The 144,179-nt window shown below is 39.7% G+C and overlaps 2 protein-coding genes across 3 annotated transcripts in view; both read left to right on the plus strand.

The window, feature by feature from the left end:
* Positions 1-27,670: 27,670 nt before the first annotated feature.
* Positions 27,671-75,831, plus strand: znf618 (zinc finger protein 618). The gene is made up of 14 exons (XM_030064592.1): positions 27,671-28,066; positions 39,434-39,773; positions 44,029-44,106; positions 45,649-45,693; positions 53,186-53,275; positions 53,540-53,620; positions 56,584-56,673; positions 60,698-60,790; positions 65,430-65,507; positions 66,287-66,331; positions 67,112-67,189; positions 68,041-68,205; positions 72,966-74,065; positions 74,276-75,831. Exons 2-14 carry the CDS (start codon positions 39,461-39,463, stop codon positions 74,822-74,824), a joined length of 2,805 nt encoding a protein of 934 aa, XP_029920452.1. The 5' UTR covers positions 27,671-28,066; positions 39,434-39,460; the 3' UTR covers positions 74,825-75,831.
* Positions 75,832-100,485: 24,654 nt separating this feature from the next.
* pappaa (pregnancy-associated plasma protein A, pappalysin 1a) overlaps positions 100,486-144,179 on the plus strand; it is a 118,679-nt gene continuing 74,985 nt past the window's right edge. For both annotated transcript variants that reach the window (XM_030065409.1, XM_030065410.1), the window contains exons 1-7: positions 100,486-100,961; positions 110,735-111,836; positions 121,532-121,677; positions 121,993-122,286; positions 122,717-122,909; positions 123,272-123,393; positions 135,636-136,137. In XM_030065409.1, the coding sequence (XP_029921269.1) occupies positions 100,571-100,961; positions 110,735-111,836; positions 121,532-121,677; positions 121,993-122,286; positions 122,717-122,909; positions 123,272-123,393; positions 135,636-136,137 (2,750 nt within the window). In that variant the 5' untranslated portion in view covers positions 100,486-100,570. The remainder of the gene's footprint in view (positions 100,962-110,734; positions 111,837-121,531; positions 121,678-121,992; positions 122,287-122,716; positions 122,910-123,271; positions 123,394-135,635; positions 136,138-144,179) is intronic.

The following is a 144,179-nucleotide window of genomic DNA, read 5'->3' on the forward strand; positions in this document are numbered from 1 at the left end:
CTGACCGGGTGGGCGCGGCACCTGTAAGCATCAAGCCGGTGCCGCGGCCGGCCTGCCTGATGCCGACCGGTGGCTTTTTTTTATGCAAACAAGATTTTGTCCATATAAAAAGTATTTTTCCAAAAAAGGTATTTGTGCAGGTGTTAGCGCCCCTGCTCTGGGAGGGGCGCGTGTAGCTGCCAGAGGGGCACCGCCGCACCGGTAGCGGCCGTTATCGCTTGGAAGTTCTTGCTGCGCGCGCGGCTGATCATTTAAACAGGTATATTTTTCATATAAAATAAGCTGCTTTTCAAATGCATGGTGCAGCTCAACTCAATGTGACTGTACTTGCCTTTTTTGATTTTTTTCCAAGGGCAAAAGTTGTGGACAGTAGCTGGTACTTTTTGGGTATCACCTCCACTGATGTTCCAAGCGAGCTAAGCTGATACTAAAAAGTGACATAAAAACACTGCAGAGAGAAACTTAACAGCTCTGTGTACAACCAGGAAAAACAAAAGCAAGACTTGTGAAACTGCTAGTGCTGTTGATAATCTATCCATTGGGGAAAGAAAAAAAATTCTCAGCGGATCTCTTATTTACAAAAATATTGTTCATGTGAAGCAACCATTTCATGCTGGTGTTTTTATTTAAATGTGCAATTAATTTAGAATGAGCTGCTGTCAAAGAGTGAAACCGCAGTAAACGCCCCCCGAGGATGAAATGGAAAACTATTTGTGTCGATTCACTCTGAAAGAGCAACTGCTGATGGGGAAAGTCCAACACTTGGCCGACCAATGGTGTAACTTCATCACTCAGTCAATGACGGATAGTCGCTTTTGTAGGGCTGGCCCCGCTGTTGCGGTCCAGTCAGAAAATAACTGCGTTGGGATCTCTGGTACACAGATGTTGGCACACAAATAATAAATGAGATAGTCCCATATTCCAGCTATCACACTTCATTCTTATCAAACCAGCTCATGAAGCATACAGCATAATATTGTTAATAAAGTGTGAGGGGTAATTTGAGGTCCAGTGTTTGGTGTGTGTGTGTGTGTATTAGAGGGTGACACAGAAGTGGAATTTCACTCCAGTCCCGTCCCACTTGTAATGTTCTTGCCATCCCTTTCCTAGTTCACTTTGTACTTTACAGGACAGTTTTTTTTTTTATTCACACCATTTGGCCAGTAGGTTGGTCCACACTTTTATACAGTCTTTGGCTGTTAATCCTCACACGTCACACACTGGTTAGGTAGCTGCAACAAACCAGCAGCCACCAGAGCAGACAGGAGAGAATGAAAAAGAAAAATAAAGACAGCAGGGTTACTGTGATTCCTGTCTCGCCTGCTTTCATTGACATTTTCTCCTGTCCTGTCCCAGTCACATGATGAATACTGAAATTGACTTTCATCCCATGGGAATCCAACAGGAATCCCATGACCCACAGGATTCCCAAAAAATGTCATCCTCCAGTGCGTGCGTGCATATGTGTATGTGTGTGTGTGTGTGTGCTCCGTCAATTTTGTATGTGTGTATTGGGGATAAATACTGAGAACACAGATCCCAGGTGTTCAGTGGGGAAGAAAGAAGCAGTGCATAGGTTTGGTTGCACTACCAACAACTGGCCTACCCTCAAGTTTAACTTCAGTGTACATTATATCCTCACTTGTTTGCGCTATACTTGTAGTGGAATGTAGTGGCATTTATGTCTTAAAAACAAAAAACAAACAAAAAAAAAAAGCTGCTGCTGCTGGCCAAAATGAAATAATCTTGAATCTTGACTACAGTTGTAGCAATACTTATTCACCCACTTCATCTTCCTGCACAGTTGCAGGGAACAGAAACACATCCAGTTGGCTCAGGTCCGAAGTCATACTCAGAGTATCCTGGTCATCACTTAAGAATTCTTGGCACTCCGTTTCTCTTTCTGTGACAAATTCAGTAATTGTGGTTGCATAGCCATTACAGTCTGGAAAGAAACAATCTGCAAAACCAAAGCTTGATGTGTTTAAGCAGAGATGGGTAGCCAAAATGGCTCCATACGACTTAAACCTTCAGTCGAAGAACATGATTGAAAATTCTCAAAGCACATTCTCTCTCTCAAAACTTCATCTGTAGCTGTGTCACTCAGAGGATAGTGGCAGAACCTTGCTGAGTGTCACTAGAGGCAGAACAAATCATGGGAACCTCAACTTTAAGGAACTGCATTGTAGTATGAGGTGGAATGCAACAAGAGGCCCATGGAGGGAGTAGTCTCCTTGTTAGCCAACAATCTGGAGCAGCTGGCTCCTTTAGGGTAAATTGGATTGCTTTTTCAGTGTCCTTCCCCCTCAAAGTGTATAAGAATATGTGGCAAAGTGATGCCACATTGCCACCTTCTTCATTGTGCTATAGGGAGACAAATGTCACAAAAGGTGAGGGGAAATAAAATGTTCAAAATGCTTAAGAATTTAAATCACAGGGAGAAACTAAGGATGGATGTGATATTTTCCAGAATATGTAAGGATACACTGAATGGAAAGAGACTGTCAGTATACAATCCTATCCTTCTTAGTTAAACATGTTCTGCTGAATGTCCATCCAGGCTGTCAATCAAAACCAAAAGGTTAATTTTATACCTTGCAAAGCTTAGGTTCTTTTGGGACAGCACAGAGTCTAATATCTGAATATGTCAAGTGTTGCAAGCATTGCACAGCACAGCAAAGATGCCTGAGCACAAAATTGCACCGCACAGCAAAGATGTCTGAGCCCAAGACTAGGAACCTTGGAGGTATTGGTGGTTATGGGTCAGTTGTGGAACAGATACTGCTGATCCTGCTTTTTTCCAGAGTATTCACTGGAATCAAGGGCACATGAGAGATCCAGGACTTGCTACAGATTGCTGATGTGAAGAAGTCAATAATAACTTCTAAAAATCCCAATGGAAATGATCATATAGCGAGTTTCTTCCTGTTTTGTTTGATGTAAACTTATAGGCTTGCAAAGCTCTTGGGCTCTAAATAAACGTGAACTTGAACTAATACTGACTTTCACCTACAACTGAATACCTCATTCATTTACAGGTTACATAATCCTGCTGGTGGATGTCATGTGCAACATGCATTGTAAGGGATGACTACTTTGCGAGCTATTACAGTATAACTATGTAAAGATAATGAGGGATGACTTCAAGGAAGCCATTACACTTGCACAAGTCAATGCCAACAACAACAGCAAAAAGCAAACCTGTATAACAAGAGAATAAAGGGCACCAAATATGGACTGCAAAAATGAGTACACAAGCAGGGGTAAATTAAAGCTTTCAATTTACCAGTCAGTTTTTGTTTAAACCCTCACTCATAGTCATCGGCTTTGGGTTGTGACCAAAAGCATTAGATCACGGATAAAAGTGGCTGAAATGAGGTTTCTGTGCAGTGACTTGGCTCCATCTCTGTGGCAGGAAGTTGCTGGGGAAAAGGACATCTGGGCTGTTCTGCTTGCCTTGTAGCCACTGGGACCCTGACCCAGATAAGTAGAAAGAAAATGGATGGAAATGTTTAGACTTAAATTTAACACAGTAATTTAATCATACAGCACACAAAAATGGGGCATGGGCATCTTCACAAGAGAAACATAACTATCCTCACTTCACTCTTCAAACCCCTAATGAAAGATTCAGGATATATCTCGTGTGTGCACTAGGTCATGACCAAAGGCACTCTTGTGTCACTTATGCAGACACACAATAATGCTATGTATCAATGTGTGGATGTTCTGCTGTGAGAAATGGCACTTAGTCCTCAGAATTTCACCCTCCATAGTATTACGTTATCGGCTCATATTTATACCCATCACACCTTAATGCTATCAAGACACACAACAAAATGAGGTCACAGTGCAATCCCACTGTGACAAAGCTCCAACTGAGCAACCCACACCATGCACACCACTTCAGTTCAGTTCAGTTTAATTCAGTTCAGTTAAACTTTGCTGACCCACTAAGGCACATTGGCTGCTATGGTTAATCATGCAGTCCACAGCATCAAAACAAAAAGCAGCAATCATAACAAGCAATATAGTACAAGATCTAGTACTGACATCAACAACACATGACATGGACCCATCACCATAGTGACCTGTCACAACCAGTATGTAGGATAACATGCGCTGAGATGAGGAACCAGTGTTTTTAGTTAATGAGGAGATGCTGTGACTGGTTTTTGTGCATGCTAGCTGGTATTTTGACACACACCCGGAGTGACCTCTGGCTAAATGATCAGTAAACTCTGTGACCTCTTTGTGGACGGATTAGTTACCTCACATTTCCTCCAATTCCCTGCCTCAAAGCCTTAAGCTTCAGGCTTCCACTGACTTACCGTCTCTGTTCTTACAACATTTATGTTCCCTCAGTACATGTTAATCTCAATTCCACTTTTCACTTGGGCCTTGAATTTTTTTTTTTTTTTTTTTTCATTTTCACCTCCATTGAGTGTTTTTTTTTTTTTCATTTCAAACAGCAATTGTTGTCATCCTCTGCAGCAAGTCTGTCCTCTTTTCTCTGTTCCTGTTCCTTTTCTTTATTACTTCCTGCAATATCCCCTCTCTCTCCCTCATCTCTCTCCTTCCTCTTCGCTCTCCTCTTCATCTCCTCATCCTACCTCCACCCCCACCCCCCAGCATGCTACGTCAGACTGATTGCATAACTGGGTCTATATAAATATTGCAAGTGATTTATCTCTATATAATTTTACAGCCGGTATTAATAACTAGGTCTGGAGGGATTGATGCAGGCACCCGAATTCTGGGCTTTTAAAGAAGATGAAAATATGTTAATCTGCTAAACAGCAAAAATTAAAGGGAAAGACATACATGAAAAATTTCTTTGAGGTAGGCTGCTGAGCGTATATGTTTAACCATCATTTATGTGAGGTGTACTGCATCTTTCATGAGGGCCTGATGATATAATTAAGTTCAAATTTCTGGATCATGGAGCAAAGCACTTGGTGCAATAATTAAATGCAGGATCACAGCAGTGGTGGCTCTTTCCTCAGGCCATCTCGATCAGCATTCCTGTATTCAGCCAACCTGCTATAAAAGCTAATGGGCACTTGAGCGCATTTGTTTCCTACTGCTACCACAGTGGTATCGTAAAGAATAGAAGTGTTAAATTCATAATACACAGTACTAACTAAACCCATATGCTTTTAACCTACAAAAGTTAGAAAAATCACTAATCAGCTTGTTGCTGCTTGTTCAGCTTCTGGCATCCTACTGCCTGATGTGCAAACACACATTGCATTATCCCGCACATGACTCTTTGCATCACATAAAGAAATTACTGAATGAAAGCATGAATTAATGCACACCTAATAATAACAATAACATCAGAAATTATCACCAAGGATCTAGGCTGCAGATTTTGACCAATACTTGAGTACGTGCCCAGGTCTCCAAACTCACCACTGCCCAAACCTCATGTGAATGTACAGATCATGAGATGTACTGATAAGACGCATATTGATATCCATTTGAATGATTTGGACATATCCCCAGCTGTTGTGTGAAAACTATATATGGATAACATATATGTCTTATTTAATATTATTTTTCACACCAAACGTAACCAGAGAGAGTGCATTACAATCGAATGGCTGGTGTAGACAGCTCAGTCTGAACTGTGTGGCTGAAAATGTCAAAGAAATGTCAAAGACATTTGGTGTGCAAGTGATGAAGCCGTGCAGACAGACTTGTCATTGTCATTCTTAACAATTACACATTTTCTCTGTGTAAATGACATGACTAACATAAGCCGGATGAAAGAAGCATGAAGGAACACATAGTTATCACTATGTGTTCACTGTTTGACTGACTGCAATGCAAACTGAACATGTTGCAGAGGTGCACCATATTTTAATGAATGAATTAATATGAATTAGCCTGGATGGCCGCACTGATTTAGTTTCTGTTCACTACACAAAACTATTTTCTGTGGCTGCAAAATGTTTGTAACCACTGGACTAAAACAAACCTACAGTATGTTATACACTGGAATGCATCAAGAAACATCTAAAACTTATGACCTCTGAGAATTTCAAACACATGAGGTCGGAGTGTGTGTGTGTGTGTGTGTGTGTGTGTGTCTCTACAGAGCTGACTCCTTAATGGAATCCTAACCCACTGGAGGAAGAAGTCACTTGCATCTGTGCTCTGGTTTTTGTCAGAGGGTGGCACTTCATACTTCCTGGAGCAGTTTGTTAAATGTAATACAGCAAGTGAGTTTCAAATTCATACACTCGTAAATAAACTACTGAACAAACTGCATGGGTGCATCGCTAATATCTGTGCAGTTTCATTCCCTCAGCACAATACGGCAAAGTAATTGTTTATTCCACCCAACAGAAAGATGTTGACTCAGTAGCAACTGAGCGACTAATCCATACATTAGCATATGACCTGAATGCATTGGAAAGATGCATTTTGTGGTTGATCATGCCCTTTTTTTTTTTTTTGGAGTAGCCAGCCCACACTTGCCAAAATAAACAGGTAACACCTTTCTTTGATTTGAATGCTCATTTTGTGTTTACAGGTTTATCAGCTTATTTAAAAAATGCTTCAGTGCACTTCAGTTTTGATTCAGTTCTTCTAACTCATTGACTTTCAAGTATTCTACAAATGAACAATTGATTTTTGAATCAACCCATCATGAGGGTGTGTGTGTGTGTGTGTGTGTGTGTGTGTGTGTACATGCACAGGTGTCGATGAAAGTAGGGTGGCACTAAGAATAACAATGTGCTGCAGTGTTTTGTTATATCACACCGTAGGCCGCACAGTCCCATTCTTAGTCACTGTCTTATCATTAATGGGTAAGCGGGACGGAAGATCGCGAAGAGAGGACAGAGATAGGACACACAAAGGACACAGGAACACATAAAGACTTGAGTAACACTGGAGAAGACAGAGGAGAAAATCAAAGCAATTCTGAGAAAGGAGAGCAAGAGGCAGAACATGCTCAAAATAGAGAGATTGGGTCAGATAACAGGAGAATCAAACAAGCTGTTGGACTGAGCAAAGAAATAAAAGCCATTACAGAAAGAGGAAACGGAGATAAAAGTCTTTTTTTTTCCATATGCCAGGCAAACAAAATTCAGCAGGAACTGTATTTTCCAAAATGCCCTCACTTTATCATCACTCCTTCCCTCTTATTGTCCATAGCTAGTAAAATGAACACTGCCCCATTTTAAATTATCTATCTATTTGTCTGTCTGTCTGCTGTTTAATATGCATATACATATATAAAAAAAACTGTTGCTGAATATTTTTTTCTTGAGGAACACACAACAACAAACATTTGTTTAAGGTTCATGGTGTCCCCCTGGTGTCCAAATTGGTGGAATTATCTACTACAACTTCTGCCATACAGGAGTCACCACTTTGGACACCAGGGGGCTGAAAAGTGAAACCAAAACGTGCATCTCAAAGCATTTTTCCAGCTTTGTGTCAACTCTCAAAATCGTGTTGTTTTTCGGTATCTGTCATTTTTCTTTTTGGGAGCAGTACGCTACCTTGTTCTCGTGATAGGGAAGGTTTTTATGGACCAAACTTGTTGAATGTATTACACTTGCATAGACCAACAAATACCACTATATGGGTAAAATTCTGAACCATCACAATAAAGCAAATTTTTGGCCAACATTAGCCTTGAACAATAAGTAGGCATGACTGAGTTTCTTCAAAAGAGTAAGCTGAGACTAGTTAGTCAGTGATGCATCACTCATGTCGGTTGTGTCTTTTTGTGCAGATGAGAGTAATCAACTGAGCTTGTTTGCTGTGTGTAGGCGTGTATCTTTTATCTCGTCTCGTTTGTGACCTTAAATGTGGCTGAGTAACACCAGTTCCTTCCTCCTTTCCTCTGATAGTAGCTGTAGTCCATGGTGACCGACACCTGTTGCACACTAACAGCAAGTGAGTGACTTGATGACGTCAAGTTGGAAATTGGAACCAGTCATCTTGCCGAGTGGGACTTTGGTACTATTATCCCACAGAGGAAATTCATGTGTTCAAGTGCGTACGTAAAACAAAACAGAAACAAACACATTAAAAGAGGACATGATGGTGCCCGATATTCAAGCCAGACACTTTTCCCATTCTTAACCTGAAAAATGTGTGAGCACCTATCTATAGTGATTAACATTAAGTACTTGACTTTCAAATTGTTGTCCTTTCCCCCTATGCTTCTTCTTTGTTCAGGTTTTTGTAACGTGCTGGACACATAGAGAGGCCAATGCTTTTTTTTATTGTCAAGATCAGCCTCTTTTCATCCATCTATACTGTCCCCAGTGAGACCTTTTTTTTTTTTTCTTGTTCCACCTGTCCATTTTCTCACTTGATGTCATATCACCAAATGTTGTTCCTATCATGAACTTCTAGTAGGTTGATCCCTTGCTGTTAGTGCTTCCCAATATTTCTTTCATTTTTGTCCTGTATGAAGTTTAAGTTTGAGATTTCCTTGTTTCACTGAAGGTCCCAATTGGGAGGTATTGTTTTTAATTATTGTTTCATAATGTGATCATCATAAAGCACTTGAAGACTTAAACTGTAATTACGGGCTGCACAGATAAACTTAACTTAAAACTTTACTTGAAACTTGCCCTCTTTGGATTTAACTTTGCAAGAGTAAGCTACAGAGAGCATTCTCCGGCATGCAAGGTTCTCAGAGGTAAAACAGAACCAAGAGTCAAACTTTTCTGTATAGGAATAAAGAAAATTTCCGTGAATGTTGCATCACTCGCAGATTCTGAAGCCCCCCGGGTCCTTGAGATGCCCTGTCTCTATTATAACAGCCCGCTAATGAGCTTCCATTTATAGACACTTCATTTATGAGATGTCAATGTTCAGGTCAACCCAACACGCACACATATCTCCATATCTGAGTCTCAGGGGAGCAGATTCCTAATAGATAAATGTAATTTATGCATACCTTGTAAAGACTTGCTTTTCCAATTTATTCGTCCCTCAACTTTTGTTAGGGGTTCCTCTTGACCCAGAAATGTGCTGTTACATCACATAAGATAGTTACATTTGGCCCATATTTTCAATTTGCCAGAAACCATTTAATGGCTCAGATTTCATGTTTCTTCAGTGACAGTTGTCTTTACTATACACAAAACATTCATATGAATTAAGCTGTTTCTTTTTTGTTCAAATATAAGATAGCACAAAGTGTTGTTCTGGAGGAAAAGCTCATCTCATTCCTGTGAAATATAAAGTTTAATATGTCTTTCAGACTGCAATAAAATGATTGGTACAGTAGATGTTTGAGTTCATGGAAAATTAAACTGGTTGCAGAAGGACATTTATGAAAATGCTGGGTAGTTTTTCATAATTATGAGCTGTAGTATGTGTTATGTACTTAATGTAGCAATGCAACAAAGTGAAGCACAAATTAGAAAGTATTGCTGCAAGTTGCATTTCAGGGTACACGTACACCATGAAAAAGAGAAAGAAATCACATAAGAGACATTCAGACATCAGTGAATAGGATACAGGTATATTGCCTTCAAAACATGGCAGCAATTTACACTCCATATGTCTCTGAATAGTGAGTGGCTGACCTTCTATCGTATCCTTGCTTGTATGCATGGATGTGTGGGGATATATTCAGTTATGGATGACAGAATTTTTCGTATTTTCAGTAATTCTGGCTTACTATCTATCTATCTACCTATCTAAGATGTAATTGCTTTTAGTTTATCATTCAGTGTGCATCATTGCACCAAGACAAATGGATTTGTAAATTATCAACATACAGGATACAGTGAGCCACAGGATCACTGTCGGTGTCAGTATTGCAATAAACTAAGCATACATATGTATTGCAATAAATTATGTCAGTATATTATAGTATACCTTCTGAGCAAACTTTTTATGGTTTGTTATAGAGCAGCTTTGATTGGTGTCTTGAGTTGTGGTTTTCCCCTCAGGACTTGCAGTAGCCTCCTGAGATGCTGCTTTGAACCTGATGCATACCTGACCTGAATACTGATACCACAAACTTGAGCTTGACTCGACTTGACATGACACAGAAGTGGCACTCAGCTTGTCTCCTTCCATGCAGCCCACACACACACTGCACCTGTGGAGTTTGGCCGGGCATGCCTCTCTGGTTTCCTGCTTTGCTTGTATGTACTGGGTCAGTTCTGTGACCATAACAGATCTTGTAATCTCAGACCATAAGTACTCAAAAGGACACTTTGATTTAAACTTGCTTGTAATATGTCTTGTGTTTTTAAATTAATTTGTTTATGAATCAGCCTACCATAACAACTTACTGAGGCTGTATTGTGTTTTCAAACATAATACAGCACAGTATATAAAATATAGTTCTAGTTACAATTAAAACAGAGTTGTGCTGTTTACAAATACACTAATGTCAATAGTGCAAATAGTACTGGTGGTGGTTTAAGTGCAGTTTTAAGAAAAAAAAAAATCTAGTTTTAATTTTTTCCCCCATGTATTTTCATGCCTGAAAAGAGCCAAAATGAACACTGTAAGTGGACTACTTAGTTAAAATATGCAAATTATTACAGCAGCATTTATATAGGAATTATTCTGTCCCAAAGTTTTTATCCATATAAGCAGCTTCCACCACATTTGCAATCTTCACCCATGCTGCTCTTTGTTGTTCATGTCGTTGTGTTAGAAACATCACAGATAAAGGTTTATCATTATTCATTCACTAATTTTATCAAATAGTGATAAGATCATGGGAAGTTGTTCATTCTGAACAATTCTGTAAGTGTTCATTTGAGCCAGTGCCAGTCCACTGTGTGTGTGTTTTCTGCAGCACTCTGAAAATAGTACAGCATTTCTGTCCATTAGCGTACCACAGAGGCTGATTTGTGTGTGTGTATATGTATATGTGTGTGTGTGTGTGTGTGTGTGTGCGCGCGCGCGTGTGTGTGCATTAGTATAGGGTGGAGGCTATGATCTCTAACTAGGTATATCAACTATGACCAAGACTATATACACATACAGTATGTATGCATACACATACATGAACACAAAATTTGAACAAATGATCATGTTTTACCTAATACAAATGCAATTTGAAAATAACTCTGATGGTGAAATTGAACAAAACCCACTCGAGGGCATAAGAAACACACCTCAAGAACACAGTATTTCATTGTGCATGGTTGTTATCAACAGAAAGAGACTTCAAAGGAAAAATTCACACACCTGTATTGCCATATAAACAGGGAAAGAACTGTCACTAATGTGTTGAATCACAACCACAGGCTCGGTAGCCACACTGAGCCTCATATGAGGGATTGTTTGGTACATTAATAACCCACATACGTATCCTTGGGTGTTACATAATGCAGACAGAGAGACACTATCTTTCACTAGGTCCTCATTCCCAAAAGGTTTCTGCAGCCCTAACCCATATTTCTGTTGCACACTCACTGCATCTTTTTTTTCTGTGAGTGTATGAAGCGCTGCAGTAGACAATGTCCCATCTAGGCTTCAAAATGAGGATGAGTTTGCCACCTAAAATTGATTCAAAAGTACTGTTCTCCCACTACTGTGCTTTGAAAAATAAATGCTCAATATTTCTTGTTATTATGAGTGGAGAAGATGGGGTTGCTGTTTAATGGTCCTTCTTGCATGGTTCGTCCCATTGTCCTGAGAGATTATGTGGCATGACAAGGGGAAAATGCAACAAAACAAAACTGTTATTGAAACAGTCAATAAAAAAATCCTTTATTACCGCACTGGCCATAAAGCAAAGCCAGCCAATCCACTCTAAACCACATCTTCCCCTTACTTTACCTCCACCAGTGGAGTTGGACAGGGTTTATGTTTTTGCCCCATGCCGTCTATTTGTCTCTGTGTTTGTTTCTTTCTTTCTTTGTTGGAAGGATATCTCAAAAACCTATGAACGGATTTGCACGGCCCTAATTTTAGGTACACACACAACAAACCCTGAAGAAATGGAGAATGTGTCCATCTGGGCAGCTTCTTGTTGACTGACGACAACTCCTGAAAGTGATTTTTATGGTCAGCCTGCCTGTCTTACTGACTCTTTGTCTGCATGTCTGCCTCTTTCTTCTTCCAGCCTTCCCTCTGCCTTCCATCAGCTCTTCCTGCCTCACTTACATGCCGTCCCTCTCATGTCAGTAAATTTATGGGCATTCAGTCCACCTTGAGTGTGTGCCCTGAAATAAATCCACGGCTACCTCTGCTCTATGTTCTTATTATAGCCCACAGCTGGATGAACGGCCGGTGGCTTTTTTCACATCCTTGTGCAAGGAAAATGGCAGCTGCTCTGCACATGCCATCAGGTACATCTGTGTGTGCACTGTAAAAACTCCAACATCATGTGAATAAAGAGCTCTACATGGCGTGGAGTCATGGAGTTGTGTAGGAGGAAAGTCTCACAGAACAAAAGTGGGTAATGATTATTTTCTCAGTTTTCTCAAAAAATATATATAGTTTACAAATGATATCTTGACAGAGGCAGAAAATATATATTTTCTCCATTGAAATGGTTTTTATTGTCATCACTGGGCGTAGAAATGAATCTGAGAGAATATGAAATCCTTCTATGAATGAACAGGAGGCCTGTTGGTTAATTTCTCCTTAGTCAACTGATCAGTTTGCTGGTGAAGGATTAAAAAAATTTTTATGTGTGAAAAGTTTTTAAAAAATTTAAAACTTCACACATAAGAGTGAGGGCAATCCAATCAGAGCATGACCTCAGTTTTTAGATCCCGCCCCCATTTGATTGACTTTTCAACTGCACCTGTTCTCCAGCTTCAACAAATGGTTGGTAACATTAGCTGGTGTTAGTAGGGCATGGTGAGTCAAGGATTTTCTCACATCAGTTCTACCACCACAAGCTTCCAATGTGCTAACATATTGTTGCAGCATCAGTAAGACCCCCAGCTATTTCAGCTCCAACAAGCAACAGATTGTTGGCTGGTTGGTCGCCACATTATTTTTACCCAACCACCCACCCACCCCTGCAGGAGTGCATTACTGTAGAAAATGCAATTATCAACTTTTTGGAGCTCTAACATCTTGGTGGATGATGAAGATAGTTTTCAAGAATAATGCTATATAATAAAATCCCTGTTTTAACTGGGTTTGCCATCCCTTTAAAGCTGTTTTAGAGAATGCCTATTTTTGGAGTTTGTTAAAATAGTTAAAATAAGATGAGGCAATTAAATGAATGGAAGGTTTAGATATGTAGCACTCTGAGCGCAATGCTTTTTTTTTTATCACTGCCTTTCTATAAATAACTGGGAGTTGCCTGCAAATCTTGTCATCTGCTGTTGTCCAGTGGAGTCTGGTAATTGCCTTAGTAAGAGCATTTTGATATTTGCTTTTGCTTTTTTGCCGGTTCTGGGGGTTCAACTGACCAACTTCCTAAAAAAGCCCACTTCTCTAACTGCTAAGCTATTGCCACCCCCCAATACATCATAGCATGTACTAATAGCTGTTTAGTGTAATACCTTTTCCTTACAAATTATATTAATGGGACACTAGATCTATAGATATTTATTCCCTTGGACAGGGTCTTGGTATTTGTGTTTCATCACATGTATAAAATTTATTCTGCTGTGATATCCATGGTCTCTACACTGGAAAGGGTAAATTTTGAATATAAATTTTCAGAAATGTCTGGATTGACGTAATAGATGCCTCACTGAGAACTGAGAAGAATAAAACTGGGAGATGGAAGGACTGAGGAGAAGTGGAGGCTATATTTGTAATGCATGTGTGCCTTTTACTTTCAATGAGGAACACATTACACACCTTTTACTGTCACTGTCAACTTGGTCCTTTTCTGGGACACTGTGGAGGAACACGGGCAGAGTTGTCTGCTATCAATCATCATGCTCTGTCAGCAAAATAGACACCTGTGTGCATTAAAGGATTAAGGTGAGGATAAGAGCAGGAAAAAAAGAAAAAGTGAGACAGAAAGAGAGGAGAGATGGAAAGAGAGAGGCCATGTCCTAATATTGACTCTGCAACAGAGTGGTGAAAAGCTTCTGCTCATCCTACTGCAAATGTGCGCTCTCTCTGAGACCACAGCAAATTGTGTTTGATCACTGCTGAGTGTGTGGTTGGAGGTTGTGTGTGTGTGTGTGTGTGTGTGTGTGTGTGTGTGTGTGTGTGTGTGTGTGTGTGTGTGTGTGTGTGTGTGTGTGTGTGTGTGTGTTTGTTCCCATGTGCTAGTGGTTAAATCAGTGTTTAATCCAGCAAATCGGGAGAGGGATAAACCCCTTCCTGAGCTTTTCCTAGATGAAAGACATAAGCCAACCCACTCTCAGGAAAGTCCTTGACACCAGCCTAAAATATACCACAAAACTGCAGTATCTTCAGCCTCCAAACTAGGCCTGTGCAGACGACATAGTCATAATATTGCATCTGGAACAGGATGGGGAAAAAATAGGTGTCTGTTTCTGTGTCGGCGCTAATAGGAGGCGGACAAACCATGGCTTGTTTTCTGCTTGTTTTGGAGTTCATGTGATGCTAGAAACACCTGTCCTCAAGTTTTTTTTTTTTTTTTTTTTTTTTTTTTAGCCTATTCAAAGTTTGTGCATTAAATTAAAAGTCGGAGAAAATAAATACGCTCTAAGCATGTGCATATTTCCTGTCTAAATTTATTTACATACACAGAAAGATCCATGGGTGTACTGCCTGTCTGATCCACTAAGCATAATTTTTCTTTAAATAGTGTTTTGTAACTAAATTTCATTTATGAAATGAATTATATATGGCTAAAGTAAATATCAGTTTAATTGAGTATAATTCTTTTCATCTTTTTGTCAGTAGGCCTATGCACAACATATGTAATTGTTATATATAGTTTTATCATAGTTAATTGTAATTAGTTTGATATTCATTAAAAAGAAAAGTCTTGTTTCTCTGTTTAAGCCTAAATTTTGTTTAATTCGGTGTAAGCTAAAGTGGTGGAAATTTTTGTTGCATTTAGCATTCAAATAAAATACATTCATGTTATAGAATTTGCATTGTCGGTTTGTGTTAAACTGTTCAGAAACTGAACATATGCAATATGGATGAGACAGGAGTTGATGGCAGGGGCACTGGGGTAAAGCAAGCAGTAAACATGCTTTGAGACGTTGTGTATAACCAGCCTTATCCCCCAGGCCGGCAGGTCACACATGGATATCAGCACTGTCAGACTCTGTGGGACTCTGCTCTGTGTAGCAACCTGGTGCAAGTTCTGAATCAGTGGAATCAGCGTCTGAGATCGTAATGTCCGAGATCATGGAAATCATGACATCATTCATCAAGGATCATTACTGTCGAGCCTTGCGGGGGCATCGTCAAGACAACTAAACCGTCCAAAGAGAGAGGGCTGGAAATAAAACAAAATTATTAGGGCAAATGGTGAATGGAATCTACAGTCTAAAATTTGTGACCAAAGCTATTTTAAAATAAAGCTCCTCATGCAAAGAGCAAAGATCCACATGTGGTGCTAACTAGAAATGACACAAACCATCCTCTCCATGAGAAAATGAGAAAGCCCTGAGATAACCCCAGCCCAGTTTCCAGCAACAGAACACCTCTAAACTCCAAAAATAATCCAAATGTGTGCTCTCTTTCCTTGACTGTCTATGTGGATGTTTCCATCTCCATGGTAATGATACAATCAGCTCCCAGAGTTTGGCTCAAGTGCTGTGAAAACAAGAGAAGTTCATTCTTAAACCTCCGTGATAGTGAGGGAGCTGGTTTGAATTTAGTGGTTCTGACTCTGGCCCTCTCAGTGAAATAAGCAGGGGGTTAAACAAAGTTTTACCGCTAGCCCTAAGTACATGAGATGTAAATGGAATGACGGACCTGTTTCATCTCGGCCATAGATTATTGCAGACGGAAGCACTTTGAAATATACTGAGTTGTGACAGAAAGCAAAGGGTCACCCTTTACTTTAGGCCAGGATGTCTGTCTAGCACAGCAAGCAAAATATTTTTAGATTTTGATGATGTAAGGTAAGATGTCACTCAGTTTTGTTTAACATGAGACCAGGAAGCAAAATAATACTGAGACACACAAAATGGTGGGAATAGGAAAGAGAAATACACACACACACACACACACACTCAAACATCTATCTATCTATCTATACAAAACAGAAAAGAAGAGTGGGAAGAGCTGGAAAAGAAAACATGTGGTGGTGGAGGTAATGTAACCGCCATACCTGTCTGTCTGTCTGTCTGTCTCTCTGTCTGTCTGTCTGTCTGTCTGTCTGTCTGTCTGTCTGTCCGTCTGTGAGTCAGATATCTCAAAAAGTTACAAAGAGATTTATATGAATCTCTGTAGAGAGGCTGGTCCTGAGCCAAGGAAGAGTTGATGAAATTGTCACACCAAATCAGCCACAACACACAACAAGGACAAAACAGAAACGCGACTATGACTGCATTCACTTCGGCGCCATGTTTAGTGAACTGATGTCATGGGGGGAATTAGACACTGAAGTGCCACAGATTCCCACTCCACTATAAAAATACTATTTCAGTAGTATTCAATGAAATGACATGTAGGTGACACATTAGTCATTTCAGAGACTTCAAATGAGCTTAATCATAGTGGTTTTCATGATATAAAAATAAAACCAATGGAGGCGAATGGCTGCACCATCTGTCTCCGTCTAGTTGCTGCACATTTATAACACAGCCAGTGTAGGTGGTTCAACCGATTCTCAGATTTCAGTTTCAGATCTGACCAGCTGAGGGAAAATACCTAATCTGGTTGTCTAGTTTCTTATAATTTTAGTGGAAATAATTGTGATAGGGAAGTCTGTAATTTGTACCAAAGACACCTTACCAATTTGATGTGACATTTACATGTATTTACAATCGTTTACTCTGTCAAATGTGAAGAAAATAGTGTGAAAATTAGCAAAATGCATGCAGTGTGTAAAAACGTCACGGATAAGTGCATACTTTTCCTCCACACTGTTTAGCATTTACAGCCTGTCATTCAAACCAAGGATTCATAATACACAGCATTTTTAAAGGTTTAATGTAAACAGCTTACTGATTAATTGGTGAACGTGCCTTAATAAGTAAGATCCCTCAAATCCCAGTGGGAGAGCTGCACCACCTTTGTCTTCACTGAGCCTCAATCCCACTGTCTATGCCTAGAGCTGAGAAGTATTAGGAGGAGGCTAATTTCATAAATATGGCACATGGACACTCCCTTACTTGCAGCCTCGTGATGTTGATTTGAGGTTGAGGCTTTGGCTTTACAGTAGCCAAACATAACAACAACAACCAAACGCAGACAGCAGATAACTATAATTAGCTTTGGAACGGGCGTTGCTGTAATCAAAAATATGTTTGTATCCTTGTGGGGAGCCGAGGTTTACTGCACAATCAGCCCATGTTTTATTCTTAGCTTCTTCCTCAACCCTTCTTGTCTTCTCAGGCATATGAAGGCATTAGGAAATTTGGTGAGGTCACACTAGCTTGTCATAACTGCACTGACATCACTCACGCCTCTTACATCAATCAAATGTGCACAATGCAAGTGTAGTCATGGCATTAAAGCTATTGTGGCCTTTGTGCTGCACTCTTGTGTCATGGTTAGCAATCAGGCAAGGAACAAAACAACCAAGAGCCTCTGATTGCCTGAAGGTTTGTCTCAAAATACAGCAGCTGAAGCACTAATCATACTATGACGTTTTTGGTATACTGCTGGCTCTGTACTATAATTATGGATCGGTGTTGTTATAAAAACAGCCTCATGTAAGCATTCAGGACACCTTTGGACAATGGTGGCTGAGGGGATATTAACCTTTCAGCTTACATATCAATTAACCAATCAGTGTTTTAGTAGAATTTTTATCTGTGTAAAAAAAAATCAGATGTGCCTATACTTTTCACCTTCAGTAACCGTGATGGAGTGTTGCTAATGTGTACATACAGACTGTCTGTCTTAAACACTGACTGGGCTTGTTTTAAAATAATTTAACATAGTAAATAAAATATTCTGTTTTTGGCATGAGGTCAGGTTTAAAATTTGACGGATTGCCTCTTGCTAAATAACATGTTGCACATGGACACGTGGCGTTCAGATGGGTTTTGACAAGACCTGCAATTACCTGTAGTGACAAAGCGGCAGACAACAACTTAGAGTTTGCTCTTATTTTTTTTTTCTGGTCAGCCAACAATTATTACTGTCTTGTACCAACCACACAAATTACATAAAGAATGACCTATTGAACTGTAATCAGTGTTGACAAGGTTGTTTTTTTTTTGTTGTTTTTTTAAACTCACACCACAGATTGTTGGACATTATACTGTTTACTGATTATGGGGTCACTATAGAACTGTTATCATGTAAACTAGCACTTCATCATTCCGAGCTATGGTGTAAATGAGGTCATATGCTGTATTACAAATGGATGTCAACATAATCATCTAGGTGGGCATAAGTGTGCATGTGCATATACATTTGTCTTTGTCTTGTTCTGCATTTATGTATTCGTTGAAATGATAAGATTCCATATATGAACCATCAGACACACTGAGCATGCAAAAAACAATATTTTTCATTTCTGTCTATTACCCAATTGCCTATATACAATTGCATTGATATCCAAATTACCCAGGTCATATAAATAGATGCCATGCATGTGCAAAAAGAACACAAAGCCATTCTCATGCCAGCTCTGGGAATTATAAATAGGAAAACTTAATGTGAGTGCATCTATACTGCTAAATCATTCATACATGTATATTTCATGACATGGAATTGTGTATTTTCTTCTCTGCACTCATGGTTGCGTATACTCGGAGGATGACATTCGCTTTAGGTTTCTTGGTATGTGTTTGTCTACATCTAGGCCGTGAATGTATTTGTGTTGGCTTTGAAAGATTCATTCAGAAAATATGAGGTCAAATAGCTCATCCTCCAGTCATAAACAACGGGGACAGAAAGCCCTGAGGAATTATTGCCCCCCTTTCCAATATGGAAATCCTGTCAAAAATGATTGTCAAGGCAGGTTGGAGAGTCATGATGGGAAACATCCTCTTCTTCAAGGGTTTTTTATTTGTTTGTTTTGCTTTGAGAACTATTTTAATACTTTATCAAGATGCATGTGTTTAGTGAGAAGGAGAATGTAACACTTCAAATTGCATATAACAAAACTAAACTGTGCCTTTTATCGTGTGAGTGAGTAACATGTGTCCATACATGTTGTTGTTTATGAAACCTGAATTAGTAAGTTAATAACATGGATGGAGAGTAAACTGTCCCTTAATTTGTTCCGAGCTCTTGAGCTTGCAGCAAAGGTCTGGCAGCTTGCAAGCTCATGTAGGTCAGAGAGAAAAAATAGCATCCTTGTTGTCATACCATCTTACCTGTTGATTTTTCTGCCACTTGAAGGAACACGGCCCAAAAAGTAGGCCAGGGGGAGGTCAGGACAACCTTGAACTTAGATAAACTGTATAGGCTGGCTTGAAAATATATTGTAAATAGCATGAAATACAATATGTGTACTTCATAATCACACACATACATAAATATACATACACAAACATATGTATAGGTGTGTATATAATGTATATATGTACATATTTATTTATTTATTTTTCTAACTTAACTTTTATTTAACCAAGAAGCCCCTTGAGATTGAAATCTCTTTTCTGAGGGAGACCTGGCCAAGATAGGACACAGTTTAAATAGAGTAAAATACAACAGGGAATACAAACATCAAACACATACAAAAAAGAGGCTAAAACCGGTGCCAATAAGAAAGTTGCATTTCTCAGTTAAATAGGCTTTCAACATTGGTTTTAAATTCTTCCAAGGGGAGTAGATGTAGATGTAGCGTGCATGTATATATGGGGGAAGTTTACCCAGAATGGCCATGTATACAAAAAATATACAAAAAAAAGTTTACCAAATCATTATAAAGCATGCAGTGATAACTATGGGAACCAGAGTTTGTTATAAATTGTAGAGCACTGTGGTGCACAGAAACTAAAAGGTGGAGTATGGAAGAGGCAGCATGCATATAGACAACATCATAGACTAAAACTCTTAAAAAGGTAGCCTGCCCAAGTGTTTTCCTGGCTAACATGTTAAAACAAGCCCTCTTTTGAAAATAAAAAGCAATTCAGCTTCTTCATACAATTGTCAGTGTGTGCTAGAAAGCCTGTCATCCAACCAACTATCATAGCAGAATGCTTAAACAAATTACAGACAAGAAGGTGGAATTCGCTGATGGCATTCAAACTAAAATATACTGCGTGGCTAATCAAATGTTTGATTATTAATATTGATTGGAGCCCTGGCATTGCATTAAGAAGCTGCTTCCAGTGTCTTAAGCTACTCCCTATCAGAAATAATATTTTGTCAATGATTTGTCTGTATTAATCCATAAGGGTTGTGTCTGCAGTGACCATAGTTAAGCTGCTCAAGTACCTAGGGTCTATAATTAACCTCTCAAAGCAGGGAACCTCCCTTGATTAAGAAAGTCCAAGGATTCTGACTGCAGCACCTGAAGAAGCCCAATCAATGTTGAATTATTAACCTTGTGCACCTCACTCATTTTCACTGTTGTCTTTGCATTTCCAGTTGCTAGACTCAATAGCAAAGACACTAGTTATCATGGATAAATCACAAACCATATACAAAATATACGTACAAACTAAGAACCCACAGTAACTCACTCGGCCCTATGATGTTTAGATTAGGTGGATGGTGAATGGTGCTGCAGATTTATGACAACAGAACCTGATGTCCTCTTTGGATGTATGAACCATTTGGAGGTTCATACATCACTCATTTGACGTCTGAATCAGGCTGCTGTACTGCTCACCTTGGATTAAGACACAAAGGATTGTAATGTCGTACCCTGTTTATTGGTAAATGCAGCCAGTTCTGAGTCTCTGCACACCGTTCTGGCCTCAGGATCAAACAGGAAAAGCTTCAGCAGCAGTCTCTCTGAAATGGTCTGTGCAAATGGGTTTAGACTTTCAAAGCTGTCTACCTTTCAGCATTGTACAGCATTCAGCATTGTTTGTTAACTCACCTGGTAGACAAGGCCGTTGTGTAGCGATACCAAAACAAAGTAGTTCCACCACTCAGCAAGCAAGAAGGCTGGAAAGAGTGTCGATAGTGACTCCCCAGCAAATGTGTGTCGTTGGAGATTCATTGGACTGACTTCAAAACACTTTTTTAGCCTTGGGTCGCCACTCAAAATCATTTTATTTGGTGGGCCAAATGCACTTGCATTCCTTTTGGAGAAGGCCGCTCCAGGTGAAGCACACGTTCTAGCAACATGGAAGGAGCTGAAGAGTAAGAGTAAGAGTAAGAGTATGGAGTAGCGAATACTACTATAGGGGTAAGAACCTGAACTATCACTCATTAAGCAGCAAAAACTGTTCTTTAAAATAACCTGGTCCATAGTACTCTAAATGAAAGTGCAGTTCTGTATAACTTCCACATGAGAGAAGACACAAGGATAAATAAATGTATGCAGGTGTTGTACTGTTAACTGCCATCAAGAAAAAAAGTCTCTATTTTCACTTTAAAACTGGGATCCAGGGCTTTGACATTAATCACATGCTACAAATTAACATACTGCAAACATACATTGTACACCAAACACAACCTTTGCTAAATATTGTGTTTTCCGCAAATTAAGTGATGTATCCTTTATAGCATTCTATCAAAACAGCATTTTCATTTAGTGGCAATTATCAGTTAATATCTGATTAAAAACTAAACAGACATTCAGTGTGATCAATAACAGTCCATTGCAGAAAATACATTTATTTAAAGTTATATACATCCTAAGGCTTTGCATATTACAAAGTTTTCCCATCAGACCAGGCACATGGACTTGGGCAGAGATACACGAACTCTGAGAACAACTGGTGGCCCTTCACAAGCTGGCAGTGCAGCTGGCAGACACAGGAGACAACTGGCAGCTTAATTTTGGAAGTGATATCCTCCCACTGTCCCCACCACACTCACACACACACACACACACACACACATGAACCCACACATACATGCATGCACACACACACACACACGCACGCACACACACACACGAACCCACACATACATGCATGCACACACACACATGCAGAATCTTTGCAATGCACAGTACTTCAAATTAGGTGATGATTAATGAGCTCATATATCTCAATCATTTGCGACTGGAGTCGTAAAGATGACAGCAATATTGTACTTATTATATAACTCATGATACTATAGCCCCCCTTCATGTTGCTGTGATAACGGAGCTGATGTTTGTGACAGATGACAGCAGAGGGAAACAGAGAGCACAACCAGGAAGCAGACATCAATGTACAGCTGTTCATGTCGTCCTCTGAGGAGGAAAGGAATACAACATTTAGTGATAATTTGGTGCTCTCTGCTGGACAAAGAAGATATTGCACACACTGCACAGGGGTGTGTGTGTGTGTGTGTGTGTGTGTGTGTGTGTGTGTGTATATTTACTTTATTTTATTTTATTCAATTTATAAAGGACAGTGTAGGTGTGTGTATGGGGGGGGTCTCAAAGGGTAAAACTCGACATGTAAGAATTAGGTATTACATTTCTCTCATTCACTTTGGCTCAATTTTTGAATGAGTAAAACTGCACAAAAACCACGATGAAGAGGTACAAGTCTTTTTTGCTGACTGAAATACCAGTTGTTGTTGTTTTTTTTTTTTCTCATTTTTTCTTGCATTCTTGCGTCCTGTGCGTGTGTGTGTCAAATTTTCTGTAGTAAATTTAGGATACTGCAAACATCCAAATGTGCATATCTGTCTGCTACGCTATTGTACAGTATTGACTTTCCCAGCAAATTTTTACCTGCTGTTGAAACTGTAACCTAAAAAGCTCAGTGTGACACACAATAGTCTCCAGCTTGACAAACCCGGTATTCTTGGATAATACAGTAAGCAGTCAGTGTCAACAAAAAAGTAGGACAAAACAGAGATTTGTATATAAGAAACATTTCCAGGGTTGACTGCCATGGTGAAAGAATGTCCAAACATTTTGACCAGCACAGCTCACTTGATGACAAAACAACTGTTCATTTTGGTGGCTTTGGCCAATTTACTGACACAATAACTAGGTTTGAAGCATGAATGAAATGTTTTGGGTGACTTACTGCCTTTTGCAGACATGCAGTAGAGTTGTGATGTTTCATGAAACAGTCGTGACAGTTGCACTTACAGTTTAAAGATTGTTAAGATGAGCCAAAGTGACTGGAAAAACACTGTAAGTCTATATCACTACTGCAACAATCACACATCCACACCAATTACAAAATCCAATTTACATTACCCAATAAAACACCAAAAACACTGATCAGAACTAAAAGTTTTTGATCACTTTGTCTGTGTTATTGGATGCATATTAATTTCCCATCAAACTGTTGTTTTCAAATGGGCTTAATGTCCTTTCTAGCTTGTGCCATTATGGTAAATGTAAGAAATTATTAACAGAATGATGTTTTCACACTATCATTGTTTGGTCATCTTGAAGTGGTATTAATTGCAATTTTTAGTACAGTTGAAAACCTAGACAATTTAAGCTCTAAACTCTCAAACCATATTTAGATTTAAGAAATGTATTTTTGAGAATATTACCTAACATAATGATATAATGAAATATATAATGAAAGAATATTATGTTATTTCATCCTAAACAGACTTGAATGATGAAGCTATAGGTAAAGGTCAGTCAGGAAAACCACTTTTCTTATGCATGCTATTTATAGTGTTAGATATAGGTTGTCCCACCTTATCATTTGCTGCTTCTGCAGTTCATGTTTGACCAATCAAATCTTTCTGCTCACTGTCTGAACCAACCATAGCGCTGCAGCAGAACTTAAACTGCTCTTTGCTTGGCTGCCTTTGGCTATCATTTCAGTGCTGCTGTTATGTGCCCCACTTCCGCCCCACCACCCCCTGTGTTAATCACATCCAGCCACTGAGAGGGAGATCCAGCTTCAGGAGAGAGGTGCACTGGTCACCTGCAGGGCATCCACCTCCACAGCCCTCCTCCCACCACCAATCCTCTAATGATGGGGGTCTAATTGCCAAAACTTTTCTCTAAATTGTAGACTCCTCAGTCATTTCTCTCTTGCAATATAAATCTTGAATCATTCCATTTCACTAAATAACGTTTTTCCAGCTGCCTGTACTTTCTAACCTGACATGGTGACATCATCACCGTGTCACGTTGGGTGTTTGAATGATGTTGCTCACATTAAAAAAAAAAAGGAATGTGCAAAGTTTCTGCTTAATTTTTTTTTTTTTTTTTTAAACAAAATCATGGTGATAAACAAGCTGATACTGCATATTTAGTGCACATCCTGAACAAATTCCTGCATTACTCACTTTTCAGATAGTCACTGTGGGACTCTGTAGCACTACCTCCATGTCAATAAAAATACAGGCCACATACATTATTTACTCATTCATACCAAAGATGACAGGTAGTTCTGTTTTCAATTAGTGTGGCTGGCTATAAATTGTGCCCCCTTGAAATGGAGGTGAAACTGAATCTCTAAGATGATTGATGATTATATAACTATCAAGGAGCTTTTTCGGGATACAATTTATATACTGATACAAACAGAGGAAATACATATTTTTCCACACTCAGTTGTTGCTCAAGTTACAATTTGAGTTAATTTATTCAAGTTCATTTATTTATTTTCTCAAAGGACTTAAAAAAAAAATGTAATCATAAAAAGTATCCTACTTAGCCTTGCCTTTCCAGCACCGAGGATCATGGTGAAAGAAACTGTTCCCCTTTGAAGTTGGGGTAAAATTGACTCTACACGAGCAGAGGGATAAGAAAATGTAGATGAATGTAAAAGTAAAAATACTAAGAAACATGCCGTTGTTGTTGTACTCAATCCTATGAAAAACATGTCCTTGACTTGCAGAGCTGCTGCTGTAGGTACTACATTCACTATTGCTGCACTCATTCATTCAGAGCAGAGAGAAAATGAACTCACATTCAGCGAGTGTGGCTGCAGAAACTACAAACTGTGCCCCTGTTACAGAAAGGTGACAATGAATGTATGGGAGGAGGGTCATGAGAAAATGTACAGACTGTAAGAGGCATTTCATGATTGTACATGCGAGGGCCACTTACACAATTTATTCATCCATACAGACGAGACAGAGAGAAGAGCACTGTTAACACATTCACATTCGTTTTTTTTCTCTCTCAGCTAATTAAATCAACGCATTTTACAAAGCCACTAAGACTGAGAGAGCAGAAACAAGGGCCAAACAGGTGCCACAGGGACAAATGATGTGAAATGTTAAACAAACTGTTGCAGGTGTAGCAATTTAGACCAAATGCAGTTTCTAATGCAAATTAAGTTTCATAGCATTTTTGAGAGCTTTTTTGGGACAGAGATCCATGGCCAGATTCAAATGTCCACCTGACACAAACCCCAGACCACTGAGTGACGAGGACACTACTACTTTTACAGCGTGCTAGCAAATAAAATTATAATTTCCTTATATGTTGTATGTTGTTTTGTTTCTATTTGTTAAGTAAGGTAAAGCAACACCTGGCAAAAAAAAAAAAAAAAAATCGTACACCAAAAAGGATTTATTTCAGCAAAATGACAAAAGAAAACCCTTTAGGATTTTAATTTTATCTGTGACCTACAGTTGCAGGACTCTGGAAGTAAACAACTGTGCAAATGTAAAAAAAAAAAAAAAAAGAAAATTAAATAAACTGAGAGGAACTAGAGCAATAGAAAGAGAATGAAGTCATCATTCAATAATCACTGCACTGATAATAGCCCACATGCAGAGGTTGTTTGAGTAACCACAGGGGCATTTTCCACGACCATCATCAGAAAGGAACCGCCTCAAAAAGAAAGCCCGGCGGTGCTCAAAATTACTGTTGTATATTACTGGTGAATTGTAATGACCCTGAGCTGACCGACATGTAACATAAAAAAAGACTCCCACTAAAACAGTCAGAGTTAACTGGAGGAAATATTAATTCTGTTGTTTTAGTTCTGAACATATCCTATGCTGATCTTATTCTCCTTCTCTTCTAAATTGAATTTCACCTCCATTACAGGGGGGCACAATCTCTAGTGGAAACTGTGTGTTTCTCTCTGCTCTACTCATATGAAAATAAATAAATAAATAAATGAATATTGTGCATAGTCAATGAGGCCTCCACACCTACAGTAAGGAAATGTTTCTTGATATCTACACTAGTTCTTATTCCTCTCCTCCTACAGATTCAGCTTCACCCCCTTCTCTCAAGGGTGCACAATTAATAATTCTCCCAGCATTAACCGGAAGTGGAAACAGTAGCTACGCTTTTATTTTTGTTACCTTTGAATGGATGAACCCCATGTAACATCTAAATCTGCAGTGTTCCTCCGTGTCTTTACAAATCTGTCAATAAGGAGAAATGCAGTTTTGATGAGTCCTAGAGATGTGTATGTAGAGAAAAGAAAAAAAAAATCGAGGGTCTTGGCACTTTATTTTGAAAGTCTGGAGCAAGTTGTACCGGAAAACACCTTCACTACTTTGCTGCAACTTTCACACCGCTACTGTCCTTTTTTAAGGAGATGAGAAATGGTTCATTCGGAGCTAAAATTGTTATATTTAGCATTATAGAATTGCTGAATTTCAGAGGTATCATAAATGTAGACTTCACGACCTCCCGGACAAAAACAACACGGTGGAAAAACACAGTAGCTTGACACAGGTTTTTAAGTGATTATCTAAACAACGGTGAATTTTACGGCTGGGAAAGCTGTTACAGTTAAGAAATTTTACACCAAACACTTTCAACAACAGCCTGTACACAATTAAAATAGCAAATGTGTGTTTTACGTCATTTATTCATCTGAGTAACTAAACAGTACAGACTGTCTTATTCACTTCAAAGCTACACCTGAGTACTAAGTGCATTAGAAGCTGACTATTTAGACTGTGTCTAGAGAGTAGCCTACAGACCAAGTTGGTGCATTAGAAACCTTGAGACGGAAACTTCTTTCTAAAATAGAAAACTAAAGTAAACTGGAAAAAAAACTTATATTTAACTGTTAATTCTGAGGGTTTGGGGAAAAAAATGTTGGCCAAACAAAATCCTACCCTCGAGAAGCAGCTCCACATCACTAAGTTATTACCAAATGATAAACACTAATCCACTCTGTGGCGAATACACCAACAATCATGACTATAATTACGTTTAATATCAGCTTTTGTGAGCTGACTGCGTCTTGTTGAAACATAGCAATAGTTTTAAAGTTATGTTGTCATATAGAGCATAGAGCATTTTAAAACACAATTCGTCTAGTTAGAAACCAAATCGTGCAAGGCCCAAATTCTGCTTTGATTTTAAAATATTTCCGAAACAGTGATATTTAAAAAAAAAAAAAAAAAAGGGGGGAAATCCTGCACAAGTTGCCATGATGGGAGCTGACAGCTGTATTGTGTGTATTATGGTTGATCAGGTGTGTAATGTCTTTCAAGAACACACGATGGAAACATGCACATTTGTTTCAGTAGTAAAGTGTGCAGCTGTACAGTCGACTGCTTCTAGTGTCAAGTTTTCACAGGCGCAAATTTTCCTTTCAACAATTTCCACCCCTTTTTTTCCTCTCTCTCCCTCCACCACGACCAACACCACCACCGGCGTAACGTTATAGTCGCGCAGCCATTTTTTTCTGTCTTCTTCCCAGAATATTTTTTCATGTAGGCTAAAAGCTGGCCGGGGCTGCAATTTCGGAATCTGCCCTTGTATATGGCGGACGAAAATTTCCACAGGAGGAACCGCAACACAAACCCCCTGTGCGAGGCAGAGACGGAGAGAAGCTCCCACGGACGGAGAAAAGCTCGCAAAAACCCCCCATCCACATCACGCCGCGGCCGTTACTAAAATGTAATGTAGCGGTGCTGCGGAAACAGACCTATTGGGGAAATTTAACATTTGGAATTTCTAATAACTAATTTACAATTTTTGAGGAAGCAGTTGTGCAGTCACCTCTGGTCGGGGGAGGAAGATTTGTGGAGCGGGAGCTGACTCGCATGAGCTGCATCGTTTTGGGAGGTACGTCAAACCACACTCTTTATTTTTTTTTCTGAATTAGAAAAATCCTAAATTTTAAATTCTCGGGGACGACCGTTAAGTTTTGCCGTCTCTGCGCGAGGAAGGAGATCCGGTGTTCTTTTGCACTAATGCACGAAATGTTGCCACTAAAACCATGGTGCATGCTTTGAAGCCATCCGAAATAGACCCTAATCTGTTGATTTTTTTTCTTTTTTTTTTCTTTTTCAGAAATTTCGAAATAGCCTAAAGTTTTCCGTGTAACTACTAACCGGTCGTCTGTGCTGCTAGTTTGTTTATATCAACCACTTAGGGAAATACGGCGTGTATTCCGACAGAGCAAGGGAACAGGCGATAGTGCCAACATGAAGGACGATGAGGGGAGGAACAATCTGAAACACAAAAACCTCCTGCAGCCATGTTTTGTGAATTTTTCCTGCAAATTTGACCGGGGCTCCGCAATTCATCCCTCAAACTCACATGACAGCACTTTTGGCCACATTTGATGCACGTCGACGCACACCAGCTGCAAAAACCCGTGTTGTATCGCCGTGTCAGATAGATTTTCGACTTTTGTTTTCCACCCCCCAAAAAAGATTTAGATTTTTAATCTTTTGGGGTGTGATTGGCGCCACCTGTAGGCCGTCATTTAAAAAAAAAATTAAGAAATTGTAATTGGACTAGTTTGAGACTAGTTTATTAATGCGACCGCAAACGCCTGTGAGAAATGGGTTTGAAGCAGGTGAGGCACAGGCGGAATCGATGTTGGGACATTTTTTTTTTCCCACCCGGTGACATTTCCTCTGTCTTCATGCAATACAGCACAAAAGCCCTTTTAAACTCTATTCAAAGCAGTGAGCAACTCAGTGTTGATCTTTATTGTGGATTTATTGATAATGATGGGCTGCATGGTCTGGAATGATATTGTTTATTTTTATACATTTTTAGATGGTTATAAAATGATTGATCTATTTGAGGAGTCTTTGTTAATTTGACTGTATCCAAAGATAAAAAAAAAAAAAAAAAAAACTACAACTAATCCATCCACAATCTTGTGAGATTATCCTGTCAAAGCACATTCACTGTTAATTTTCCATGTTGTGTGTGTGTATGTGTGTGTGTGTGTGTGTGTGTGTGTGTGTGTGTGTTGTGATGTTTAGACAGATGTAGTTGTAATAGTGCTATTTGGTAAAGATGGAGCCATCAGCACCTATATTTCCAGAACTTGGAAATGTGTGAGGAGGATTGCCAAGAAGGATGACCATGTCAGCATAATTTGAGGACAGGAAAAACAATCACAACCAGTGTCTCCGCTGTTTATATTAATCCTGCAGATGCCAAACAGTTTCCCATCTTGCCTGGCTTGCTTTTTTTTGTAATGTAAGGGAATCTGTGGAAGCCATTTTGCCGTGGGTAATTTGAATGTTGACCTTCAAATCTGTATAAATTTGAAGAGTTGGTGGAAATTGTATGTTCTGTATGCAAAATCTGGGTGTAAATTCTGACCTTTTCTTTGTAAGTCTAATCAAAATGTAGGTCTCAGTTGTATGAAGAAATTGGAGCGAGGCAAACAGTTCCACGAGTTTAACAGGGTTGATTTGATGTGTGTGCCATGGAAGTGATGAAAATGTTTATATGCTGAATGTCAGAAGAACCAAGTAATAGGTTATTAAGCTCTCAGAAATAATGGTGCAGTGTTTCAGCCTGAGATACCTTGAACTCATTCAGCTGATGGGAATTGTTGTGTTTTGGATATTGGGAGTGTTGTCATGGTAAGGATGAAATCAGGCATATTAACAGTTAAATGGACAAAAGCTCTGTGGAACTCAGGTTATTTGGAGAGAGCCGTTAGGACAGAGAGATGAAACTCTCCCCTCCAGATCCTGATGAACACAAGATGGTAAAGAAAGCTACAGCCTCTGGGTTGATGTGTGAAACAAAGTTGTGGCTTAATGTCATTAACTTGATCCACACATTCTGTATTTTGCAAATTGTGTGACACAAGTAATCACTATTTTGGATGCCATGCCTGTACCTTCCTCTCTGTTTCAGTTCAATTCCAGATTTATCATTTGAATTTAACTGTATCTGAAAAACACACAACCTTTTCCAGCCTTTCAAACAGCTTATGCTGCTATAGTTTTCTCAGTGGCATGTTTAAAATGTCCGAAAATGGCATCACTTAAATTAGACTCAAGGGAAAGGCTTTTCAGGGTTTGGGGATGCTGCATTAAAAAATTCTGTGCATTCTGCACATATTTTGCCTGCCTCTTCCTTTTTAAAAACGAACCTTATTGGTCTCATGTATAATGCATAAGGATGTTCAATTGCTGCAGCAACGAAAATTAGGCCTGTTTACGTGCAGTGGTTATGTACACAGAAGCTTCTTTTTTTCCTTGACCATTTTCTGAAGGTATAGCAAAGCCTGAGTAGCTTTTCTGAAAACACAAATTTTCAGCAAAGCAAATCTCATTTCTTTGAGTGAAAAGGGGAGGGGTGAAACTCCCGCGGGTTTAATGAATCCATAAATCACAATGGTGCCAGGTTTGCTGCGCCTGCCTCAGTCTGCAGTGTAATTTTGATTTTCATCAAAAATTTAATCTGCCAGCCTACAAGGGTTTAGCAGCAGACCGGATGCCGCCCTGAATTTCTAATTTTAGGGGCCTGATCTTTCAGGATTTATTTTTGTATAATTCGAGTCTGCTTTTCAATATCTCTTGTTATTAAATTTTAATTCATGGCATTAACATATAGATTGAAAAGGTTTTTATGGGGGTTTTGGAGTGTACGCGGATGGAATTTTACTAGACTACACAGTTTCTTTTTCCAGAGCATTCCGGGTGTGTGTGTGTGTGTGGGGTGGGAGGGTGGGGTTGGGGGATTTATCCATTTCTCTGCATTATTGCATTTTGAAATCACTGGTCGTAGACCATCTTGGAAGACATTTATTACAAGGACAGGAAAATATGCATTGAGGAAAGAGGGAACGCAAAGCATTTTGTGTGAAACAGGTTTTGGTCATCCCTTGCTACTCCACTGACTCTGCTCTGGATATTACAAACATGCAGTGAAACCAGTGAGGCTGTGAAGTGACCCCTCCACCCCCCCGTTTTAGCTGATTCCTATTCTTAATCCCTCAAGAATCAGGAATAGTATTATCATGAGCTCTACACACATTGCTTTTTTTAATTCATGTCTGAAATTCCTGTTCTGATCAACTTCTCTTGGAAAAGCACAGCAGTTTTGCTGAAGTAAAAATCACAGGAATTCAAAGGAAACCTCTCAATCTGAGTTTGAAACCCAGGAACAAATAGGTTTAATCCGGTGCATTGCTTGATATATTTCATTGTTGTGCAGAGGCAGACCCAGTACTGCCCACATATAGGCCAATTATTTTAAGTACCTAGACTAAGTGCAGAATTCTGAATAGAGGTATGTCCTCAAGATGTTCTCCTTGCATGCCTAGCCTCTTTACTCCGGAACTGTAGATAAGCATTGTGCATTGGTTTATGACATGGTGGTTAATATCCATGCACTGACATTTCACAAAACAGCTGGCCCAAATCATGAAGAGAACAGCCTTTTCTAAATGTAGGCAACATGCCTGTTGTAAAACACATTTAATAAATGGACATAGTAATCATCCAGTCCCCATCCCCCCAACCCCTTACCTCCCCAAACTCTTAGCTTTTGAGAATGCTTGTTAAGATGCTTGTTGCAGATGAAATTTGACGGAATAGTATAACAACTTTTCTTGGTTGATAGGGCCTTGAGACTTTGGTTAGCTTCTCCGCTGAATTTTGTTTTGGATTATTAGCTAGAGCTTTAAGGCTGTGGCACACCAAGCCGATGGTTACCTGTTGGCTGATGTTGGGCCGTCAGTGAGTGTCTGGCCCTAGCTGTGTTCTGCGCCACTGGCATTAGTCGAACCCCTGCAGGTGGCTTTACGGCCAGTTGAGCATGCTGAATCGGTGGTGGAGTCAGTCGGTGAGAGAAATCATTCTGATTGGCTGTTTAGCTTAGCAAATCAGTACACCAGAAGAGAGACAGAATTATTTTGCGCTTCTGCCTCTTCCTTAACTCTTCCACCACCAACAGAACAATGGCTGACAATGCCAGTGCCATTTGCAACTTCTTATCTCACATATTCTTGATTAGGAGTAGCTTTATTACAAAACTGAGCAAGAGTAGTGTGAAAATGCTAATCAAATGCTGCTTTGTTTAGAGTCAGCAATGGTTCTGGGCCTTTCAGTTTCCTTTTTTGAATGATGAGTACAGACTACTGCCACCTGCTGGTATGGGAAGTAATTTCCTCTCCTGCAGGTAAAGAACGTATGTGTTAGTTGGCCGTTGGCTGCAGCCTTTGTGGAGCATTCAAGTTCAACTTTTTGGCCCCAACACACGCAATGTGAGGCAATAGTAGATAGATGCAAATGTGCATGTAATTGATGTCCTTAAGTTGTGTCATGATACTGTGGGTCACAACATCCTGATACCGAAAACATCAGTGACAAAAGAAGAACTGAGGGCCAGATGGCTAGGTTTGCAGTTTGAGTTGATAGAGGGAAAAGGCAACATTATGTATTTTAGTTGTCCATGCAAGGAAGGTATACATTCAACATATCAGCCAGGAAATCTTACATAGATCACAAAGTGACTGATCAAAATTCAGATGTCTCTTTGCCAGATCATTTGATTACAAAAATAAAAAAAATAAAATATTAAAGGATTTCAGTCTGTGAATTTTTGTTTCAGGAGGTAATGAGACCTATTGCTCCCAAATTATTATCACAGCAATATGACCTTTGCTCAGAGGCTTTGCAGCGCTTTTTCCCCCCTAATGGAATCTGTGGAACCTGCTCAATATAAACCCTTTTTGGCCACTGGTTGATTTCCTACAGTTTCAACCCCATAGGAGGTGAAGAGATCAATGCATCTCCTCTAGCATGGTAATTGTTTTATAGCCAGTAGCCAAATGTAGTGTGCCATTTTCTGTGTATTTTACAAGTGCAGAGTTCATTTATTTGTGCTGTCTTCATTTTTTTTTTTTTGCTGGCATTTAAGATAAGTCTTTCAAAATATTTCATACTTTTTAGGCAATGACACATTACAGTGGGGGGCACTTACCATGGCTCCTTTAGGAGTAAACAGCTTTACATATCTGAAATGTAAAAATAGTGAATAGCATATGGTGTCTAATGCTTCATTTTGACAATGGAAAATTTAAATAAATAAAAAGAAGTGGCTGTTAAACTGTCAGACAGAGGCTGGTAGAGAAAGGTTGTGGCCAGTTGATAAGAACCTGTTATGTGTCTCACACAAAAAAAAAAATTTGGCCATCTGTATTTAGAGATAAATACAAGAGCAAAGATTTCAGTGTAGGGGTGCAGAAAAGATGCAGTGGGATTCACAAGTGTGAGTCAACCACCAAGTAGGCCTGGGAGATGTGGCCAAAAAATAAAAATTTGATCCCCCCCCCCCCCCCCCCCCCCCTTTCTTGTTTTTCACCAACTAATACTAGGCTGCTTACTGATGGGAGGTTTTACAGGTATGATCATGTTTGTAAAATGTAAATGATTGTCAGACAACAACAAAAACAACACATACTAAAACCACAGACAGAAAATGATTATTTGCACTTGAAGGCAGAGCACCAAAACCGTCCAAAGCATCAGTCACTTAACAAGAATAGGTTGAAATCTAGTATATGGCTGGGGCATGACTACATTTATAAAGCGACTTTTTTGACCTTAGTACTGTTATCAGTAGCACTACTTTATACAATTAAATAGAAGCGGTTTGTTTTTTATATGAAATAAGCTGCTTTTCTACCACATGCTATGACTCAACTTCACTGTAGGCACCTTTTTTGGTTTTCCATAGGCAAAAGTTGTGGATAGTAGCTGACACTTTATTTGGTATAATTTCTGTTGAGGTTCCAGTCAAGTTGAGCTGATACTCAAAGGTGATGTGAAAACATTGCAGACCACTGATTGGTTAGAGAGAAATTGAACAGCTCTGTGTAAAGCCAGGAAATTCCAAAGTGAGACTCATGACACTTGAATCATGACTTGAAAGTTGATAGAGCACTCTTATTATACTGTCATAATGTAACTTTTACCTGGGACTGGTCATGTACTGCTGTATTATAATGTCATGGTGCAACTTCTACCTGGAATTGGTCATTTATTGTTCTATGATGATGTCGTAATGTTACTTTTGCCTGAGTTTTGGCCATGTCCAGCTGTATTCTGATGTCAGAGTGGAACATTTACTTTGCTTTGGATATACATGGCTCCATTATGATATTGCATAAACATGACCTGGCTGAATAGTAAAAGTCTGACCAGCTCTATGTGATACAGCTGGAGTAAAGTGTCAAATGAAGATGGGTAGTACCTCTGTTGTGCAAAGTGTAACAAATTATTCAAAAATGTTACACATATTTCTCTGTTACTTCTTACCATTTAAATAACTTACAACTGAATATGACTTAATTTGACTTGATCAGGTTAATTTGACTTGAGCAAGTGTGACACATCCCACCTCTTCAAGGTACATAATGTGATGGATCAACTCCTCCTGTATGCATGTAGAGATAGTTGATGAGACGGGTTTACTATTAAGGAGATGGATAGATCACAAAGAAGGAAGTTGGAATACTCTCCTATATATTTCAGAGGCTTTTTGGTGAATAGTATTCTGTAAATTGCCAAAAAGAGGTGAGTGTGATCCATATACCCATGTATACCTTGAACTAAGCACTGTCTGTATTTGTTTGAAGGGAGATGGAAACCAGATGTGTCCCACACTGATCAGCTTGTGAGATCATATTCTGTAGCTTCATAGCTGCCAAATGAACGCTTCATTAACCTCCTCAGTGCAAACACCAGCATGGCATTAGATTGGAGACTTACTGTCACTTAGAGACAATTCCCACTGGACATGGTCAAGTGTTTGTCCTTAAAATTATTATTATTTTTTTTTTTTTGCCAATTTAATCATATTTTATTGATTTTTCTCCAGGCAGAAGAATCAGTCCCCTTATTTTGTTGATAGAATTTATTTGCTAAATGTTGATGCATTATGATTTCTAAACTGCTGAATGGACTCCTGTGAGTTCAGAGGGGATTGTAGTATTATTTACAATTTAAAGTAGTGAAGGCAACTTCAGCTGTATTAGATGTATATGGTGTATCTGGGACTAATTCAGTGAAACATTTTGATGGGAAATGTCCACTTGATAACCCTTGATATAGCTATGCTTGCACGCTCAGAGCACAGAGCATTGCACAGAGCATTTTTAGGTGACTGGGGCTACCTCTCTGATGGTCATATAGATTTATGACAGTATACTGACTTCTTCTAGCATTCTCATTTGTGGGTTAGTACATTCTTTGTCTCCCCCTTTGACATCTGATTTGGGGTTCTGTGTCAGTGCTCAGCTTGAATTATGAAACAAACTATTATGAAATTATGAAAGCAACATCAACCTTGTTTGTAAATAAAGACAAACCTCATGAGAACTTAAGGACCTTTTCATTAACAGTAATTCTAAATCTATTTTTACACTCCCTATTTTGGTGTTAGGTATAAAAAAGTTGTGTATCAGCAATTAACTTGAGCTTAAGCAGAATCCTTTATTCCATTCCAGAAAAATTCCATTTTGGTTTCCATTCCAATCTTAGTACAGAAACTGTTGGATGGGTAAGGGGATGTGGTGGTGATGGTGGGAGGGGGTGCACTAAAATTTCTTATAGCAGCAGCTACTGGTGAATTTCTATACTTTTTTTTTTTTTTTTTTAACAATTGTAAACATAACTTTAACTGATCAATTTTAGGTGATCATAAGACACTGGTCTTTATAGATTCATATCCTGTCTCAGATTCAGTTCTCTGCTGGACTGAGTTATTTAGTGTCTCTTCCTCAGCACAGTGTAGCTGTGGGGTATTCCATTTTTGTTCTATATTGACATGTTGTCTGTCACATGATTTTTGTTACTGTTATATACCAGGGTTAGGCTTATGAAACCAATATATGTATTGTCTCTCTCTCTCTCTCTCTCTCTCTCTCTCTCGGTATATAGATATATATTGCATTTCTTTTGAAATAATGTTGAAATATCTAGAATTTGTTCTGTTAATTTCTCTGATTTTGGTGATAATGATCGATGAATGCACCCTCCTTGTATGATGACAAAGTTTTCTTTTTGCTGTCACATTCTGAGCAGGGTGAGAGTTGAAAGTTAGTAAGGGTCATATACCCACATTCTCCATCTTTCCTTATGATTGATCATTAACCTTTACGGAATTTTATGAGTTAAAGTATAGCACTGGTTATTCTGCACTGGCAATTCCATAAGGTTCAACGTGGTTTATCTGTAATAAATGCTTAAAAACAGCCAGAAAAACTCAAACACTTTGCAGATGAGGAGTACACCGCAGGTGCATCGCATTGTAGAAAAAGAAGCCATTTTCTATGATATAATTATAATGAGAGTGTTAGAGGAAGCAGCCTTTATGGTTGACAGTTGGTAACCTCAGTGTTCCATATTATAAATGCTCTTTTCTTAATTTCTTGATGTGTAACATACTATACTGACTGAAGAAATGTATTTACTGTAAACCGAAGTGAAACTGACCAGTAAACCCTCCAAACCAAGGAACCATAGTGCACTCAAAATGTGCCCTGATTTGTCAGTTTTACTTCCCATCTCAGTGAATATGTAAAATGCAGGTCACAAATGTAATTGATTGTTTGTGTTTTATGAATTATCCTATAGTTTGTGGATGTAAAGTTTCATGAGGCAGTGATTATCTGAAAGGTCATAGTGGGTCATTGAATCCCCAAGCGTCTCAGCTTTCCAGTCAAACTCAATTTATGCAATTCCAAGATTGTTTAGGTCCCAGCATGCATAAATATACCATTTTAGAATAGGCCAATATGCAGCAAATATGTGTTGCATGCCAAAAAAAAAAAAAAAAAACTGCGTTGTTTTTGTCTCAAACTGCATAGGATCAACATAAAGTGAGCATGTCAGCAAAGGGGAGACCCGTGGGTGCCCATAGAGCCCATTTTCATTCAGAAATCTTGAGGTGAACAGAAAACTTGCTAAAATTACAACATTTAAACTGTGTAACCCCCAACTTTCAAGCCAAGAGATTACTTTAACATACTGATTAGTTTTGCAAGCCAAATTTCTACTCTGTTTAGTCATCCTCAAAATAAATACCCAGAGGAACAGCTGAAATTGAAGAAGTTCTTGTACAGTATTTGAATGATATCAAAATGTTTTGCACCCTTGTTTTGTACAATGCCTGTACATTTTATTTGTATCATTTGTATTGCATTGCAACAATTGGAATTAAGGCCATGGTTAAGTTTAGGAAAGTAAAACAAAATTAGAACATCAGAACTAAAACATTTATATTAAGGCGAGTGTTCGGTTAAGGCAATTTAAACTTTGGTTAAGATGAGGCAACTCTGCGCTGCATCACAGTAGTACGAAGAAAAGACTAGGGCAAATTATGCTAAGATCTGTGCCTGCATAGTAATAGCTAAATTAGACAAACAATGTATTTCCTCTTTTTGATTCAGAACATGGGCTTTTCAGCTCAGTGTCACCACTTTCCATGGTCGTTGTGCTCACTTGCTTCATGACATCTGTCGCTGTTGAACATTAGAATAGCATTAGAATTAGATTTAAAAGTTTGCCTACCAATGGATGGCTCCTATCAAAAACAATCAAACTGAGGACTTCAGTAGGTTGCTGAACTAACATGTTATGAGGTGAACAGCTGCAAATATGTCCATAAACTGCCATTTTACAACTGAACTTGGAATGCTTAAGGCAGCACAGCTTAAGATATACAATGTCAGAGTCCGATTTTAAATTATTCCTTTTATTCTTGACTGGGAACTGGGCAGTCCTTGCTTATGTTTTGGTCTAGAAAATGATTAAAATAAGCTCAAAGACCTAATTCAGCTGGTGTTTAAAATTTTATCTTTTTTGTTCTTGGCATGTAGCGTGTACCATGTTACAAGCCGCAAATTAAGTGCTGTTATTTTTAGTGCTGTATTTTTTCACTAACTTTCAGTGTAGCCATAGCATCATCCACCCCTGCTGCCAGTTATCTGAAAACAAAAATGAAACACCAATAAGCCCAGTAACTGCAAATATGGATGTTGAATATGCTTGGTCTCATGTACAATCATACCTTGCAGAAAACAAAACAAAACAAAACAAAACAAAACAAACAAACAAACAAAAAAACAAACCAACAAAAATGAATTAGCTTTAGCATGACATTTTCTTCTAAATTTCAGTCTTGCACTAAATTAATAATCCTCCCACACACTATCTGTTTCCAACATCCAGCTAATGACTTGTTGTATTGGCCAGCCTCTACCAGCTCTTTGCCTTATGCAATAAAAGCTGTTGCATTAGCTGAACTGAAAACCTAAAATGGTGATTTATAATTAGTGTCAACATGATCTAATTCTTGGGCCTGTTAGCAGAGGCTGAGTCTTGTTGTAGTTACTTGGTTAGTCATGTCATTTCCAAGTAAAGGTGTGTTTGGGCTATGAAAAGGCTCATTGTTGCTGTATTGCTGTTCTATTATTAGAAGACTAATTTTCCCTATTTCCACAAAATCAGTCATCCTGGCATAACTCTGTTTTGCTTGGTTGCATTTTGAGCACATTCTCTTGACAAGGCCTTGCTCCTTTATAGTCTGGTGCTGAAGTAGCAAGTTGAGTAATTTGGATATTTCTGAAATTAGAGCACTTGGGTGCACTAAAGCTGTGCAACTTATTGTCATCAAAGGTCACCTATGAACAGTAAAGCCACTGTGTTGTTCATGGCTAACAACAGATAATAAATGTTGTTTTCCTCCATCTGTAAAATCATTCTGTGACCTCATAGTGTCTCCTGTGCATTTTGATGCTTAAGTTGCTTTTGAAAACTTTAACCTGCCTTTAAAACTCACACGCCTCTTGGCTCTATATTTAGAGAAAGAGGAATGATTGTCTAACAAATTGGGTTTTTGTAGACTTTTGGAATAAGGAATAAGCAGATTGCAGCTTGTGTTTTGTAACTCACTCCAGTTATTCCATTCATACATAAAACCAAACTATCTATCTATCTAGGTACAATTCTGTGTTCTTAGATGTTGATGTTTTGCCATGAAAGTGGAAAAACTTTGTTTTTTATGAGTTTTTCTTTTATTTATTGGCTTTTTGTCTGGCCTTGTGAGCTGATGTTTAGAAATTTATCACACCAGTTAGAAATAATGCCCCACTGTATTTTGTTAAAAATCAATAAGGTAAAGTCTTTGTCTTTCTCACTGTCTTCATTCCCCTCCCTGCAGGAGCACAGGCCTGGAGGAGGCAGAGTCATGAGTGCGCAAGAGGCACCCAATCCTGGGCAGGAGCAGGTGGACTCTGGAAGTGTGGCCACAGATGGCCCCTCATCCACCTTAGCCTCAACCGCCACGAGCACTAGCCCACCACCTGTCACAGTAAAGAAAGAACCTGGGACCTCGGGGACCAGTAATGGGAAAGTTGCAGATGCCAACCCTGCTGAGATTTGCGTTGTTATTGGAGGCAATGATGGAAGAGGAAGTGGAGGAGGATCCCGTGGATCTCAGACCCAGGGTATGTTTGCCCTTGGTACACCTCCCCCAACGAAGAGCACAGACTCGTGCATAGGTGTGTGAATATATACATGCATTTCCTGACTGCAGTCTTTTCTGGCTTATCCAAGCTTGACCTTGTATTCTCGAGATGCATCTGGTGGTGCATCTGCAATTCTTTATGCATAATTTGGATGTTTTGTTTTCTTCCAAGAGTTATTTAATCAGTTATAACACATATACAATTTCAAAATTAATTAAGATTAAAAATAGTTTAGTCTCTGTTCATTGTCTACTTGACACACATTTGTAAACATTAAACTCTCTTTACAGTGAGATTGATTGGCACAGAGGGATTTTTTTACTGATAAAAATGCAACTTCAGTGGCGCCATATTACAGAATTTACATATACATACTCAATAGGGTTTTCTTTTGAGGGTGGATTAAAAGTATATTCTAATTTTTAAGAGTTGAGGTGTTAGAGAAAAATTACAGTCTCTAATTGTGCTACTGATGTTCAGTTGGCATTTACATTTGCTTTTTGTATAAACTAGAGTCAGACAAGTAGATTGATAGCAATTTCATCCTTGTGTGTCTGGTATAAAGATAGCAATGGATGCAGCCACATATCACTAATATAACAGATTGTCATTTTCACAACTAGGCGAATATTAATACTTCACACAATTAATCCAAGTTGGAGCAGAGCAGCGGAGAGGATTGCATACACGTAAATGGAATCAAGCTGCTCCACACTGTTCACATGCTCTGACTTCAATAAAATAGAGCCAGGGTTTCCTGCAGACGTTTACAAGTAAAATGCACCTCTCCTTAACTAAGAATAGGCAGACCACTAAGAAATGTAAAAGAAATGCACACAAATGCTTAAATTCTCTGAGCAAAGGCGTTGTGTAAATGTGTGTTGAGCTAATACTGACACTTTATTTATCAGTTAACTTAGCATAGCAGGTTAAATGAAGGGATGTCAGACAGCCTCAGCTCAACAATGACACTGATTGGTTAGGTCTACCCACCCTGATTTCACTACAGTTGTCATTTAAACAGAATAGAGTGATGTTTTGAGGGGAAAGCAGAAATCTCTGCAAAGTTGTTCCTGTTGGGAAAATGATTGCAGTCCCAATCAGCGAGTGATGGGAGAACCATTGTTTAGTGTGGCGCATGACATACGGTCATAGTAAACAGATTTTTCAAGTGACTGTTGACAAAGTTTGTCTTTGTTTCACCATAAAGCATCAGTTAAACTAGACAGTGGCTTTCTCTAGTCTTTACTCTTGGTTGGGATTGGTTGGGATGTTTGCATTAAAAAGGGTTAGGACCAGTTTAGGAAAAGGGGAGGACATAGCTCTTTGTTTGATAAAGTGAGGTTTTAAAGCAAAAATAAATAACCATCAAACACTCAAGTGATGATTTACTGTGGAGACAGATGCTTTTATAGTTTGATTTTCCTCCTCTGTATTTCTCTATGGCACATATATGCACATAGACGGAGGACTTGACCGCTTTGTGTGTCAGTAATCTATCATCAAGGGGGTTAAAATAGGTTAAATAGCCAGATGTTTCACAACTCTAAAAAATGACAGGTAAGACAGCTATCTCTGCTCCATACATTCCACACAGCGTACTAATTTGCTCATTATGGTGGGTCTTTAGACTGCAGAGGAAACGCAAACAGCAACAGGCTGAAGGAAGTTCCTTGAAAAGATGCCGTGGTGGGCTAATGCTTTACCCGGGTAATTTGGGAGGGAAATCGCCTTAAGCTGACTTTATCATTTGAAGGTGTTAAACTTAGTCTGACTCTGAAAAACATTTTTTACAAGCATTCTTGCCAAGGATTCCCACAGGTCATGAAATTTCTGGAAAGTACCTGAATTTTGAAAAGTCTCTTTCAGACAATTTAAAAATCAGTTGTTAGTTATTTACCAGACAGAAGATGTATCTTCCATTTTATTCATGGGATGTTTCCCTCACAGAGTAAAACTGAAAGATAAGCTTTATGAAGATTTTAGTGGTCTAAATCCACAGTGTGTATCAGACATGATTACTGGTTATGAACCAGGCAGGTGTCTTAGGTCAGTAGCTCCTTACCTCCTTCAAATTCCCAGGTTTAAGGGCATTTAGAGGTTATGCTTCTAAAACTATTGTGGATGTTCTTTTATAATAATAATTATTATTTTTTTTAAATTATTTTTACTGCTATTTTTGTATGGTGTAAAGGACTTAACTACACTTTTATGAATATGGAAAATGGGAATGTTATACAGAGCCTTACTAGATATATGTGTTTGTCAAATGAAATAAAATAGCACCTAATGAAATGATGCTCATTTGTAAAGGTCTACAGCAGTCAGTCATGGCTATCTGGGGAATGTGATAAACTAATTATATATATATATATATATATATATATATATATACAGTACAGGCCAAAAGTTTTGACACACCTTCTCATTCAATGCGTTTTCTTTATTTTCATGACTATTTACATTGTAGATTCTAACTGAAGGAATCAAAACTATGAATGAACACATGTGGAGTTATGTACTTAACAAAAAAAGGTGAAATAAGTGAAAACATGTTTTATATTCTAGTTTCTTCAAAATAGCCACCCTTTGCTCTGATTACTGCTTTGCACACTCTTGGCATTCTCTCCATGAGCTTCAAGAGGTAGTCACCTGAAATGGTTTTCCAACAGTCTTGAAGGAGTTCCCAGAGGTGTTTAGCACTTGTTGGCCCCTTTGCCTTCACTCTGCGGTCCAGCTCACCCCAAACCATCTCGATTGGGTTCAGGTCCGGTGACTGTGGAGGCCAGGTCATCTGCCGCAGCACTCCATCACTCTCCTTCTTGGTCAAATAGCCCTTACACAGCCTGGAGGTGTGTTTGGGGTCATTGTCCTGTTGAAAAATAAATGATCGTCCAACTAAACACAAACCGGATGGGGTGGCATGTCGCTGCAGGATGCTGTGGTAGCCATGCTGGTTCAGTGTGCCTTCAATTTTGAATAAATCCCCAACAGTGTCACCAGCAAAACACCCCCACACCATCACACCTCCTCCTCCATGCTTCACAGTGGGAACCAGGCATGTGGAATCCATCCGTTCACCTTTTCTGCGTCTCACAAAGACACGGTGGTTGGAACCAAAGATCTCAAATTTGGACTCATCAGACCAAGGCACAGATTTCCACTGGTCTAATGTCCATTCCTTGTGTTTCTTGGCCCAAACAAATCTCTTCTGCTTGTTGCCTCTCCTTAGCAGTGGTTTCCTAGCAGCTATTTGACCACGAAGGCCTGATTCGCACAGTCTCCTCTTAACAGTTGTTCTAGAGATGGGTCTGCTGCTAGAACTCTGTGTGGCATTTATCTGGTCTCTGATCTGAGCTGCTGTTAACTTGCGATTTCTGAGGCTGGTGACTCGGATGAACTTGTCCTCAGAAGCAGAGGTGACTCTTGGTCTTCCTTTCCTGGGTCGGTCCTCATGTGTGCCAGTTTCGTTGTAGCGCTTGATGGTTTTTGCGACTCCATTTGGGGACACATTTAAAGTTTTTGCAATTTTCCGGACTGACTGACCCTCATTTCTTAAAGTAATGATGGCCACTTGTTTTTCTTTAGTTAGCTGATTGGTTATTGCCATAATATGAATTTTAACAGTTGTCCAATAGGGCTGTCGGCTGTGTAGTAACCTGACTTCTGCACAGACCAACTGATGGTCCCAACCCCATTGATAAAGCAAGAAATTCCACTAATTAACCCTGATAAGGCACACCTGTGAAGTGAAAACCATTTCAGGTGACTACCTCTTGAAGCTCATGGAGAGAATGCCAAGAGTGTGCAAAGCAGTCATCAGAGCAAAGGGTGGCTATTTTGAAGAAACTAGAATATAAAACATGTTTTCAGTTATTTCACCTTTTTTTGTTAAGTACATAACTCCACATGTGTTCATTCATAGTTTTGATTCCTTCAGTGAGAATCTACAATGTAAATAGTCATGAAAATAAAGAAAATGCATTGAATGAGAAGGTGTGTCCAAACTTTTGGCCTGTACAGTATGTATATATATACCCCCCCACACACACATATATATATATAGCAATAGCAACTAAACTAATCGCAGCAAGCAGTTCACTGCAATGTGCACTTAGCATTTTCTAAGAAACCCATTTGCATTTTCCAAAGGCATTTTAGAATATACACCACATGTGAGAGATGTTAACATACGACACATGCAATAATGTAAAATAACTTAAGACTCACTGTCTTAAAACTACACTATCTCCTTGTTTTTATAACATTGTTTTGCCTTCTTACACAGGTTCCTACGTCTGTGGGGTATGTGGGAAGAAGTACAAATACTATAACTGCTTTCAGACACATGTCAGGGCACACAGAGGTAAGGCACTATTGCTTTGTATTAGGGATGTCACGAGAACCGATACTTCGGTATGAAGTCGATGCCAATAGTCACAAACTATGATGGTACCTGCTTTTCTGCGGCACTGTAGGTAGCGGATGTATTTATTTAGATTTCATATTTATTTAGATTTGCCCCTCAGCAGACCATAACATGTTCTTCCAGAACCGATGGAGGCGGTATACATATGATTTACACTTGTTCAGGTCTGTGCTGAAGAAGAGACAAACACACGTGAAAGATGGAGCAGCAGCTCCACCTCAACTTGTCCAAAAGAAACACAGCAAGATTTCCCATTCAAGGCGGATGATCAGGGGATAATAATAAATCCTCAAAACAAAATATGCAAACGGCGCCATCAAAGTTTCCTGTTAAATTGTTGCTTCTTTTTCTAATAATGTGTAAGCCTACTTATTATTTCCATATTTCTCTCATGTCTCTGCTGGATACTGTAGTTGCAATTCTAAGCAATCCAAAAAGTTGTTATTTAAGCACAGTTTGTTTATTGATTGTTTTAAAGACTTGAAGGCTTAAATACTTGAATAAAGATTTCAATAAAGGAGTGTATGTTGAAGTAAATGGGATTTTTTCTTTTTTCTCTCTTTCTTTCTTTTTTTTTTTGTATCGAAACGGGTATCGAGATTTGTGGAAATTCACTGGTATTGGTATCGACTACTGAATTTCTGGTATCGTGACAGCCCTACTTTATATACATATATTGGTCCTTTATGGAAGCCACAAACAATCTAACTTAAAATATTCTGTATCTACTCATCTTCTCTTGATTGGCAGCATGTTGCTGCACATTGCTGTGTTTGAAGTTTCTTGGGTACATTTATTTATTAATTCTTAAAGCCAGGGAAAGCAGAATTTGAAAATACAGTCCTGCAGCTCTCCCCCCATTTTCTGCTCTACCAGACCAGCTGGGGCATATGCCAGGAAATGTCAAAGCAAGTGTTGTGAAACTTGTAGTAGTTAATAATCTATTAAAAAAAAAAAAAATCTCTTAGTTACATTACTCTTGTTCACATGAAGCAGCCATTTTGAGTTGGTCTGAAAGAGGAAAAAAAGTTGTTGGGGGCTAGTAGAGAAGGGAAGAAAAGTAGTCAGTCAGGGCAGGGCAGATGCATTTTGTAGAACAGCCAACAGGAATGCCCTCCCTCTGAACCGTGATTGGTATAAGTCTCCTGTCATAGGATAGATTTTCTAAAGCCTGAATACAGAGCTAAGAGTAGGTGCAGAAGTCTAGTTTTCTCTCAGGTGACTTGAATTGCAGTATTAATTTTTTTTTTTTTTTTGGAATGTTTGGTCATTGATGGCAAAAAAGACCTGCCTACACCAGCTTTAAAATTTTATTATTATTATTATTATTATTATTATTATTATTATTATTATTTTGCCTTGGGCTTACTGAGTGATAGCATTTTATAGTATCATTTAGAAGTTGGAAAAATCTGTTAGTACCGGTCTTAGCTCTCAATCAATCTAAGATTTCTTTATTTTGCATTTTTTGCACTGCAGAATCAGAAAGCATGGTTGGAGATGGTGCACCTCAGCCTCCCAACAGTGAGTATACAAGCATCCCACAACACACATGGTTATAAGCCTGCCAGCTAGGGTATCGTTGGGATTTTATTTTGTTAGGATTTTATATACTACTGTTATTGATACTGCTTATCGGTTTCATACTTCATTAATACTCTAATAGGTTCTTAAAAAAAAAAAAAAAAACAATGGAAAAGGATTTTTTTCTGCTGTTGCACTCTTTTTGTGTTTTATCATCTACACAATATGAGTAAATAAGATGAAAAATAAAGTATTTCTTCAGCAGCAAGGATGAAGGCTAATCTAAATAGTTAACTTTATTTTGTTAGATAATAGGATGAACTCTATAGGCTCCACGTGTGTAGTGTAGCTACGGCATACCTGCTGTGGATGAGGATGAGGATGGGACCTCCTCTATATTATACTTGCTCAACAGATGTTTTGATAAATTGCTAGTGTTACCCCCCTTACTCACAACTTCTCAAGGGTTTTATTATGTCTTGACACGTGTGACAGCTGTGGCTGGAAACATTATTTGTTCATGTTGCTAGTGTGCATCTAAGTCTGTACATCCATCCCATTCTCATGAATGTGATATCTCAGGAGCAACTTGAAGGAATTTCTTCAAATTTATCACAAACATCCTCTTGGACTCAAGAATGAACTGATTCAATTTTGTTGTTCAAGGTCACTGTGGCCTCACACACAATACATTTCTGTCCATAACTCTAGAATGAATATGCTAATTACGACAAAGTTTCATACAAATGTCAAATAGGATATAATGATGAAGTTATGTCACTTTATATCCAAAAAGTCAAAGGTTGATTTCACTGTGACATCATAACTGACCATTCTCGCTTCACTTCCTGTCCCTGGATGACAGGACAGGGCCCTCCTGTTCCTCTGGTCGTCCACCACCAGCTCATTGATTTTACTGATATTAAGCTTCAGATGATTATTGTTGCTCCATGTGATGAAGCTCTCTATCAGTTGTCTGTAGTCCTCTGTAAAAATAATCTCTAAGTGAAGACACCATGTTTCTCACTGGAAATTATTCACTGGAATCATACATGTCAATATATGGATACCACATTTCACCAAAAAATACACTTAATAACTTTAATTAACTTATAACTTTAATTAAATTCCTTCAAAGTCTTCACTACATGCATTATATGAGTCTGGACGGACATGGATGTAAACAGCAGCTTGACTGGTTGGCTGAGGTATACAACCACCGGGCGGTATTTCTACTAAAATGTAACCAAACTTTAGAACCACTATGTCTTCTCCACTGGTCTGACCGTGTGCTGTGCCATTGTGTGTGTGTGTAATGCCAGCCAAATTATTTATTTTATAAATGTCTCTTTTACCAGTTGGTCATCATTTCATTGTTTTGCATTTACTACATATCTTTTCGAGCCAATTCAGTCTGAAAGTAAGCCACTGCAGTTCATAGGTTAAATGTTAATTAGGCCCACACCGTTGTTGGAGTTTTTATCATTTCCTGCATTCCCTTAGTATTTTACATCACTGTACATGGTTTCCCCGTATTTTTATCATGATAAGAGATATTCTGAATTTAGTCTGAATTTTTTCTTGTTGTTTCAGTTTTTTTTTTCTTTCCAAAGTTGATATGTACTGTGTAAATATCACAAGTTGCTTCCAGTGTAAATATTTCAAGTTAGTCCCAGTAAAAAAACAAAAACAAAAAACAAACAAAAAAAAAAACAGGTTGCCTTTTGTCCATGATTATGCAAAATCAAATTTTATTTCCTATTTAATTTGGGTATTGTAACCAATGGAAGCCAGTACTTCCAGAATTTTGCAGTGTCACTGTTGCAACAATTAACATGTATTCAACTAATGCCTGTAAATTCTGCACAACATTGTAATTTTGTTCAGCAGCAGTCACACAAATTTGACTAATCATCGTTTCCCACAATTTTCACCAAAAATGTTGAGCCACGCATCACTAAACTCACTTTCTTTTTTTGGTTGTAAATAAGCAAGCATGTCCGACAGCAACATTTCACATTTGCCGACAAAGGTCACTGCTAAAGAGCATGCAAAGCAATTCCCTGATGTTTTGTATGAAAGCATTGGCAAATTGTTTTGCACTGTGTCTGTTTTGAACAAATGTCATTGATTGCCAAACACTTCATGACAGAGTCTGCTGCAGCCACATCTATAGCAAATACTCAATACTATACTCAAATTAATCAAGGTGAGCTAGATTCTGTATACATAGTTAATGATAGTGTAATATAAAGTGCAAAGTGATCGAAGCATAGTTCTCTATTGGCATGACAAACTGTGTGTGGGTGTGTGTGTGTGTGAGAGAGCGAGTGAGAGAAAGAAAATAAGCTTGGAAGAAAAAGTCTCAAATGTTTAAAAATGGTGTGAAAGCTTGCCTCAGAACATCAAGCTTTATGTGTAATGAAATCAGAGATAGAGAGCATTTGTGTGTGAGAGTCACTGAGTGAGGCAGAGGAGAGAGAGAAAGTAGTTAAATGCAAATAAGCCAAGACAACGTCTCGTAAATGGTAGGCTACTCTATGATCAGGGAATAGAGGTTCTTAAGGTTATAAGGTAAAATTCTCATGAAGGTTTTTGCAATTTTCACTTTCACTTGCAATTTCATTGCTAAAAATGCCCCCAAACATTGCAAAATCTGAAATCAAGAATTTTAGGCTGCAGCAATCCTGAAAAAAGTCTCGACTGGGAAGCATTTGTTGTATGCCATCCCACTCTTTCTCCCATCCTTCTGTCCATCTTCAGGATTTGGATTAGGATTATCCAATGAAACAGCAAACCTAAAAAAGTAATCTAAAAAAATCAATTTCTTCTTGATTGGCTGAGTTTTTTCTTTTAGTTGAAGGCTCTGACATAACAAGATTACATAATGCAGATGTGTAACATAATGTGAACTTGGAATATGTTCAGATGGCTTCATTTTATGAATCGAGTGTGCTGATGTCTGATGAGAAGTTGCAACAGACACTTCCATTGGCAGCCCTTGGTTTTTTGCTTCTGTTCTTGACTTACCTAGTTAGCTTTCTCACCTGCTTAGCATAATATCAACACAACTTGATTTCCCTGTCTCTTCTGATTTGCTTAGGCTGAACAGCCAATCAGACTATTTTCTCGCAGCAATGGCCTCCACTGTTGATTCATCACAGATGAGGGGTGACAGTGGTGTAGGGCACACTGCACAAACTTCAGGCTATCATCAGCCACAGACAACCAATGAAGGATGGCGGCTGATTGTCAGCTTGGTGTGGGGCTTTAATGAACTACGTGTGAAATGTTTTAAATGATTGAAAGACAGTTAGCTTTGCTCACGAGGTGTTAACAGTCCATCTGCACATAAAACCCAAGCCTAGCTTACCTAACAGATGAAAGCCATTTTAACTGGATGCCTATTATATTACAACACACAGAGTAGAGCAGTTCTCCAAACAAAGATTAAGATAAAATTTCACATCAATGCATTTCACAGTATAGAGTTGAGGAGACACTGCTACACCACTCTAGTGCTCCTTTTGCTGTAGCATCAATTTAGGCGATGCACATACGCAGATTACTTTGTTGACTTGCTGTGGCATGCTGTCAGTGCAACAGAGTACCATCAGATTCATTTTGCTGAGGTGCACCAAGGAACACTTAAGGTGTTTAGTGCCAGCTGCTACCTGGCTCTGCATTTCTTCCCCATGCAACAATATTAGCAAGAGAATTAACACAAGATAGCTTGGTGGATGTGGAGATCTGTTTTGTCATGTACTTAAACTCTGTCCACTCTCCCCTCCAGTTCCTCTGTAGCATCAGCCAGCAAGACAGGGCTTACTTAGGAAGTGAATAGTTAATTTTATTGAAACGTGAATGCAAATTGGAAAATCATACTGTGCAGTTTGGGTCATAATGGAATTTGAATGTAATAATCTAATTTGTTTTTGAATTTTCAGTTAGCGGTATGCACAATATCTCACAAATTGCAAATGAAATGCAAAGGCCAATTCATATGTCATTTTCAAGACCTTGCCCCATTTTATGTTTAATAATATTCAGATGCTAATTTGAATTTTAAAGCTGAAATGCAGTAAACAATGGCTACTTGCTCTCAGTGTATTTATGCAGCATTTAAATGATAATTAAAACTTTACCTCAGTAAATGATTTTGCATTTGAATTTTTATGTATTAGGCACATTCTCTGACAAATTGAAATTGAACAGGAAAAAAATACATTTACTTTTCAAAGACTTGGCCTTCCTTATGGTTAATATTCAAATGGTAATTTAAATTTATAAAAGATGAAAGCATTTGGTCCATTTACAATTAAATTTATGCATATTCTACCATTTCGGCACTAATATAAAATGGCAGTGGAAAATGCTTTTGCATTAAAATTTTTGTGGTCTATCAACCCATCAGTTATTTTCTCCAGTTTGCATTAATATTGTTCGCTCAAACACGACATAATTCCTGAGCCCAAGTAAGGGATTTCTGAGTCTGTCCTCATTCCTGATCCTGTCCCCATTCAGGCTAACATGAAAATTAACAGGGCTATAAAATGCATGCCTTTAAATACATCCAACACTGATATTAACTATTTATGCTTTGGAGGTCCTTTCCATCAATATATTCGGTATTTGTTAAGAATTCTGATTGGTTTGAAAAGAGACGGCGGCGTGCCATGAGTTCTCATATACAGTATAACAGCACTCCGGCATTTTACTGTTATACATTTCTACACTTTACAATAACTGCATTAACTGCCATGATCTATATTATAACTAGATAAATTCACACTGCGACAGTGCAAATGCGGACACATTTCTGAAAATGACATTGGAGTTAAATTATGAATGGTTGTCAGAAGAGGATGAGGGTGAGGAAAGGAGCCTGGATACAGCTGCTTTCCCACTGCCGACTGTGAGGCAGCACTGCCTCCCAGGTGTGGTTATGGTTACGTATGTGTGATTAGGATGGGGGTGAGGACATGCTGCATTATAGGCAACTTTTGGTCAAAGAAAGAAGGGTTGTCACAATACCAGAAATTTAGTAGTCGATACCAAAACCCTTGAATTCTCGATACCCGTTTCGATAACTGAAAAAAGAAAAAGAAAAGAAAAAATCCCAATTACTTCAACATATACTCCTTTATTAAAATCTGTTGAACATTCAAGTATTTAAACCTTTAAGTATTAAAAACGAACAGTAAATCAACTGTTTTTAAATAACAACTTTTTAGATTGCACTGAATTTCAACTGCAGTATCCAGCAGAGACATGAGAGAATTATGGAAATAATAAACAGACTTATACATAATTAGAAAAAGAAACAACTATTTAACAGGAAACGTCAATAGCACCGTTTGTATATTGGTTTTTGCAAATTTGTTATTATCCCCTGAACATCCGCCTCAAACGCAAAATCCTTTTATACAGGTCTCTTGCTGTGTTTCTTTTGGACAAGTCGAGACAGAGCTCTATCTTTCTCGTGTTTGTCTCCTCTTCAGTGTACAAGTCGTATGTATACTGCCCCCATCAGTTTTGGAAGAATATGTCACGGTCCGCTGAAGGCTAAATCTAAATAAATATTAACCCTCCTATTATGTTTGGGGTCAATTTGACCCCAGCCAATGTTTAATGTCTCTAAATAAATGATTAATATATATATATATATATATATATATATACATATTTAATGAGTGTTCCTAATGTAATGGGCACTACTGGGTAAACATGAAATCCACATGATGATATGTTTTCAGTGTCCTGTTCACACTTTGTAACGCATTGGTTATAAATAACAAAAATCTGTACTTAGAAATAATATAAAGCCATTAAAACACCCAAAATTAATATTTCTTTCCAATTTTAGATCAATCAGTGAGATTTTATGGTGATTTGAACATTTTTCCATTGTCGCATAATAGGAATACTGGATGTATAAGTGGGGGTGGTGGGGAGTTATGTTTTATTCAAAGGGCTATTTAGGTAATCAACAAAGAAACATAAAGCACCTGACACATAAACTTTGGCAACAATTTTAGTTATAATAATTTTGTGGAAGTTTAAACTGCAGGGGTCAAATTGACCCCAAACATAAAAGATGTTCAAAAATGTGAACATAACAGGAGGGTTAAATCTAAATAAAGACGTCCAGTACCTCTGATGCCATAGAAAAATGGGAACCATAGTACTGTTGGACTATTGGCATCAACTTGGTACTGAAGTAGCAGTTCTCATGACATCCATATAAGAAAGTACCATGAGTGGATACTGTGGTGCAAATCAAGGCAAACTTTCAGTCAGGAAACTCTTTTAGTTTTGTTCAGTTCAGTTGCTTGAATTCTCACAGAACTATTTGTGTTGGCAGAGTCAAGATATTGATTACACAAATAAATCATAGTGTGTTGTTGCTTATTACCATCACTTGATAAAGGGTGCTGTTTGTAGAACTGTTGTACAAAAGTAATTTCACTTGAGGTCATGTGGTTATACTGAATATCATCACGGCTGAGATGATATACAGTATAGCAGCTCTCTTTGTCATGTGATATTTCTTAAATCTTTACCATGGTTGTCATCAAAATATATTTTTAAAGTTCAGTAATGCTTTAAAATATATGTCCTCATCTTGTCATTTATATTTACATTATGTCAACCATTTGAAATGGATGATTGGCTTACAGGATCCAAAAATCCCATTCATTTTCATTATAGGATCTACATATCCAAAAGTTCCACAATGGCAGTAACACCTGAGAGGAAAAACTCAATAAAATTAACTACACACAGCCAATGTCATGAGCACTGCTATCTGATAATCTGTAAATATTGTTGTGACATTTGTTATATCAATACTGTATAATTAAGTTTATGCAGTTTATCTTATTTGTGTGTATACTGTGCATCTTTGTCAAAAGGCAGAATGGATGAAAACCACATAGTCTGGGTCCTCTCCAACCTTTTTTTTTTTTTTTTTTTGATTGGACAATGAAATACTTTCAGGAATGCTTAAAAACACTTGAGTGCCTTGGGGTTTAAAGGCCAATATTGACCTCTTATAGCTTTTCTGACTTTATTAGAATTTCATTGTTATCTGCAGGAAAGTGGTGGAACTCTTGTGTTTGTGCAGTGTATTGCATGATGTGGTTTCTTCTAAAAGGGCACATCACGTATTGGCAAGCAGTGTGAAAGAAACATTTGTTGTTGCTCAGCTTGTCAAGCAAGGGCAGAAAATAGACTTTAAACTGTCCAGCTGGCTCTGTTTGCTAAGGTTTATACCACGTAGACACAACATCCTGGGCTCAGGTTGAGCCTGGGACCCTTCTCACATGTAACCTGATCTTTCCTCCCTTCATTCCTGTTTTTACTGCAAACTGTCAAGTAAAGGAAACTGTTGTCAGTCTCTAATCAGCTTAGATTGCGTTTTTGGATTTAGTCATCGCATGCGTGTGTTTCACAAATAACACTGCTGGTCTCTCTACGTGTCTGTCTATAGGTAGCTTCCGTTACTCCTGTGACATCTGTGGCAAGAAGTATAAGTACTACAGCTGTTTTCAGGAGCACCGTGACCTGCATGCCGTTGATGGTAACTTGCCTCCAAGTTATTTTATATTTTCAAAATTCATCAAGGGAATTTGCTTGATTTTTTAAAAAATTTTATATTTACTGTATTTAATTATTTAATTAATTAATATGTCAGGCTACAAACTGCGAGGGTGCTGATCTGGAAACAACTAATGTTATCTGAAATATATATATATGTAAATGGTTACACTTACTCATATGAATCAAGTAATCAGTATGGAAGTTACTGAATACCTAAAATTCAATTCCCCACTGTCTTTCTCAGATCCATATGAACAGGTAGTGTTACCTGTGGATGACCTGAAAGAGGAGGAGCCAGTTGAACCCTATCAGAAAATTGGACCAAGTAAGACTGTTTGATATATGTATTTTGGACATATTTGGTTTAGAGTTTTTGGTTTAGTTGGCCTTTTTTTATACAAAATTCTTGGCACTGATGTTTGTAAAACTAAGACTGAATTATGTTGAAATACAAGAGCCTGATTTTCTTGAAATAATATGCCTTCTGAAAATATTTGACCCCCTTGACTTTTTCAGCACTTTATGGTTTTACAGCATAGTTGATCTAATTGACCTAAGCGGCCCTATCTTGTGCCACCCGCTATCCGCTGCCACTACCTGCTACCCGCAAATTGCGGATTTAGGAGCTTCCACTATCCCTAAACGGTATCTTGCGCCACCCGCTACCTGCTATCCGTTATGCCGACTCCGTTATTTGCGCCTGGAGGTGTGTCCGTGGGCGTGTTTCATGCGCTATCCCTAAAATTGCTATCTTGCGCACACTCTTTAGGGATGGCGGATAGTGGGTGGTCCTGACCATCCGCTATCCGCTATCCCTAAAGTTTGGGCTGTTAGGAGAGCGCGCCCAGGCGGCTTCAATGCGCGCCCCGACGGAGCCTCGCCACGCACACGGTCGGACTGATACCGGGACGCCGCCGGAATGGACTGAGTGTATTACTCATATAAACTGTTTAGAGGAAAGACTGTTTTAATTGGACACTTACGCCAGCACGTTTTATTGTTTTATCATAAGCCAGCAGCTGTGCTATATTTTTATTTTTAATATTTTATTTGCCCAATCTACCTTGTCAATAAATTAGTTTACACATAGTTCCACCTCTGCCTCTTGTGTGTCTGTGGTGTGGCCCGGGGATTTTACTCAATCAGTACAACCTTGTGACACGTCCACTTGGACACATGTGGCTCCACCTCCCGAATTAACTCGCCTATAATATAATATATAATATGTATATATATAAAACCAACTTGCTTTAGCCTCAGTAGAACCCCTGAGAAAATCTACCTCCCTCTCTCCATCGCGGGTTTAGGATTTAGGATTTAGGATAGCGCATCCTGCCCTTAAAGGCAATGGCACCTGGCACACTGATTGGTTTAACTGGCGTAACGCCCAAAACACGCCTATGCATAATATAGCGGGTAGCGCAGATGCTTTGCGGATAGCGGGAGGTGCACAAGATGGCAACTTTTACGGGGGAACGCCTCTTCCTAAATCCTAAATCCGCAAATAGCGGGTTTAGGGAGTCTGGCGCAAGATAGGGCCCAAGATGTCTGAGAATTTTTATATATGTATGTATGTATCTTTTTTTGACATTGATCTATCAATCTCTTATTTTTACAGATTAATTAAATTGTAAATCTGAAATGTTTTGGTTGCAGTGGCATCCCAGATTGAATAAAGGTGCATTCAGATTAATTTAATTGTCTTTGAGATGCCTTAAGTCTAATTGTGGCAACTTCAATTTATTAGAATTTTTTTGGGAGTGGAAGAACTTCGACTGGGGAGATGATTCATGGTGGAACAGAACAATGACCCTGCATATTTAGCTGCCTCAACACTGGAATCGCTTTAGAACAGCAGTCTGAAAGTCATTGAGAACTTGGATTCCCCAAATCTTGGAAATGTCTCCAAGACATCTAGTCAGACGCTTCCTACTGAACTTTTCTGAACAAATGCCTGAGCAAATTGACAGGGAATAAGAAGGCAGTCTGTTGAGCACAGACCTCCACTAAGGTCTGTGCTCAACAGACCTTAGTGGAGGTTAGTGCATTGAGACCACTAAGGTCTCAATGCAAAGTTATAGCCCCGTTCGTACTAATCCTCACCTCCTTTAGGCAGTGTTGGTGTCACATGACACACCTTATGATCAGTGTGTTTGTAAACTGTTGCCTAGTTTGTGCTTGGCCCTGACTTTTGTCACATCCCCTTAAGGACAGTTGGCCCGAAAAGTTGCTCACTTCTTTGTTTGTCAATGACCAATCTTCCCACCAAGTTTCATTCAAATCCATTCAGTACTTACTGGCTTATTCTGTTGGCAGGTGGACGGATGGGCAGACGGATGGACAGGGGCAAACACATAAACCTCTACCGAAATGTTCACCTCCTTGGCGGAGGTAGAAATTGACAAAAAAATCTCCAAATCCAGATGTCATAAGCTGAAAGACATGTATCTTAAAAAACTTGAAGATGTCATTATTGCTGAAGGTGATTCTACAGAGTATTGACTTGAGGTTGAATATTCTGGCTGCAACACCAGAAAATGCAGAAAAAGTCAAGGTGGTTGAATAATGTCTGACATGTTTGACCTCTCCATGCTTGTGCATTCCAAATTATGCTTACTGTGCACTCTGATCTTCAGCTAGAATGGATAATTGCGCTCTAACTAAAGATTCTAATTGTTGCATGTTATGTTCACATTGTACATTTGTTTAGTTTATATGAGGAAAATGAGGCTCTGTTGGTGTGTATCAATTGAGAGGAATGCAATTTGATAAAATATGCATTTATATCCCCGAAACAGCAGATATAGATTCGTGCTGGCAGCCACCACATCTGCTGCTGCAGGTCCTGGCTGTGAACACAATAACTTGAACACCTTTTAATTTTTTATTATTTTTTTTTTCCCCCCCAAATTTGCCCTACACATTCATGGCCCCTTGAGGAAGAACTCAATGATATTGGTGACCCCTTGACCTTTTGTCTATTGCTGCCTTTAGTCCAAACTTTGACTTTGTGAATGTGAAAACTCCATTAGTTGTTATTTGTTTTCAAATTTGCTTTAAAGGGACATAGTTAAGGGTCTCATTGAGGTTTGAGGTAGTTTCGGGGATATACTCTGCTGTCATTCACTGACTGCATCTGTCTAGAATGTTCCTTTTTCATGTTTTCACCTGAGTGCAGTTCATACAACAAATTAAATCTTTCCTTAACTGATGTCAAATGAGCAGGGTTTATAACTACCACAGTTTTAAAAGAAAAGTTTGTTTGCCTTTCTATTGTCTTTTCTCCAGAAACTGGGAGCTATGTGTGTGAGTTCTGTGGGAAACAGTACAAGTATTTCAATCCATACCAGGAACATGTTGCCCTTCACACACCAATGGGTAAGCATGTAACCAAGTGCACAATGAACCATATAGCCTTTAGTGATCTAGTTTTTAGCATGATAATGTTTTATCCGATATTTAAACTTTCCATTTCAGATTTTTGTAAAGTATAAAGCATAAGAGAAAATAATTTAAGGATTAAGCAGAGGGCCATTGAAATTAATTTTCACAAATGTAATGGTGTAGATGGCTGCTAAAAGTTTGCTTCCTTCTCTCTGTCAGCCCAAAATTAAACAGAGCAGCTGCTGATTCATGAGAAACTTCAGTCTTGCCATTACTATAGTCCAAAGGCCTGCATATTTTCCCACTGTCAGTGTTCCTCAATTGAATATCTGAGTTTCATAAATCCCAAGAAATACAAAACTCAGAATGTATTGCATTATTGTTTTCTTAAAAAATGGCTCATGTCGATGATCCTTGTTACACAACGTTCCTCTGTTTGACTATTTGGCTTCATGTCACAACTTTTTCCTCCTCGAAAATGCCAGTTATTTTTTTCTTTGCTCTCACCAGTGTAAACATAAACAACTCAAATCTCAAAATCAGTTTGATTCAGTATTCCCTGACAACAAAACAAAACAAAATGAAACACGTAAAAGCAATGTTTTGTAATATTGAAAGCTATAAATGACTATGGGCTATTTCTGCAAAATGCCACTGTAATTTAGACTGAAAAAGGAGATGGCATTCTTTTTATGACTGTCACCATGGGTCTTTCTCAGTAGATAATTCAGTTTTTGTAAACTCTTTGATAAATACAATTTTGTCAGAATCTCACTTAAACTATTGTTTTTGTTAGGATTCCTCTGTCATGACAGCCAAAAAATTGGAAAATTAGAGGGAGAAAATAATCTTCTTCGTCGTCCTCTTCTTTCAACTTTATCTGCTTCTCCAAAACTGTCTAGAGTCAGAGGTTAAGGCCCACAGCAACCAAGTTTGGGAGATAGGTGTGAAATCTGACCTATTAACCATCTAACCATCTAACAAACATTATACCAGGTGGCTATCTAGTGCTGTTATAACAACCAACTTTGTGTTTTGGCTATAATTTCTGAATCATACGCAGTAAAACATACAGTTATGTATTCACTGGATTCCTTGAGTCAGGCTGAGAGATAATTTTGTGTTGTGTTTTTCATCTTTAGTTTAGTTTTAGGTAGTGGGTATGCTAGTTTTAGTTTAATTTACTTTTTCAGATGCATAGTTTTAGTTTTTATTTGCTTTCAATTTTAGTTTTAATTTTTTTGTTTTGTGAGTTATTTGTAAGAGGCAGTATTTAAGAAAGCCAAAGCAGTATTCTGTAATACAGAATGGTTGGCCTCTTTATGTAAGGTTGAATGCATTTTAAAGTTTATGAGATTTTTTTCCATTGATAAGTGCTCCATGTATCTTACCATCACTGTTGATTGCAGTGTACTTGATCTTATCTGAAATGAACGAATGAATCTCTGGCCTTTGCTGATAACTAGTCTCACTGCACATTCCATGGCCAACTATTGGTTAACCAGAAGTGATCAACGGGTGTCCAGACTGCACACAAGGCATAGTATAATCTCGTGGCTCTGTCATGACAGCCAATGGCAAAATTAGAGGGAGAAAAAAATATTCCTACCTACTTTTCATTTTAGTTTATAATGATAACCTTGGTGCAGTGCACACACACTCTAGTTTGGATACCTGGGTCATTGGTAATGGGGATAAATAATAAGTTGGCACTGGTGGGATGATAACAATCTTACACGACCAACTAAATTTTCCAGATACCCTGCTTGGCCTACTCCACAATAAACGCATGATATAGCATAGGGAGGTTGGGCTAGCTTAATACTTCAACTTAATTACACTACATTGGTCTATAGGTAATTATGTTGTCATATTTATCAGGTAATTTGCTACAATAAATATTAATAATACCAAACAGAAAAATCTGAAAAATTGTTAACAAAAAATAGCCTGAATAATTATTTGTAAATAATGGATTCCAAAGAGTAAATTTGCTTTTACAAATAATGGCCAGTATAAACACAGGGACAAAACAAAAGCCAGAATAGAAATACATGAAGCTGTTCAGTCTCTCGACTGATCTGTCCTGCCAATAATATTAATCAGAGCAGATGAAGCAGCATGCTTTGCCAACATACAGGCTAGGTGCTACCGGCTCTTGTCGTGGCATTGACTGTGTGGTGATTTTCAGTGCCTTCAAAAAAATATGCCAGCCTTCTGGCCGTAAGTCCACACTAAGCCGGCGTTTTCCATCCGTAAAATCAGGGCTTTCCGACAGCACTCTTCCAAGGGTGTAAATTTGCCAACACAAGTTTGGAATTGTGAGGAAAATGGAGCTTTTTGAAAGCTGTGACGTTGGAGTGTCATGGGATCTAGGCTGTAGTCTAGTATTGAGCATGTGCAGGTCATATACGTATGCTTGCACGTGCTCGATGAGGGATTTTAAGCATTTTGAAGCATTTGAGCACTGGCAGCAGGCTTTTGGGAAACAGAGAAACGCCTAGATAGGTTCTGGATAGTTCTCAAGCTGAACTGAAAGAGTTTGAGTACTAGTATTATATGAACAAAACACTTATGAATCAAGGATGTGCCTGCAACTCAACAAAATGTTTTTTTTTTTGTTTTTTTTTTACATTGTTAGTCCTCTGTTGTTTTTGCTGTGAAGAATGTCAATATACACTGATTCTTGGGAATTTGGATAAAACAGATTTTAATTTTGAAAAAAAAAAAAGTATGTTAAATTACAAAATCTGAAGGTGTATCATTATAGGCCAAGGTCTTGGCTGTTCAGCAATGTACCGGTGCAACCTCCACATTTTGCATTTTTCTCATAAAATAGGTTTTTCCAGTTATTAGGCTACTTTGTTTTTGTCAACACCGTCACCGTAATGTTTTTTTTTTTTAATTTGAAAAACATATTTTTGTATTAAAGAGACTATTACTTTAATAACTCAACAGCACCAAAGAAACATATTGTAAACATATTCATTTAAAACCAATTTAACTGCCTCTGACGGTGGTGACACTAATCTGACAGTGGTGACAGTTGCCTCATTAAAACATACATTTCCAAAATTTATACCACTCAAGTCAATGGCTTCTTGCTTAACAACTTAATTTAACTATTTGGTATAAAAAAATAACAATCCTGAGCACTGTTATAAGCATTTTTCAGACTTCAGTCATCACCGTCAAACCTGACGGTGGTGACATCTGACGGTGGTGACAAAAACCTGCTCTTTCACATGATAAGCATGAGTTGTTCACATTAGCCAGCTTGTTTTCGCCCTGTTGCTACCTGCATCAGACCTCTTCTTAAAAAGTATACATTTATTCCATAATCTAATTTAATATTTTTTATACAGAAGTGACGGTGTTGACAATTTATGGTTGTGACAGTAGCAGTGTCCAAAAATATGAAGAGATTTAAGAGAAAATAGAAAACTTCCAGGAGCCTGAGTGGTCTTGAAGCATGCAGTAGAGCTGAAGGTTTGAAAAGGGGTCCTCAGGAATGTAATTGACCTTGTAGTTTTTTTATTATTATTTTTTAAATAAATATCTGACGGTGGTGACGAATATCTGGGACACATTTTGAGCAACCACAGAATAATAGTAAATATTGTTCAAAACCCATCGTTTGTAGTTTTTAATACATATCATGATGTACTCTTTCATGTGGTAAAGATATTATTCAGTGAAATTATTACTTTTTGTTGTTTTAATCAAGTTGAAATGATTATCTCCTATCCGAGGACAACTGGTTTTGTAGGGCATGGGCCAACATATAATCATTAAATTAATACAAATTAAAAATAAACCTATGAAAAAACCTTACAAATGTGCAAAGGACCCCCTGATTATGCCCTTGATTCTTTTTATTCATTAAAATGTTGTAAATTTCCAGCAGAAATAGCATTTTTCTTAGTGGGACATGATTTATCCAAATTCTCAAGAATCAGTGTATAGTCAGATTTGATGTGTAATTTTCAAATGATTCTGAGGTTCTCTCCTGTTGTAGGTCGCACCTTTGATTTGAAGTCACCACGGATACAGCAGCGTGGGAGCATAGACATCAGTAAATATGGTCACAGTCAAACTGGTACAGAGAAAAGTAAGCAACATTTAAAATCATTATCACTCCTGAGATGCCTCTGCTGTTACTGTCTGATGATAGTGGATAGTGGTTGTTGAGCAGTTTCTACTAATAACTCCAGGGTCAAAGCTGATTGACGTTTGATTGATTCTTATTGTTCATTTGACTGTAATGCACAGGTGAGAGGGAAGATTTACAGTGAACAATGAATAAGAAAGAGTGGGCTGGCTCCACATAATCCTTGTTGGAGAACCCTGTTGTTCGATCAGTGATAACTGCGCAAATTCAGTCAGTGAGAACTGCATAGATTAGAAGAAACAAACACCTTTATTTGGTGTTCACTGGTTGTTGATTTGTAAAAGAGTAGCAATGAGCAGATACATGCAATTGTAATGCATGTATCTAAACATTACATTAGTAGAACATACTCAGAATTTTTTTTTTTTTTAAATATCCTAGTCAGGGTTAGGTGTTAGGGTTATCAATAAAAATGAACTGATAAGCAAAACAAGAAATATCAAGCTGAACACACGATGTTCTCCAGCTCTACACCAACTTGGCAAAGAAAACATTTTAGCTGTTGAATGGAGAGACAGTCTGATTTGCACCTACTCAAAAGGCAGGAAACATAATAATTTATTTTATTTTTATTTTTTTTTACACAACTATGCAAAACAGAACAGACTATGATAACCAGTCGTAGCACAGAGATGATTAGGATTCACTCAGTAGTTTAGGTTGTAGCATAAATCACTGGACAGTATTTTCTCTACCATGGCTAAGAGACTTAACATGGCTTTTTGGAATAAGCAAAATTATTTATTTTGGTAGCGTGAAAAGTGTGAATTAGTCAGCTTGCTAGTAAGATTACTCATATCTGGCTGCGTATTTGGTTGTAGTCTAAACATTGTGCTACAGTGCACATTGCACAGGTTAGCTTGGAGCCAGACATGCAATCCTTCCAGTAACCCATCTTTCACGAGTCAGGAGAGTGAGTGCATTTGCCCCTGTTACTTGCTAGGCGTATGCTTGTGGCACGTGTGCAATTGGCAGCTCAGTGTACTCCACTCACTAACAGCTCTTCTTGTTAACAAATCTGCTCATTTATTGAAAGGCTGCTTGTAGCACTGAAAAGCCGTGAACACACGTTTGGCACAAAATGTCTTGACTCACAGTTCCTTATGAAGAGTCAAGTGACAAATGAATCTTTCATGGATCCTCCATCAGCAGTTGTTATCCATCCTTCACAATTTTCCATAGTCAGAAAGACCTTGTTTGTTTTAGTAATGTTCAATATGGACTGAGTTTTAATGTGTTGGGTATGAGCACCTTCCTCTTCTGTGATACAGTGTGTTTGTCTTGTGATAAGGACTGTTTGCTATTCAGCTTTGCATTTCATGTCATCCACACCAGGGTAGTGATACCTGCAAGAGCACATATCAACTAATGCAGCCGAATGCAACCATCTGCATGAGTTCGCTTGCATTTTCTTAGGTCAAGGAACAATGTGAGCTTTTCTTCTGTTTAGAATTGTTTCGTGATTGGCCTTTGCCATAATTATGTTCAGAATAATGTGTTGCAGATTTTCACGGTTCAGTAGTTTCACTTGACATAATGTCAAAGTTTTTGACTGACTTGAGGGTTTTGTTGACTGACTTGCAGACATCAGTTTCTAGCCAGGGATGAGGGATGAGTGTGCCAGTCTTGTAATCAATGTCATGCATTGTTGTACTTGTGCTCCATCACTTTGTGTTTTGAGCTCTAATGAGTCGGACAACCCTGTTGCCTGAGAAAGTAATATCTGATAATAGCAAAGTCTTATAGCAAAATTTAAAGGTTTGTGGGGTAATAACAACTGTGCTTATATTTATCCTAAGTACCATGCACAAAAAGTTAGCCTGTATTCAGCTCATTGAATTAATATTTATAATAATAAATGTTAATTTATTGACCTATATGAATGTGATAGGTTCAAGTCTTTCTAAGCTCTTGCTGTGCCTTCTTCAGAGCCCCTTTTTTCAGCCTGCATTGTGAAGGGCTTAGGTTATAGTGCTGTAGATCCTGAGGGCTCACTGTGTTCATTTTCTCGCTAGATGGAATTTGTCATGGGCAGGTTGAGGTTATAGCTACAAGTTTAGTCATGGTCAATCCAATAATCAAGTCATTGGCACAGAACGGGCTGTATTGTTTGTCATCATAGCAAACAGTTCGCTCAGATCTGGCTGTCAGTCTCCCAGGACCTCTTTGAGCGGATAAACCAAGCTTTCCTTTTTGTGGTCTTCAGGGATGCAAGTGGTTTCCATCTACCTTAACAGCAGTTACCATTCTGAGATGATAACTCATGATTGGGGATTCATCAGGAGTCATATCTGTTCTTCACCACATGTTGGTAGTTATAATAATGGCTTTCCAAAATTGAAAACTGAGCCTTACCTGTCTGTGGTTAAGTGATTATACAGCTTGGGGAGCAACTTCCAACATGCTAATGGCCAAGTGTTTTGATCATATTTGTGAATGAGCGCTTGCCTTACGTACTAAAAGAAACCATGTAGTAATCATTTTAGTGTCCACACTATTCTGTGCTGTCCCGGTGGTTTGTGGTGGAGTTTGCAAATGCCCATTAGTGACAATTGCCTGTGTGTGTGTAGTCCCCTTTCACTGCAGCACCTGTCTGTGCTGCAGATGTTTTTTTTAGCACTTTTAGCACACATGTCAATTTGATATTTTGAATGTATGTGTCTCCTTATTGCCAGCACTGTCCTCATATGGTGCTTCCAAATATTTAGGCTCCCCATTAGTGGATAGAAACCTTTTTTTTTCCCGTACCGATGCAGATTATTCATTTATTTATTTATTTATTCATTCATTCATTCATTTATTTTTCTGTTCTATTGTTGTGCCAGGCCTCATCGCCATAAGTGTATTGGCAGAGGTTAGCATTGCTTATGTGGGATGAGGATGCATTATAATTGACAGCAAATTCCACAGTGGTAAACAGAGGTGTAGTTGGTGTGCAAGAAAAATAAAATTGGTCCAAAAGTCAGCACAGATTAATGCTGAAAAAACATCATACCAGCTTAAGCCAAGTAAACATGAACCTCCAAATTAGAAACCAGCTAAATTGAATTTTATGATTTCTTCAAGATCTAAAATCTTGATCTGCTGAGGTGGAGAACTAGTCTGCTCCACAGGGAATGAACTGGCATTGGCCACAGATCACTCTCTCTAGCTGTGGGTTTTACATATTGCTGACTTTGTTAAAGTTTACTGTAAAGGGGGTATAAGGGTCCATTTTCAGGCCAGGTCACCTACTGTAAGTGTCTGTTGTGTGTGGCAATCCTGCTGGAGCGTAACGGCTTCAGTGGGTAATGGAACACTTTGAGCGATAATGCACTGAGAATATTTCGCCTTCTTTTGGTTTCTGTTGTGTGGGGCCTAAACCACAAATTAAAATTATTCTGTTTGACAAGATGTGCCCCTTCATACACAGATCATCATTTTGCTTATGTCAACCACACTGTCAGCTTTATTATATGGGCTCTTTTCTTATTTAACTCCGAATTCCTTTAATGTTTTTCTTCTAACAAAAAAGTATAGCAAAAGGAAAATGAGTTTAACGTTTCCAGATTCATGTTTTTCATAGTTATGGAAACATTTTACACACATTACAAACATTTTAATGCAGATTGATGATAATAATATTGCTCACATTGGATGATGTTACTATGCAATATTGCCTTACAGCAGTAGGCCTAGTTAACATTATTGTTTAACCCCCACTGCGTTATTATGAAACCTACATGAGTTTTGGGCAAAATACATCCACAGGGTTAAGTCTTTGGGTGTGTTTGGGCTTATGCTTAGAGTGTTTTAGTGAATGGTCAACAGGCCAACAAATTTTATAACCAGCAACAGTGCTGATGGGCGTATCTTGCCCTCTCTGGTGGGATCCATAATAACTTTATGTACATGTTTTTAAAAATGTAATTTAGCTCATTGATTTCCTGCTGAACTCTTGTTGATATTTAGAATGAGTAGGATGTGTAAGTTGCAAAGTTAGGCCGACGCCCAGAAGAGTCCTGGGCTCAGTCTATACATGTTTTTTTTTTTTTTTTTTTTTTTTTCTTTCTTTAAGGAAAATCATACTCATTCTGCCTTGTACTTATGTATCAATTGAGATTCTTTTGAATATCTATCAGGGACTATCCAAAGAAAGTATTAACCTTTCTTCCCTTAACTATCTCAAATCAGTCCCTTTTCTTTGTTTTCTCCTAACTGTGGTATCTTGTGGTACATGATCACCCCCCACCCCCCTTCCATCTTTGTGCTGAGGAGCAGCCTGCCATAAAGAACTATTTAAAGCATGGCACACACTCACATCCTAGAAGTGGGTCAAAAAGATGGAATGAAGAGGAGGAATTAGGCCCATTTTCAAATGTAATATGAACATTTGGATCCTTTATCAAGGCTGTTAGTGTGATGGATGTGTAATGACGCAAGCTAAGATGAAATGCAAATTGCATGTCATTGATATTGCTCCAGCTTGACTGTTGAGTGCAGTTTCATATTTTGAATACATAATAAGTGTTGCTGGGTGTATTTTTGTTGTTAAGAATGAGTGTGTCACTTATTGTTTCTACTGTATTGTTGTTTATAGACAGTCCTTTCAGTCGGAAAATGGAGAGTGCGATGCAGTCTAGCCTGGTTGACACAAACAGCTCGCAGAATTCAAGTGGTGAGCACTGAGGCACTTCTTATTTTATGTGGGTTTGTGCGTGTGTCTGTATGTGTGTGTGTGTGTGTGTGTAAATGTATCATTTCTGCTCCCGCAGTAAAAAAAATTATTTTCAGCTCTGCTACTCTGCAAGTATATCACTTGTGAATGTCAATAAACATGGTGAAGGCATTTCCTTTGACAATTTTGCTACTGATGTGTGGTTTGAAAACGCATATGGACGGGTAGAGGAGTATGGCATGTTAGGTATTTTTGACCTACCTTACATCATTTGTTTCTATATAAAACCTTGGTCCAACAAATTTCAGATACTAAGTATATAAAACCTAAAGTGATGAAACAAGGTGATTTTTTTTTGAATGGGCTGATTTGGGCTCTATTTTGTTTGCACCAACCTGACAACTCTTACACACACTCATGTATATCAGTGTGCCCACAATGTTTTTGGGGATATTGGTGATCTGGTGTTGAAAATATTCACCAGTCACTATGTTTTGTGTTACTATATAAAAAAACAAGTGGGCAGTACTTGATTTTGCACCATCCACGATTATCAAAATTGCTTATAGGGCTTGCCATTTTCTGTGGCAAATCATGGAAATCTACAGCAAGCACTGCAAAGCATTCTTAGTTACATAAAATGAAAAGATAAAAAACACATGAAGCGCTAAAGGCACTGATTGGATAAACAAGGGAAAAGAGCAATGCATCTAGAGTTTGTGCTTGTACTTCCAACAGCAGAGCAGAGTCTTACTCTGCTCTTGTTCTCTTGCCCACAGGAACTCCAAGCCCTCTGGTGGCCAGCTCCTTCTCTACATCACAGAGTAAGTCCAACCCCACCCACCTGCTCAAAACAATAATTTGCATACCCTTTTCCATGTCACCTTTTTTTTCTTGTTTTGCCATCATGTTTTTATTAGTCTCTGTTTCTGTTCAGTGCAACAATTTTCTCTATAATTTATCATGGATGTATTTGCAGCATTTAGCTTAATTATGGCAGGAACAGTTCTGAACAGACTGGGTAACATTAGGTGCATTATGTCTGCATAGTTCTTAGGTATATGGTTGGCTCGGTTATGACTCACTACTCAAAATTTGCTGACTCATACTCTAAGACATTCTCTCTTTTTTGTCTCAGGGGAGTAAAATTGTTGGAAAAGCTGCTGACAGACATCAAAAAATCTTTTTTTTTTTTTTTTTTTTTGAAAATCTGTAAACGGTTTTCTATCTCCAACTGTACAGAAAAAAAAACAAACACAAACAACCCCCTAATGTTTCATATCTTTATTCTGCTACCAAACCAAAAGTGCAAAGAGAATATCTTCTTGCTATAGATAACCAGTGGAAAGAGTTTATCATCTTAATGGACTCATATACCAATGTTGAGACATGCAGAGATGTGGGTAGTTGTTAGCTGTTAGTTGTTTTTTTTTTTTTTTCCCCCGTAGCCAAGGATTTAGATTTAAATGTAAATATCTTGTTATAGTTTCCTAGATCAAGTGTAACCCAGGGTCAAAAGCTAAACAGGTACACAGATGGTTTGCATGTTTGTAGAGTGCCTTTGACAAAGAGTCAACCCTCTTCTGGGCCTTGTGATTTTCTAGAACCCTACACGTGTGGCGCCTGTGGCATCCAGTTCCAGTTCTACAACAATCTGCTGGAGCACATGCAGTCCCACGCTGGTGAGTCCACTGCACATAGAAGCATGTTAAGCTAGATAGGGCTAGTACAGAACCTATGCAGACATACAACAGCACATAGCCTCCTATTTTTGTTTTTTGAAGTGCAGGTGTTTTATACAATTATTATTCACTACATCAGGAAATTAGTTTCAAGTTCCAATAGGGAAGCACTGAGTTATGCATGTTCACTCCAAAAATGTACACTCTTTGTTTATTATTATTTATTATTGGAGGTGGCTATCCTCTGAAGATCCTCCTTGAGAAACACTTCAGCAGCATTTACACTTATGCCAACAGCTGTCACCATCATTGATAAATCATAATGAGGGTTTTCTTTTTGTGTCATCCTTTGGTGCTGGCTTTCAAAATTATTGCTAAGAGACGAGCCATGTTTTATGCCTTATCTTGCAATGATTGTAGCTGATCTGTGACAAGTTAAGCATCTCTTGACCGACTGAATAATACAGTGCTGCCATGTGATACAAGAGCAAGTAAATGGGTGACAATGTTGGTTTGCTGCCTCTTAGAGTTTCTAACTAAGTTTTTGTTAAGAATTCCAACGCTGAGTTAATAATTTACTGAAAGTTTTTCCCTCAGCATGCTTTCACATGTGGTTTTGATAGCACAGTTAAAATATTTTAGAGAAGACAGAGGCATAGAGAGCAAAGTGTAGGAGTGAATTTTCATCTTTTCTTTGGTTGACAAGTTTTTTTTCTTTTATGAAATCTTATGTTTTTATCTCTAATTTGATTACATTTTCTTCCATTCATAACATTTGACATATACTTTGCCTGCCAAAACCTTACAGCATCGTCACCTGTGCCTCATGTTTCATTGTTGTGTCAACACAGCGGACAATGAGAACCACACGAAGGGGGATTCTCCAAAACCTTCCCCAGCCTCTGGTTCTCAGGAGCAGCTATGGAGAGGCTCCCAGCCCCAGGCTCAAGCTCATTCCTCAGTTCAGCTACAAGTCCAGCCTCATGGTCACCCTCAGAGAAACCACACCCTTAGCCGTAAGTACTGTTGTGAACTTAAGAGATCTCAAAATGTGTGACTGCTGCTTCAGATTTGCTTCAACATCAAGAAAAACAGTTCCCTGTTCTGTCTTAGCTGTTAGGTCGTAAACAATCAGGACACACAAGTATTCTCTGTTTTTGGTTGGAAGTGCAGTCTCATACCGAGTTTGGGATGTTTTTGTGTTATCTGTCTATCTATCTATCTATCTATCTATCTATTTATCTCATTTAAATTCATGTTATACATTTCAGTGAAAAACAGTTAAATTTGAGGTCTGTAACACTAGCAGAGTATTAATCCAAACAAATGTTGAGGAAATTGAAAGTGTACTAGAGCTCAAAATAGCACATATTTAAGTCTTAAACTGTTCAGTTATATTTATTAATTTTCTCACCTTAAATTTTATAACAGGTAAAATATCTATCTATCTATCTATCTATCTATCTATCTATCTATATCTATCTCTCTCTCTCTTTATATGTGTATGTGTTTATATGTATATTTATATATGTATATTATATGTATACACACACACACACACACACACATATATATAGATATAGATATCTATATATCTATAGATATATATATATAGATATCTATATCTATATCTATAGATATATAGATATAGATATCTATAGATATATAGATATATATATATATAGAGAGAGAGAGAGAGAGAGAGAGAGAGAGAGATATTCGTGTGTGTGTCTGTGTGTGTGAATTAAAAAAATTTTTAAAAAAAATAAATAAATAAACCTGTACCCTCAGTGGGATTGTGGAGCAAAAGAACGAAACAGTGCATTTCTATACTCCAGCAGGCGTCAATATATCCAATATATATCACAGAAACTAAAGTGCAGATTGAAGCTACATAAAAACAACAAATTTGTGGCTTTACAACTACATATTTAGAAGCTGTTGTACGGCTTGACCACTTGTCAGTAGTAGTAGCGAAAACTAGGGCTGTAGTCTGTTAGTTGACTGGTCGATTTATTGGTCGATACGTTCTTGGTCGACCAAAATCTGATTATTTGCCTTGTTCATTTTATCAGGAGTAAAGCACTAAGTGCTAATGGGGGTGTTTTCAGAACACCCTGTTTCACAGGTAACAGTCTGTCTTCAGAACACCGCCCTTGTTTTCACAATTTTGAATTAGCCCAAGCCACTGGCAGAGACAGATAGGTAGGCCGGTATGTTCTGAATTGAAGAAAAAATTAGGCCTGGTTTTCCGAATATTTGCTTAATTAAGAACGCTTAATGAACATTTAGTTCTCTACCATGTCAAAGACGTCCGTGTGGCAGCATTTTACCAAAATAGATGGAAAAAAAGTCGAATGCAATCTTTGCAAACAACAGTTTGCGTATCACAGCTCAATGACCAACATGGCATATCACCTAAAAATGGTTAGCTAACATGTCTGTGTTAGGTTGCTCTGTCAGTTTTGAGTATAAACATATCAGAACTGGCATATTTCAAAGTTTTAGTCTAATAATCGTCTTATAACTGCAGGCGCACACACCCGCGACGACAGCAGCTTGACATAGTACTATTTTCGGAAACCATAGGCTATGATATTGCGTAGGTGCACGTGATGCAACGCTGTCAGAGCCGACCGACTTGAGTGTGTCATTCAGTGCAAAATAATTAGGTCAAAACGATTTAATATACTGCAAATACTAGTTTATGTTTATTTATAATTCATTTAGGCGGACAAGGTTACCAGCTAGGCTACTGCCCAGTTAATTAATCTAAAAATAGTAACCTTTTTATTATTATTATTATTATTATTATTACTTGTATTCCCACCGACCCCCGATTAGTCGACTTTTGGTCAAAATTTCAGGACTTTAGTAGACCAAGATTTTCTTTGGTTGACTACAGCCCTAGCGAAAACCTCCGCCATTTTCAGTACCATTGCGAATCTCTGCTTGCATTTTGTGGCAGGGCAACCTGTCTAAACTAGGTGTGACAGGGCATGCTCTACCACTTGTCCAGTGTATTTATCAGAGTCGTAAACCCAGACTTTCTCTGTGAACTGTTTTATAGCCTGAGTAATTTTCCTGTGCCATTTTGAATTACGTTCATATGGAGTTATGCTTTCAAACATTTCAGTAATCAGTAATCCCTGTCAGGTGGTGTTTAGCTTACTTGACACACTGATGGGGGGAATTTTAGCCATGCAACTCTTGTACATGGCTTTGTAGTGTTTTTAAAAATAAGTAGTGTCGCCCCAAGAGATAGTAACAGTAGCAAGACATGTTCTGCACAATACTTGACGCTGCGCAGTATCTTCTTTTTTAAAGCCAAAATAGTTCCACACAGCTGACTTACTGCTCCTTTGTGACACAGAATTTTCCACAGTGTCAGATCAGTAACACCATCAGGTGTTACTGATGGTTGCCAAGGCAAAGTAGTTGCTATGGTGTTCTGGGTGGTTGCTAGGTTGCTGCTAAGAGGTTACTATGGTGTTCCTGATGGTTGCTATGGCGTTGCTAGGCAGTTGCTATGGTGTTCTGGGTGGTTGCTAGGGTGTTGCTAGGTGGTTACTATGGTGTTCCTGATGGTTGCTAGGGCGTTGCTAGGCAGCTGCCATGGTGTTCTGGGTTGTTGCTAGTCGGTTGCTATGGTGTTCATGATGGTTGCTAAGGTGATGCTAGGCAGTTGCTCTGATGCTCTGGATGGTTGCTATGGTATTTGCAGTGGTTGCTATGGAGTTGCTAGGGTGTTTGGGGTGATTGCTAGGGACTGGCTCTGGTGTTTGGGGCAAAGGCTGCGATGTAGTGGCAGCAGTGCTAGTGGCCACTGAGACAGAACAGCAGAGTAACAGAGGCATTCAGGGACATTTGGAAATTCTAGAGTCAAATGGAAAATGGTTTGAAATTTACACTGAAAAGTAAATATTTATAGACATAGATGAATGTGTGTTTCATAGCCAGTGATGAAAGACATACTTTGATCTTCTGCTAAAATAAAAGTCATACCCTGCACTATAGAAATATCTAGCCTCCAAATATCCACATAGCACAAAAAGAACACAGAAATCAAAATTACAGAAACCTTAAATGCAATTGTATGGGTCATCTAGCCAGTGACAGGCAGGTCTGTCACTTTCTGCCCAGTGACAGAAGTAATGTTCTAGAAAGTTCACAGCATGAGTGACAGTGTTGGTTGTGAGATATTAACCTCTAAGTAATGGTCAAACAAATGCTTATTAATCAATGACAGTAACTGAAAACAAAATAACTGAAAACAACAGTAACTGACAGTAACTGAAAACAAAATGAAAACCTGCAGCCAAGAGGCTGCAGGTTCCAATGCAGGTCATTCCAACTGAAAACTCCGCCAGGTGATTTCACTGATCACCCCACCTCCAAGCAGAGAGAAGGGAGTAATCATTGAAATCACCTGGTGGAGTTTTCAGTTGGAATGAAAACCTGCAGCCTCTCGGCCCTCCATGGCATCAGTTTGACACCCCTGCTGTACAGCATGAGAATTATGACCAAACTCTAAAAAAAAAAAAAAATACGCCACTTTGAAAGATCATGCATGTTCATAATTACTATCTATCTATCTGTCTGTCTGTCTGTCTGTCTGTCTGTCTAATGCTGCATATGGGTTTGTTCACATCATCTGAAGAATCACCACAGACCAATTAAATATAAATGTTAGCCTACAGTTTGTTGGCATTAAGGGCATAAATTACTCTCACTCTCTCCCCCTCTCTCTCTATCTATCTCTCTTACTCTCTCTCTCTCTCTCACACACACACACACACACACACACACACACATACGGCATAGGGGCAACAGCATTGAACAGTGGGGTTTAGAATAAGTGTAAATGTCTATTTATTGACAAAATAAATTATTTTTTTAAATAAAAAAAATACTTGTCTTGAGAGTGGTCTCAAAGAGGAGACATGCACTCACATCTATTAAAATTTACTTCAGGTGCACGATCAAAAAGACTTAATTGAGAAGAAGATCTGCACACTGTACAGCTCCAAATAATTTATTATTGAGAGCAGATTCCATGTTCATGGAGAAAATTAATATTTATATCCAAATCAAGCGTTTTTCTGGCGTGTGCAACTGTTACGTCCAAATCTACACGCTCTCCAACCAGACGTTATTTTGATGTTACAGATACACCGAAGACAAATTTGATAATACCAATCCTGTCTGTTTTACGCTCAGATTTGATCTTATACTGCTTTGATAAATGTTTGTGATTCTCTGTTCCTTGAAGTCATAGCACATAAATGTGATAAACTGCGCTAATGATTTAGCAAAGGAAAGTGTTTCTGTAACACTATTTCTCTTCTCCAGCTGGCAGCAGACACAAGCTTGCTAAGTGAAATTAATTCATATTGCAGGACAGAGCAAGAACACTGGATTTAATCTTTTCAGTGAACCATGCAGTACAGTGTTTTGGTATTTTCAATCCTGTTACTCATTAAAAAGTATCATGAAGACTGTGGTACTGAGAAGCAATTTGCATATTTTTTGACATAAATACAGTTCTTACCTGCAAAAGGTATAGACTAGGCTTGTCGCGATATGCGATAAGTCGGTTAATTGCACGGTATATTTAAATGAAGACAGTAACTTTTCTGACTGCGATTAATTGCCACATTCATGGGTGCTTGTTTTCCTTGTCTCTCTCTAAAAAATGATCTGAAATGATGAAAGTTCTGGAGATGTGCATTTGTGCTAATCTTTGCTCTTGCTCTTTCTCCCTGTTTGCTTACAGAGAATAATGGACTACCTGAGAAGGAGCGGCAACAGGTGGCTGAGCGCCTCCTGCGGGTAATGTGTTCAGATCTGAGCATGCTCAATGTGCTCAACAGTAAGGACTTCCTCAAGCTGGCGCAAACTCTGGTTGATACGGGGGCTCGTCACGGTGCCTATTCCACCCGTGATGCCCTTGGCAACATGAGTGCCTTGGCCCTGCGGCAGCTGCCTCGCATGTACAACCAGGTCAAGGTCAAGGTCACTTGTGCCCTAGGGTCCAATGCCTCACTTGGCATTGCTGTCACCTGCCACTCCCAGACATCGGGTCCAGATGCGTGTTATGTGCTGACAGCCTACCAGGTGGAGGGATCAAGACTGAAGCGCTATGTGCTAGGTGTCAGGGAGGCTGAGCTAAGAGAAGGACCAGAGCAGGTGCACCACTGGGTGCAGAATGTGCTGTCTGAGTTTGTGATGTCAGATATCCGTACAGTGTATGTGTCAGAGCCCAGGGTGTGGGCAGCAGGACTTGGGGGATTACCACTGGGAGGGGGTGGGCGTGGGAGGATATGTTTGCGGTGTGCAGGGTGTTCCCTTGGTGCAGTCGTCCAGGCTGTCCTTGGGAAACGCAGCCTCCAGGCACGGGGCCTCCATGAGTTGGCAGAGCTTCTGTCAACATGCCGAGATATTGCCTCCTCCACCAGCCTGGCCCTTCGTGAGGAACCCTCTACCAACACATCCACAAACACAGCAGAGGAGGGTACACCAGGCACTGCTGCCCAGTGCCCCACACCTCCATGCTGGGATCGTATGGCTGAAGCCCTTCTACAGGTACACGCTCACTTTGAACAGATTTGTGAGGCTTATGGACGCAGTAAGGCCACAGCTCCCCTACTCCAAGGTCTTAATAAGCACCTTCTCGGGACACTGGCATGTCTGCTGGCACCTCTACGCTTGGCAGCTCTGGAGCTAAGCAGCCAGAGAAGGCCAACTCTTCAGCAGGTGCTGCCAGTCTACCTGCGTCTGGAGAAGCTCTTCACATCCAAAGCTGGGGAGGCTGGAACTGGTACTGCCAGCAAACTCTGCCATTACTTTCTGGAAGCACTCAAGGAAAACTTCAAGGTATTAAAGTGGTTTTCAGTTATGTTTAGTCATTAATAGGTTAGTTACATAATTGGATCTAACCTCAGAACTTCAGTCAAAATATTGCATTTGCTTCATAATATTCCACTTGTTTCATTCTGTAAGGATTTCTTAATGTCAAACGAATGCATGTCCAGAATTATTTTAAAATAGGAAGTAATGTCCATTGTGGAAAATGTTTCTCTGTAGGTGGAGCGAGCCCACCAAGTGGCCATGGTCCTGGACCCCCAGCTAAAGCTGCGCTCAGTGCCAGCCTACCAGCATGAGGACATCATCACCCGTGCATGTGAAATGGCCACTGAAACTCGGGATGGAGGTATGAGCGCTGGCGGAGGATCAGGAAGTGAAGAACGGGATGCTGATGGCCCTCCGACCCCTAAAAGAAGCCGCATGGATGGGGGTGGAAACAATGGTGGAAACTCCAGGGGAAACACGTCATCTTGCACAGTATCTGGCAATGATGAGAGTCAGAGCCAAGTTAGACAAGAGATTTTTCAGTACCTGGCTGAGCCTGTTCTCCAGGGGACACCTGACCTCTTCCAGTACTGGAGCTCAGCTGTTGGTGACAAGTTCCCGCGACTAGCACGCCTGGCACTGTGGCTACTCGCAGTGCCTGCTGTGGGCGTACGCAGTGAATGCATGACTGTGTGTGAGCAGAGCTTGGCTATGAAGAGGAGACAGCAGGTAACTGCCGAGGAGATGAACAAACTTATTTTCCTTCGATCCAATATGGGCTAGAAGAGAAAGACCCAGCCAATCCTAACCAAACATTCACCTCCAACCAATGACTCAAGACTATTTATATTTATATAGGTTTTAGACCAACTGTAAACATAAATACATATGGACATTAAGTAATTCTTGAGACAAATATTTACAGGAAAATGCAAATTGTAGAGGTTGCAAACATCCATAAAACAATAAGGCTAGTTAAATACTGTATGTGGGGAGGGATAGTAATTAAGTACTGCAGACCGGATTTAGGGGTGGAACGAAATTGTCCTGTTTGGTACGCCACGCTCGGTTTGGAATGTGAGCAGGATGTCTTTCAGTCTGATTATGGCCAGTGATATGAATATCTCCAGGATAATAACTGAGCTGCTCGCAGGGCATATGTTATGACTTTGATACCATGGCAGCATGGGCATGTAAAGTCACATGTCACTGCTTGAATTTACTGCCATACAACATTTAGTTATTTTTTTTTATTATTATTTTATTTTACTATCAATACTATAATTATTTTTTTAAATGTTCTATAAAAATTCTACCAGATATATTTGGCCCTGAGGGACTTGGCAGGAAATCATACATCTGGTAGAGATATATTTTTTACTGGTGTGTGGCAGCAAATTCTTGCAGTGCCATACACTGCCATACACCACTGAAAATTAGAACTGAACAAAATATGTGATAATTGGTCATAAGGAGTAAGCAGATAGCGGGACAAAATAAGTGCAACGAATTTGGTGCTATAGTACATTTATTTGTTTCAAAATATAGATTCTATTCATGTACATACACACTGACACATCTTAAATTTAATCACAACCCAGCAAAAAGCGGGAGGTCAAAGCTGGGCTTGACAATAAACTGTCACAAAAGTAGCCTAATAGCCTAGGTTGAAAATATTTCAGGAAACATTAAATTAGGCTACATTTAGGTACAACACATACTTTAAATTTAGTGAACACACCTCCAGGGACCATCCACTTGTGAAGCTGGCATCAGAGGTGCATGCAGAGGGAGGCACAAAGGATGCACAAAGTTCCACTTTAAGTTCTCTTTTTTTTTTTCTTTGCATAAAGCAGATCACACATTAAATGCAGCCTCTCTGTCCAGTTATGGAAAATTACCGTCAAATAGTTACTAAATTAGCATTTTTTAAAAAGTGAAAAGTAAAATAAAATGCAGCCTCCTCAAATATTATGGTGAGTCAAGACTCCAGGTTGCACCGAGTAGTGACGTAGGCATGTGTGGAGATATGTGCACTTTGTAGTAGAACCTTGTAGAATTTCCAGTGTGATACAAATCACACTTAAAATGTCAGCAAAATGACCAGATGCATGAGTAACTAACTAATTGGATAACTGAACACCCATATGCACTCAGCCAGTTAGTTTTGCTGACCTGACCCAGCGGCATACAATATGGCTAAATCATGGTGAAGGTAACATTGGATTACCATTGCAAAAGTGATTTGTAAGTTAGACTTTGATGATGAGTCAGTAATGGTTAACTTAATGATTTTTTTTTGTTTGTTTGTTTGTTTTTGTTTTTTTTCACAGCTACAGTTTTACAGTTTACCAAACAGCTAGTCGCTACTACAACTGCTGCCCACACTCCTTTTACATGATTTGCTCTGCCCTCACCACTACAGAAGTGGAAAGCCAGCACGTCCAAACTGAGTTCTCCCATAGCTAACCATGATCCTGTGGTTTCATCATAGAGATGCTTCACATCAAATAATTCAAAGAAAAGTCAGCGGTTTATTTTCTCTCTAAAATTCACCTAAAAACTTAGTCAAGATTCATCAAGTCAACCTTTTGAAATGGTTTTCTTTACCTAGTTTTTTTTTTTTCTGTCGAAGGGGGGGTTGCATTTTATCAATCTTTTTTGACCTGCCACTTTTTCCACATAAAATATCAGAATGTCCACCATGATTTTAAACTGATTGCATTCCCCCTTAACATACTGTGTGTCATTAAATATATAATAATAACAGGGAACTCATGGGGCCATTTAGGCTGGCTTAGCAGTAGCTTCCAGCTTAGGTTAACAGTACTGCTATCTTTCACCACCAGCCTGGTAATTCAGAATCAGAATCTTTGCCAGCTCTTTGAATAGAGGCAAATGACTAAGCACTTAAACAAGCACATGTGCGCATGCACACGCACACAAGCAAACACTAGTTGTGTTAGTACAATAGTTATTACCAATGAAGATGTTTTCTCTGTGCTGTGCCATCAGATGAAAAAGCACCTTTTATGTGAACTAGGGGTGTCAACAGAAAGTAGGGTACTGATATCTGCATGAAATTCTTGCGTGGTTGCCCTCGTTTTTGTTGTTTTAAGTTCAGTTAGAAAAGGCCTGTCCTGTCCATTGGGAAGTCGAAAAGCTCTATCCCATTATTTCCAGATAAAAATAGTCTTCCTTTATGCAAGCCACTTCAAACAAAATTATGTTTTCACTGTGTTTTAAGGCAATAAGCTTTATTGTAAGTTATAGTTAATCTGTTCAAAATGACTGTTTGGGTAAAGCTCCTGCAGTTAATTATTAAAAATTCTTTTGTGTTTGTCAAATTCATGGGAATTTTCTCAGGAATGAGCGCAACCAGCAGGCACTGACACTTTTTCCCTGTACTGAAAACGTACCAAACTGTGACCTCAATGCCGAGGTATGTACTGAACTGTGACTTTTGTGAATCGTTCCACCCCTAAAATACAACCATTTGCAACAAAACCAAAAACAGATCACTGAGGGTTTAACAATTTTAGTTTTCAGGAAAAACTAGAACAAGGAAAACAGTTCTACTGTCATTTCATGATTCACTAAGCAGACACATACTGTTCAAGTCAAGTTATTTGTTATCCTTTTAGAAATATGTTTCATGGAAATACCTGGTATACCTGAACTTACAGCTGTTAAAATGACTTTTATCAAAAGGTATGAATTTGTTGCATCTGGTACTCAATAGTCAAGTACTAGTTTGTCATCTCTGCCTTTGGACCTTAAGTCTCCCTCTGTCTCTCTCTGTCTGTCTGTCTGTCTGTCTATCTCTCTCTCTCTCTCTCTCTGCCTCTCTAATTCATGTAATCCCTAATCACCATGAACCCTAAAGTTAGAGCCAACATCATGCCTTTACATGGTAATTGAATGGCCTTCTTTTCACCCTCTCTTCAACAGCTTGTAGTTGTTTGTCACAGCAGTATTTATCGATTTTTAGTTTTACTATTTTTTTTTTTTTTTTAACTGCACACTTAAAGGGACTTTTGGCTTGTAGTTAGAAACAGTGTCCTCTGGTAGTTCAGTGTGGACTTTTTTCAGTCACAGACAATTGCACCATTGGACCGGTGCTTTTATATGTCCAAGCCAGAATTTTATGTTTGAGCTCGTTATTAAGCATGAAGCATATATAGGTAAGGGCAACCTGAAAATGTACACCCTTATGCTATGATTGGAAATTATTACCTTCAAAATCAACAAACATCTGGAACATTTCAATTCACACAAATATACCAAGAAATTTAGCCCTAAACAATCTTAAAGGAATAGTTCAGATTTGGAAGAAATGTGTTGCTGTTTTGCAAAATAATTTAAAAACAGTTCTTATAAAAGCTTGACCCTTCAAACAAAGACACACAGGTCCACTATGTAAAGCCTGTATTGAACTGGCTTCATAGCAGATTGAAAACCAGGCCAGTGCATATCAGTCTAGCAGGTCTCCATCAGGGCCATAGTATGACTCAGGTTGTTCAGACATACAAGATGGGTGACAAGTTAAAAGGAAAACCAACTTAAAGTGTCGCAGTAAGGTGTTGAGCCACTTTGAGCCAGCAGAACAGCTTCAGTGTGCATCGATGTACGTAGAGTGTACAGCTCCCTGGAACTCTACTGGAACTGGAATGATGGAGCACCATTCTCCCAAAAGATATTTCCTCATTTGGTGTTTTGACGATAGTGGTGAAGAGCGCTGTCTAACAAGGCTGTTGCATATGATTTACATAATTTTCATCCTCATTAAACCATTCCATGAGTCTGTGGATGGGGGCATTGTCATCCTGGAAGGAACCACTCCCATAAAGTTAGAACTGGTTCATCATAGGATAAAGGAGATCACTCAGAATAACTGAGGGATCTCTAATGTGACCCATGCCAGGAAAATCTAGGGGTCCAGCACACAGTTGTCTTGGTGGATGCCACTCGCCCACTTGTCCAGAATATGGTTAAGGATGACTCATCTGACCACATCGTTTTTTTCCCCACGTCTGTACACCAGTGCCCATGTTTTTAGCACCACTGAACTCGGCGTTAATGCACATTTGTGTTTGGTTAATGCACTGTAGTCTTATGATAATAACTATAACATCTCGGTGTACTGTATCCTTTGGAAAAATGGTGTTCCATCCCTCCAGTAGAGTTCCAGAGTCATGTAGAATCTATGACAAGGTGTGCTGAAGCTGTTCTGGTGACTCATGTTGGCCCAACACCTTACTAAGACACTTCAGCCCACTTTCCATCAACATGGACCTAGTTCTGCTGCTGGGCTGGTGTGAGTGCTGGTTAGCAGTTGGTTTAACCACCAGCACCAACAACAGTTATAGACTGCGGACCACTGCTGCTTCAATTTCATATTCATACTGAAACTCTGTTTTTGTTGTTGTTATTTGTTTGTTTATTTGTTTGTTTGTTTTTTTCAATGACAATGTAGTTGGTCTTGGTCACTATAATCATGCCCCCAGCACCTGACGTAAGTGGTTCTTTTTTCCAGACCAGCAAAGTGTTGCTGCTCTGGAATCAGTTTTCCTCACAGAGAGCTGTCGAAAACACGAGATTAGGCACATACTCTAACCAACCCTTGAACTGCCTTGGTGGAAAAGGCATAAGTTGTTTTTCCTTTAATTTGTCACCCCTCTGTATGACATGTGAAGTTGCAGTGTTAGAATTTGCTTTTTGAAAATTAAAGGACACCTGCATAGAGTTACACCTCCAGCGAACAAAGTGTATTGTAAAGTCAAATGCAGGTTGCACTCTTAATCTTACACTTCACCCAAATGTTGAAATTTTTGGGATAAATATTATGTTATATTTGAAACTGAAAAAAAGCTTAGAAAGGTTGAATCTCAGTGTTTGAGAGCATAAAATCTAATAAAAAAAAAATGTTTTGTCAGCTTTAAACTAAGTTTTGAAAGCATAATGTTTTGATAGGCTGAACAAAAATTCTCTGCAAACATGTTTTTGTACAACACATTTCCAGTGTTTCAGATTTGTCATTGTTCTCCCAGTCTGTCAGTTTGCCCTCTGGGTTTTAAACCTTGTTAATGGTGATCTGAAAACTGGTGCACATATGCTGGGAAAAAAAGTTTTGAAACATTGAAATTTGGGTTTCCAAAGGGCGAATCTTTATTTTGAATATTTGAGGATGTGCATTTGCACTCGTAGTGCAGACTGTTCTTTCAGAGCCGAGTTTACAACACCCACTTTTCAGAGATCTGCCAACACAGTCGCAAGCTTGCGAGTCACGTGTTTTATGGCAGTGTTGTCTCGTAGCTCTGGTCTGAAATTCCGAAACAGACGGTCTGGGGAAAAAAAGCCAGGATCCTGTAGGGAGGGGCATTTGCTCTCTGCTAAAGTACAATTAAATCACATATCCTATTTACCGGGTTAGGTGGGATTGACAGACTACGCCGCCAATGATACAGCTGTTTATCTAAATGTGGCCCAGATTATTAGCCTTTATCAGCCATTTATTCGTTATTTTTGTTGTTGTATCTGTTTTTGTCATTTACGTTGTTTTCTTTTCTTTTTTTTTTTTTTTTTCCGGATTGCCTCAGGCGCTTGTCTTTGCTATAATAGGACACAAATTTTGGATGATATCAGTGCCAAGGCACAGTCGTGTTAGTAGTTAAGGCACAGGTCTTAACTTTAGTGGTTTGAAGCCAGCGGCAAGCGTGTTTTATTTATCCTTATGAAATGCCTATCATATGTCTGCCTGGTTATAATTTTCCATCATGCTACAGTAGTCACACTGAAAAATGTCCCTCTCTGACGGGAGATTGCCGCCTCACTGCCGCGAGTAAGCTGTATTTGCAAGAGCAAATGTTTTTTAATGGACTTACAGGTTACTTATTTCATGACATATCAATCAGACTTCTTGAAAACCTGAACTATTCTTTTAAGCAAACTTAAGTACTGAATTTGAAGCCTTTGTTATGTTAAGTCTGTCAGGTGTGTTGTATTTATTAATGTCCTCTAAATGTCCCTTTCCATTTTTTTGTCTATTTACATGTCCGCACTCAGTCTGACAAAAGAGCTAGGCTTATGTGGCTGTTTATAATTTTAATTTATACACTGAATTGACTCTTGACGTCTAGGTCAATTCAGTTGCATTTCAACACAGTTTTATACTTTGCTCAACTTACCCTCCTCTGTGAGGCAAAAGAATGACTGTTGCCGCCCTAAGATATATGCATCATTGCAATGTGATCATTTGCAGTCCTGAAGTCTGATTGATTAATATCACATGTTTACATTTTGGTAAACATTGGCTGTAAATTATCCATTTGTTTTAAACTTTCAAACTTCAGTCACAGATCAAATGTTGTACCTCAGTAGTGACAGGATGATATTGCAGTTTAGCATGAATTGGAACTCAGCTGTTCATACAAAATTTAAGTTTGGTTACACAAATAGTAAAAATACATTGGTTTGGGGTTTTAGCGGTAGTCTTTAAATGAAGTGTTGATTTTAAGTGAATGGATTTTTATTGTAGTTTTTACATTAGTATTTCAAATAGGATATGCTCTGGGACAAAATGCCATTGTTGACACAGTGATGTCAGCACAGCTTTAGTTACCCATAACATTCTTTTGTTGGTGAAATGAGAACTATATCTAAGATATGCATGCTTTTAATAAGAGTACTGATCTATAAAGTTATAAGCCAGAGTGTTTCTTATAAGATGGAAGTGATTTCATGTTGGCTCTGAGTAGACGTTACCTTAAAACACTCATCTACAATCAAACAAGTGTCCCAAGTCTGAATTTTAACCTTACGATGGGTAAAGTGACACTGATTATGGCTTGGTGTTTATGGAGTGACATCATCCGTTTTCAGAGGATGTATTGTGTAAGTACAAGAGAACTGCTGTTTTTATGCCACAAGGGGGCGCCTTCATTTCAGAGATAGGGAGCACCAATAACATCATACCTCTTTTTTCTACAGTAGCATTTCAAAAGGTTTTGATATGATAGAAAACTCAAGCTAGATACTGTTATTAGAAACTGAATTCAGTTTTAAGTTTTATTTTCTTTCAGGACTTAACTTATTCAAATAATAAACTTAAAGTGTAAAATATGGTATAAGAATGCTAACATGGAGATCTGTTATGTTTTAATATGGATTATAATCTGTATTATCAAATCAGGTTAAGAAATCAGTGTTGCTTTCATCCTATTTTACAGGCATTTCTTCCTTTTATACTCTGCTAAAATGCAAAAAAAAAAATTATTTGATTCTATTGATTTGTCTTTTTTTATCACACTTTGGCAGCAGATTCTTGTGTAGATTCAGATCTGAGTTGTCTTATTAGTAAGCCTAATTTATACTTTTGTAGCAACACTATTTTTATATAACGGCAAAGAAAGGATTCAACGTCTTTTGTTTCTCTGTGTCATATATGGCAGCGCTGTTCAATGTTTCTTGAATACATTACCCACTGTAGTAAGTGATGTGTGAATAAACTCAAATCAGTGTCAAACTCTGCCCCTCAGTCCTGTGCTTATTTCTACCCTCACAGCGGCCATGCAGTCAGAGGAAAGTGGGCAGAGTGCATGTTTGTTGATAGAGGAGGGATGGTGAAGGACCTAGAAAGACTTTCAGTTTCATTTGATGTCCCTGTGGAGTTGTGTAATCAAGCACCTCACCTTAAGTGTAGCTTCCACAATGTCAGAACCCTCATATGTCAAAATCCATATCATTTGGAAAAAGCAGACAGTCTAACTAGAGCAGGGTTTTCAAACTTTTTCATATCCTAGTCTCCTAAACTGACTTTCGTTCAGCCAAGGAACCCCCATTTGAAGTGATTTTGCCCAGTGTGGACGGCGATTTCTAAAACTATTTTGTTTAGGTATTAACTTGTTTCAGTGACACTACAACAGTGACAAACAGAGTGATCAGATTAAAACACTGAATTAAAATAATGTCATACAGCTCACTGATTCTTGGGAATTTGGATAAAACAGGTTTTAATTTTGAAAAAAAAAAAGTGCGTTAAATTACAAAATCTGAAGGTGTATCATTATAGGCCAAGGTCTTGGCTGTTCAGCAATGTACCGGTGCAACCTCCTCATTTTGCATTTTTTTCATAAAATAGGTTTTTCCAGTTATTAGACAACTTTGTTTTTGTCAACACTGTCACTGTAATGTTTTTTTTTTTATTTGAAAAACATATTTTTGTATTAAAGAGACTATTACTTTAATAACTCAACAGCACCAAAGAAACATATTGTAAGCATATTCATTTAAAACAAATATAACTGCCTCTGACAGTGGTGACAGTGGCCTCATTAAAACATACATTTCCAAAATTTATACCACTCAAGTCAATGGCTTCTTGCTTAACAACTTTATTTAACTATTTGGTACAAAAAATAACAATCCTGAGCACTGTTATAAGCATTTTTCAGACTTCAGTCATCACCGTCAGACAGAAAACCTGACGGTGGTGACGTCTGACGGTGGTGACAAAAACCTACTTTTTCACATGATAAGCATGAGTTGTTCACATGAGCCAGCTTGTTTTCGCCCTGTTGCTACCTGCATCAGACCTCTTCTTAAAAAGTATACATTTATTCCATAATCTAATTTAATATTTTTTATACAGAAGTGGCGGTGTTGACAATTTATGGTTGTGACAGTAGCAGTGTCCAAAAATATGAAGAGATTTAAGAGAAAATAGAAAACTTCCAGGTCTTGAAGCATGCAGTAGAGCTGAAGGTTTGAAAAGGGGTCCTCAGGAATGTAATTGACCTTGTAGTTTTTTTATTATTATTTTTTAAATATATATCTGACGGTGGTGACAAATATCTGGGACACATTTTGAGAAACCACAAAATAATAGTAAATATTGTTCAAAACCCATCGTTTGTAGTTTTTAATACATATTATGATGTATTCTTTCATGTAGTAAAGATATTATTCAATGAAATTATTACTTTTTGTTGTTTTAATCAAGTTGAAATGAGTATCTCCTATCCGAGGACAACTGGTTTTGTAGGCCATGGGCCAACATATAATCATTAAATTAATACAAATTAAAAATAAACCTATAAAAGAACCTTACATATGTGCAAAGGACCCCCTGATGCCCTTGATTCTTTTTATTCATTAAAATGTTGTAAATTTCCAACAGAAATAGCATTTTTCTTAGTGGGATGTGATTTATCCAAATTCTCAAGAATCAGTGAGTTTTATATCAAGACAATTTGTAATTAATGAAATTACAGTGAAATTAAACTTATTTTGCTGAAGGCCCACTGGAGACCTCACTTGGCTGCCTTAAAAAAAAAAAAAAAAAAAAAAAGCACTACACTATAAATGACTCCAACTCAAAAACTAGAGGATAAGCTTCCCCACCCCAAAATCCAAGATGCAAATCTTTCTCAGTCAAGGGGAGAGGTAAAATTGCACAGATTTGAAAACCTGTTTCCCCATTTAGCAATCAAGAGAAGTTGAGAGCGGTGTGAAAAGTTATTTGAATATGTGCCTTTAAAAATGAGGTATGCGGCTTGTTTTCGGTGCTAGCTGTGGACTCCCACATAAAGAGTGAGGAAGTTGGGCCTTCCACAGTGGCTGAAAGAAAGATTGAGGGCCTCAAACATATGTAGAGGGGAAAGAGGCCTTATATAAGGGCAGAGGGAGTGAAGACTCACACATGGGGAGTGAGCGCACAGAGGCTGGTTGGAGGTGCGTGCAAGGGCTCCCCAGGGGCTACGGATGGGGCAAAAGAGCGAGGGAGTGAGAGAGAAAGAGGGAAAGAGCAAGTGAGTGTTGGTCTCTGCCACTGTCTTTCTTTCTCCTCTCGCACCCGGGTCAGTGAGCCCCCAAGGCGCAGCAGTCTGCAGCCATGCAGAAACATCCGCACTCTGTCTCCTTGGTTACTCCCACCACAAGGGCTGCCCGCGAAAGCCTAATTCACAGCACATGCGTCCGCCTTTGCCTCCCCTCTCTCCCCCCTCCATAGCCACCACCCCCAACTCTGCCCCCATTGCACCCCCCCCCACCCCCCCAACACACACATACACACACATACATGCTCACCTCCTCCCCTCCTCCACATCCCACTTCTGAAGGTGAGTTTTTCCACACCATATAACCACAGAGTGAGATGCTAAGTTTGTTTTTGCTTACAGCACCAAGTGTTGGGAGCCGGCCCTCATTTACAGTCATTTAGAAAACAAAATGGGGGGAAAAAACAACCCACCCGTCGGACAATTGCTTCCGTTACGTGCTGGGTTACGGAAAAGTTACAGATCAGCTTTTTTCTGAGGGAAAGTAAGAGGAGGGATGTGTGGGGCTGTTGTGCACCCAGCTTGCGTGCATACGAATCATATACAAGCAGAAATTTTGAGTCACTGTTTCCAATCCCTGGAATTTCAAATTAGACTTTACTTTTGAATGTGGGCTCTGATGAAGTTTGCACAATGATAAATACAGCAGCAGTTGAATGTGTGGGGGTGGGGGTGAGGGGGTCCCCTCTATATACTAACATCTGAACACTAGGTGGTAGTATCTCACTTTTCCCTTACCATGCTATTATCCAAACATGAAAAGAGCACTTTGACAGCTCCAGGTAACCCAGGTTGGTATGAGCTGTAGTATTTTTTTTTTTTTTTTCTTTGTGCTTGTTTATTTATTTGTGTGTTCTTGGGTAATGTTGTCATGGTGTGATGGTCACATCAGAACGAAGTAGATTATTTGAATGGGCTGAGGCTTGCCAAGATGCCCAGAAGTACAAGGTATCTGAACTGTTTTGGCCTCATGTTTTGGCCCCTGTGACTTTGTGTTTTGTTTATTCTGTATTCCACACACAGAGACACATGAGAGCAACTCATGTGTTCCAGGACAAGAGAAGCAAGATGAGTTTTGGCACTCTGCTGTGTTACCTCTATTTGGAATTAGTGCAATATAAGGTCCCTTGTGTGTGTGTGTGTGTGTGTGTGTGTGTGTGTGTGTGTGTATGTGTGTGTTTAGGCCAGGTATGAGGTGGTGGTGGATAGGGACATTTTTCCAGTGCAGATCTGCCAAAAGCCTTCAGACAAATGTTTATGGTCATTGTGTTTGTACCATGCAAGGCACAAAAGAGCCAGACCATTCAAGGGTCCAATACAATGACTTGCTTGGTTCATTAGTGTTCCCTACCTGCTTAATCCCTCTCATGGAGGCAGGGGTCTGGAACCTATCACAGAAAGCATTGTGCAGAAAGCAAAGAGACAACCTAGATGGGTTTGGATCATCACAGAGTTAACGCAGATGGACAAACATGTATATACATACCTGAATCTCTAATCTACTGGACCTGGAGAGGTTGAGCTTGGGTGCTTCCTTCTGCCAGTTAGTGGTACTAGCTGCTGAACTCCCTTCACACACAGCACCAGTACTCTGCTGCACTTGACCAGTATTTCTGCCAAAGCTCATCCCCTTTACCTCTTTCACACTAATCTCATGAGCATGACCCAGCCCCCAAAGCTGATGGTTTTGCGTTCAGCTCAGTCAACTCTGTCATCCCATTATGCCTACAATAACAGAAAAAGTTCTGTAGGTTTGCCCTGCCCTTGGTCTTGCCTTTTTACACAACCAAGAGTGAGACACCAAGGTTTTGTTTTCCAAGCCCAAATTAGGCCATGCCAAGCAGCTTGGGTCCCACCTCTGGCAGTGACAAGGTTAGCACCTTGACCTCTGCCCAACCAATGGCTATCACAGCTGTCCAGTCTTGTCTGCTCAGTGAACATTGGAGGGACAGGGAAGGACAAGCGGAAGGAAGTGTTCTCATCCTCCTCTCCTTGTCCTGTATGGAGGACCCAGTGGCACTGGAACTGTAGTTTCTCCTGCTCAGCAGGTGCTGACTTTTATCAGTAGTGACACAAACGTACAGAACTGCCAGGGCGCATCCACCCAGTTGCTGTCAGGTGTCGTTCCTGCTAACGCTCCACCTAGCCCCTGACCTTACAGGCACCCAGTGTGCCTGTTAGCTTTCCTGCCTACTTGGCTCCCTGTACACACCTGTGCAGACACATACATACACACATGCACACACATCAAACTCTGTTCCACATTAAATGTTATTCCCTTATTGGCAGGGCATTACAGTAAGCCAAAAGTACGTCTATATTAGTGCACCTTTGAGAGATGTCTCACATACTACCAGCTGTGCCTAAAGCCCAGTATGATACAGAATCATCCATACTATAAAATACTCTATGAAGCCATCATTGGCATGCACTATACTAAGTGTCCAGGTGTTTTTGTGCTCCCTGTATGAACAGTTCACAGGTGCTGACGACAACCTCTCTGTGAGACAAAGCACACAGTCTGTGAAGCTCTTAAGGAGGAAAAGCACCACGTAACAGAATAGGCAGTGCAGGATTTTAATATTTCATATCTAAGTCAGAGTTATGATGAGTTATGATGACGAAGTGTGAAAAGATGATTTTTGAGTCTTGGCTTGAGGAAGGCAAGCGCAGCCAGTGTGTGAAAGGAGGTCAAGGTTGAATTTGTTCCCTGACTATAAATAGCCCTTCAATGATGTCCCCCTGATCTCACCGTTATTATTTATTAATCATTGTCATGATCTGGGGAGCTCATCTAGCTTCACCAGACAACTTTTGACAAGTGATGACGGTGACAAGAGGAGGACAAGAATCTAAGCTACATTTAGGACACCTTGCAATTATGTTCGCATATCTTGGGATTAGTGAAACAAGCGTCTTTGATGGTTTGTGTGAAAACATCATTGCCCTTTTGTTAAACTGTCATATTTGAGATTGCTAATGCTGGTCTCCTCCACTATTGTCATTGCCAGCACATGTCAATGAATGGGCTCCTGCGTTCCTCTGCCTGTTTTAATGAAGCCCTTTTGCACTGACAAAATGCCTTCATTCCACATTTCATTTGCACAACACAATTCAAGGTTTGACAAGTGGCATTGCATATACCAAAATAGTTGTATCATTTGTCTGGCAATTTATTATGTAATGGCAGAACTTGAAGGTAATCAACCCCTCTCTGGCATGGCTGATTATACAATCTGTTTCATGTGCTCCGTCTTTTATTGTTCCCCTGTAATGTTCTCCTTCTACAGCGAACACTCTTAAGACACTGGATTGTTTTGCATGCCGCTGCAGCTTTTAAACTTTCCCATCCTCTTCCCCTGCCAATTTTAGATGTATCTTGCTCTCCCTTGGGGTGCAATGGTGGCTTGCCGGGCTAAAGCGCATACCATGCTCTTGTAACATTGTCAATTTGAATCCAGCTCATGACCTGTTTGGTCTTTCATAATGCAAAAAAAAAAAAAAAAAAAGTAAAAAAGTATTACCTCCTCTTTGGTGTATGGATGTTCTTGAACTCAGTCTTCCCACTTTGACTGTCATGTCTTATCCACAACATTAACCAGTGTTTGTAAGACGAACACAATTGTTTTATTATTATTCATAAGTTTAACGCCTCTCTGTATTTTTTAGTGTCATCATTTGTGTTTTCGTTATAGTTTCTGTGTTTTTGAAGAGTGATGGTCTGTTTATGTCACCTCTAAAAAATGTCCTAAATAAGTTATTAGGAAAAAAAAGAAGAGACATCCCCAATTTTCATTAACTTTTCATCTGAAAGTTGCTTAAGTCACCCTTCAAGTTTCTCTAATGGCTTCCCTTGTTTCCAGACACTTTAGTTTCATTTTGTTTTGTTTCATTGGAAACTGAAGGCATACAGTCTGACAGTGCACAATATGCCCTCAAAAGAGATAACAGGAGGCAATAGTTTTTAGTGTGACTTCCATCTGTCGGCAGACCATGTGTCATTACTGAAGTATGTTGTTTTGCGTGTTCTCACAGTGTTCAAATTGTATTTCAAAACTTTGCAATATGATTTAGATCCACCTAAACGGCTCATGCCGTTGCAGCAGATCATGTGTGTGTTGTCAGAATATTTCAGCTGGTGTGTAAAGAATTGCCTTTTACCACTGAGCAGGCCAGTGTGCTCCCCATGCTTGGCTCTCAGCCAACTAATGTCATGCAAGGGGCCGCTCTGGACCCAGGCTACAGAAAGTACATTTTTAATGATTTTGCATTGAGTGGCTTTTTATTCTGTATTCCGTCATCTCATTTCCATGATTTGTAACTACTGGCTAGCTGGAATTAATCTTCATGGAGACTAATTCCTGCTTGGCACAGAAGCAGACCTTTAACTCAAAATACAAACTGGGCAATATCAATTTGCAAGTATACTGAAAAATAGCCCCCTTATTAAGCCTTTTTGATAATTAAGGTTAATGGATCGTTTACATTTTCTAAACTCTATTGCTAAAGGGATATAAGTGCAGGCACACTTTGTAATTTGGATATATGCACTGAGGTGATTTAGAATAGTAATAAAGCTTTATTGTTTAATCTGGCAAAAAGCTATGTTCTTTTGTTGTTGCAGATGATCTCAAGATCTGCAAATATTCTTGTACTACGTATACTGTATGACTGTTATTGTTTCTACTCACCAAAAGAACAGGAAGGCCTGTTTATACTTGTGAGTGTGTTAATGCCATAAGGAACTGATCACCATGCAGCCAGTGATCTAAATCTCCCGCAAGGCCTCTCAAATCTGGAGCAAACACAGAAGGACCCCAGGGCATCACAGGTGCATCATGATGACGCACTCTGCTCATCAATGTCCTAGTCCTTGACAATGTCATCCTACACTGAAAAAAAAAAAAAAAAAGCTTTGGGGATCTGTTCAGCGAGGCCAGATTGTTTACTTTCACTCTTTCTTCCTCCCCCTAATTCTTTCTGTCATGCTTTTTCTCTCGCTCCTTTGTTTTGATGGGAGCTGGTATCTTATTGGTGGACATGAAAAGACAAGCTGATTGATCAGGAAGGGGGGGTATTGATCAGGCTGATCCTTTGCCATGACCCTTGACCTTCCAATTGACAGCAGCCCCTATAATGAGGCCTCAGAGCAGAGAGCAGAGGATAGGGGGTTTAGGGAAGTGCATCTGTGGGAAAGACCCAAGAGAGGGGATGGGTAGCAAACACACAGCCCAGCTCAATCAACCTGGTGCCATTGTTACATTGCAGTGCCCTCGATAACCCCAATTTGCATAATCTGCTTGCGTATTGTTTGCCCCAGACACATTAAGGTGCGAGCGTTGCATTGTTGACTGCAATTCAGCACGTGTCCATTGTTTGCTCATCTCAATGTATAGCGCTATGCATTGTTTACTCATCCTGAGGACAGCAGCATGTGCTTTCTGCCTGCTGACTTCACCAACAAACTGTGCATATTGTGATATTGTTTCCCTCCCCCACCACAGAAGTGTATAGATCTTGCACAGCACAGTAAACCTTAACATTGTTATCCAAGCACTTATCCGCCCGGTTATTTATGACAAACACAACAAGCATGAAGTATATGTTTTGTTTGCAAAGCCCGACACATTTTGTTGACGTTGTTTACCAACTACATTCTAGACATTCCATCCCTTCTTCTAACACGCTTGTAGTCGACTAGGGGCCACACCTCTTGGTTTCAAACCTCTAACTGCTGAGAATGCTAAGTTGCATAATGCCCAACAACCATAGACTTGGACTTGACCAAAATGGCAATGTTAATTAATCGATGGGTTACTTAGAATGCTATGGTTGAAATAGCGGTTTTGTTTTGTGTTTTTTATTTATTTATTTTTATTTTTTTATTTTTTGTTCCAGGGTTTGCTGGCATATTCGGAACAACTATGCACTGGGCAGCATCACAGCTTCATGACGTTACTGTATCACATTTTATGTAAAATCACTGAATTGTTTCTTGACTTTATAACAAAAAAATAATTTTACAAAACACTGTGGTTACTGGGTTTATTTGAATCATAAACTACTCAGTGACTACAAGCGAAGACTCTGTTGTAATTACTGTTATTACAGAGGGGGAACAATTTTAATTCATGTTAATTTTGCAATATGATGTTACCGTGAGCATCTTAGATGGCTATAGGCGATGCACGTCAAGGGCACAGGGAGGAGTTGAGATTCAGGGAGTTGCTCAGACAAAGACACCAGAAGAAATATTGCATTCCATGTCTAGGTGTAGTCAATTCTGATTAACACACACACACACACACACACACACACACACTGTTATGTACCTCAACACAGGCTCCCACCAAATCTACGTGGGTATTTCCATTTGTGCTTACAGGTAAATCACACCTCCGTCACCACATACAATCTATTCAAACACAGCCGTACCTATAAACACACACAAGTGAGAAAGCTCACACACACACACACACACACACACAGCACTGACACTGGCGCCACTCAGTGAATCAGATGCCTTATGATTATTTGGCAACACTTTATCTTTTATTGTTCAGATGAGTGTAAATATGCCCTCCCAGTCAAAAACACGGCCTCAAATATATTGTGCAATAAGTCTTAGTAATATTAAAGGGAACACTTTAATAGGTGCGGGGCTTTGAGATGTGTTGACAATGGATACTTAAGTGAATATTGACTTTGTGGACAGGTCCTTGTGTTGGACTTGTCCTACTTTTGACAACCAATGAGTGAGTGCAAAACATTCTTGTATCTGCAGCTCAGTGGTCCACATATATATTCAAAAATTTACTGTAAAAAAACAACAGATAGACAAATAGCTACACTTATAAAGAGAGAAAATGGTTTATAAATACATTAATAAAAGCCTCAGTGATTACTATAATTCTACCTTGTTCTATTATGGTATATTTAAAAGTATAGTATGAAGTAAATTGGTTGTTCAAATATGCAGATGACCATGTTTTGTTTTGGGGAAACCGCCCCCACTCCTAGCACATACACCATTCAAAACACACACTTAGCCAGGCTGATGCTGCCTGCCTGGAGCAGGGCTCGTCTTTAGAGTCAGTTGTTAGCACACTAATACAAACACATTTCAGCCTGTTGAATGCCTGGACTTGTTCAGTCAGTTTGCAATGACGTTATTACAGGGAACTAACCGCATCCATGGAACTGATGATCAGCATTCGTTGTTTACATAAGCAGCATGTGCTGTGTGTAGCCAAGTTACCCTTAGTGGTTAGCAAGACACCACCACTGCTTTCGCTGTCAGTCTGAAGCTATGTTACTGGTAATAGCAAAGCATTAATTGAAGCATAGTACAACATGTAGCCTAGAATGTATGTTTGCCTGTTTCCTTTGGCTGTTGCTTGACTTGATATTTCTTGCAGCTCTTTAAAACATTTTAAATTTATGTCCCAACATAAGTTGTGTTGTGGTATAAAAATACAGCTTCCCACTCTGATTAATGAAATAGCCTACTCTTGAGCTTGAGTCTCAATACAGACATGGACAGCAATAACCACTCGATGGTACTAAAAGATGGTAAAATTACATAGTGCTCCTTTAATAATGTCAACTGCCTAACATGTGGTGACCCTGTGACCCATTACAGGTGTTTTGTTGCGGTTTGGGTGAAACAACTTGTCCCCAGGCAAACAAACAAATAAACAATGCATGACCATAACAGCATTACCTCTTCTAAACCCGATTTAAATCCATACTGTACTGTTTATCTTAACTACATCTTTTATCTTGAATGTTTGAGGCTCTCAGTAAAGTAGTAGCATAGTGCCTAGCAATGTTATTATGCTGCTCTGTGGTCACAGCCTCCCTGTGCTTTTGTGCAGTCAGCCTGCACCTATACAGTAATTTCATAAAGTTGTCTAGCTATCCTGGATGCAAGCCCAAGGTTGAAAAAGAAGGAAGGAAGTGAAAACTGAAAAAGGCATTTAAGTTCCTTGGTATAACTAGCCATTTATAACTGACATTCATGTAAATTCATTTACTGCATGTAATATGTCAATACTATCTTAAATTGGACCAAGGAAGGTTTATTTTCATCAATATATAAAAATGTAACATTAAAAGATCAACAACTGCCGAGCTAAAAAAGTCTGGTGGATGGATTTTGTAGCCTCTTCCTCTCCCGCTTTTCATGCCTTGAACCAAGCCTTTTGCAATCCTCAAGGTTTTTAAGACGAGGCCATTTTTCTTCCAATGGGCCATATCCCATTCACCTTACCAGACATTTTTCCATCCTTTCTCACCCAAAGATGGATCAGAGTACCTACAGCAAAAAGTTCCAGAAATCTTCCAGGAAACTTATTTCCTTCTCCATTTCTTGGAAAGAATTCAGCTTTCAACCATCGCTTGGTGAATTGGGGCTTGCGCCAAATTGTTGTCAGTCTTGGGGGTTTGATGCCACAACCTGGTTAATACCACTGCAGAAACCACTCCACTTTGTGTTTTTATGGACAAGCGTCACTGCGACTGTATTTCAAGTAGGCCGACTAATGAGCTTTTTAACCACTTCCATATGGACGTGCCTTAACGACTAGACAGAGGGGCAATAGTGGTGGCAGGCGGTGGTGTGCTGACTTTGCCATACTCTGCACCCCTGCACATTTAATTCTTTCCCACAGGCAGTAGAATTAAACCAAGGGCAAGCCATTATGGGTTACTGTTTACCACACAACCCACAGTAGCAGCCAAAAGCTGGGATGTGATGATGACAAGGAAAACACTGCTCATGCAGGTTTTAAAATGTAGACACCGTTTCAGTCTTCACCATGGTTCTGTATGCTCCCAGTAATTAACTAATGCAATTACTATGGTTATGTCCAGCTGAAATACCTAACTTCCTGGTTTACACTTTGTAGGTTACACACACACACACGCACGCATGCACAGATATATATATATATATATATATATATATATATATATATATTCACAGAAACAGTATATACATATATACATAAATTTGCAAGAAACACTGCCACGTGCTTCACTCCAAAAGTTGGAATTCTTGTACTCACTACTCCATATTATGCCACTGGCAATGCACTTGTGTGGACTTGATTTCTGATTCGTGATTCTAATTAGTCAGTTGTTTCAACGTTAATGGCACACAGAGGTGATCGAAAACTAGACAAAACCAGAAAAAGAAAGTGAGACAGAGAGAAAATGCAAACTTCCCTAAGTGTTCGTAGACAGCCTAATGCCCTGCTGATCTGTCACTCTGGGTCTCACACCTCCCTCCCTCCCTCCCTCCCTCCCTCCCTCTCTCTCTCTCTCTCTCTCTCTCTCACGCTCTCTCTCACTCTCCTCTGCCTGTCCTTCTCTCTTTACAGCATAGGATTAGAGCGTTATGTCTGTCTTCTACCAGTCAATATGAGTGCTAGAGCAACGGTATGAATCCCATAGAGTGAAATTACAGAGTGGGTGTGATTCCCCATTTCACCTGCCAGGTCCAATTCACTTCTGACTGGAATGTTTGTATGAAATCATGCCGTATATGTTGGTTGGTTAACTTACTTGAACTGCTGCAGAAATTAATGAGGTGACCTGTGATGGAGCGTATGGCTATTAAATAGCAAGTGCAATAAAAACGTGCATATGTGTGTGTGTGTGTGTGTGTGTGTGGGAGGGGGGGGTCATAAGGAGGTGCGTCAAGCTTCAATATCAGGGTATAGTTGCGAAAGCCTAATGAAGAGACACAACACAGGCCACTTCCTTCCCTCCTCTTGCTTCCTGCTGCCCTACAGCTGGAACCTATGACTAATAAATGATGGAGCACTTCGATAAGGGAAGATAAAGGTGATGACGAGGGGGTTACAGGGAACGGGATGACATATAGGCACAGGGTAAGGGACAAAATTAAGACCACTGAGAAGTTGGAGGAGGCTATATCCTTGCCGAAGCAGCTACTGATCTGGCCAGTGATAAGCCGTCTTAATTTTGTCCCTTACCCTGCGACATATAGGATGTGCTTTCTCATCGGGCCCAAACACAGTGCAACATAATGATACAAATGCACTCAGGAGAGATGATAGAATTACAGATATGCAATTAGGACACAACAATGTGCTTGAGTCAGCATCTCCCAATATGCTGTCATCCAGAATGATCTGTACTACCTGATCTGGTCTTATTTGTTGTGATGAATTCATCAGAAAACAATAATTCACCTAAACCAGAATGTAATTAATAGCATTTAATTTGCTGACACAATGTAAATATCAATGAAATATAACAAATGATAGATTCTGTGCAGCAACCAGATCCTGTGCTCCAAGCTCTTTATGCTCTAATGTTAATAATTAAAGCACCATTGCACCTCTCATCGATATTCTTGTTGTTTTTATTCTTAAACAATAACATCAATGGCGTTCTTAATTGTCGGTCTACATAGTATGCCACTGTCCAGCTGAACTGGTTGCCCTTACATGCTAAGCGGACATAAATAACAGCTGTCATAAGCATTAGAAAAGATTAAAGCCGATTTATGCGAATATATACATTTTCAGTAATCTTTAGTATATTCTATTTAAAAGTGATAACAAACACCTCTGTCTCAGTTAGCACAGTTTCATCGTCAGTTCTGGGTTTCTTTTTACCCAGAAATTCTGCCTGCGTGACAGTTTTCATGGAACCATGGGAAGTTCGACCTGGAACGAGTTTGTAGGTAACATGGGATTATATTCTTAAGGGCTTTAATGGGTGTTCTGTAACGGCATTATATTTAGAAAGAGACATCTCCTTACAAGGTTTCAGGCACTATCATGGAATCCCATTGTCACTCCAGCTTTGCAAAAGCGCTTTTATGTTCCTTTGACATCTCTCAGCCATACAGAATTCGCCCATATTTATCGTAAACTTAATCTGCATTATACTTTATACTGTTACATTGTTGACATTTTGAGTGTCAATGCTCTGTACATCATTTTACTCTCCTCCAGATCATCCACAAAAAAACGAGGCAAAGCATTTAGGTTTGCACTTTAGAACAGCCACTGTCACAGATTAAGCTGGGTGCATTAATGGATTATGAGACAATGTTTTTTTCATATTTGACTCGCACTGTTCCACAGTAACTCACTCAGATGACGTAGTGGGATTACTGTAGAATACTGCAACTGCTTCTATCTAAACAGGAATGATAGGGATACAGCGATGGGTGACTTGCCATGGGAGCATACTGTTGCAAAAGCTAAAATGTAAGTGTGGCTCCCTTTGAAGTAAATGCTTTTGTACTGCTGGAGTTGTTGTTAGCATTCCTATATCTTCTTCAATCAACGCATGTAAAACACATGTAAAAAAAAAAAAAAAAAAAAGCTGTCCATCTCTTTTCCAATTCACTTTACCTGTCTAACCAAGCCATTACTTTCAGATTGTACAGCCTGTTGCAAGAATTAAACTGTATCTGCCTGGGCTAAGAGAAAGTGGCAAGAGAGAAAAAAAAATGCTTATATTTTTGTTGAATGTGAATAATCCTCAGACATTTACAGTCAAAACTGGCTATGCTGTATTCCAGGTTATTGTGGATACATCAAGCATAAGCTAGGATGAGTTGTTACTATATCCAAATTAGGTCTGTCCCAGATGAAGCGGAGGTGGTGTGGGGTCACATCATTACATTAAGCATTTTGGCCTGGGACACATTAAAACCTCAAATGGCTTCTTGAAATTTAATGATAGATGTTTCGATTTACATATTGGAGAATTTGATCATAATGACTTGGCAAGATCAGTAGACGGGTGATATCCATCCACTGACCAACAGGCACATAAGCACCCTACATTATAGTCAAGTATTAAGTTCTCTGAAGTCACAAGGAGAGGTCTGTTGCAGGTATATTAACTGTGTTTTGAGATTATAAGGTCAGTGTGTTAAAAGACACTGTACGTCAGTCAGTCCTCACTGAACTGCTTGGTCTTAGACCACCACACCCCAGAGCAGAAGTTTAACAACCAGTGCTTGCTGTTCTAGATAAATCAGCAAAGACAATATAGCCTGAAAAAAGCTGAACTCTATGTGCCATGCATGTCCTGTGCGCACAACCTATTTCCTGATTTGTTAAGGCAGTTTCAAAAGTTGGTGATTGTCCATTGGTGTCCTATTCAGTGATAACCCGTGACTGACCTATAACTTGATGTCCATCTGAAAGGGATACAGTGTGTTTTGATTAGTAGAAAGACTCAGATTTGTGGTGGGATTTGCAGAATGGCATAGGGGCTCCATAACATGAATCATCACAGGTCATGGGTTAAGATGGGATGTTATCTTCCCGGACCATCAAATCCAGGAATAACTGGGAATTTTTTTTTTTTTTTTTTGAAAAGGAGAGATACTCTGATGCTATTTCACTGGCAAATGGTGGGACTAGAGAGGCATGTACTTTGAACTTCGAAGCATGTGGATTGGTCCATGCCCTGAGGGATTGGGTAGAGGGTGCAAGACCATACTAGAACAATTCAACTCAATCTCCTTGCATAACGGAGGATGGTGAATGACCTTTATCTGTGCATGTTTCAGAGTATCCATTTTTCCCCTCTCCTGCCTGTACATGGTGTACCAGTCCATGAGAGTGCTGACTAGAAGACATAAAGTCATATTTTCTATCTTCTGCACTCATTTTCCTCAGAGGAGAAAAGAGGACAGTGTGATGTTGGGTGAAGAATGCAAAATTGGAAAAAAGACAGCTCTATCTACTCATGTTGTTATGATATTCTGGCACCTAAATGGTTTTGCATTTTCTTTTCCCTCCTATGTTAGATTTTAATACAATTTCATTCTTTTACAGTTCAACATGTTAAGCCATTGACAAATTACTGATTAAAAAAGGATTATTTGGAACAGTTTAAGTTTTGATTTTATTTGTGAACATGTTTCATGACCAAAATGTTTGCCTATATGTGCTACGGCGATTTTAACCTGTCTCACATGAAGTTTACATTCCCAGACAAAATTTCATTGCTGTTTGTGATTAAATTGTATGGCAATGTACAAGTAGCATAAAAGCAAGCCAGCTTGGTGGAATCAGCTGTGTGCAAGGCTACATTTCTGGGGCCAGCACCCAAGCAATGCCTCTTAAAGAAGGGAAGGAAGAGTGGCCGCCCCAGTGTGAAAGGACAACACGTTAACAACCTGTGCATAGGTTTGAACGCACAGAAGTCATTCACTGTCTCCCTTGGCTGAGAAGAATCAACCCCGGGTTAAAAAAAATTGCTGGTGCATTTGAAACACTGCCCCCAGCAACTTCCAAGGTCGCACACCTTTCATTATTTGTCATTTCGCCCTGCTGAAAAGACAAAGGGAAATATGTGGCCCAAAGTCGCAACACCATATGAAGAACCGAGCAAATATTTAACGTTTGTTCCCTCTTGCCTTTATGGTAGGTGGCGATTTTTGGCTGTCTAAGCATACATTTACAACAAACAACCATGGGAGAACAGAAAGGGAAATATTGACATTCCAGCTGACTCTGTGGAAAGCCATTAAAAGTAACATCCAGTCATTCCATTTCCCATGTCAAAGTAGTTCTGGGGTAACAGTAATATTGGCCAAAGCATTTTTTTTTTTTTTTTTAAATAAAAACACTGGGGCTTACAAAAGTGTGGTCACTGGTCTCTTTTTTCTCTCTTGCAAACCTCTCTGATTAAGAGTGCGGTGTTGAAATTCACATCCATGTAAACTGACAGGGCAGTCAACACTAATGATGTGTGCGCTGAGCTGAATCTTGCACATGCCTTGAATTTTGTGTTGTTGTTGTAGCGCTTTTAACACAAACCTGGCTCTTGTGTTGATTTGGGATGAGAGACATTGGATAGACTCGTGTTAGACAAGTTTCATTGCAGACACAAATGCACACACACACACACACACACACACACACACACACACGCACGGATATGGTCATTTTGAGGCTAAAGACACCCTCAGATCAATCAAAAAAAAAAAAAAAAGGACATCTTGTCAATCAAATGAAGAGACAGGATGATTTTATGACTGATCTCCAGTTACTGTGGTACTCATTCTGTGATGCAGTGCTTACTCAAAAGCTAAACATAGGAAACATGATTTTAACTGGGCTACAAAATACTATAAAATGTACTCAAAATAGCTACCTATATTCCAAAGCAATACGTAGACAACACCGTGGTAAAATCACACCCTATAGACCACTGTCAGTCTTTATTTTGATGGTTTATTTATAAGATTTGTCATAAAATATCACTTCTCAAAAACAGTGTTTAGATAAACTATATTTGTTGCACTGTGTGTTATATTATATTGCTTTGCTGGGTCCACAAATTGAACATTTACATCAAGGAGCAGCCGTCCACTCAACTAAGTTTTTTTTTTCCTTTCACACATCCTGAGGAATTTGACACATCAGTGTGGCAGTCGGCATTTGTAACTGCAAAAAAAAAAAAAAAAAAAAAAAAAAAAAAAAGGAAAAGAAAAGAAAGAAAGAAAGAAAAGACAAAAAAACGAATCAACTTTAAAACAAAGCAGCAAAAAAGCACCGAAAGTGCGCACGGATGTAAACCAAAAGTGACAGGGCTTGAAATCATTTCTTGGTAGGATATTGTGTTATGGTCCTGGGTTCTGGACTCAGTGAAAGTGTGGATTGTTTAAATTGTAACCGCTAGAGGGATACATATACGCCTTCCAAACTCCGTAAACACCATCCTATCACTATGTGCCATAGAGAAAATTACCGTCAGTGAGAGTTGCCTACCTGTGTGACTTCCCATTTCAAAAAACACAGCCCCGGAACATTTGAAACATGAGTTGCTCTTAAAAAGACTTGCAGAGAAACTGCCTCTAAAGCGGACGACCAGTTGTGACTCTCCAAGTGTATCTGCTTCAGGCAATCAATGAAGATCGCGATGCTTACTTCTGCAGCTCTCTGTCCCTCTTTCTCTGGCTCGCTATATAAGATAATATAGTGCATTTCAACTTTTGTACAGGCTGTGGGCAAGAGGAAGTTAGGATTTCGTTCTGATCACAGTTTCCCTCTTTTGTTTTGTGTAATAAATATGAAAGGTCGGCTTGTTTTCACTTTTCTATGGAATTTATTATGTGGCATTTTTTATGCTGTTTTACGGGTAGGATAAGGAAACAACAAAAAGGTGTGACAAGCGCTTGGCGGACAACTGTGGATTTCTGCGAGTAACTCCTACCGTCCAAAGGGGATGAGGGGGCATCGGCCGGACCCCCCTCTTGATTGATTACTTATTAGTCATCCCTTTGGCTAAATGGGACTCATTGAAAAGGCACCGTGGAACACATACATGAATCAAATATTCCTGTGTCCCTTGAATGTCTCCAGAAGAGTAGTTTTGCTTAAGAGAGGGGGTCGTGGCTTAGCATTATAAAGAGGGAATAACAGCATAGCTTTATGGGTTTATTTAGACAGTTTCTACCGTTTGCCATACCGCTGTAAAAAGAGAGAAGGGAAAACTCGGGAAGATTTCAAAGAGGACAATATTGTGGACCTACCAATTTCCTACTTATTCCGTTGTTTCTTTTATTTTTATTTATTTATTTTTTCTTTTTTCCCCTTTCCTTTTCTTTTTTTCTTTTCCTTTCTTTTTCCCTTTTTTTTCTTTTTTCCATTTTTAAATATTTTTTTCACCATCTCCTCTCCTGAAAATGAAACTTTGGACATCTCCCTGGGTGTCTTGTCTGGTGATACTCATCTTGTGTTTTGGATCAGAGTGCGGGACAGTCCGGAGAAAGGGGAGATCCAAGAGGGAGTTGGTGCGCATTAGGGAGGCGAAAGCCACCATCCCAGGGGCTTGTGCCACACGTCTGCCCCGGGGCAAGCGGTCTTTGCCCGGCTTGGAACGGCGGGTGCCTCGCCAACGTCGGCGCTCCTCGCAGGCGGAAGAAAACTCTCCAGGTCGGGGGAAAGCTGTCTATTTCACCGGCAGGGGCGACCAACTACGGCTAAAGCCTGGCGTGGAGATACCCAGAGGAAATTTCACTCTGGAAATGTGGATCAAACCAGAGGGAGGTCAGCGATCACCCACAGTGATTGCAGGTAAGACAGTCTACACCTCCCTGTCTCTAAGAGGGAAACAATCCCATTGTTAACCTTTTATTAGTTTGCCTAACTCCAAAATTGGCGACTTAAATTGCATTATGAAGGCTGGCTCCGTGCACATATTTCTCTTCCCACTGTCATATAGCCCATCAACCAAAGCAACATGCAGTTTCAGTGAGTTGAAAATGAGTTCATCTATCAGACCAGACAATGATGTAATGCTCTGAAAAGTACAGCTGAGATTTTAGGTGGCGCAAGCCTAGTGTAGGGTGATCGAATATTTTGATCACATTTATGCCCAGCACCAACCCCCCACACACATCCAGCTGCTGCTTTCTAATTTGTTGTTTTCCTGCCACTTTCTCCTGATGGGTAAAATGATGACTTGTGGTTAAACGACATTATAACCCAGCCGAAGTCCGCTGATATAATTTATACCGCATCATCTGAGTGGCAGCTGATGTCACTGTGTGTAAAATGTAATTTCTCCGAGCCGACTTGCTATTTTAAAACTATGATGTAATGGCCAAAACTTGGTGAGTGAGCACGTCACCGCGGGCTCAAAGCGGGGAGAGATTAGTTTGATTTGGAGGTGCCCGGAGCGCCGCACCAGCCACAATCTTGAGGGTCCCCCAAAATCGACACCTTTGGATTGGCTACCGGAGTTACGAGACAGGACCGAGACCCAGGGTTTCCCCTTGAGCGAGATTGTCCTGCTTGTGTTTGTGCCGTGGCGGTGTCGGTGACCGGTGACGTTGTCGTCTCATAAATAAATAAATAAACACACAAACAAACACACAATAAAAACAGGGACAACATGCAAACAGCTGTCAGAGATTCCCAGGCTATATTCGCCGACCGTCTAATCAAGCGGCGTATTGCAGATAGCGGCTGACAGGCTGCATGCCCAACATCTGACTGCGCAGGAGACGATGCACAGACACTCGGGCAGCCTATATGTCATCAGAGGAGAGCCTGACACTCGGCTGATGTCATCGTGTCATCTGTGCACACTCCTTTTTGTCAAGTCAGATCTGCAGCTTTGCCATATAGGGAGCATCTTGCATCTGTAGATTTTTTGGGGGGTGTGGGGGGGAGTGCCCTGCATCATCTAGCGTGACCAAACACCGCTGTCTGTGCATTATGGTGTATGACTGATTCTTGCTGCTTTGGGCTGCCGACAGGGAGCGTTGCAAACACAACTCATTGCCTGCTACAGTAACAGTGCAGATGGCCGGCTCTGAACTGAACTGAGCTGAACTTAGTTCTCATAGTCTGCAGGTTTAGGGAATGGAGGACACTGATTGATTTAACCCCCCACCCCACCCTCCCAAATTTCTCTCTCCCTGTGTGCATGTTTGTGCAATTATTCATTGAGATACATTTTATAGGAAGAACTAGCCAGTTGGCAGGGACATGCTCTATGAAGCTAATCCTCTACTAGACTCTCCCCAAGCATTTAAACTGGGGGGAGGAGAGGGTCTTTTGTGAGCTGTGCGACTCTTTGATGTATATGTCTTGTACTGGCTGTTGCCTACTTAAAAGATTATTACTCATTTGTGAACCGTGTCTGTGTTATCCTATGCATCCTACCCCGTTCCGCCCTATCCCCTTTAAACGTCTGCTGGCATCGCAGTCAGATCTGTGTAGCATGGGGGACCTTTTGAGAAGGAACATGACCATCAAGCAAATGCAATAATGCCTAATCTTTTAAATCCAATTCAGGCCTCTCAGGCTCCCAACAATCCAGGGCCTCTAAAGAGCCCTATCCCCTTGTTTTGATCCTAACCCGGGGTTGTTTGCTGCAGCTGTTTTTTGACTGTGTTGTTGTTTTGACTGCCACTGTCTTTGTTTCTCCTTTTCTTTGTTTCTATCTATCCAACTATCCATCTATCTATCCATCTATCTATCTATCCATCTATTAGTTTGTTTACTTATTTCCTTATTTACTTGTCTGTTCATATTCAGCATATTTTTTTCTCTGTATTTGGTAAAAGAAGGCAACAATATAGCAAGACAGAACAGCTAACAGCTTCAACTCCTCTGACACAGCATACACAGGCAGACATACACAGAGCACAACCACTATGGAGGCAAATAAGCTTCATTTACATTTTGAGCTTGTGAAATAATGTTCGCAAATAATTTAACAGCCCCAGTTGTACATCATCTACTGTGTGCATGTAAAAAAAAAAAAAAAAAAAAAAAACATTGCATGCAAGTATCTGAATGTGAACTTGTAAAAAAAAAAAAAAAGTCACAAAGTTTGTGAATGTGTAATAAGGTTTTGCAACAGTGGAAATATTTTGTGCATATGTGAGAAAGTTTTGTGCACGGGCATAATTTGCATATGTGTTAAAAGTTTTTTGTTGCTGTAGAAATATTTTGTTTATGTGTAATTGACAGGTTTCACAAAGTCTGAGAGATGGACAAATGCATTTCCTACCATTGTGTGCGGCACTGAAGTAAAATACAAGCAAAAATTTTGACCCTGTTTTTACACCAAATATTTGATTCAGCCAAAGTTGAGTCAGTGTAGGTTTAGTGTTTCTACAGCAGTAGTTATATAGTTTACATTTTGCTCGCAGAGCTTATATCGAGGCATTTACATCATCATTTTTGTGCAACTGCAAGAGTAAAATGTAAATATTCCAGAGAACTGTGACAAAAAATAGCAAACAAACAAAACTTGTAGATCTCTCCTTCAGCATCCATAGCAATAAAATGGCTGCAGCATCCAGGGGTCACATCTTCTGCACAGAAGCCCCCCCATCACCTCTCGCCGTCCATCTCCCCAGAAGCCTGCACCAAAGTCTTTACCAATGCCTTGGCAATGTCAGCATCTGGAAACGCTGTGGGGATGTGTGTGCATGCTCTTGAAATAAAGAAAAAGAACAAGTTTCCTTTAGGACAGAAAGCAAAGGGAGCTATTATTGTGAGGTAACTTTAGGCTCTGTTTCTGCCCCTGCACCCATGTAGTTTGTTTTTTCTGGGAAATGCCCAGTAATAATTACTGGAACCTACAAGCGATTGCAAAATGTCACTGCATGTTTAGTAACCTGTGTGGCAAGTGGTCCACTGGATCTGCACACACTGGTGGCAGTCAGGTCAGAGCGATGTTGCAGTTTGCCAGATACATGTCAATGCTCTTAAAAGACTCTAAAACAGAGTGCACATAATGTGGGAAGAGCTCGTATTTGAATTTGTATTTCAAACAAGATTTCAAGATATAACGTGAGAGTGCAGTCTTTTGACCGACAAGCAGGAATTTAGCATCTGTAAAAAAAAAAAAAAAAAAAAAAAAAAAAAAAGTTTAAAAACCACTTATCTGCCTTGGTGGGTTACATTATTGTGGTTTGTGTGTCTGTGTCTGTGTGTGTGTGTGTGTCTAATTATTACATTTCCTTCCACTTCACATGGGTTTGGCAGAGCGATGAAGTCTTTTCTTTGTAAAACCGTGGAGCCCGCATACGCTACTTCATCATCATCCTTCTTGCTTATAGAATTGTCAGGCAGCCAAGAGAGAACTTATTGTATCCAAAACATACAAATAAAAACATTACTTAGGTCAAAGTAAAACATATGAGCCCATTATTTATAGTCAGATATACAGTGAGGCCTGTTTGGCGTATATACTGTAAGATGCACAATCGCTCTTAAGAAGTTTACATTGTTACTAGATGAAGTGCAGCTTGCAGCATGGTTCATTCAACATGTTGACAGCTGACTGTTGATATTTCAAAAATGGTACAGTAAAATTTCTCTAAATCAAACACAGACAGAATGCCATGGTGAAGAATAATCCACATGAAGTATGAGCAAACCTATTAGAAAAAAATGCTTTATGTAGGCTTAAATATCCTAAAAACTTCCATCAGCAATACTACAATACTGTAGTAAAAGTTGGAAGTGAATTTAACTATCACTAGCTGAAAAAAATACCGTAAATACTGTAAAAACATCTCCAATTTCACAGTGACAAACTACTTGCACACATTGCACACATTTTCATGAGGGTGATCTTATGAAGCAAATATAAGAATAATATCCTCATAATATGTATCATTAATCTCTTAATCTGAATCAGAGAGACAGAGAAGGGAAAGACAATGCAAGTTTTGCTCATTTTGGTTCGATGCGTTCCATAACCCACCATAATCACTGTAGTAGCAGCGCAACTTAATTTAAACACTGACTCACTTGACCACACAGCACAGACAGGGCAGGATTGTGAGCAACAGACATTCAAGAGAGATGCATTCAAAGCCCGATTATTCATACAGGTATATAGCTACAATTTTATTTTTGAATATGACATAATTACAAAGGTCCAGGCCTTGGTGTCTCCATAGCTGGCTGTGGCCATGTCAGTCTGCAGTGTGCTGATTGGCTAGTCAGCTAAGGCGTGAAAACTGGTCAAAAATTGTACTTTTGTAGCTTGTAGCTTCAAACTTCAGTGTCGCACACAAAGGTAGGAAATGTGTGTGTCTGTCACAAATTATTTCTACAGTCCCCAAAACTTTTTATAATCTTTTGAACTTAGAATCTCTTTCTTATTTCTACCGCTGCAAAACGTCATTACATATTCACAAACTTGAATTTGTCTGAATTTTTGTTTTTATACAAGTTGACACATTTGGATACGTGCATGCATTTTTTTTTCATATGCACACAAAAGGTAATACACAACTACAGGCTGTGAAATTATTAGTGAACATCATTTGACGAGCTCAAAATATTAATGACCTGTATTTGCTCCCATAAACTTTTGCTTGATAAATATATTGCATCGCTGAAAGCCAGCAGTAACTGAGGACTATAACCCTTTTGTTCTCTGCAGTAGACATTGGGTATCTCCCTGAAAATAAAGATATTAAAACAGCAACAACAACAACAACAACATGATTTTATACTTCTTCCCAAGTAATAACAAAACTTAAAAAAAACAATATTCCCTCATGATTTAATAAGGTATGCATAGAGGGGATAATGCTGATTTTATTGGTTTTGTCGACATAAAAAAAAAAATACTTGACCAACTGTGATAATGTGTTCATCAAAGAACTTAACTTAGAGAATATATTCAGTCTGTGGGGGCATGTTTGGCAAAATATCAAGGTAAAAAAAAAAAAAATCAGTCTTTTAAATTGAGATTCCTGTGTGAATTTTCTGTTTTGATCACACGTCTGTTAAACCCAAGTGAGTTCAGCGGCACTTTACAAAGTTTCTTACATCCCCACGGAGGAGTGGAGCAAAATTACAGTCATAGATGCTGTCATTTTTGATCAGGTTGGGGTGAAAATAAAGTGTTTGTGGAGCTTGTTGAGGAAGTGGGGTCCAATGGGAATCAAGCAGGGCAGTAGGTATGGAGTTACCAAGCCAGCATCCCACTGGCAGTCTCAGGGACTTTGCACACTAGTCCAGTCAGAGCCATCATTATACACAAGGACACATTTCTTTGTTTTCTTTAACGCAGACATGACTGTTTGACTGTTTTCTTTTCTTGCTGTGTCATTTCTCTATTGTGACATAGTTGCATATGGTCAGAATTGATCCCAGCTTTTAGACCGTTTAGAAAATACGAGCAACCAGATGTAATTCAAGCTGATTGGATACTGCCTCAAGCTGAAAACCCCTCATGAGAGTTAATACACACAAATGTGCACGCAAACACACACACACACACACACACACATGCGTAGACACGTGTGCGTGGACACATGGACAGACACATAAATATACAGACCCCCCCCCCCAACCCCCACCCCACCCAAAGCACACACACACACACACGCACACTCACACACACACAATCAGAGCATCCAGTTTTGCGTCCAAATGTTATGCAAACTTTGTTGTGCCATATTAGCCCTCGTATCGGGGTCATGTTAGGTTGTCCCGCATCAAAGGAGGAGGAAAATAAATCATAAGAGGTACAGGAGCTCTCTTCCGTGACCTTCTGGGGACAATTATGTGCAAACGTTGGCAGATAAAAGTTTGATAATGGATATCATATCTTGGTGCCATCATTTAGTGCGACGATACCCAATTTAAATAGATGAGGGTCTTTTTTGACTGATAGATTGAACTTGAATCCTCTCCTTGTATCATAAAGTAGTGAGGAGAAACTGTGGGACGGTGAGAGGAAGATGGGCCATAATTTCATTATTTCAAGCAGACATATTACTTCACAATCTGTCTAATAGCCTAATATCACCATCTCAAACAAGCAGTGTATGCCTGTGTTGATACTTTGGGATAAATGTGCCGTGCAATGCCACAAAATCTTGATTTGAGTCATTAAATTCAACAGGAAGCTGTCAAGTGCCGACAGTATGAAGAACAGGTATAATTAATTTGTTACCTGACTGTTCCTTTACATAACTGAAGAATTTAGTAGCAGGATTCACTACAGGAGCCATTCTCAAAACTTCCATTTATAGCTCATTAGAAGCAGCAGTTCATAGTTTAAGCGACTTGTTAGTGGAATTTGACAGCCAAGTCAAAGTTAAGTGGTTTTTAGGTGGTGTGATGACACTTTGCGGTAATAAGGCAGTAATACGCTGGGTTATGACGGTCACGTTTGTGGTGACACTTAAGTATCAGTGGAAATTTCCCACGTCTGCACACAGACTGTGATCGTCACCTCAGTCTGACTGTACGCAGAGTGCCTTTCTTTGACCTTTCAGAGCCTCAACAGCTCAAAAGTAAACCAAGTCTTCATTGTTCCCTCCCTCCCTGCTTTTTATCAGGTACCACTGACATTTTTCTTTTCTTTTCTTTTCTTTTCTTTTCTTTTCTTTTCTTTTCTTTTCTTTTTTCTTTTCCTTTTTTTCTTTTCTCCTGAGTGTGTTTTCCTTGGAATAAGACAAATGGCAAGTGTGAGGAAGGTTTCCTTTGAACCTGACATAAACACTTCTTAACTGGATTGTGTGCGCATGCAAATATCTAAGTGTGTGTGTGTGTGTGTGTGTGTGTTTGTGTGTGTTTGCGTAAGAACATGCATGTGTTTCAGTTTGTCTGTGTGTGTGTGTGTGTGTGTTTGTGTGTGTTTGCGTAAGAACATGCATGTGTTTCAGTTTGTCTGTGTGTATGTGTGTGTGTGTGTGTGTGTGTGCGTGCACGCTTGTGTTAGGTGTGTGTGTTTGCGTGAGCTCAACCAGCAGCAGTGCAGGGTCTGGAAAAGTGTACTGTGTTAGATTAATTGAGCATGGCAGAATTATGACAGCTGTTTACACTAGGAGCCCTACAAGCATTTTAGCACACCTTTTAGCCTTGAGTGCACTAGCTGACAGATGGAAGGCTTTTTCCTTCCACTGTAGTGGAAAGCCTGAAAACGTCACCCACCAAAGGACTGACCTTGATGCTGAACCCTACCCTCACTCTTTGAACACCAGCCCACTTAAATATCAAGCTAATGAGTGCAGATTGGAATGTGCATCTATTAGAAGCCAGTCAGAGCTAGCAATATATCTGTGAGGAAACCATTAGCTAGTCACCTATTTCCGTTTGAAGTGGACAAATAAACTCATGACTTAAGACCATACTTAAAGTTAACAGAGCCAAAGATGAAAGATATTTGCTAGCTTTTGCAGGCACTTGATGCTTAGAGCCTGAAAGAATCTGAGCAACTATTGACGACGCTCCTTTCTCATGTGAGTTTGTCTCAGCTTAGATGGATGCAATGGCCGGGAGCCACACAGTTGGACATACAGTGCCTCTCCGATGTCAGCTAATGTGAGGAATGTATGCCTCTGACAGACAGGGGGGTGGGCTGCAGCTCTCCTTCCGTAAAATCACCTGTGAACACATGGAGTTTCACATGCTAAGATGGATCTTGTGAGGCATGTCAAGGTGCTTTGGAATCTTTGCACACTTTGACTGGACTGTACGGATATATGTACAAACTCACAAACTTGCATTTGTACACACACGTGTGCACACGCTCACACACACACACACACACACACACACACACACACACACGCACACACACAGACGTTAACTTGTGTGCTTACACACACGTCCCTCCACAAGCGCTAAACAAACAAACAGTTAGCATTCAGAGATCCCCTAAGAAGTGAAAACACATTACCATGCTGAAGCTGACATACACGTTCCAAGTGAAACAGGAAAAAGGTGTTTTGGTGCCTCTAGAAAAACAAGGCTTTAGCAGAAAACTAGCCTTTTCTGGCTACCCCACTGGTCAGGGACATTTACACGAACAACTCTAAATGTGCTCAATGTTCATGAAACTCATATTTAGGAAGATTTCGATGGGGTCTCCCTTCACTAAACATGCACTTCAACCCAATTTCCAGGACTACACTCTCTTAGTTATCAAGGAATCGATCATGTTAATACACTTGCTGACTAATCTTGCCTTTATTTTCAGTCTACCTATGAGAAATAAGAGAATAATGGTTGTGCCTTTCAGAAAAAATCCTAATTGATAGTGTGTTCACAATGTATACATTTCAATCTAACTAAGGATTCAAATATTTTAATAACATTCACACTTACAGCTGATAAAGGTGATATCTTTGACTTAAAGGCATGGAGACTGCCGCATCCACAGTTTTAGCCCAGCAGTTTTAGACCCAACACTTTCAGATAAATGCATTTAAACAAGTTGCAGATGGTTAAGTTGAGGCATGGGTTTTCTCAGGTTAAGGTTAGGGTAAGGATCTGGGCCTGTTGTAAATAATTTGCCCGCTTCAGGGCCATTTTCAGCTCTTCCTAAAACTGCTGGTGTAAAACTGTGGTGGCTCTCTGCGCCTGCAGCTCATTGTATCTCGACTTTGGGTAACCTCTGCAGACCTCCTAGATTGCTGTAATTGAAAAAGGAGCCTCAGTTGTGGACTGTGTCACTGGTTTCGGTCCAATCGGCCAAGGCACCACTGAGTCTAAACTTGAAATGTTAAATAACCAACTCTACAAATGAATGGGAATGAAATATGTGACTATCATGTTACCCTGATTCAGTATTGTTCACTAAGCTCCGGAGCAAGCTAGTCCTCTTTGAGGTGACCACTCAAGAGGACTAGCTAAAATGTCTTTATTGTTCTTTACATTCTTTCTCTGTCTATGTCTCTCTCATTCAGTCTTTCTCACACACACACACACACACACACACACACACAGAGAGAGAGAGAGAGAGAGAGAGAGAGAGAGAGAGAGAGAGAGAGAGAGACATACAGACATGAGCCCTGCCTCATAAAAATTCTCATACCACTGAACTGCGTTCTCAATTATGTTTTTATGGTAACATATTTTCTAACTGGATTACATTTGTTGGTAATGGTGGATGAGTCAAACAATCAACTTTCACCCAGGAGACCTGAGTCTGACTCCAGTGTGAGGTGACAGTGTTCAGCTGTTGCAAACGTTACATATGTTACGTTACACAGGTTTGGGCTTGGTAACATAGTGGGCTATGTTGTGGTTTTGATGTCTAAATCTAACCTTTCCCTAACCTCAGCCAAGTAGTCTTGGTGGCTAAAATAATGAAACTGGCTAAAATGCCGCCCAGCATGACATACAAGATAGGCTATGTTGATTAGAAACGTGTTTGCGATATGTCAGAAACAAACATAATCTGCAACGTAATCTTCTCCTAAACATAATTAAGAATGCAGTTTAGTTGTAGGGGAACAATTTTTAGGAGACAGTTGCACACACACACACACACACACACACACACACGTACAAGCCTACAGCACATACTTCCCCCAAACACACATTTTAATTGACTCTTCTCTTTCCTTCAGGTCTTTACGACAAATGTTTCTATGCCTCCAGTGACCGAGGTTGGCTGCTTGGTATCCAGGCGGTTAGTGAGCAGGGGAACCGTGACCCCCGCTTCTTCTTCTCTCTTAAAACTGACCGGGCCCACAAAGTGACCTCCATCCACTCCAACACCCGTTACATACCTAACCAATGGGCGCACCTGGCAGTCACATATGACGGCATCTACATGAAGCTCTTTGTAAATGGTGCCCAAGTCGGTGTCAGCCGGGAGCAATCTGGTGATGTTTTTAGTCATTTGACAAAAAAGTGCAAAGTGCTGATGATTGGGGGGAATGCACTGAATCATAATTACCGAGGGGCGGTGGAAAGGGTGGGTCTCTGGAGGCAGGCTCGAGGGCAGAGGCAGATCATCAGGGACATGCAGGGCCATGAGGACCCCCAAGATATCCCTCAGCTGGTCATTCGAGAAACCTTTGAGCACCCTGGCCGCAAGTGGCTGACTGTGAAAGATGGGAGCTTCCCTCAGCCTGAGCAAGGAGGTGGTGGACGCCTAGGGTTTGTGGGTGGTGGTGGTGGAAACGGTGAAGGATTCCTGGACACTACATTGGACCCTCCAAGTTGTGGTCAAACTGTCTGTGACAATGTGGAGGTCATCAAAAACTACAATGACCTCTGGACCTTCCGCCGACCCAAGACAGTGCGATATCGTGTTGTAAATATTTGGGACGATGCGCGTAGGAGGCCTACTGTATCTGACCACCAGATCAGCTTGCAGCACCAGCAGCTAAATGATGCCTTTAGTCCGTACAACATTACCTGGGAGCTTAGTGTTCACAATGTGACCAACTCCTCCCTTCGCAACCGGCTGATTCTGGCTAACTGTGACATCAGCAAAGTTGGTGATGATACATGCGACCCAGAGTGCAACCACCCACTTACTGGGTTTGATGCCGGTGACTGCATGTCTGGGCACCGGAGCCGATGTCCTGAGTTCAAGCAGGGGAATGGGGTATGCGACCCCGAATGTAACTGGGAAAACTTCTTCTATGACCTTGGAGACTGCTGTAACCCCAATGTGACAGATGTGACCAAGACATGCTTCAATCGATCTTCTCCACACAAGTAAGATAACTTTCTTTACTTTTGCATGATGTATCATGTTTGCTGTGCTCATATTATGTCTTAGGTACTTGCAACATTTATAACTTTCACTGGTAAAACTGTTTTATTTTATGATAACTTCCTTTGCTTAATTTGATTTCTGTTGCTGTTGATGATGATTTTTTTTAGTGCACTTCCATTCTGTATCCTTATATGCCTTGAGTAAATCCAAAACTATATCTTTAAGTATCTTGTCCCACTGTCTCCTGACCCTTCAGGCTGAGGCTGAGTGTATCTCAACCCAGAGCCTGTGTGGCCCGGGGAATCCTCCGGGGGGCAGCTAGTCCAATCTAGCCTCGGCCTGGTTCAATCAGTGTTCCACACTTCGGCAGGGCAAAACAAACATGACCCAATGGCTTTCTTGGTAGCAAAGCACCGCCCAGACTGATCTTTTCTGGATTCGTTTTTCAACATCCCCCTCCCCCCATTTTCCACTCTGCTTCTACTATACCCAGTGGTACTAATTAAGCCAGATTGATTGGAGAAGGGAGTTGGTTTGGTTTGGAAACAGTGACAGTCCAAACGGAGTGTAAGGGCAATTAGAGGTCAGAAAAGCAACAGCAGCATAGCTCTTGCTATACTGGTGGAAATTATTTCAAAAAAACACCACTCTCTCCAGGAAACCATCAGCAGTTATATTTGCTAGGGGAGGTGGGTATGAGCCTGTATAAATCCTTTGACAAATAAAGGGCAACACTCCTAAATTTTGGGTACTGCTTCTAAGCGCCTGGTATTTTTTTTTTTTTTTTCTTAGAAAAACAAAGTTTACTTATGAATGCCAATATCAAGAAATCCTTCAGGTGTACATGATGTAAGAGGTTTTAAGGTTTAATGGAGCTACTTAAAGATAATAAAGAAGCTTTAATAATTGCCTAAAGATGAGTAAAGCTCACAAGAAAAGTTAATCTGGAATTCACTGTAATAAAAAGCTTTATATCATGGAGCCTGTAGGCCTCCAAGAGCAGGATTGTTTGTTTCTTGGCACACTGAAACTCAACACAGTAGAATGAGACATTTTGTGGACATTGTAGGGGGTCTTTGTGGTTGCGCCAGAAAAAAAAAGAGACAAAAATGACCAAGATTCAGATGTTTGTCAGTGTTTTTGCCCACTGTCACGTGGGGGAAGGGAAGGAGGAAAAAAAATCTAGTGCAGTTAGTCTGTGGTATTATTTGGGTCTTTCTGATTAGCCAGAATCAAGGAAAGCAGACTGTTTTCGATCACAGTCAAGCAGGAAGCATTGTCTTTTTGGCACTGTGTGATTGTTTAAAACTAAATAACTAAATAATGACATCTAAATACCGACATCATAGAGAAAAGCAGGTGGGTTTTGCCATTGCTTCCATTCCTCTCAATTCCCATCACCCCTTTCCTGCTCAGTTATCATCAGACGCTCATTCATCAACTGTGGGGCAAAGCTACTTCACTTAGAAATCAGCCATTGGCACAAGCTCGCAGTTACAATGTTGTGAAAACTCCCTGCAGGACAATGAAAGATAGTCTTGTGAAGGATATCAGAAAGAGAAAGAGACAGAAAGAGAGAGAGACAGTGAGAGGACAAGAGAGAATTTTGAAAGTCTGAGAAAAAACGGATATAAGCTCCCCAAGTGGTTGCTTATTTTGCTTTGATTATGGTATGTCTGGAGAGACTTGCAGAGAGCTGCACTACAAACATTTCAACATTCCTCCTTAATTATGGAATTCTGGATGAACAATGTACCACATATGCAAGGGAACAATGGTTGTGAGGTCCTGCATTTATTTTTGTAGCCTTTGCGCCTGTTACCACTTACGTGTAGTGTATTTAGAAATCTAGCGAGCAGGGGATGCAAGTTAGGGTAACTCCATGCTCCTGCAACAGTTTCTCTTCTGAAAATGCCTCTGATGATAACATGACTTGGGGAAATATCTTGCATTGTTTTCACAATGCTTTGTTTTAACACTTTTTTATGCTTTTGGTGCTATTTGATATTATCTGATGGCAGATCTTTCCAGGTTGAACATTCCTTCACATATCTGGAAGTCAAGGCACGGAGTTGGTAGCTGTCTGAACTTATGCAACGTGAAACAACAGTGTGTGTGCAGGGAGGCAGAAAACAACAGGCACACATACTCAGAGTTGTTTCAGAAGCTGATCTATGTGTTTGCGTGTCAGTGGAAGACAAATGTAATATCATACAGTGATGATAACACGATGGAAGATCAGTCCCATGATCTTATTTCCATTAAATATTGCACTGTCATCAACATGCGCAAAACAAAACACAGCCCAAAAGCTCTCTGTACAGCAGTAGTCTTACCCGTGTAAAAAGCAAATGATACCATCTAAATTACCGGGACAGGACATATGTTGGTAAACACAGAGGTTGTCTAGGCTTTGACATTTGATGTCTTCTCCTTTGCACATCCCCTTTAGGTTAAACGTGAACCTGTCACAGATCTGATCTGGCTTTGTCAGGGGCTAATAGGTCGTCTTTTCCCCTTTGGCCTCTGTCTTTCTGCTTCCTGAGTCAATACTTCCCATTTTGGCAGGTTAATGGATGGACCACCCTTTCTCTCTCCTTCTGTCTTTCTCCCTCCTCTCTTCTCACTCAGTGAAGGGAGCTATTCTCCAAGGACTCTTGACTTGGGTGCTTTACAGTCGGTCGTCTAAACCCTAAGCCCTCGTCCCATAAAACAGGCTCATGTTAATGGCTTTGTGCCTAATGGAGTGCTTGGGCATAAAAAACAGCTCTTAGCACTTCCCCTTTAAAGCTGTGACACCCTTATAAAAGCACCTGTTGTGGAAGTTTCACCTGTGCTCTCACGGGAGCTGATAGAAGGCCCTCTGCATAACTCGGGGAGAACTAGAGAGGTGGAGTGAGGAGGGGGGCTTCGGTGGGCAAACAGGCATGGGAAGTGTAGCTGGCTGTGATGGGGTGACATAAAGCTATTGCACATTGGCTATTGGAAATACGACCCCCTAAAGAATTCACTTGTTAATGGCCTGGTTGGGTAATTGTGGTTGAGAACATGATGAAAGCACTAATGAAGAGGTTCATGACAGGTCTGCCACATCTTACTCTACACGACTGGGAGTTGGCCTCGACGTGCTGGAAGTATGCTTGCTGGTAAAGTTTGCTTGAATGTAGATCAGGGTAGATCTTTTCAAACTTTTTAAATGTTCCAGACCACCAAGTTGATTTTCCATTAAGCTGTGAACCCCCATTTGAAGTGAGCTTGCTGTAGGGCTCATGATATGAAAAGATATTTTTGTTTTGTGTGAAGCTGTTTAGATGTAATGCTTGAAAAGTGAGTAATCAATTCAAAGCGGTTAGATTAAATCATAATGTTAGAATAATCACACATCCATTTCTTTTTCTCTTAACAATTTCTAGTGAATGAAATTATCATGAAGGGTTCTTCAGGGGGTCCTCAGCAAAATGACCCCCTGGAGGCCCATCAAGGAACCCTAGAGGTCCTCAAATGCCACGGTGAAAACTACTGATGTTGATGCTCAGTGTCCAGAGCAAGTGATTGGTGCATTCCTGCTGTGCCCAAGCAGACATTATCCCTTGACACTGACACTTAGTGAAGCAGGCGTTTAGAAAAACATTGCAGGAATACCAACACATCTTCTATGACTGCCCCATGAGAATAGCCATGATCTCCTTGATACTTGATGCTGAGCCTCCACTTGAGATATGAACTTGTGGGAATGGGGGAGGATTTGGAGTTCCCTGTCTTCATCCTCAAGCCAGTACCATCTCTGGAATCAGGGCATTGACATGTCCTCTACATCTGTATCTTCCATGGAGGGGGTTAAAGCAGAGGAGCAAGCTGGAGGGGTAAATGTTAATATGTGAGTATAGTAATAAAGGCAGAGATGAATGATGGGTTTAGGGGCTGTGGTGTTGACCGACTCGATGACAGGGGAGCTGAGGGGCCCCTCCAATTTAAAAGTGTTCTTGGCCGTGAGACCGTCACTGCCATGCCAACTCACCACAGCTTTCACACTAAGCTGCCCCAGACATATGTATACGAGGCAAATTTATGGGCTTATATGAATTATATATGGGTGTAAATGGATGAAGTCATAATCCCCCATTTAATATGTATCAGATATAAAAGCATTAACACGGTAGTTTGAGCAGCCCTGTGCGCCCATGGATCTCCCCACAACAGATGCAATGTAGTGATGTTTGAATTCAGTGAACCTTGGTTTTCTGCACCCATGTCTTTGCTCCCTCTCTCTTGCTCTCTCACTCTCTTTCTCTCTCACTCTCCCTTTCTCTGTCTTCATAAGTCATAAAGTTTTTTCCCAGAACATGCCTGAAAAGTGGTGTGTTTAAATGCACGGAAAATCTTGTCCTTCCCAAGTGGCTCATCTCTCCTGAAAAATGTATGATGAGAAGCAAGAGAAAGGGACAGGGGCTTTGGGATGAGGAAAAAGTTAAGGGGTGTGAGAGAGTGCTGGGTGTGTGGGGCTGGGGGGGACGCACTAGGGTAAAGGGTTATTGGCAAGAGGACTTGAGTAAGACATACATAGTCAGATGGAAATGCAGAGAGAGCTTGAATGGCCAAAACTATTCATGTGTTAACTATAAACATGAACATGACTCAGTCCCTTGAAATCTCTACAAGGTTCTTACAGTGGCTGCTGACCACAGCCTCAAGTGCCCTGGAAAATGAATACTAACATGATCAGATGCACAAGTTGAAAATAGTGTGAAACCTGGGGCACACACTCAAACCCACCCACTCACTCATGCAAGTGTGCATGCACAGCCACATATATGCACACACATAAGCGCACACACACAAGCGCCTACACATAAAATGACCAAAACTGTCTGTTTTCGAAGGCTGTTTCATTCTAAGGTCGCCGTATACATCCAGGGGTGCTGACAGGAATTTTGGGCCCCATGAAAAAAAAAAAAAAAAAAAAAAAAAAAAAAAAATATATATATATATATATATATATATATATATATATATATATATATATATATTTATTTATTTTATACATATATTTATCTACTCAATGATGGTTTAATAATTTTATATTAGTTTTTACCTATTTTTTGGGGCCCCTGTCAGGCAAGGGCCCTTGGAATTGTCCTAACTTTCCCCCCATATATGGCGCCCCTGTATGCATCCATCCATCAGGTCACTCCTGATGTACACTGTGTTTTTGTAACAAGGCCACAAAGACATTAGGCAAAACTGAACTCAGATTAGTTAGGCTTTGACCCCACAGTACCAGTGCTGTCCCATTGCTGACCAACTCATGTTGGCATCACAACCACCTGATCCTTTTATCCCTCATGCACTTCCAAAAAAAAAAAAAAACAGCTGGCTACTCATAAATCTGGAAAAAAAACAACCTTTGCTCTACTGAAGCCATGACACCAATCATGACTGTTTTGAGGGAATTCTGCATCTCCACCAAGCAGTTCTTTATCCAGCTACATCAGGCAGAGGGATTCATCCAACTTATCCAAGTGTTGAAGAAATGTTATGAAACACGTCATGTAGCTGTGTATGCATATGTATGCAGTGTGCATTGGTGGTATGCTTAGTCAGTCTTATAACTCCAAATTGCTTCAGTCTGTGTTCAGAAAATCCTAATCAGGGATCACAGGCCAGTGGTACATAATCATATAACTTCAAAACAATTTAAGAAGCAGCATAAATATGCTTGATTAATATGGAATCTGATGTTCAGTGGAAAAGTAACAATGAATGTCAATTCCCTGATTATACCCTTGACAAAAGTTTGAAAAATCTCAGTGTTTTATCTTTTCAATCTTATTGAGATTACTGACATTAAATAGTGTACACGTGTTAACCAAAATGAGCCATTCGGAAATAGTGTAAAAGTTGTCATACTTTTACAATATGATTCATAGAACAATATCAAAATATTTTTGTACTTAGGCATGAGTAGGTATGATATCACAACTTAAATGAGACCTTGATTGACCAAAATACACTATATGGACAAAAGTATTGGGCCACCTTCACATTACACCTACAGGAGCTTTTATGACATCCCATTCTAAATCCATAGGCATTAATATGGAGTTGGTCCCCTTTGCAGCTAGAACAGCTTCCACTCTTCTGGGAAGGCTTTCTATAAGATTTTGTAGTTTGTCTGTGGGGTTTTTGTCCATTCATCTAGAAGAGCATTTGTGAGCTCAGACACTGATGTTGGACAAGAGGGTCTGGCCCACAGTCATTGTTCTAGGTCATCCCAAAGGTGCTGGATGGGGGTTGAGGTCAGGGCTCTGTGCAGGCCAGTCAAGTTCATCCACACCAAACACACCCAACCATGCCCTTATGGAACTTGCTTTGCGCACTTGGTCACAGTCATGCTGGAACAGAAAAGGGCCCTTCACTGAACTAAGGGGCCTTGGCCAACCCCAGAAAAACAAACCCATAGCATTATCCCTCCTTCACCAAACTTTACAGTTGGCATAATGCAGTCAGGCAGGGAGCGTTCTCCTGGCATTCGCTAAACCCAGATTCATCCATTAGACTGATAGAGAAGCGTGATTCGTTACTCCACAGAACACGTTTCCACTGCTCCACAGTCCAGTGGTGGCGTGCTTTACACCGCTCCATCTGACACTTGGCATTGTCCTTGGTGATGTAAGGCTTGCGTGCAACTGCTAAGCCATGGAAACATGCCATGAAGCTCCCAGCGCACATTTTTTGTGTTAATGCCAAAGGAGGTTTGGAGCTCTGCAGTAACTGTGGCAGCAGGGCATTGGCCACTTTTACGCACTATGTGCCTCAGCGCTCGATGACCCCGCTCTGTAACTTTACTGGGTCTGCCACTTGGTGGCTGAGTTGCTGTGGTTCCTAAACACTTCCGCTGTGCAATAATACCACAGTTGATCATGGAATATCTAGCAGGGAAGAAATTTCACAAACTGACTTGTTGCAACGGTGGCATCCTATTACATTACTATTTAGGTAGCACACTGGAATTCAGTGAGCTTTTTAGAACGAGCCATTCTTACACAAATGTTTGTAAAGGCAGACTGCATGGCTAGGTGCTTGATTTTATACACCTGTAGCAATGGAACTGAATGAAACCTGAATTCAGTGATCAAGAACTGGGTCCTAATACTTTTTTCAATATAGTGTATACATCTTTTACAGACTGGAAAGACATGTTGAAAAATATCAAAAAAATATCACAATAATTATACTGTTCAGTGTGAACAAACATTATATATAGAATAGACTATGTTAGAATAGACTATGTTAATTAGCCCTGCAACGAAAAACTGACATTTTTCATGATTTCATACTTATGTATAGTTACAACAAAATAACAAATTCATGGACCAAAATCTCCCCCAAGGACAAGCACAAGGCGACAGCAGCAAGGAAAGAACCTTTTTCACAGGGCCAAAAACCTCGAGCAGAACCCCACTGTGGGTGGGCGGCCATCTGCCTCGAGAGAGAGAGAAAGACAGACAGACAGAGAGAGAGAGAGAGGTGGGAGGAGCACATTGCAGGATATAGAATGATGCAAGATCGACATAGGTCTGTATAGTAATACTAGTGGTGATAATAGCAGTAAAGACAACAACAGTAATTATCCTAATAACACTAATGGCAATAATAATACCACTTCTGATAATAGCAATAGTAGCAGTAGGAACAATGATAGCAAGAATAGCAATAATGATAATTATACGTCTGATTGTAGTGGGACTGAGTACTACTAATAATTGGAGTAATAATAATATGACTAATGACAACTAAAATACATATTGTAGAAATGGGTGTTCATCAGGATCATGGGGGGGAGGAGGTGCTTTGCCATACTCTACAGCTCCAGAGGCAGAAATACCTGCTGAAAAGCAACAGAGGAAGAGAGAAGGGAAAGGAGAGAGCACAAAACTACAGGAGAGAGAAGATGGCCAGTTAGTATTAATGGAATATGGCATCAACATCCAATGCTGTATGCAGAATCTGCTGTATCTATCTATCTATCCCCCTTGTCCATGCATCACTCTCACCTCTTTTTTTCCCTTTCTCCTTTCATCCATGTAGTCATTTGTATCAGCCCATGCAAAGCAGGGATCTTGTTAAAGCAACCATCTTTAAAATTGCCTTGATTAATTTACGACTCTTTCAAATGGCATATGGGTCTTCATCATGGTCATCAATTACACCATGCCTGCATTTAGCCACTGACCAAGTCACCTTAGATGAAGTCTGAGTGATGATGTCACCCTTTGGTTTCAGCTATGCGTCAAACAAATGTCTCACTTTTTACACCAATGCCATGCAGCTTCTGCTCAGCACAGACAAGCAGTCTGCCATGCAGGGCTGAGAATAATGCAGGTTTTTATTCCAACCAAAAACTATGCTAGGTAATTTCCTGTTTAGTATACCTCCAACCACAAATAGGAATTTATCAGCGAAATCAACTGATGTAGTTTTTGGTTGGAATAAAAACTTGCTGACTCTTGGTCCTCCATGATACATGGTTGGCTATCATTGCTGTGTGGGGTCAAGTGGTTTAGTTTGCCTAGCGCTGTACAGAGTGTTGAAGGCATGTTGTTTCAGCCTCACTGTTTTTGCACTAAATCTTATGATCCAAACACATATAAACATTGGGCGGGCAAGTGGGTCACACAAACTGGGTCAAAACATCCGAAGGGGATCTAATTTGTGATACTAGGGCCAATGTCATGTTTTGTTTCATATGAATTCGTGTTATTGTATCTGTTGCATATCAAGTTCCAAATCCTTGGAAAGCAAGGCACTGACACTTCAGCATTTGCAACACATAATTCACTCTTCCAAGAGATGACTGAACTTGTCAGTGCTGTCTGCCAGGACCACCAGCTGGGTTCTTAGAGAAATACTTTCTTTGATGAAAATGAATGACAGTTTTGCTGGTGGAATGATATCTTATTGTGCTGCATGAATGCAATCAATGGGGCTGCTCTCAGTATTTCCATGGCCTGGTAATGTTAAGGGTACTGATGCAGCAGAATGGCAAAATACAATCAACAATCAACGTTAAGCAATTTGAATTTCTGGCTTTTTAATCTATAAGTTTGAACTGGAATGTCATCACAAAATATTTTTCAAACATATTGGTTCCAGCTATAAAAGTAAAAGTTAAACCACTGTTGCTGCTGGAAACCTTGTCTCTAGCTCTGTTTTGTGCTATGAACATGCTGACATGCCAGGACTAGTGTGAGGAGGTATTCAGGACTGGACAAACACAATTTATAATTTTTTTTTTTTTTTTGTCATAAATAAATGCAATTCTAGTGAACGGTTCTCACTGTGGAGTATGGGGTTAATATGCTTGCTATGTATATACAAACATGCCAATGTATAGCTTACCCACCCACCACCTGCCACCATCACCATCTCTCTCATATGATATGATATAATATGATATGGTATGATATGATGTACTTTATTGTAGAGGTCTGCACAGGGCGGGTCTAACCACAGGACCTGCAGAAGGATCAGAAAGTTACATAGTAACAGTAAACACTTTTTTTTGTTTGTTTTTTTGGCCATGGAGATAATTGCAGTTTCAATTTCTGCTTTACCTTGCTGCATTCACTAAGAGTACTATCCTCATTTTGAAGCAAATTCGAAAAACTCTTTCTCTCTGCACTCCATTCTCCAGAGCCTATTTAGATGTGAAGGAATTGAAAGAGGTCCTAAATTTGGATGGCTCGACTCACCTGAATGTCTTCTTTGCCAACTCATCTGATGAGGATCTGGCGGGGGTTGCCACTTGGCCCTGGGACAAAGAAGCCCTGACACATTTGGGTAAAAGACAGACACAAGCACATACATGCATGCATGCACACCCTGATGCCCATATCCCCTCTTTGGCAGTCCAGATTGTTGATTCTAAGTAATTACAGTTCAAGGCCCAAGCACTTTGTGTCTTTGTCTCTGTTCTAATGTGGAGGTAGGTGATAATGAAGCTGAGAAGGCCCATGAATAATGCATTGTCTGAACCCTACTCCAGTTCCACACCTGTTAAGAAAACATACTGTGTGCGGAAGCACTTGAGTGTTGTATGATTTGCCATTATCTTATGTGTGTGTGTGTGTGTGTGTGTTTCTGTTTCTTTCTTAGGCGGCATTGTCCTGAACCCTTCTTTCTATGGAACATTTGGTCACACTGACACAATGGTCCATGAGATTGGCCACAGTCTGGGGCTTTACCACGTGTTTCGGGGCATATCAGAGATTGAGTCGTGTAATGATGCGTGTTTGGAGACTGAGCCCTCAATGGAGACTGGAGATCTCTGTGCAGATACCAACCCCACACCCAAATACAAAGGCTGCCAAGACCCTGAGCCGGGCAACGAGACCTGTGGCTGCCGACACTTCTCACACACCCCATTTAACAACTACATGAGTTATGCAGGTGAGGTTTAGCTGCTACACATACGTGGTTTGTTACTTACCTTTAAGCACTACACACACACTTGCAAGCAGAGACCAGCAAAGAGGAATTTGCTTGCACACTGTATCTTGGCCCCATGTGCAACAGATACATGCACACTAAGACAGGTGTGGGATCTAGCAGGGACATTTCATAGGAAAAACACAGTAGGGGGCTAATTGCCTCATGTCACTCATGTGTTTTGCGTCTTATCTTGTCATAGTTAAAATGGCTCGCTTATTGGCTGTCGAAGGTGTTTAGATTGCATAATGATAATGCTAACTAGACAGTTTTTTCCCCATTCATGTGATCTAAAAATGAAAGTCTTTTGAGTGAATCAGTTCCCATTCCAATCCCATTCCCATTCCTCCCTGTGTTATCAGTCTGAAAACCCCTTCTCTTCTTGTTGCAGATGATGCCTGTACAGACTCTTTCACACTAAACCAGGTGGCCAGGATGCACTGCTACCTGGACCTCATCTACCAGACCTGGCAACCTGCATCCAAACCACCTCCAGTGCCAATGGCACCCCAAGTGGTTGAGCAGCATCACAATGCCATCACCCTGGAATGGTTCCCACCCATATCTGGACACTTTTATGACAGGTGAAATGAGCTAGATATGGTGGCAGTGGCAGGAAACGGTGTATGATATTTAAGGCAATAAAAAGAATAGCTTTATTACATTACATCATTGATTACTATATGAATTAATATTATGATAGTTTTTCATGTTCGTTGATGTTTTTTACTCACTAAATGAGTTCAAATTGGAATAGCTGGCACCACCGTTTCACTGGTTACATGTTCATATCACATCATTTTAATCGTAAAGTGATGTTTGTCAAATTAGTTCACATTATTTAACATTAATTTAACCTTTTATATTTTTCATGCATGTTTATATGAATGGCATGCATATGGACTGTATCTAAGTTGGTTGCTGTGCCTGTCTGTTGGTTTCCTAGAGAAGTGGGATCAGTGTGTGATAAATGCACTGAGGGGAGAGTTCTGCTGCAGTATGCCTCCAACTCCTCCTCCCCGCGACCCTGTTCCCCCTCTGGACACTGGTCCCCTCGGGAGGCTGAAGGTAAGACAGAATAGCTGTTGAATTTTCTGGTTGCATTTTTTCTGGTTACATAGTTTTGTTAGATGCCATTGTATGCTATCATTGTAAGCTGGTAGTTTGTTTGTAAGTTGGGCAATTGTGACATTTACATGCAATTGCTTGACTGCTCTTGCTGAGATGCTCAACACAACAATATTGTCAATATGTTTTTACATTTACAGTACACTAGCTCCTTAATACTCTGTCTCTTATCCATATTATACTGAATGATTTTACTAAAAAGACATTTTACATGAAAAAACAAAGCAAGACCAAACTCCTAACCATAGACTAATGGTACTTGAAAACACATAGTTTCTGCAGGTCAGTTAATCTCAGCTCTGATAATAAGTCTCCCACATCCATGGGCTCCCAATGCCTTTGAGGTTTCCCTTTTCCACATTTTCTGAGTCAGTACTCTGACATGCAAATATTTTTGTCACTGACTCAATCCCAAAACATGCAAATGACTCATTGGATTCATGACCCTTGACATGAGCCGTGGGACATTATGAAAGGAACAAGGAAGGTCACTTCCCAATGGATGGTGCTGTATGGTACCACAGTTCCCATATGAGGACGAAGGCTCAACACAGGACTTCACAGATTATGTTTTCTTCTTTTTTGGAGAGGAATTTATGTATAATACAGGATGACTCCAAATATAGGCTTTTTTAAAAGTAAATTTTCTTGCCATTGCATTATTGTTACTGAATCCATATAAGAAAAACTGTACAGGGACAAGCATTAGGGATGAGGTATTTGGGCTTTAAAAATAGTTGTCCCATCTGTGCATCTGTGCACTTCTGATCACTCTCTGGCATTAAGCATAGTGTGGAATGTATGTGTATTACTGTGTGTGTGTGTGTGTGTGTGTGTGTGTGTGTGTGTGTGTGTGTGTGTGTGTGTGCGAGTGTGTGTGTGTGTGTGTGTGTATGTGTATGTGTGTGTCCGTATGCACATAGTTGTAAATCTGCAGTCATTTTTTGGAAGTAATTATAATAGCTGCATGTAGCTGCAGCCGTATTTGTTTTTACATATTATACTTTATGCAACAATGTTATACCTAGGCCTTCTGGTCTTGTGCTACAGTCCGTTCCTCAAGTGTTTTATATACAGTTTGGGATATGTCAGTTTGATGGGCAAAAACCTGGGCAACCAGTTTCCTCATCAAAATTTTGTGCCAATATTTTCCGTCCCTCTGCTGTTTCTCTCTGTCTCTCTGTTTCTCTTGCTCTCACTCTCTCTCTAACTCACTATACACAATCTGTAATTTAATCTTAGGTTTTATTAGCCTTCATCTGACTATAAAATCACAATGTCAAGCAGGCCTTTTTCACCCCCATGGATTAATAAACTTCATAACTGGACAGCCATTACATCAACTAAGAAAACTACTATTGTCAGAGTAATTCAGTAGAAATAATGACAGAAGATTAGGTAAGACATGTCTGTCTGATTTACAGCAGGTACACAGACATAATCGGCAGGCAAGCCCAAAAGCTTAATCACCACCACTGCCTGAGCGTCACTCATTGACTATAAATTATTTGTTATTACATTTCAGCTCAGACACCAAAAGAGAGTGCTGGCACAGTTCAAAGCAAAATTTCACTTACACTGGGGCAATTTGGCACCAATGACACATCAATCAATCAATGATGACACCATGCCATAAAAATAAACAATGTATTTTTTTTTTTTTTTTAATTACAAAGTCTATAGGTATTATAACTGCCAGTTTTGCTCATGAACTTGAGTCTCCTGCAGCCAATTGATGAGCAAATAGATTTTAATAAAAAAGGTGATCCATTTTCTAAGTCTTAAGTCTGAAGACCAACTATAGGCCTCTGATCCCCATCCCTATTTTCCCTATTTTCTTGAAAATTAGACTACCTGATTTCCTCCATGTCTGACTGATTGACACTGACAGTGTTAGTGACAGAATAGTTGATGAAGCAATAATAATTACACTTTGTACTAGTTTGTAAATAGGGAATCTTTTAGTTTTTGATAAGTTTAACTTACACTACTCACATAAAGTTAGGGATATTCGGCTTTCGGGTGAAATTTCAGGCTGAACCTAAAATGCATTATAACCTTTACAGGTGAACTTAATGTGACCTTCTGTAAACTTTTGAATGCACATGTCCAACTGTTCAATGTTTCAGTACTTTTTGCACAAGTTGCTGTTCTCTAACAAGGAGTTTAACGGCAAAATTCACATCAGGTGTTTGATGCTCCAGCTCATCGAGGTCGTATCATTAGGGAACGGCTGCTGGAGACTGGGGTACCTCAAATGGAGTGGCCTGCACTTTCTCAGACCTGAATCCCATAGAAAACCTATGGGATCAGCTGAGTCGCCGTGTAGAGGCTCGGAGCTCTGTACCCCAGAACCTCAATGTCCTGAGGGCCGCCCTTCAAGAAGAGTGGGATGCCATGCCTCAGCAGACAATAACTCAACTTGTGAACAGCTTGAGACGTCGCTGTCAAGCTGTAATTGATGCTCAAGGGCACATGACAAGTTATTGACACTGACATTTTTTGTTGTGGTATATCCACCACTGTTGTTGGCTTTTGTTTCAAGAAATTGTTTGAGATGAGGAAATCACCAGTGTATGCTTCTACTTAAATGCCCTACTTTCATGATATAATATCACTGTAGCATGAACATTTTACATTTTACATAAATTTCACCCAAAAGCCAAATATCCCTAACTTTTTGTGAGCAGTGTATATGTGAAATTGATGTAGCATTTCCATAATGTTAGGAACACATGGTACAGGTCTGTTATTAATAGTAAATGGTCATCAGCATATAAACGTACTTCATGTTCTACTCATCTATTTATTCCATGACTGTACATTGATGTTTTAAGCATAACAGAGAGGGATTGTATTGTTAAAGCAAAATGGAGTACACTTAGTGGGCTTGTGGCTCTTGGAAATAGTAAAGGAAGTGTAAATTCTCAGTAACTACTGAAGGTCTGGTAGAGGAATATAATAAATGGATGGAAATATGATTTTTGACTCTGCACTCCAGTAGATTCTTGCCAGGCTTCACTAGATGTGTGATTAATGTCTCAGTATGTGCTTGTGGTAAGATCCAGAAACTAATCAAACAAATCAATGTCTGTGTAGGATCTTAGTCATCCAGGTCATGGTTATCCACATAGAGTTGAATCAAGGTCCCCACCAGTCTCTTAGAACTGAAGAAGCTTCATGGATGAGAAATAAATCGTCTTTAAGAATCTACAAACAAGCCCAGTTGACCTCGATTCAACTCTGTGTGGATAATCAAACATATCAACAGGAAGGGGAGATAGCTTTACTAAAAAAATTCTTGTAAAATTCAATCAGATGACCATCATGTCTGGGGATCTCTTTGCATTGAACCACCACGACCTGAGCAGTGGGTCTAACAGTAGGGGTATTTAAATTGCTAAAGAATTTTAACATAAGTGAATCATCTTAAGTAAATTCAGAATTATTCAAATCACTATTGATTTCAGTAGGCGCTACTGTGAGCTCATTGGAAATGGATGGTGCACTGCCAAGTCTCTGCAGAAAGTTTGTCAGTTCTGCATTTGTAGTTTCAATCAAGTTCTTTTAGATTGCTGGAGTCTCGGCTCAGACTTTGGCTGGGGGTCTGAGTTGGATTCCTTTATGGTAAAGTGCAGTTTTGTTCTCATGTAAGGCTGACTGTGCTCCTATCACAGGGACATCTGAAGACCCTAGTGATGCTGTTCATGTTGCCTAGCCCCTTGCAGAACATGTTTCTTGTCTTGAAAGCAGTGGAAGGACACAACAAAAGCTCTTGGGGCTCCCCCCCTTAAGTCTTTGGAGCAACGGAGCAATGCGCTTTCTCTAGCTCCTGTGGCTTTTCAAATACCTCTGTGCCCATGATGTCCACTAGCATTTCAGAGACAGATTTGACTTGGTTCTGGACATTTTTGCTGCCCTCAGGAATGTTGACAATAAGCAGGTTTGCCTTCCAAGAACTAGTCTTCGATTCTTTCTTAGAGAAATATATTTTGGGATTGCAACATTTTGATGTTGTGTTCTGCTGTATTGATCCATTCATAATTCTCACCCAGTAGGGATTCGGCAGAAGTGAGGATGGCCTGGAAGTTTGGGTAAATATGTCTCCAAAAAGGGTGGTCTGTTGCCATGCTGATTCTGCAGCCAGCATGGACTGGAAAAATTGCAACTCCATGCCATCACACTCTGAAGGCTGGCTCGAAGCGCTAATATCTTCACTATTTTTTGAAATGTAGTATTATTATTATTATTTTTATTTTTTATTATTGTTATTACTAATGTCTGGTTTTCGCTATGCAAGCATGTAAAAGACCATATTTTTATTGTAAATTATGCTTACTTAAGTCACACTTTAAACTTTAAATAATCACAGTAATCCATGCATGGCCATTAAAATTACAATGGCACAACTAGTTTATATAAGTAACAAACCAAACTGAACTAACAAACTCTGACAATTAAAAGACAGCATTCATGTTATCATAATGGGTTCATTTGCTTGTGTTTGTGATTGCTCCAACATGATGATTTAAAACAAATAAATAATACTTTAAAAAAAAAAAAAAAACTAAATATGCAAGCCTTCCAGGCGGCCACCCACTTTGGTAAGGCTCATGGTCCCTTCTGTCCTCCCTTGCTTGTTCTACTACAGCCCAGACTATGATTACAGATGCTGTGTAGTGCACAACTATTTTCATTGACCTGACACATTGCCAAAGTCTTTCCTATATTTAAGCAAGTGTACACTGTTATTCAGTTGTTTTGGGAGAATTATGAGCTGTGTAACATTCTGGGGGTCAGATATGAGCAAAATGAGGGAATATTCATGGATTGGTGTCTTACTGCACATGGCTAATAATGAACTCACTGACTTTCTGAACGTAGGGTCAGACAGGCCATGAATATGTGTGTATCCATGTGTTTGTGTGTGCATCTGTGTATGTGTCTTTGTGTGTATGTGTCTTTTTGTGAGTGTCCTTATGTGTATGAGTGTGTGTGTGTGTGTGTGTGTGTGTGTGCGTGTGTGTGTGTGTGTGCGTATTTGTGTGTGTGGATGTCCTTCTGATTCTGAAGTCGCTGGACCTGACTTGCACACAGGCTATAGTGTGTGTACAAGAGGCAAGTCTGGGCTTGTCTAACATGCTGTGTGTGTAAACTTCACTCTGTTTTCCCTTTTGGATGGGGTCCCTGTTTGCGGCAGCCTCCAACTCCCCTTTCCCAGTTAACCCTGCCCAGGCTTCTTCTGGACATAACAGCTGCTATTTCCTGCTGTGTTTTTTGCAAATGTGTCCTCTGCAGCAGTTACTTATTATGAACAGCGTCTCTAATACACATTATGATAATGTAGTACCTGCAAACTACTGGACATAGTTGTATTGGTAATCACCTACATGTGCTGCTTACTAAAACAGCTGTGTGCGTGCGTGCGTGTGCATGTGTGTGTGTGTGTGTGTGTGTGTGTGTGTGTGTGTGTGTGTGTGTGTGTGTGTGTGCATGCATGTGTGTATGTGTGTGTGTGTGCATGGATGGAGCTCTATATATGTGTTTATGTTTTATGTAGAAATATGTATGTGTCTCAAGGTGTGTGTGTATTTGGAAGCATTCATGCATACACATGGCACCTGTTAGCTAAGGACTTGTGGTTTGTGTCCTCACACTACATGACTGGGAAACATTGGCGTGGCCAGAGAGAGCCAGAGCACCTCTCATAAATCTTTACTACTCTATGCCCCAGAGATATATTGCTGGAGGCAAAAAAGGCAAGACTTAAAAAGAGAAAAAACACACATGGATTCAGGATGGGGGGTGTGGGGTGAGGGAGGGTTGGGGGGGCGCCGGGGGGTGGAAACCACCCAAGATAGTTAAGAGAATTGCATGTGGTTAGTGACATTCACAAGGGAGGATCCTGGGCTGATTGAAACCAGCAGTGTGCATGAATGGATGTGAAAGATCCAAAATGTGTTTGCCATTGTATGTGTGTGAGAATGTGTGTGTGTATGCATAACTCTGTGTGCATGCAAGTGCACATGGAGTTGCCCAGTGAAGCTTTTGCAATATGCACTTGCATGCCTGTAAGCACAACATTGTATGCATGTGCAATATATGTATATAATGTCTACACGTGTTTATAAATCCATTCAGTAAATGTCTTGCTAATAGCATGCATAAATCTGTGTGTGTGTGTGTGTGTGTGTGTGTGTGTGTGTGTGTGTTTGTGTGTGTCACCAGGAAAGACCCAGTTTTGAGGCCAATCTTTCATTATTGACAGTCTCCTTTGAAAACAGTGTAGTGTCAGGCCTTACTGGTTTATGAGACGCCATGTGTGGCTTTGTCTGTCAGTCATCATTCAAGAAAAGAGGGCTGGATTCATTTGACTCCAGCTTTTGCTGTGTCCTAGGTCAAACTAGGGCAACACCAACGATGTAAACAAGAAACATGCTTTTGTCTGTATTACATAATATTGCATGTAATGCAAAATTTCAGTAAACTCTTTGTAGAAACTTCCCTTGATGCATTATCCTTTGCCCCAACTGCTTTGATGGACAGCCTGTTTCAAGTAGCAGTTTCACAGAACCCACCAATTCTTCAGTAGCACTTTGGTCAACCAAAGAACATTTTCACTGCTGCAAAGATTCCAAAATTGTTCCAAAGTTTTTTAACAATCACAATGACGTTATTGGTTTATCCTGTTTGGCGCCTTGGTAGAAGTGGATTTTTCTAGTTTTCTAAATCAGTGTTCTACCTTGTTTCATTGTATAATGTCAATGAAAATCTCTCCCATATTCTATATTATTGTGGTACTCCATTAAACTTTCTCACAGAACAAAGACATGTTTGCTTTCTGCTCCTCGAATTTGACCAAAATCTACTGAGATTGATTTGGAACAGAAACAGAAGAGATGGAAAAGGATGAGTGGCAGGAAAATAATAAAAGATCTCCAAGGCAAATGCGTGTGGATGATTACTGATCTTGATGGGATCCCTCTGTTTAACTCATCACTCATTTTGGTCCATCACCAATTTCACATAACAGCCTCTTTGTAGGAAACTGTTTATGCTGCACAGATTAAGACATAGAAAAAATTCTGTGGCTTTTGTGCTTTCTTTTTCATATTTCTGATCTTGTGGTAGATGACTGAATTGATCAGATATAAAATACTGATGAAATATTGTTGAGTGTGTACCAAATACAAAGAGAAACCATTCTACATTCCCTCATGCCCTCTGGGTGAGGTTATGGCATACATTTATAACATGTACCTTTATCTATAACCTATGCCACTATTGTGGTGTGTGCATGTGCGTGTGTGTGTTTGTGTGTGTGTGTGTGTGTCTGCATGCATGTGCATGTGCATGTGCGTCTGTGTTCATGATTGTATGCGTGTGTATCAGGTTAGAAGGCTGGAGGCATGAATGTCTGTCCGTCTGTCTACTGTACGACGGAGTGTGTAACAGAATGTGACGGTGAGTCATCGATAGTGAGAGGCAGAGCCAGACACTTCTTAGAAAGCATAGAGTGCATGCCTGGACATATCCCTCTCTGTTTATTCATTCAGCTCACTGGACTTTTTGTGTATCAGTTTGGTTCTCCAGAGAACCTAGCCAGGGGCCACACTTTTCCCAAGCAGTCATTTGACAATGTCATCAAAATCAAGCATCAGCCTCTAATAGCTTAACGAGTGTACAGTCCTGTTAAAACACTTAATATATTATTAAACGGGAATACCATAGCATTTTTTTTCACAGCTAAATAGACTAGCACAGTAGTTGACCAAGTTCCAAACGCCTTTTCATGTAGTATTCCTGTAAGTATTGGAAATGATAATAACTTTTTGTATACTGTGAAAAAAAAAAAAAAAAGAAAAGGACGCAGCTTTATCCTGATGAACTCTCTATCCAATAGAAGTTTGGGTGGTTTGCACTGCCACAATGAACGGGCAGAACATTGTAAGGTGCGTGTGATAAAGAAGGTCAATGGTAAGGTCATCTATGGAGCATTTACAAACCTAAACAAGAGTGTGCCAAAATACTTCACAATAGGCAGAAAACTAAAAACAAAAACAATGATCCTAAAAATACTATACTACTACTGAATATACTATACCATATTTAAATACCACACACACACACACACAATCCTTCTCTGAGGAATTGTTGCAGTTTAGCCAAAGCATTTTGTATGGTGTGTAATTGTAGATCAAGGTCTGAGTGATGGAAAGTACAGACAATGACAAAGGTTTGAGTCAGGGAGCTCAATTTTCGAGCCTGTGTTGACCCGGCATTAGACGCTAACCAGGCTTAATGCTGGCGAGTTGCAAATTTCATCAGTTGTTAAACCAGTTTTGGCTGTTTTTGCTGGTTTGGGATTTTTACGGTCTAAGCTGAACTCACCAGCATTGTGGTGTTAATTATAGCCTCACCTGCACCAGACTAAAGCAGCTTTCATGAAAGCAATATGTGCTGTGATATTTTTGTGACGTTAGTTGACGGAGACGCATGGGCACAGACCTCTCCAAAATCACATGAACACCTTCATGAATTATATACGTGTTTGTTTCACACTTATTTAAATTCTGCAAGCAATAAAATAACTACTTGCATATCAACATGATGGTTTGAATTTGATAAAGGCGATAATACCTGTAAAGCTGGTATTATTGCCATGAATGTCAGTAGATATACTTGGTTAGATTAAGGGCTGATTCTTATGGTAACTGTCTTCCACAGGTGCTTATGGTTATCTTATGGCTAAATACATTTCTTTAGCCATCAGAAAACAGCTGGACTGGTTTGTTGTTCTATCCAGATTGAGGAAAGAGGTGGTAAACCCCACCAAGTTCAAATTCAAGTTCAAGTTCAGGTTTAGAGCATAGCATAGGCCTAATTTTAGTGATGTTGTGGAAGTGATAAAAAGCAGTCTTAGTGGTGTTTTTGATGTGAGTGACTAGTGAGAGACCGGAGTCAAAAATCACACCACGGTTTTCAGCTGTAGAGTTTTGAGAGATGGAGCAATTGTCAGAGTTTAGGGCAAGATCACTAAAAAGATGCTTTTGCATAGGGGGACCAATGACCAGAATTTCAGTCTTGTCAGCGTTAAGCATCAGCAAATTTGAAGACATCCAATAGCAGAGACATGCCTCAAGGTTAGCCAATGCAGAGCGGTCATTGTGCTCGGTGGAGATGAAGATCTGAGTATCATCAGCATAACAGTGTCAGCTAATGTCACAGCTGTGGATAATATCACCCAGAGGGAGCATGTAGATGACGAATAGGAGAGGGCCAAGGACTGACCCCTGAGGAACACCATACCAATATGACCTCTTCGTACTCAGAGGTCATATTGTTATAGTGGACAAACTTTCTTACTTTCTCTCTGAGAGATAAGATTTAAATGAAGAGTGCGCGAGGCCATGAATACCAGTTAGATCTTCCAGGCACTTTAACAGTAGGGTGTGATTGACTGTGTCAAATGCTAGACTCAGATAAAGTAGGATTGGTATAGTGGTAACACCAGTGTCCATGGCTGGCAAAGAGTCATTTGTTACTCTAGTAAGTGCAGCTTCAGTGGAATGAAAACACCTGAAGCGTGACTGAAACACTCTTACAGAAGTACACAGACGTCTTTGCTTTGGTATACACCCAAGTGTTTGGCTATAATTCAAAGTTTATACAGTGGAAGACATCATCAATGGCCACCCCTCATCCAAAAACACCATTGATGACTGTGTATCGTCTGTGTAGAAGTGAAAATAAAATTGTATCATTTTAATAATATCAACGGTTTTGAGATTAAAACACATGCTTCCCCTGCTTGCTTGACCAAAATTAACCCCGTATCTACCTTTTCCTGACCTCATCAGCATCCATTTTTCCTCTGAACTGATGTGTAGGTTAGGCCCACACTTTGGAAATGCATGGATGTGAATGCATATTTGTGAAAGACAACTACCTGCTACTAAAACAGCTCTCTACCGCAGTGCAGAGCCTGACCCTGTCAAAGTTGTTGGAATAATTAAATAATCTAAGCCGAAACAACCAGAATCCATGCGGTCGGGTCAGTCCTGATAGGGTTTGGGTTGGGAATTACAAAGTCTAAGGTCTGGGATATAGTTCTGGCATCTTGGGATCTTTATGGACTAGACAAGATTGAAGGAGTTAATCAGGTCCCAAAATTCATTTTCAAGCACATGAGAGAGATAACAGACATGAATGATAAATGACCGACTATCAAGTATCAAGACCCTGTCGTAGTTTTTCATAACGTGCAATTGCAAATCAGATAAGTCACTAATGAAGGCATTAGTTTGCTTATGAAGTGTGTAGATTAGGACAAAAAGCACTATGGCTTCACCATTTATCTTAAAACAAAGAATCAAAAGATGTGAAAGGACCAAATGAGGCTTGAGAGCAGTAAATGTTCTCACAGAAAACTGCTATGCCACTTCCCTGACCAGAGGACTTTGGCTGAAGAAGGACGTTATATTCAGGGGTGTAGAATCTATTAGTGGCATATTGTAACCATGGTGGTTACAACACGGATTGTGGATGGATGAGGATGTATAAGTTTTATGTATGTATGTATGTATGTATTTATTTATTTATTTATTGATGCATTCATTCACTCATGCATGCATTCATTCATTCATTCATTCATTCATTCATGTAACAGCTTAGAGTGCTGAACAAGAGCCTATGTGTCTAAATCTATCTTTATCTATATCTATCTATATCTTTATCTATCTATCTATCTATCTATCTATCTATCTATCTGTGTGTGTGTGTGTGTGTGTGTGTGTGTGTGTGTCTGTGTGTGTGTGTGTGTGTGTGTGTATGTGTATGTGTGTGTGTATCGATAAAAAGATGATAAAATTCAATGCAATGTGCTTTATACAGTTTCACAAAACGGAACACTGTGGTAGCATTTCTATTTAAAATTTAACAGCAATTTCCATTTAAATAATTGCTGCTTTTTATGTTTTAAATAGAAGCCATTAACTCGCTCAGATTGTGCTCTATTATCCAGCTGAGGTAGAACAAGGAGTATGGTCATAGATGTGTCTTTGCATGTTTAAAATACGGTTTACATTGCCTTAGGTTACACAGTGGATGACACCCTTATTCTGTCTCCTCTTAAATCTCCAACCACATTAGCAGCAGTGCCAGAGCAGGAGTAGGGCCCATCATAACAGCTGACATTACAAAATATTTTCAGTGGCTACAGCTCCTTTCCTTGCAAACTCAATGAAAAATTCACCCAGAAAGCCAGGACTTCATGAGGAAGGAGCCGAGCAAAGCAAGCAAGGTCTTGGAGTATCTTGGTTCCCTTTCTCTCTCTCTCTCTCTCTCTCTCTCTCTCTCTCTCTCTCTCTCTCTCTCTCTCTCATACATACACACACGCACACACACACTTTCTCTCTCTCCTTTTTTTCTTTAACTTACCTCTACTCTGGCCACACACACACTTACAATAATAAATGTGTTGAGATAATGTGGCTTGGAAACCATATTCAGTCCTCACTTGATTAAACACTGGAATTTTGCGTGGTGCCCAGAAATGAGGTTAGCAAATGGCTTCGTTGGTTGCCAGCTTGGAAATGCACAAAAGGAAATCGAGGGAGAACATAGTGTCTGCCGCTTGCTGGCTTCTAAAAGTGCTTGATGAATGTTAGTGTACGTCACTTAGGATAATGCGAGTTAGCTGTGTGTGGACTCCAAATATGGCTGGAGTGCGACTGTTAGAGGTTGTAATGACTGTGTTAAAGTGAGAGCCCTGCACAGGGCCCCTCTCAGAAGGTACACACCTCAGCTCTGCCTTTCCTCTGCAGCTGGACTGACAATGAACTCTCAGTTTCATGTCTATCTTGATGTTGCAAGAACTGTAGATACACTAGAGATTATTGATGTAAATTCTTGATCTGTCAGCACTCATAAAATGCTATTAGCGTTGCAATTTACTTTAAGATGACTATCTTAATTGTTCAGAGAACTTTTTTGCCTCTTTTAAGGAATTCATGGACCAGTATCATAAAACCTTATGTCCTTACCATAACAAAAAATCACCAGTCATTCATTATTCTTGTGTATGCTGTCTGATTTATGTTTGACATCACACTGTTGTGTCTGTGACTTATTTGAAGTCTCTTAATTGTTTACATGTTGCAGCTCTTTATTGTATTCCACAGGCCCACCAGATGTGGAGCAGGCTTGTGAGCCAAGTGTGCGCACCTGGAGTCCCAATGCAGGGATTGAGCAAGGTGCTGTGGGACTCTCCGAGTGTCCCCTGCAGGGCTGCATGCTTCAGCTGGAGTTCCCCTACCCGCTGGTGCCAGACTCCCTCACTGTGTGGGTCACCTTCTTCAGCCCTGAGGAAACCGCATTGCCAGCGATCCACAACATATTGCTACTAACTGTCAGTGGGAACAACCTTTCACTGGGCCCCAGTAATGTCTTCTGTGACACTCCACTGACCCTAAAGCTGGATGTAGAGGAGGAGGTTTATGGGGTACAGTTCTTCACTATGGAGCAGCACCTAGAGATCGATGCTACCCTCCTGACATCCAAGCCTGACTGTCCGCTTTGTAGGCACTGCCAACCACTACACTACCGACTTTTGCGCCAGCCACCCTTCTCTCATGCTCCACATGGTCTGATGTTGAATGAACCTACTCGCCGATATACAGACAGGTGAGTGACCTGGTAGGTGAACTTTCTATATGAGCACATCAGTCATCAGTCATCACTGATGGTCTGTGGGGTGTCAGCACCATGGATAAAATAAGCATGCAGAAAATATGCAGTCAGCTCTACCGCTTCCATTATTAATGTATTTAGTTATTTAGTTTTTGTCTTAAAATATGACCATAGTTTTAATGTGTGAAGCAGAGACCAAATGAAAAAAAAAAAAAAAAAAGCTGAATTTTGAAACTCGAAGCTGTTTTAAGTTTAGACTGTACGTGCTTGGCTGCTTGTGTTGTTCTGCATGCCCCTGACTACTCCAGTTTTGCTCACAGATTCAGCACAGGTAGCACCATTTAACTTCTCCTCAACTTACCTCCTTACACTTAAATAGCAGAGGAGGAAAGGCATATATCTGACGTACTCCTGTTAAAGCAATTGTTTTTCACTGAAAGTATGTCCTTCCAGAAGTTAAGAATGGCTGTGTGGTTTTCATTTTGTTTTCGGGTTTGTTGTGACATAATCAGGGGAATTTTGACATGACAAAAAAAGAGGTGCTCAAATATCTTTGTGAAAAAAAATATCCAGAAAAATATGTTTTGGTATGTCCTGATATCCGGTTGAATACCCCCAGGAGTTTCAGCGAGCAAGCACTGCTTCTGCAGTTTCAGATCTGCTGCCCAACATTTGTTTCCTAAGTCACAGGTCAGTTGTTGCCCACATTTGTTTTTTTCCCATGTTCCATGAAGCAAGGGCAAACCAATGGCTTGTTGAAGGCATTATTTGCACACGGTGGCAAGAGTTTAGTGCTTTGCTTTCGTGGAATGTGCTGACTAGATAAAGGTTGCATTATCCATGGCACTGCCGTGTGTTATGCCATCTCACTATCGTGCTGTCAGCATGGTTCACATGAGAAGGAAAGTGCTTGATAAGAGGCAATAGGATGACTATGCCTGTTATGCAAGATAGAGTGAGGACACCTATGTTATATACCCAGGTCCCACAGCATACTGTTGCTGCTTACTTTTTGGTTGAACTGCAGTGTCAGTGAAAGGCTGCCTGCAATGGAAATATATTCATTTGAGGTTTTTGGTGCACTTCAATGATTATTGCTGTAGGTAGTTTAACGGCTGTGGTGCATTTCAATGGCTGTGGTTGCATTCCAGTGGTAGTGGTCAGTGGTATGGGCAGACTTTTCTGACGTGAGAGCAGTTTGACCCCATTCCCACAGTGAAAGGTTTAGGTCAACTTACTGCAGAAGGCTGGCATTGGACATCAAATAGGACACCTTTGTACTGAAGCTCTGGAGCATACTGAGATCTTGTGTCAGGATGATCAGAGAACCTTGACAGCAAATACGTGTGCTATGACAATGAAAACAACCTCTGATGACGATGATGATTATCATGATGATGATGATTATCATGATGATGATGATGATGATTACTATTCACAAACTTTATATGACACTTACCTAAAAAGAGTTTACTAAAAGCTCTATAGAAAAAATAGAAATCGCAACAGTAAAATACAGAATTAGGAGCTAGAAATAGGAAGCACATGCAACAATAAAGAAGCAGAAATCAATATTTTTTATTAAATCAAGTTAAAACAATAACAAGAAATATCACAAGTAAGCAGGTTTGGGAACAATTACAGAAAAGTGTGTAACTGTTCATTTTTAGAACTTGTTTAACAAGCTTAGGTTCCCCCAGGCAGGTTGTTCCACAGTCTAAGCAAAAACCCATTAAAGAGTGCAATACTGTGCTAAGATGCTCCTGTTCATGGGCAAACTATAGAATGTATCCACAGATCAACAAATTGGTACAGGTACACACAACCACACATATATATCATATGTACACACTCAAATATTTTCATCAAATGCATTAAATAAGGCACACTCATATATTCAAGCACATGCATGTATATTGGAAGATCAGAGTAGGTCTCTGGCTAAGGACACTACTTCATCACCCTCACTACCTCTCAACAGACATAGCCTTTGACATGACAAAAATAGAAAGCATAGGTTGCCCAGATGTTTTGGTGGCCCGCAAAGCCAGTGTAAAGTGTTCTGGTTGATCCTTGGGGTCCAGCCGTTGCACTGTTTTGATTGACCACACAGGAAGTTCACTGGAACTGTCACGGTTCACTGCTTCTTTCAGCATGTTTTCATGGATGGGGGTTGGATGGGGCAATGGGAGCCTTGAGGGGAGGGGGCCAGACTGACCTCCCACTTTCAGGCCACGGGCTTTCACCTGAGCTGGGAGCAGAGCAGTGGGGATGGTGGACATCTTGGCTCCCTGAGCTCCATCCATGGGTGGTTTGTTTGGAATGGCCAAGGGCTGGGAGGTCAGGCTGATTGGGTAAATTATAGAGGGGAGTGATGCGGGTGAAGAGGAGAGGCAGGGGTGGAAGGTTGGACCAGTTGGGGGTAAATCACTGCTTGGCTGAGGAGGGGCAATAGGTGATGGAGGAAGGCAGTGGGGGGCAGAGGAGGTATGAAGGGAGAGCGTGGAAGGATTGGCTTAGTTTGACCCCATCCTTCTGAGACACCCCAGCCTAGGGACTAATCCTCTCCCTGGCCTGGCTTTCTTAGCTGTCATTACGTCAAAGCCCATCTCAGCTCTTGATGTGAAGAGACCTCCCAGCTGAAACTGGGAGAGGGCAGTCTCCCCCAGTATCACTACTAGGGATAGTCCTCACCCCTTACCCAATGGGACCCTGTTCTGCACACCTCTGCCCCCTTATATCCCTCATCCATTCCCCTGTGGCCTCATTCCTTGGCTCCTATCCTGACAAGTCTACTGCTGCTTGACAATTCTGACAGCCTTATGTCTCCTCAGAAAGAGAAGAAAAAATACACAGTTGTTGTTCTCAATCTGGCTCATTTGAGTTTGAGTTTTTGGTTTTCACTTTGGCAACACAGATTGGGTTTGTGTTATACACTTCCTGGCTAATTGTGAGAAAAAGCTCTGTGCTCCAGCAGTAATCGTTTTCAATGGCGTCCGTTTGCACAAGTAGGTTTGGAGCAGATTTAAGATTTGTTTTGGAGTTTAAATTTGCAGATGCGTGGAAAAATTATATAGTTATGCTCCCCCTCAGACATGTTTTTTTGTTCATTTTAACTGGCAATATTCTAAAATGACAGTACTCTTATTTCAAATTGTATATGTTGAGGTTGGCTTTTAGTGTCATTGAAAAAATGTTTTGTTTCTCTCTCTCTCTCTCTCTCTCTCTCTCTCTCTCTCTTTTTTTTTTTTTTTACCTCCCAACCACATGAAGCCAACTTGCTACAAGGAACTCCTCATTTCTATAAAATTCAGACATTTCTTTTTTTTTTGTTGCCATTTCTCTCCTTGTTTCTCTCTCTCTCTTTCCCCTCCCCCTCTCTCTTTCTCACTCTCTCTCCCTGTCCCTCTCTCCTTTTCTCCCTTCTTTCTTCCTTTCTCTCTCACCATAAGGAGCTGGGCATTAGTCGTGAGCCTTGCGTAATCCTCCTAATATGAACCATATTCATGAGTGGCAGACAGAGGGAGTGAATAGGGCAGAAGTGGGTCCCTGGATGTCTGGGTGTCTGGGATACTCACTGAAATTTCTCTAGCGCTCCTTATTCCAGGAATGGGACAGACCAATTTCCCAGGAATAAATTGGATCAGGTCCAACAAATGGGATTTCAGAGGTGGGGCTCTAAGATTGTTAATGTGGAATGTTGAAGCAGCAGGTTACAATTCTTGGTCAGCGGCTGCAGAGGTGATTTTGAGCATTATTATAATTGCTCCGATCCATTTCACTGTAAAAAGAAAATTCTCTTTGTTCAGTCTCTGGAGACACTCTTGTCATTATTCACACATGGACTTTGATTTATATATATATATATATACATATACATATATATATATATATATATATATATGTGTGTGTGTGTGTGTGTGTGTGTATTTATTTATTTATTTACACACACACACACACACACACACACATATGTATATATATATATATATATATATATATATATATATATATATATATATATATATATATATATATATATATATATATATATACACATATACATATACATATGTATGCATGCATCTATGCTTCTATGCATCTACACAGTTTGAAAGCAACTTATTAACACCAGAGTGTGAGGTCTTACCTAAGTGGCCTGCATGTAGAGCTTAAAGAGTGAATCTAAACTAGCACAAAACGTGTTTTTATCTCTGATGCACTGTTCTCTAGGTTTGTAACTTTCAGGCATGTTGCACTCTGGCCATACACACAATGACGTCACAGCAGGTACTCTGCTGTTGACACCAGATGAAAAGTACCTGTTATGACATGAAATTCTGAGGCACTATGCCTGAGCTTAATGTGGTTTACTTTGGGGTTGTCCTGTAAAAACTTGCACTAGTGGAACGTAGTTTTGACCTCTTATTTCCCCTGACCTTGCAGTTGTGTGAGGTTGTATGCTGCCAATGCAGTGACCTAACTGGCAAGGATGATTGATAGCCTTTTGGGAGGAATCATGGGGTTGTCAGTTAGCCTCCCATGAGCCATCAGAGATCTTAACTTATGGACATGTTGTGGAGCGCAGTCATCCCTGAAGCTACAAGTCTTCCATGGTCTGCTTGCCATAGCCTAGGAGCCCTGGGGCAGCAATGTATACAACCTGTACACCTGTATGCAAAGGTCATGCATGATCCTTGTATGCAGGTCCTCGGTTATACAACACTAAGGCAGCAGACATCACGTGTTTAGAGCTCATCTGGGGAGACAGCTGGGGCGAGCATAGATTCCTCCTCTCCAGGTATACAGTTTAGACAGATAGCTGCTGGCATTCGACATGGCAGCAGTGGGTCTGCTGTCACTGACATGGTGAAAAAAGGACTTGGGGACTATAGAGGCTCCTCAATCCAAATTTTATAGGGTTGCAGTTTTAAGGGGGAAAGTTGTGGGGCCTGTGTAACGAAGCACTTGTGGTAGACTTCTAATGGCAGTGCTGGTTGGGGTGCTACCAGCAAAAACACTGCTCTGTCAAGAGAGAAAAGGGATAAGCAGCCGGGGTTGGACAGTTACCTCTAGAGGATAAAAACATATTTCCAAGCAGTGATAAAACATCAGCTGCTCCACAGTTATGGGGAAAGCCATATCTTGATTCAAACTATAATTTTGAAATAGCTTTCGAAGATAGGAAGAACAAACCGATGATGGGGTCTATCTATCTATGAGGGCAGTCTTTGCTGCTCCTTGTTATACATTACACGGTTAATATACATGCTTATCTTGCAAATACTCAAGATTGATCATATCCAGTGTTAAGCACTGCACCCGTTAGTCAGAAAGAATGAAACAGAACTACCTGCCAATGGGATCACCTAATTACTCAAGTGGACAGAATATATGCTGTACTTGTACAATAAATGAGCATACTCTGTTTGTGATTGTGCTACTTAAAGTTTTGCCTTTAATTAAAAATTGCCTTTGATCTTGAAAGAATTTTTGAGACCCACTCTAACTAAAAGTCAAGATGGTACCTGGAGAACATACAAAAATCCTGCCACCTGAATCACCTCGAATACGGTCAAACACCTTTTTCATTTATTCTAAATAAACAGCATGCTACCAACCACAGATGCATCTCTAACACTGGAGGTAGGGGACTGGAGTGTGTGGGAGAGAGAGAGAGAGAGAAAAAAAAGTGTATATGGGTGTTTTTAGTGTGCTTACAGTATGGCGTTTAAGTCCCGGTAAAAGAGTGCCATGAGTAGGTCTTTGTAATATCACAGATACAAGATATGTCAGATCAGCATTGCGTGATTTGGTTTGGTAGGCTGTGATCATGGTAAATGTTTAATTGTGTTGAATCGCACAGTTTACAGTATGATTTTGGTGTCAGGATGATGAGGCCTGCAGATCATCATGTTTGAGGAAGCCAGGATATGGGAAATAAGCATCAGTAAGAAATCAGTAAGACACCCAAATGTACCTGCAAACAAGCATGACGAACAACTAGTATTTCCCATGTGTGTGGCAATTATTTGTTCACATGTGACATCACTGCTGTGAACCTTGGGTATTATTTCTTCAAATCAGCTGGTTGGAAATAGCCTGATAAGCCATCGGTCACAATCTCATATGAGATGATTTGGGCTTAGGTCTATCACCTTTAGTTTTGAAATGTCAGCTGCGAGTTCATAATAGCGGCATCAAAACAGCAAAGTGCAAGGAAACTACAGACAGTCGTGAGCAAAACCTCAGTACAGGCAAGCCACTGTAGACGTTAAGAGAGCTGTAAATAATGTGTATTAGGCACTATCTTAGCTGGTGTTTGGGTACAGTGGTCCTCTTCGGCATGTGTTTGTCTCTCTTATTTGGCTGTGTTGTGTAATATAATCCTCCTCTGAGAAGTGCGCTGCGAGGATGAAATTATATTACAGTTGATAGTGGAGTTTGGATGTTTAAATTCAGAGCAACTAGCCACAGTTGTGTAAGGCCATAATCATTGACAGGAACATGGTGGAATCCATATGGTGACCAGGGCGAGTTTCTGTTACTAAATCCAGGAAAAGCACAAGCTCAAACCGTTTTTACTGTCAGAGAACACACACATAAAAGTTGTGAGGGGGTAGGCACAGCGCTTTCTCATTCAAACAGCTGATCAGCGGCTAGATATGCTTTTACGCAGGAATGCACTAGTTCTTCAGTATAACAAAACAGCACCAATGCAATGAGTGAGCTGAGAGCCCAGTAAATCGACAAAAATATAGGAAATTTGGCATATACTGTGGTGATGTTGAAATTTTTGTTTGTGTTTTAAAATATGTTTTGTTCGCTGTCCACGTTCTCTTGCGCTATTGCTTGGCTCCGCTGTGCAGGACAGCTGCTGAGTTCTCTGAACCGCGTGCTCGCTGCCTGTGCTCTACTCCGTGTAATGCATCATCTGTCTTTAAGTTGCTCATGCTACTCCAAGTACAAAAACCTCAACTAACCCTTCAAGAACAATCCTGACTGAGAGATTTGGCTCAGCGCAGTCAAAACTTTCCATCTTTTTTTTTGTATATGCACATACAACTAGACCCTGTATGAGCAATATGTTCTGTTTTGTTTTCTCTTTTTTTTGTAATTGTTTTGTTCTGTGTATTTCTTATGATTTTGTTCTGCTCTCTTCCTCCCCTTCTACATTGCACTCACTCTGTTGTAGCTGGTTGCTTCCCTTATTTATTTATTTTTTTTGGCTTCTATTGACATGGTCTCATCTTCTGCGCCGCATGGCCAAGCAATCCATTTGTGTCACTCTGTGTAAGTAGTACCTTGGAGTGTCCAGATCTCCAAATCTCTACACCCATTATCAAACCCCAAAAGGAAACTGAGGCACTTGGCCATTGCAAAGCCAATCATTGTTTCTCTCCTCTTTATCTCTCTTCTCTGTCTTTCCTCTCCTCCAGGATCAAGTCTCCCTCAGCTTTCCCTCAGCCTTCAGCTTTTCCAGGGGCTAAACTAATTCAATTAAAGGGGGGATATTTGAGCGCAGACCGAAGTTGCACCAGTCTGTGCCAAGACTGCATACTAGAACATAGTGTAGAACCGAGTTCTGTGTCAGGTCAAACATAATGTGTTGATAATGAAAATAATAATCATACTACTACTAATAATAATGATAATAATAATAATAACACCACACCCCTCTCATCCCAAGCACTAATTTGGCCCTTGGGAGCTTCACTGTTAACTGACTTTGAGGCACATCAGTTTTTATATCTGGAACAAGCCTGCTTTTATCCATCTATCTAATCTATCTGCAGGTAGTGTGAATAGTGACCAATCACTTAGGGAAGAAATGAGATGAAGAGAAAAACAAAAGCCATTGTAAAAAAAAAAAAAAAAAAAAAAAGAGAGAAAAAAGGTCTTTCCTGTTGTAAATCTTTTGACACATTTCAAAGGCGCTGCTGCAAGCTGTGGAGTCTTTTCTTTTTGTGTTTATGTTTTCACATAAATCACACGAGACAGTGCTTGTACATGCATGCACAAGCACACACACACCC

This window comes from Myripristis murdjan, chromosome 12 (genome assembly GCF_902150065.1).
Source record: "Myripristis murdjan chromosome 12, fMyrMur1.1, whole genome shotgun sequence".
Lineage (NCBI taxonomy): Eukaryota > Metazoa > Chordata > Actinopteri > Holocentriformes > Holocentridae > Myripristis > Myripristis murdjan.

What these genes read in the sequence shown, in the direction of transcription:
- znf618 (XM_030064592.1), top strand. Translation starts at nt 39,461, where the DNA reads ATGAGTGCGCAAGAGGCACCCAATCCTGGGCAGGAGCAGGTGGACTCT. An exon ending in GCACATGCAGTCCCACGCTG is followed by an intron (nt 67,190 to 68,040) that starts GTGAGTCCACTG and finishes GTGTCAACACAG; the next exon opens with CGGACAATGAGAACCACACG. An exon ending in GAGAAACCACACCCTTAGCC is followed by an intron (nt 68,206 to 72,965) that starts GTAAGTACTGTT and finishes GTTTGCTTACAG; the next exon opens with AGAATAATGGACTACCTGAG.